We start from the raw sequence: 144,179 nt of genomic DNA, 5'->3' as shown, positions 1-144,179 counted from the left end.
GCTTTCTAGCATATAGAAATACTATTTATTAATCCCTGGGCAAATCTAACAGCAGAAATCACATTGTAAGGAAATATCTCATTTTCAGTGACAGAACATATAAGTACAATCTCTTCTATGGTAGCTTGAAACAATCTTTGCAATATTTTTCATAAGTTTTCACATGATTAGTAAATGGATATGTTACATCCTGATTAAATTTCAATGTTGTATGGAACAGGGAGTTCCCATGGCTACTAGTCCCTTCTCTACTCAAGTAATAAGTTTCCATACTGTTACACAAAAAAATATCTAGCAGGAAGAAGATGCTGAGTCCCCTGATATTCATCCTTCTTTAATACCTTCTGTGCAAGACATAATTTGTGAATTATATGAAAGCTCATTCAAATAAATGTAAAATCCTGCTCATAGAAGTAAACATTGATTTATTGAATAATACAGCTAGAGTGAAAGGGTCAAAACTGGTATAATTCAGTTTGTTTTCCATCTAACTTTTCTTCATTTCTTCAGGTTGACATGACTTCTCCTGACAATTAATTATTAATATATATATTTAACAGCACTGCAGATGTTTGCTTTCAAATCTTTAAAGTAGAAAAAAATTGTCTAAAGATTTGTAGGAATAAAATAAAGGTTGTATTGGCTTGAATAGAAGGTCAACCAGCCCACTCATCTACCTACAAGAATAGCTGGTGGGAAAGAGTAGAGGAAAAGATACAGAAAGAAAATATATCTTTATATACTGTATATATAAATTACATACTGATGTATATTATATAATTATATATGTATATTATATACATTATATAATGTATGTATATATAGCACTTCAGTTTACATTCCATGACTGATCACATCTGGTAAATTAGTAATAAAAAAAGAAAGCCCTGGAGTTAAAAAACAAAACAAAACAAAACAAAAACACACACACACTCACACCCCATTATGCTTTTTGTTTGTATGCTTCATGTTATAAAGAAGAATTAATTATTTTTTTTGTTTGTTTCATTTTTTCAATCCTTTAAGAAATGCCTTGTTTGATAGGTAACATCCAATGAAATCACTAGACAATTAAAATATCTTGAGTATTATCAAGATGTAGTTTTTTGTTTGCTTGTTTTTTTATCCTTTTGCTTTAGGACTCTGATTCTACTTTATAAAGAAAATTATGCATGGGAATAGCAAAGAAAATAGATTTTTCATGAATTGTCTAATATTAACTTTATTTATTTTTTTTTTAAACTGCAAACCAGAAATGTCTTTGTTAAATTTTTACTTAAAATGATTTTATACTCAAATACTCTGAGTATATTTTATTTTGTATTGGTATTTTATTACTATCCACTGTTGTAGGGGAGCCTGTTATGCAATCAGCATATGTACTGTTTTTTGTTTGTTTGTTTGTTTGTTTGTTCTAATAATAAAAAATCAGGTTATCTGTTTTACTACATAGCTGAACAAGAACTTGACCAGTGCATACTGTCTTGCAAACAGTTAATAGTTATTTTTTTTTATTCTGTTATAAAGATTGATGTAAACCCCATCAGAGATGGGAAGGTAGAGGCTAAAAATGGTGATGTATGTAGTGCAAGTATTTTGAAAATCAGAATAGATACTAGTTTACAGTGGTTTCTGGATTTGAAGTTGTAATAAACTCCTAAACTGCTTTTCAATCTCTTTACAAAGCTCTTTTTACTTTTCTAGCATCTGCCATAACAGACTTGTCAATTCTTTTCCAGTGATTTGAGTGTTACTTAGTCATATACCTGAGCTCTGCAAAGCAGTTAGAATTTGTAATGTGTTTTTTTGTATATTTCATTGATAAATACCTCATAGAGGTGGGGAGGCAAGAAGTAGTGAGGTCAGGGTGACAATCCAGATATGGCCAGAAGTATTGCTATTGTTACATCTTCATCTGATATCACTCATTAAGTTTGTGAGTTTTAACTGCTCAATTTTTTTTTCAGAGTGCCCTGTAAAAATTGTGAGTCATGAAATGAAGTGCTTACGGAGAACATAAACTATTTCAATAATGTGGTAGAGTATATAGACTTCATAAACTCTCCAAATCAGCTTATATTCTAATTTATATTGATGTTTCATATGTAAATTGCATTATCTATTGGCATAAATGGGCTTTTGCAGTTGTTTAAAATCTCAGCCTCCTAAGAAAATCAGTGAGCATAACAAGCTTAGAGGAATAGGAAGCAATGCCCATAGGCTTCTGAGACTTTCTATTTTAATGTAATCAACAAATAAGTAGGGGTGAACAAGACCTTCTCAGACCTGTAATCCATAGAGATACATAAACACTTAATGAGAAACTGTTAATATACTTTCAATGTATCCGTTGTTTCCTTTCTTTGTATAAATTTCTAAATCCATGAAAGAGGCTGGGTATCTTGAAATAGATTTTAGATGTATAGAGTTTAGCTCTAGAATTTCAGTATTCAAAATTTCTGTCCAACTACTGAACAAATACAAGTATTCTTGCAGTTGTGGTTATTTTTATAATTAACATTTCTTTTTCTCTGCAGGTGTAGAAGTATTTTAGTCCTGAAGAGACTGTGAGATAAAATGAAATCAGGATTGTAACAATGACTATAACCCAAAAGGAGATTTACTTCCAGTGACATTCTGAGGAAGGATGTTTTTAACCTTGGAGGTTGCTTTGCACCAGCAGTAGGGTGGGTGATATGAAAGACAGAGATGCAGGGTTCTTGTTGCACCCCTTGATCCACACAGAGCTTTTTTTCCTGAAAATATTGTAAGTTTATCAGTGATCTGTTCCACCAACATAAAGCTTCCTGATGGATCAAGTTACCATCTCTGCCAAGCAGCACACAGCACAGAGTTTGCTGAGGCCTAGGGGAGCAGTTCATCCTGCTCAAGGTCATGGGCTTCTCAGAATGATCTTTGCCAGTACTGAGAGTGAGAAAAGTCTCTGGAGTGTTAAAAATAACCTCAGAAATCACTTTATATTTCTCTTTCTTTCTTGCATGCAATCTCTTATTTTCTCTCTCTCTCTCTCTCTCTCTCTCTCTCTCTTTTTTTTTTTTTTTTTTTTTTTTTTTTTTTTTTTTAAGATAATTGCTAATATAGCAAGGACCTGCAAGGCCACTGATACGTAGACAAATATGTGCAATATATACAAAATACATGTGCATTATATATTTAAAAAAGAAAGAGAGAAAGATAGAAAAAAGTATAGGTTTAGATTTCTGTAAGGCAGCTGACTTAGCATCACAGGAGAGTGAGAACTCTATCCATGTCACCTCTCACTATTCAATAATCCAATCTTCTTTAATGCATCTATTTTTATCCTTCCTAATTTATTTTTATTTTCTTCCTCAAATCCATGAAATTTTGTAATTGGAAGTTAGGTGAAACCTTTATTGATCTTTCTATTTCTTTTGCATAGCACATCAGATGAGATATTAAAGTGTCGAATTTCAAGGGCAATTTTATGATGCTTAATAGTCTTTCCGGTGGTTAACCACAGCACCCTTTCATTAACAAACAAGCAATCATCTCTTTTTTTTTTTTTTTTTTTTTTTTTTTTTGTTCTTCATCCATTAAGATGGTAAATGAAATAAATAGCTTGTTAATGCAGGATTGTGGGAGTTTCTTGAGACCTAGTGTGCTGAAAAGAACAGATTAATGCTCTTACTGCTTTGTATGTAGTTCACAAATGATACACTTGAATCTGATTTGCTGCAAAGCAGTGCAGATTTATGTAAAATAACTCATACAGATAAGAGACAAGCACTAAAAATAAATATATATATATATTTGTGAAAAGGTTTTGTATAGCAAGAGAATTTGCATTACCCCATAGATTCTAGCATTTAAAAAAGATAACTCCATGCTCAGCCCATCAGTCAAAATCATTGAAAAGGCAAGAACCGTTTATCTAGGAAATGTATTTGACAATAAACCGCTAGCGTTGTAATTACAATTGGCAGATCCAAGTCAGCTATTGGTGGCAGCAGCCTTGCTTAGGGAAGAAAAGATACATAATTTTTTCATGTTCTATTATGCATCAGCCTGAGTTAATTTTGGACAAGATATGCTTCACTGAAGATGGAAGAGAATTGCATAAAAATTGCTGTTGTAATTTGCTAAAATAATCAAATTCATTATTTGTTTTAAGGAGAATAAAAGGAGCCTGGAAACAAAAGGCACAGAAGAAGATTATTATTGATTTGCATTATGGGAACCACTTCAAGCAGACACAGGAAATCTTTCAAGGATCATGTATACAAGCTGGCTTGTATATTTCTTTCCCAAAGTGGAGGTTAAGCATGCTGCTTGAAATTCCCTGAGAGTTGGGAAAGTAACCTATCAAAAACACAAGATGTTAGTGCTAAGGGTTTTTTGTTTTGTTTTTTCCTTTTTTGTTTGTTTGTTTGTTTTGTTTGTTTGTTTTTTCAATTTCTTGTGTGGAATTTTTTGTCTTTGGTTCTTCATCTCTACGAGCCTTAACTCAGCAGGTTCCTGTCCTTGATATTTTCCACATACTGTATTATAGGTGCCACATGCCTTAAATTATTCAGAATGTGTCTTGTGCTCAAAATTCTTAATTCTGATTCAGAAAATTTTAATGAATGTTAATCTCTCATGATTGTCATTCATGTTATATGTAGTGAAACCAAGAGCATAAAGACTTCAGTCTGTATGCATGAGGCAACATTTACAGGGAGTGATATTTATAAGATAAAGAAATCTTTTGCTCCAGACTATGCAAGATATGTTAAGTGAGACTTAATGAAAGCCCAGGACCTGGTTTAAATGATGCAATAGCACTTCTAAAACTCTGTTGACAGGCTGTGCATGCTCCTTGTGTCTGGTCTTGTACAGCTTCAACAGCTCCACCTCATATCTTCTCTTGGTTGATGCTGGCAGCTTGGCTGAGATATTCACATTTCCTGTCTCCTATGTGCTCTCTGTTTCCAATATTTTTATTTAAAATTCAACCTGGAAATAAGCTTCAATTCAGTGGTCTCATCACACTCAACTTCACATTACCAGTATGAATCAAATCTCTCATTTCTTTGAAAGAAAAATACACAGGAAATGTTTCTGCCTTTTGGAATTTGTGATGACTGACTGCTAATTTAATATAACTTCATTTTAATCAAAATAATGGAAGCTAACATAAATATTTTTTTTTCCATTTCAAATGACTTAAAAAACAAAACAAAGCAAAAACAAGAAAGAGTAAAATTATTTATTCACCGAAAGAATATGCTTTAATTTTTGATAGTTCTTGCTCTTTCATTGTCTGTGCTGAGTCTTCTCTTAATCTGCTGATTTCCTCACAAGTTGCATTTCTGTATGTGTTCCTATGGATTTTCTCTTTTTCTCCATTCTTTTGACTGCTTTTTCCACAGCTACCATGTGCCTGGTCTAGTTGGGCATGTTTGCTGAGTTCACAAGTCATTCTGCTACTCCAGGCAATATTGTAGGAGACTATTGTCTCTTGAGGGCTTTTTGAAAAGACAAGAAAATCCACTTTCATGCTATTGAGGACCTTTATTAATAATTCAGTCGCTATCTTTATGCACCATTTTGACACTAAAGTAACTTAGAATACGTATTTTTTTTAGTCTTGATTCTTACTGGAAGTGAGGGAAACACACTAGTCAGTTTTATGGTAAAAATATCTTTCTCTACTGCTTTCCTCCTTCTCCATCTCTTTTTCTTCTAATCTTTCAAATTATTATTATTATTATTATTATTACTATTATTAATAATAATAATAATTTTATTTTATTTTTTTTTTTCTTCCCAAAGGGAAAGGCAAGAGTGTTGCTTCTGAGCTCAGTCTATTCCTTTCTTTCCACTCTGGTCTCAATTTCAGCCAGTGTGCATCTCAAAGTACATTGGTCCTATTGCTTTTATTAACTCATGTTTCAGTAGCGTTTCAATCACATGTCTAAGGCTTCTGGTTTATTTAGTTTTTTCTTTCTTTTGCTTTCTTTTGCTTTCTTTTCCTGGCTTCCTATTCATCACAAGCATACTGGGGACTCTCTGATTTGTTCTGAAAATCAAGTGCATAAGGATTACAATTAAGCTTCTCATATTTAGGGCTCTGATCTGCAATTTGAAATTCTGGTGAATGTTGATTTGTGCAATGTAATAAATAATCATTAGTGATAGGTCTTGAAATTCAGTGATGAAATAGTTAATTGATTTCAGAATGTGGACAGCTGTGGATCATTTTTGGGTCATGACTAAGCTTCCTTTATGTAAGAAAACACTGGAGGAAAAGGGAAAACAAACAAGAGGAAAAAAAAAAAAAAAGCAACAAAAATAACCAGCACAAAACCAAAGAAAGAAAGAGATAATCTGGAAAAAGAACAGTTGAAAGTGCTAATGGGAAGAAGAGCACTACTCTTGTCTAGAGTGATACACACAAATAGCCTTCATTTGGCATGGAAAATTGATGCATTCAAATGCCTGTATTGAAAAGTTTTCCAACTACTGAAATTGTGCCCCGGTGGCGCAAGTGGTAGGAATGCCGCCTTGCAACACCAGGGCCTGGGGTTCGAATCCCCCCTGTGGTGCAAGTGGTAGAAGTGCCACTTTGCAGCACAGAGGGTCGAATCCCGGGAGTTGGACTCGATGATCTCTAAGGTCCCTTCCAACCCGCACGAGACTATTACTATTACTATTACTATTACTATTACTATTACTATTACTATTACTATTACTATTACTATTACTATTACTGAAGGTTCAGTGTTTGCACTTGGTTGATCTTCAAGAGAAAATACTCAACAGGTTGACAGGCAATGTGCCCAGAGGGTCCCAGTTTCCAGTCAGCCTCATAATACTCATCAGACCCCCAGTGTTACATGCTCGTTTGGGGCTTTTCTCCTGTAATTCTATAAAGTTCTAATTGGTTTATTTGGTTTCCCATTAGAATCTCAGTAAATACCATTTCTATTTATTATGTTAAATAGTATTGCATAAATAATTGCTAAATTAGCCATTTGCCTTGTTCAGGCAACACTCTCCACTGTCCCATAAATATATTTAAACAGGAAAATAATTATTGCCGTTTTCTAAAGTTTTTGTTTTCCTTTTTAAGATATCCTGCTATTCTGCCCTTTCCACTTTGTTGCAGCTTTCCAAAGTACTGTTGGACAAAGTTGTATAGTTTGTTTTGGGAAATTGTATTAAATGGATATTGAACCTGAGTAGTCAGCTACCTAGAAACAAAAGACTTCACCACCAACTTGCATATTTCCTTGGAAACAGTTATTAAAATTCCTCCAAGTCCTTTGAGAGCTCAAGTGATTAGCTCTTCTCAGATGCAAACAGTCTTAGTAATCTAAATGATTTTTTTCCTGAAAAGTTAAGTTGAGGTGCTGTGTGGACTCTTTACATATACACTTGTGTATATGTTATATTTTAGAGTGTGCAAGTAATTCTTCATGTATGTACATACTCATTTTAAAAATAAACTGGAGATCACATAAGGAAAGCTGAAAGTTTTCAGTTTTAAAATACAGTTTGACACATTTTGTACTGGTACAGGTCTGTAGAGTTATAGATACCAGGGAGGGTCAGAAGTAAGAGGTGGCAATAACATAATTTTTAAGAGGTCAGTTGGTCAATTACAGTGTGCCTACATCTGTATGGGAAATTTGCAGATGAACATAGTTTTCTATTATAAGAGTCTCAGTAGGGAGAATTAAAGTGATTTAGATATTGTGCTGATCTGTCATGACTCGGGTAAAGGAGGATTTAATGAGATCACTGGCATTGCTTTGCCCCTGTTCAGTAGCTCTCTAATCAGGAAAGCTGTGAGAATTTCAGGAGGCAAAAAATATACTGAAAACCTGAAGGCTTTTGGTGGAGGTTTTTTGTTTTTTTTTTTGATTTGGTTTTCTGGTTCATTGTATCCCCTCTGTCATAAGAAACAGCTGGTGCCTGGTATTGTTAAAAGCAATGTTGGAACTTATTTGAAGGTGCTTTGTGCTCTGCTGTAACTGGTCCACTTAATGTCATGATACTATAATTAAAGTTCATAGCATTCCTGTCAGTTTTTTTTGTTTGCTTGTTTGTTTTTGTTTTAGTCTGAAATTCAAGGTATCCCACATAAAAATGATTTTAGAAAGCTAAGGGATAACTAAATTCCTTTATTTATTTCATTTTCATAAAATTGAATAGATTAGGCAATTGTGTTTTTTTATCACTACAATTTAAAGAATTTAATCTGAATGAGTTATTTTATATAAAAAATGGTAAAAATATATGCTTCATTTCATTAACTGGAAAAAAATTGCATATATATATATATTATTTTATTTTTTTTTTTAACATCTGTAATATTAAGCAGACCACCATTCTTTATGAATGAATGGAAAAGCGAAAAGAAGAGAGTGGGAGGAAGACTTTCCTGTGCAAACTTTTTAGTGGTGGCTATGCTTCCCTGCTTGTTTGGTGACTGTGTCCAAGTCATTTCACTGAGGTCTTTCTATATGCTCCTGTCTGGTTCCCAGGTGGACTTCTACTAAACAGCAGTACCATATGGCATTAGTCTTATCTGTTTTGAACTGCTGTATTAAACTCTTTCTGTTAGATGAAAAAGCATAGAAATCATGGCTGCTCTTGGTATGAAGTATGGTTCAGATCAAATAAACATTGTTAATATAATAGATGAAGGTAGGTCATTTAGAATAGCTTTCTGTCTACTTCTCTCTTAGTCTTCCAGTCTTCACAGGTGATAATATTGCTACCTTATATTTGTACCTTTTTCTGGATAAGAGATTATACTACCATTTTAATAAAGTAGTTTATTGTGTTTACATGCACAACATAACAATAATCTAAATTTGACCTGCCATGAGCAGGAACAATATGTTTATTTGTTGTTTTTTTTCCCACCAAGATGCTTGTCCACTAAAAAATAAACTTCTTATTTTAGACAGATTTTTTTTTTTTTTCCCCAGAAAATAATCAAAATACCATACTTCTCTGTACTTGATCCATTCACTCATTCTTAAGTACTTTTCATAATTTTAAGGAACTTTTACATAATATTTATGCATCTTAACAGTGTACACAAAGATTTAACTTTCAAAAAAAAAGAAAAAAGTATTTCTGTCATCAGAATAAACACTTCTGAAAGCTGACATGAATGTGTGTGGCTTGGATGGAGAACTGAATATATTTTGAAATGCTCTTCAAAATATGACTTCACCAAGTTCTCAAATGGTGGAGGAGGACTGTGTGAAAGGACATTCTCAATTAGTTTTAGTTTTGATCTCTCTGTTAAAAATAATTTTGACCAAAAGAAAGCGAAATAAATAATACTTCTTTTAATTTATCTGGCTAGCTCTTTAACTGGAAGTCACACATATTCTTACTTCTGTGATGAAAACAAAGACAGACTGAAGATAGCCATTCCTTAACAAAAAACATTGATGTTTTTTTTTCTTGATTTTGAGGTACTTCTTTTTCATTCATAATTTACTTGATGCATTTGGACTGGGGGACATATTCTCTGCATTAACAAGTGATTTTTTTTGTTGTTATTTGCAATATGCACATCTCTTTCTAGAGTCTGCTCTAATAAATGTATTTTCCTTAAAGAAAATGTGTTTTCTTTGAACAGTTCCCAGTGGACTGCAGCAGTGGAAGAATAGATTTTACTCATACTGTTCCTCCACCAGACTTCTATGGCAGACCTGCACTGACTTAGAATTAGGAATACTGATAATGGCTTTGACCATTAATATATCATTTAGAGGGAAAAAAAAAAAAAGAAAAAAAAAAGAAAAAAAAATATTTTAGATATAATTCTGTCTTCACATAAAACTGCTTCTAATAGTTTATATCTACTATATTTTATTACTGATTTATAGTTCAGAGCTGTGAAAAGAAGTGATGCTTTAGAACTACCACTGCACTTACTTAGATACTTAGAGATTTAGATTAATCTGTCAGTGACCTTTCGCCACCTCTCTTTTTTTTTTTCTTTCTTTTTTTTTTTTTTTTTGTGTGTGTGTGTTCCATGCTTTCAGCAGTTAGCGCAGGAAATAAATAATTTATATTTACCTGCATCAAGAAACACTACATTGAACCTTATCATCTTGTTCCTATGAATGTAATTGGAAGAACAACACATTTGATTTTGGAAGTGCTTCTTTCTTTTTAGTTCAGAAGTTCAAATTACTTTGATAGACTTACACTAGATATTACAAATTTCCTGAAAGATGGATAGTTACCAATTAACAGTATCACTTTTCTCTCTTTTCTGATTCTACGTCTATTTTCACTGTGGGGCATCATTCTCTAAAATACTTCTTTCTGTATTTGTTTGAAGTACCTTGTAATGTTACCAGTGAGGCTTTAAGCTGGATGGACTCATGACTGGTCTGTGTGACAGTTCTGAAGAAGTTTCATTATCAAGTTCTAATTTGAAAGTTAATTGTTTGACAGGACTGTGATTATGGAAGGGAATGAGGTGAGGAAATTATCTTACTCCATTCAGATGAATTCTTTAACAAAAAAATTAATGAAGTAGATAATAAGGTATGCTAATAATAGAAGTATAGATGCAACCTTGAACCTGCAGTAATTCCTGACACCTAAACAATTTTCTGTACTTCAAAACAAATCAGAATTGATTTATTATTATTACTGTTATTAATATTTTTTTAATAAAAGTGTCTCTAATCTTAGGGAGGAGGTGATTCAGTTCAATACCTTTAATCCTAATTTCTAGCAACATGAAAAAGGTTGTGTAAGTAAGTGTCAGAGGAGTGTTTATATTTGGATTAGCTGATCTCAACCACGGTTTTTCTGGAGTGTAAAAATGCTGTTCTATGTTTTTGTTTCTCCAACAAATTGAAGCACAGACTCTTAACACAATTAAAATGGTACTTTAACACAACAGATATCTGTATATGTAAGAGTTCTTCAAAGACAACAATAGAGTACAGTTGTTAGTTAAAAAAAGATAATATATATAGATATATAGCTTCTGCTGAATGTTTTTGGGAGGACTGCAACTTTTAAAATTAATTATTTTTCTATAGTCAGTTTGCTGCTATAGTCAAGGGACTAAAATCAGGTGTTCTGGGCATCACCAATGCAAAGAGCTCTACTGTAGTGAATTTCTTGAATGGTGATGTACAATTTCAGTTATCTTAGCACTGATATAGTTTCCTGCAGAAAATGCCAGTTTTCTCCCTAGATGAGTTTAATCCTTTCTGTTTCTCTGAAAGTTAATTTGGAACCTAATGTTAAAAATTTCTTTGTTCAAAATGCAAAGTGAGAATGACAACTTCTCTTTTATTCTGTAACACAGATTTTTCTTTTTTATCCCCTTTTTCATTTTTTCCCTCAATATGCAGGTTTATTTTTTATTTTATTTTATTTTTTTCACACTGCAAGATGTGGCACAGTACTTTGAGAGACAGATATCAAAGGAAACCATTCACTTAGATCTTTCTTTTGCCCTGTGACAAGCATATTGCCAAGATATTGAAGTGCAAGCTTCTTATTTTTATTTTTTATGTGAAAGCTTTTGAGAGAGGAATACAGAAATGATCACTTAAAAAAAAACAAAACATAACAAAAAAACCAAAAAGAAAATAAAAAAAATAAAAACAAAAAAAAAAAACAACGTAACACTAAAAGTACCAAAGAATGAATAGAAGACGATAACAGTAATTTTTTCTCACTTTATTTCCCAGACATGGAGGAAATCTCCTATATTTTATGTTGCTTCAATTGGCTGTTTTAAGTAAAAACTCATCTATTTTGCACCTTAGCTGAGATATTTCTTGACTAATAATTTGAACAATAGTCTCAGATGCAAGATAGGAGAAATGGCTGTGCAAAACTCTGCAACTTAGTGTGCTTGCAACTGCATCAATTTAAGCATAAATTCATTGATGATAGCATAGAAATTGACCACTGATTTTAGGAAAGTGTACTGATTGCTTATGGATACTGTGCTCTCTCTGTAATTAAATAATGATATGTTTTAGACTAATAGTTGCTATTGCATCTACACATGTTCTTAAGTAGAAATATGGTATCTGAAGTAAACATGTGCTTACTTAAGCCAACTGAGTATTTATTCTATATTATGAAAAGGAATTTAAATTACTTTGTTTAGTGCCAGTGTTTTTGGGAAGCACTGCCAGGCTGAAACTGAAATTAAGTGGTGATGGAGAAGCCAAAAAAGACTTTTTTCTTAGCCCAGAAGCATGTTTCTCCTTTCAGTAGCTGCCTGCTTGTCCCTTTGTGCTGCAAGTATTCCAATGCCAATGTTGTCAAGGATGAGAACTTCCTAAGTCCAAGCCCAAAGGCTTTCCCTACTTAAAATCTTTGTACACTGAAATAAAAGCGAGAATAATCATAATTCCTTCTCAGTTGCTTTCAACAGTACAGCAGTACAGTTGTTGTATTTTTTTTTTCTCCTAGAAGCAGGCTTCTAGTTTACTGTAATTAAAACTACTACGTTCCTCACCTTTGCTGAAGTGTGATGTCTTTAAGTCACCCCCTTAAAACACATATTAGTAACTCACAGAATTTGCTTTATGTCTTAACTTGTGTATCTGTGAGTTTACTAATGAGGCTCAAGAACATTATTGCTCATTGCCGCAAAAATGTGTTCATTATTTGTCTGTTAGACAGTGGCATCTTCACTAAATTCCCTCGCCACAGCTTTCTGGCAAAATAAATGGGCAAATGCACTTCCAAAACTTGCAGAGTTCCTGTGTTTGCTGATGGACCTGTGTGGGCAAGGTTCTATGGATGCAGCCCACCTGGGCGTCGAAATGCCTGGTTCTGATGAAGAGGAGACTTGTTGCAAGCTTTCAGGTCCAGTCAGGCAGTGGAGGACATCTGTTTGAGCCTAATCCAGGTCATACTCTTTACAGGTATTCATAGCCCTCACCTCATAGGCTCAGTTAAATGAAAGGATAAGCACCTTAAACATCTTGGCACTGGCAACACATATCTCATGCCGCCTGTGTGACAAATATTCCTTGAGTTTCCTTACCTCATATCTTGATATAGAAGATACCAGACACCACCTGCAGCAAGACCTCAATCACAGGTTGTGTTTGCTATGTCCCCCCAGTGCTTTCACCTGTTCTATTGAATCACTGATCCTGTAACATGTGCTGCTCATGGTCTGTACTGAATTTTAGAGGTTTTCCTTGCCTATTCCATCTCTATACGTCCTGAGGTTGCTCCTGATGGCCACAGGACCTTTGTGAAAGTTTTAGTCAGTAAGTCATTTCTGATCTTAACAGCAGCAAGTGTAATGTGCAGCCTTTTCATAGTATTTTGATTACAGATTTTTCAAGCACTGAATGGTCTTCGTGATTTGAGGAGAAAAAAAAAAAATAAATAAATCATATCATAGAATGACAGAATTACCAGGTTTGAAGAGGATCTCAAAGAATCTAATTTCATCCCCCTTGCTATGTGTGAGTTCACCAGAAACTAGGCCAGGCTGCCCAGAATCACATCCAGCCTGGCTTTGAGTGTCTGCACGGATGGAGCATCCACAACCTCTCTGGGCAACCTGTTCAAGTGTGTCACTACCCCCTAAGTGAAAAAAAATACCCACATGCAATTTATCATGTTCTTGATCCTCCCCATAGTGCTATTAAGTCATAGCTGCTCCTATATACCTTGTACCATTAGTACTTTCCCCTCGAGCTTGCCAGGGGCAGGGGAGTTGCGCTGGTTCAACCTGTATGGTTTGAACCACTAAAAAGATGGTTGGCTGTGGCCATTCTCACCAAATGTGGGGCTTTCTTCACTCTTGATGCTGGAATCTAGGTGTAGCACACCTCAATACATACAGATCATATGTTGCTTTTTCAGAAAACAGCTGCAGATTATGATGGGGAAAAAAAAATAAAATAAAATAGGCAATATATTTTTCTGAGTGAGTCAAAATGAGTTTGCAATTGGACAAAACCATCATTATTTAACAGTCTTCTATTTGCGAGAAGAGAAGGTGAAAAAAAGGATTAGCCAATTTTCTGTTTTCACCTATGTGAACACTGTTAAGTGTTGGTGAGTTCAGGGTACTTTTGTGCTATCTAAACACCAAAATCCACGAGACAGAAAAAGATAAAAAAGAAAACTCCAAATGACACTACACTAGATTCTAGTTTTATGCCTTCCTTGTCAGGTTGTTTCTATCTATCACAATTATATCTTGTTTGAATTCATATTGTGTGCAATTAACACCTGTATGTGGAAAAAATAAAAAATCCTAAAGTGGGAGGAATAGGTTCAAACTTAAAACTACCCTAGAAGTCAGAAATATCTTTTTTACAATCTCTCCTGTTTCTACACATTTTTAAAAAAAAGGGTGCTGACCTCTGTCATAAAGCTGAGACCACAGTTTCCATTTTCAGCAAATGAATTGGTATTAAGAAATTACGAAGTCAGAATCAAAAGCAGAGAGTAATTATAATGACATAGGATGAATATCAGCTGTGAAATAAAATCACATTAAAATTACCAAGAGTAAATGCAGTAGATTTTTTGACAGTATGGAGATACCAAGTACAAACAAATGCAAAAAGATGAATTTAATTTAATTCTAAACCTCATAGGATATTCATGCTTAGTTTTAAAAAATGTTTGAAAACTAAGGGTAAAATAAACTCTACAAAGGAAGAGAATGCTGGAGAAAGTATCTCTATTAGTAAACTCATCTTGTTCCCTGTCTGAACATGCAGCAAAACAAATATACACCTCAAAAAGAGCTGTTTGCCAGCTTGTGTTTCATATAGCCAGTAGTTCTGGCAATCAGGTGTTTTGGATATCTGCATGGAGAGAAACTAGCACCAGCCAATTGAAGTCTGCCCCAAACCCTTCTCTGCTGTTTTCTGGAAGCTGTGTGTCCCCTTCCTTACACAAACTCAACATGGATTGACTTATTTAAAATAATAAGCAAGTTTTTAATCTGATTATAACCATTCCATTTTAAAGGCATGGGATTGAACATTTTAGAAGCATTAATTGTACTAGATGAAATCTCTGACACTGACAATGCAAAAATGTTATGGATTCATTAATGCAGCTGCAGATCTTTTCTCCCAAAATCTGTTGATATATTTCCCCACAATAAACATTAAGTTGTGCACCAATTCGCAAGTCAGTTCCCTCAAATTTATGCCTATGTTAAAAAATATTTATAATGATATTTAATATATTTATATACATATAAAATATTATGACATTAGAAAAGAGTTTGACTTGAAAAAGAATTTAAAATTGCATTTAGTTCTCAATTTTTAGGACATGGCAAGAAAGTCACTAGCATATGTGTTTTACTGAGCCACGAATAAGCATAATTGTCTGTTATGCTTATATTACTTACTCATTATTCTCTTAAATCATATAATCATAGATTGGTTTGGGCTGGAAGGAACCTTAACATCCATCCAGTCCCAACCCTGTGCCATGGGCAGGGCTGCCACCACCAGCTCAGGCTGCCCAGGGCCCCATCCAACGTGGCCCTGAGCACCTCCAGGCACCAGAAGCTTCTCTGGGCAGCTGTGTCAGTACCCTACTTCCCTCTGAGTGAAGAATTTCTTCCCAACATCTCAACTAAATCTTCCCACTTTTACTTTAAATCTGTTCATCCATGACCTATTGCTTTCAAACTCTGCAAAAAGTCAGTTTTCCTCCTGTTTGTTAGCTCCCTTTAAGTAGTAGAATGCTGCAACAATGTCTCTTGGCAGCTTTCTCGAGATTAAACAAACCCAGCTCCCAAAGCCTTTCTTCACAGAAGAGGTGCTCCAACTAGGGTTGGATCGTATTTGTGGCCCTGCAGAGCAGAGGGGAACAATGCCTTCCTCATGATGCAGTCCACCTCTTTTCTGTTGGCCTTTGGGTTTGCAAGCACTTTTTTTACTTATCTGAGTCCTCAGCTGCAATAAGACACAATTTGAGTGCTTTAAGAAGGAATCAAACATTTCTATGGACAAGGTAAGACCATAATGGATAACTTGCAGATGTCTCATAATTTAAATTCTTGCTGGTCACTTTTGGCCTTCCTGGCAGGAAGTCATCTTGCATTTTAGAGATTAAGCACTCTAATAGAATTTCACATTCTGCAAAATGGCTCTTAGGTGAAAATCTCAAAGCATTTTATTCAGATGGACAAATATCACTAACTCAGAGGTGTAGTTCAGTTGCAGGAGATGCCTGAAGTTACAGACTGACCTAGGCAATTACTTTTCTAATACACATGACCATTTGTTCCCATTTGTTTTCACCCGTTGGTTCAATGACTTGGATCACATGGATCAAGCTGTGAACTCTGCACTACTTCAGCCTATGTGGCATCTCTTTTGAAACCATTCTGTAGATTAAGTCACTGAAGCTCTTCTTACCACTTAAGTTCTCTTCTCTGCTTTATCTTCACAGTGTCATCACAGTAGAAGTTGCCTTCAAAAGCACAAAGACATGTAGTTAGAATTATACTCAGATTTAACTTTTCCTTCCACTTTCTGGTCTTTTTTCATCACTACAGGAGCATAAGATTTGTTTACACTGTGTGAACCTAACACTTTGCTTTCCCCGTAGAATCTTTTTAAGATGAGAGTTAAAAGCCTTTTGTGCTTCTAATCAAACAAGGAGTGCAGTGTTCTGTGAACCAGTTGTTACACACAAGTTTTTATTTATCCAAAGAATCAACCACAGAAAAAAAAAAATATATATATATATATATATATATATATATATTAAAAAAAAAAAAAAAAAAAGCAGAAGAAGAAGAGCAAACAACTCCTTAGTTGCTTAAGCAGCTGATTTTCCCTGCTACAAACCTGGGAAGACAATATTGTGATGAGGATGAGCACTTGCCAAATAATGTGAGAATAAAGTTTTAAATAATCAAGGAAGCACAAAACAACTTAAATGATTTTGAAAAATGAAAGAAGGAAAAAATATTTTCAGATAGTTATGAGCCTATTTATTCTCCCAGCTGTGCAGAAACAGAAAAAAATGGCATATTTTCTGGGAGACAACCACTCATAACCAGGATGCAGAAAACAAGCTAAACAGCAGGAGTTCTGGGGACATTTGCATTGACTGAAGAAGGGGTGTGATCAAACAAGTCACAGGTGTCAGAATGAAAAAGGAAAAAGGGAGAAAAGTGTCCGCTTGTGATAGTCTTGCAGACATAACCTGCTGTCCCTGACACTTCCGAAGTACAACAGGGGTTTGTTTTGCTTTCCTTTGTGTAACAGTCTCTGCCATTACATTTATGCTTTATATTCCAGCCCACTCTCAGTTCCAAAGCCTGACACTGTTTAAATTCTTTCTTTCATGGCATTCTTCCAAAGAATCAAAAAGAACAGGATTGCTTTCATGAAGTCAAGAAATCAATATGGTCAGTGAGAAGCAGAAAATGATTGACTTTAAAGACTAGGAGAGAATCATAGTTGTAATGAAGGGCAAATATGGCTGCTGTCAGTTTTGAACTGTGCGATTAGAAAGATTGAAGGACTTCGTACTGTTGGAGGCAAATGGGTGGCAAAGAATGGTGATATTATTTTGCTTGGATTTAAGTGATGGCAAGATCAGATCTATACTAGATCCATAAATCCACTAAAAGGTGGATTTATGACCCTTGTGGATTTCTGGTGGAAGTAAATGATGAAGTAATTTTCTTGACTGGCTCCTACAATGCAACCGTAGACAAAGTCAGTGTCCTCTCAAAAGTGAAAGTAGGCATGATTTCCTGATAGCAGGTACTGCTGTTTTCCAAATCCACCTGCAACTCTCTTGACATCTACAGTATTTCAGTTTGAGTTGGAGCATGTAGAACTGAACATCATAATATCTAGAAAAATATTATTAATATTCCTCCAGCAAAATATTTTCCATTTCATTATTTTCTGTCCACCTCTTCATCCACCTTACTGTTTTGATGGTATTTCAATTACAGCTATTTTAGCACTGTTAATGTTTTCAGTGTGCTCACTTGCAGTGACATGTCAAGACTTTTGCCTGAATAGATTCAGCTAATTTAAAACTCAAAATATGCATCAAACTCATGCAAACTTTCCCAGCATGATTTGACTTGCACAATTTCAGTCTGCCATTGTGCTGACAAATTGTATAGTATTGTTTGGTTTCTCTGGACTTCCCTAATTTAAAAGACTGATGTCACTGAGTGTTGCCACATATACGTCTAGAGTGTCAACAAATACATTCCAATGCGTGTTAAAAACTTTTAGGCATCCTAATCATGAGACTATTTCATGATGACAGTTGACAGCTTATTCAATTTCTTTCCATTTATTTTAAAATATTTTAACATATAGATAGCAGTTCGAGAATGTTATCTATCTATCTATCACCATATTTTTTTTCTTCGTGCATCTGGGGAAGCTAGTGTTATCTTTGTTGTAAATGCAAGAAACCTAAGACAGACAAGCCAGAATAAAATTAAACATCTCACAGTAGGATTTCCTGAGTAGCAGTTATATACCTTTCATTTATGAAAGTTTTCCTTACCATATTTGAACTGTTGTCATGGTTTTATTATGTTAAATTGGTTATTTATATATATTAAGCATGATGTAGTGATGTAGAATAAGGGGTGGAATGTCATGGTTTTATGATTTTTGGTTACTGGTATTCTGCATCATATCATCATGTAAGGCATTGGGAGTTAGTGTTAATGCCCCAGTTTCGGGTACCTGTCTGGAAGAGAAGAACTACATTCCCCAGGGGGCTTTGCCAGGGATATGACTCCTGGCAAGGTCACCTGATATTTCTCCTTATTTGTCTCTTCTCTCTTCTTCTCCTCACTGCTGCCCATCCCAACTGAGCGCATCACTTCAGTATTACTGTAAGTCCTACCACGTTCAGATAATCTCTCATTATATTTGATTTATTAGCTTAAATTCTAATTATATTTTATTATAGTGTGCTATCTTGTATTCTGATTCCATATTTAATAAAACTAGTTTGTTTCTCCTCAGATTGTTGCTGCTCAGTATTTCTCTCTCGGTGTTTCACTGCTGACTGTAGTATGTTACTGATATTCACTACACTTCTTATAAATACAGTAAATTGGGGAAAAAATCTATGAAATATGATTGGATTTCATAGCTGTGAATTTAATGTGAATGGGGAGAGAACCCAGTTTAATATTTATTGTGTTTTCTTAATTAATTCTCTCATGCCAATGCTTTGAAAAATATGCTTCTTTTTGAATTAAAATATTTTTTTTGGATTTTTGTTTTTTTCTTCAAAACAATTTCATTTCCCAAGGAAAATGTGAAATATCAGACTCTCCTCCTCTGTAATTTATGAAGTTGGATAGGCTGAGAGAAATTTGTAAGCTAACAAGTAATAAGAGGTTGATCTGAAATGCAACATCTGGCTCTCTGTTAAGGAGCTTGTAAAGGTAAGATTTTAATAATCATCTGAATTTTAAGGCTTTCTATTTTATTCAGAAAAAAAAAAAAAAAGCCACCCAACAATGATAATAATAACAATTATAGAGTAATTATATGATCAGTGGGTGGTTGAAGAGAATTTTTATGTTCCACCTGCATTCTACTTTTTAATTTGATTGCACTTTTGACATTAACTTCACAAAGATACTAGATACGTTTATTTTCTTTTTACTAGTTATGTAGTTTCATTAGCAGAAAGAGTGATTATCAGTGCTGTTATTTATTTATTTATTTATTTATTTATTTATTTTTCTAGAAAATCTGACTTGGTTCTGAAATTATTTAATGTCATAAATCTTTTGTGCTAAGAAAACTACTGAAGAGGCTGTTGAAATCATATTTTATTAATTATTTATTATCTGAAGTTCATAGCTTGCTCAGTAAGACTTACTTTAAGTCTTAAAAGCTCCTTTAAGTTTAAAAACACATAGCACGAAATAGTGAAATATCACCAAAAGAAAACTCTCAAAAACTTCCTTAAAAATACTCAAAAAAATTCTTTATACCTCAACTGAGAACCTCAAGGTTCTTCATTTTATCATATATATATATATATATATTAAAATCAGACTACTGTTTCTAGTGCTTCTAGACTGATCTGGGTTAAACATGATCAGATTTCAGTCTAGACCTTCTGAACAATCTCAGGAAATAATTATTTAAATAAAGGAAGCTCTGATAAGATTTCTTCCTGAAATGAATCTTTTTCTCTTTCTTTTTCTTTTTTCTCTTTTCTCTTTCTTTTTCTTTTATTTTTTCTCTTTCTTTCTCTCTCTCTTTTTGTTTGTATCAAATATATAAATTTTTGAATATACAAAGTCTGTGTGCTTTTGTGAAACGCAAACCTCAACATTACTTTCAGTACTCAAACATGTGGTTTCAGTAGTTGCTAAAGGGATGATAAGATACAGTGACCAAGTATTTGTCCTTATATCATTTAAATTTTTTAAATTGACACTCTGATAGTCTTGGGACTAGTGCATTGTCATATTCAATGAAAGGATTAATAAAATGTTATAATGTTTCTCATTTTCAGCAGAAGAATGCATTCCAAATTGCTTTCACTCTCTGGCCTAATAGCTAACAAAGTGGTAAGAATAGAATTAAAAAGAGAGAAAGAGTGGACAAGGGTATCTTCTGCTTTAATTATGTTTTTTATTTCAACTTTTTTCCTCAGTAACCTAATATTATAGGACTACAAAAACTTAAAGATTTTCCATTGTACTATTTTGCCTTTAGTTATTCACTGTGTTGATAAAACAGAATGAATCTCATCATCTTTGATGGCCAAAGGAAGTGGTTCCTTAATGAAGGCTTACCTATTTGTAAAGCAACACAAATTTTAAGGAAGTGGAAGTTAGGTTTTATTGTTGTTGTTTGGTTTGTGAAATTGCTGTTGCACTTCTGAAATACTTTTATTCCCAGAATGAAACGTTTGTCGTAAACTGTATTTGAAGGAGAATATGAATGAATATAAACATCTGTGATACTATGTTCAAGTTAGCATACAGTGGTATTTCAGGCCAACAGTAAGAACATCTATTCTGTGTTGTTTTGGTAATTCCCTTACATAACTGAAAGATTCCTTAATTTTCTCCTTTCAGATTCTCAGTATGACATTTTCTAAGAATTAAGTGAACTTCTCGGGATTCCTACAGCCTAATTTAGTTTATTTTTGAACTTAATTATAAAATATAAATCTTCTACTTCCATTTACGAACCTGAGAAATGTCATATTAAAGGCAGACAGATAGCAGGGATGTAAACTGTCTTTTGTCTCTGGAATTGTTCTTTTGCTTGATACAAGGATCAGAAACTTCTATTAGAGGAGATGCTGTCATTATAGTACCCAAATACATTAGGTAAGACTTAGTATTTGAAATGCATCTTTGCTCTAAAACTGAATGCTAATAAAGGAGTCTCATTATATTCAGAAATAATGCTTTCATGAACTCAGTTTAGCACAACAAACCTTGCTTGTTGTTAGAAATCCAGAAAGGTTATTATCTCTGAAATTCACATTTTAAACAGAATCTTCTTGGAAGTACTAGTGCAGCTAAAATAGGTGATGATGATGTGCATGAGAAAAATATAAAGTTCTGACAGTTGAAAGCAGTCTTTTATGATATTTTAAAACAAGTGTCAGTTTAAAAACTACATTTTTTTTTAATTTTTTTTTTTAATATATATATTTTGAGGGAAAGTAAAAGAAAGGAAGAATGTAGATGCATATTAAAATATGTGGTACAATTTCTCTCAATAGCCATATGATATCATTCTTTTTTTCAATGTTAAATGAAATGTATAAATAAGTTTTAGGTAAGATCACATTCTTTTCATATGTTTGTTGCTCTTCCAGTGTGTTGTGCTTTTAATGGCATACATCCTTGGGCTGCACTGGTGTGCTGAGAGCAAGAAGAGGTTATGCCCTATAACATTTCTCTAGCAGTTTTGATGACAGTACCTGCTGCTCTGAAGTATGTGTGCTCTTTACTTTTGGTTCGATGTTTTCTTCAGACATCCATGGTACTAGCTGAAAGGATTGTGGACTTCAGCCCACACAGAATGACTTGTCACTGCTTCACTGTCAAAATCTACAGAGCTGTCTAATCCCATCTAGTCCAAAACAACTCAATAATGGCAGTAAGATCCACTTTTTCACCTTATTTTGACAGAACAACCTAAAAAAAATTGCATGTGAGTAGTTCGAAAGGATCACATCTGAGGATGTGAAGATAATATGGGTAAGTGAATTGACATGGTTAAGAGTGGACTGAGAGGAAAATTGTCTGTCAGGTGTTTAACTGGAAGAGGATGCATGAACAAATTTTAGTTTAGATTTGGTTCTCATTGGGATTTACAATCCAGAGGTCATTCTGCTGCTCCTGCATTACTGATCTTATTTTTTCCTGTGTTTTTCTTTCTTGTAATTTGAATTGTCAGCATTTCATACATGCAGATTAGATAGCAGGAAAAAGTGTGTGTATCCTTGAATTTGTGTATTAAGTAATATGTGAGTAATACATCCCAAATTAACCCACAAATACTAGGAGTGTGTAAGATTAGGAGTCAGTTCTGAAGTGATCATGTGGCTTTGGATTTTTTTCCCGCATGTTATTCACGAGGATATGAATGTAATTATATAAAAATGAAATAACATACATTAGGATATTTGACAGCATGTTATAAATCTTTAACAATATCAGAATATCTTTTCCTTCTCAAGAATGCATATTTTAGTCCAATTTTAGTAGCAGTTAGTCTTAATTAATTTGTCTTAAAACTATTCTGTAAGAGGTGCTGATGCAATGTGGAAGTTGCAAATATGAATCCAAATTTGTTTAACCTGTAGAGAATTAATGATGTGATGGCAATAAGATGGAGTAATTGCTTTAGGTTGGCAATTTACATAGTTTAAGCAGGGCAGCCTCTAGACTTTAAATTAGTAGAATTAGCACAATGGCTGCTTTTTAAAAGGGAAGGTTGCATAAACTTACAAGGAATGTTAATTGTGTGAGGACAACGTAGATTATGTTATTTTTGGCACTCTTTCAAATATTACCCCATATAAATACTATGTGCCGAATTATGTTAAATCTGCATCAATATATTTTAAAAAGATTTTTTTCCCATTTTTAATAGCAAAGGAGAAAATAAAGAGGTATGTAATTTTTTGCATTAAAATTCATGAATTTACAACAGATATCTCTAACAGTGTTTACCAGTATGTGATGAACTGATGTGTTCTTTTGGTTAGGAGCATATACAATTAATGTATTTCATTTCTCTCCCGACACTGATGCACAAATCTAAACAGAAGACATATTTTTAAACATTTAAAGTAGGCATAGTTCCTAACATGCATCTTTTCATTTGTATCCTGCCTTTTAAGGATGAAATAAAACAGTGGTACTTTATATTAAAAATATTACGAATAACCTAATGAATGCATTTTTTTTCAGTTAACCCTGGTATAAACTTGTCCACAACGTCTGGACAATGATCTTCACTTTGGGAGGTGGGTGTTTTCCTCCCTTTCACCTTCTCCTTCCCCTCCCCCTTCCTCTTCCTTTCCCTCTCTCTCCCTCTCTCTCTCTCTTTTTTTTTTTTTTTTTCCCCTAACTAGCAAAGCATGAAAATAACTTTAATCAGGGTATGTTGTTCCCAAAATGCTTCCAGGGCTACTCAGTACAAAAGTGATCAACCAAGAAAGGACAAATAGCCAGGTGGAAAGTAGCTAAATCAAATTGTTCTTGTGATCTGATATAGAATGATTGTGTCAGTTTTGTGTCTCTATTGCCGGACACAAGCGTTATCGCCTTCTGCAATGGTCCACTCCTTCGAACAGCACCCCTGAGAAAAGACTGCTCTTCCTGTTTCTGTTTATCTTTGCAATCGTAAGCAGAAACACTATGGCACAATGACAACCACCATCCGCCCTCCAGGATACTTAACAGTTGTCAGTCAGAGTCTTATCATCAGGAAGGCCTCATGAAGCAAGCTTTGAGACAACAAAAGAAAACCAGTTCTGTCTTTCACAGTTACCTTGCATTCCAATATCTTATTTAGTAAATTAGTTTGTTTATTCCTCAGATCATTGCAGCTGTTTTGTTTTGGGGCACATCTCTCTATGGTTTTTCCCTTATCCCTTCTGAACTGTGGGTCCCTCCTCCCCGCTAGTCCTGAAACCAGGCCAGACCAGCCCTTAAAGTGTTGACAAGATAATATAATTCCTTTCAATTAGTTCACTTGTGAGTATGTAAGTATGACTCTGTTTAACTTTTAAAAACAATTATTTAGATCTACACACCAGGATATTTTGATGTAAATATACATAAACAAGGCAGGTGAGTTTTTAATGAAAGTTTCCAAAGTAGTTTTGACTTCAAGGACAGTTGTTTGTTTGTTTTTTTGTTTGTTTGTTTGTTTTTAAATTCTTAAAGACAAACTGGTTTATACCATGTATACCATGGCCATCGCCATCTATCTACTCCTTGTGCGTTTGAGGTGTTTGAGACACTTCACTGTATAATAACCAGTGACTTAATTGCAGAGCCAAAAAAAGTACTTGCTAAGGGGAAATTAAATCATTTCAAATTTAAGCTTCTCATGTGAATGTGAGAAGTGGATTAAGGTCACTGTGTAATTATAATTTTCATCCCTGACACTCTAGCACAGCAAACTAATATGTCCAATGTGTTTTGCCAAAGGTGTTCTCTGGACCTCTTAGTGATTGTGGAGAAGGTGTCATTTATAAAACTTCTTTTATTTATTTATTTTTAGAATTTGGATTCCACAAAATAAAGCTTCTATCATGGTTAAATGTGTGGCAATTGATTAAAAAGATGGAACAGTTGTGTCTGAAAATGTGTGATGTGGTTGCATCCAAACAGGTCTTTATTGCTGCTGAGCTAATTCCTTTCAATATCAGCAAAACTATTACTTCTGTTACTGGTTAGTGTCTATCACCCTAGTGTTGGCTGTAACATAAGAGAACGTGTGATGTTCCCCATACAGAGAAATATAATTAGCTTTGGAAAGGCGGCTCTTTTATTTACCTGCTCAATTTTTTCTAGTTATGTTTGTTCATAACAAGCCATGATCTTAGGCAGAAAAAGTTTTCTCTTTCTAAACAAAACCATCAATATGGTTCGTGTTGTACTGTGCCAATTAATATTTCCATCACCCATTATGGGTTTTATTGCACTCTGAATGGAATGGAAGCAAATTCTGTCATCTGCAGTCTGTAATATTATCTTTACCATAGTATTTGGATCTCTGACAGATGTAAATTTAGGGAACTAATTTCATTGAAAACTGTTAAGTTATAATACTTAACATTAATACTAGGGCAATTCTGTGTTTAGGTAGGACAATGAGAATTCAGAATTTCTTGGTAAACAGGAAAAACCTAAATCTTTTAATGAAAAGACATGTTTAGGGCAATACAGTACCCTCGGAAAAAGATTCTGGGAAAAATGCTATGTTCCACTCCTATTCTCTATACTTAAAGCAGAAATTTCCTTAGATTATTAAGTCACTATTTTTTTATAACAGGAAATTTGAGTTTTGAGCTTTTTTTGAGTTAAACTGATGAGGTGATATCACTAAGAGAATGAAGAAGTGATTGTTATTTGTCTAAGATATGGAATAGAACTGCCACTTCTGGAGAGGATGTTGAGTCTTTACTGTAGATGAGGATCAGATTTCTAAAGTGGTTAGTATACAGGGCTAAGTTTTCTAGTTAGAATTGCCTGAGTATGAACAGTTTACTGGTTGAGAGACAGAAAGTGAGAGAATCTTATCTGATAATTACATTACTCTTTAAGGCGGAATATGAACACACATTTTCTAACAGTATTAGCTACTTGACTTTGTTCGTGAGCAAGATAGTTCCCAAAGGGAAATGAGAGTGGTTCAGATATTGCCACGGAGCAGAGCCTTAAATTCGCATTAAGGAACCTTAATCAACCTTAACCTATGTGTTTTTATATGGGGTGACATATTCATAAGTCATCCTATATAACAAAGTGTTCTACTGTCTAGAACACTTTGGTATTAGTGTGTAAATTAAGCAGCTGACACATGGCAGTAACAATGACACATGGCACTGGCAGTGACACGTGGAGAGTGGATTGGGCTTTTTATTGCTTTTTCAGGCTGAATGAATCTACCAAACAGAAATGGGGGATATATTATCTTTCTGTTGTCATGACATTCACCCAGTGAGTTGTGTAATAGGAGAGGGAGTCACAGACAAATTCACACTACGACCTTTCCAGCTTCACTGCTAGTGACTAGCTAAATATTAGCCTGTAGTATCACATTGCAGCCTCCTTGTTTTCTTAAACACACTGATTTATGTGCTTACAAACTAGATTACAGGTAAGACAGAAATGTTGTCTCTAGCCTAATTTCAGCCTTCTTCTTTTATTGTATAAAGTGCATTTCAAGCTTGCAATTATAAAATACTGTAAAGCTTAGGAGTGCTCCTTAAAAAAAAAAAAAAAAATCCTGAATCCTATACAATAACATTATCAAGATTTGATATATATTTTATATATTTTATTTCTGTTTGGAATTCCTGCTTTCATTTGCTGGAGCAGTTGCCTGATTGGAAGTTACTAGTGGTGTTCTTCCTTTTCCCTGCTTTGGATATACCAATACACTGAACAGATATTTAAGGTAGTGACTGAGAGCACTTATTAAATACTGAAAAAAATAAACTTGATAGCTATGCCCTAAAAACAAGTATACATGTATTTATTTATTTATCTATTTATTTATGTATTTGGTGGTGGTGCAGTTGTTTGCAGTTGTTGTGTCTAGTGTTTGTTGGTTTGTTTGTCTGTATTTTAGAGGATCACACAATAAGGAAAAATGTCTATACAAAGATAATTATTTCTAGTTTTGAATTAGGTTGTTTTCAGCACCCTTGCTTTAAGATAATTAAATTCACGATTCATCTTTAGATCCTAGCTTTCTCCACATCAACATATCATTACCTTTGAATACTTTGATATGTGTCTTTTTACAATCAGAGTTTTGTTTGGTTTTGTTTGAACCTTACAGATCACCTAGTTCCACTTCTACCTCCATGGACAGAGACACCTTCCATCAAATCAGATTTCTTAAAGCTCCATCCAACCTGGCCTTTAACACTTCCATGGATGGGGCATCCTCCACTTCTTGAGGTAAACTGTAACAGTGCCTCACCACCCTCTGAGTAAAGAATTTCCTCCTTATGTCTAATCTCTTTCAGTTTAAAAATGTTACTTTCTTGTACTAGGGGCCTCAGATCTGCATGCAGTACTCCAGATGCAGCTTCTTGAGATCATAGCAGAGAGACAGAATTGTCTCCCTTAGCCAGCTAACAACATTTATTTTAGTTCAGCCCAGTATACAGTTGGCTTTCTGAGCTGCAAGAGCACATTATTAGCTCTTTTTTTTTTTTTTTTTTTTTTTTTTTAAGCCACTAATACTATCGAGCTCTTCCCCACAGGGCTGTTCCCTGTGCACTCGTCACCAAGACTGTATTCATGGTTGGGATTTTCCTGACCCAGAATCAAGACCTTGCAGTTAAGCTTGTCAAACTGCACATTTTTCACACGTTCCACCTCTTGAACATGTCAGAGTCCCTCAGGATGGCATCCCTTCCCTCCAGTGTATCTAGGGATTCTTACACTGAGTATGATACCAATTTCTGTTTCCTATTCCTGCACTCATACAACATACCCTATAACAGACTAACCCTTCCCTGTCTATTAATATTTTTACTCTACCTTTCATTCTAGTAGAAAACATGGATTAGTTAGATCCCATTCAGCAGAACAGAAACTCTCAACAGCGGGTAACAAAAACTCCTAGGGAGAAAAATGAAACAGGAAAGGCTGGTGGGGTCACATAATATGGTCACCTTCTCCTTGTCTTTGTTGTTTAGTATGCAGTTGGCTTGTCGATGTTCTCTTTCTGATCTGCAAAGTAAGTCTAACGTCAGAGTTCATGAGCTTTTAATTGCAGCACATTAGGAACAGCAGAGCGCGAGCCACACAAATATACTTATTCAAGAGCATCTCAACAGTGTGCCTAATCCAATGTGACTTTGTGATTGTCAATAGAATATTATTCCTATTAACTCCAATATTTGAGCTGTATAGAAATAATTAACCAAAATATATTCTGTTATACCTCATGGCAGGACATGTTCGTCAGTGATACCAACAACTAATAACTTTTTTATTATATACTAATTAACAATTTTGTATTATGGAAATTAATGAAGTAACCAGCATTGGCTAGCTTCTGTTCTCAGTGTTTTGCTTTTATCATCTCTGAGTTTTTCATTTCTTGAGACCTCTTTTTTTCACAAGAATCCGGGTTTCTCTCTAGATTCTTGCTAAAAATTTCACTTCAGTTGTTTAGTTTTGGGATGTGTTTGCATTAAACTTCACTACCTAGAGAGTACTTTGAAAATGTAATCATAGAACACATTTTTGTACTTTGAAGATTCATAGCTAAGACCGTTTGCACAAACAATATGGCATGCAAGTGATAAACATTAAAAAAGGAATACATCTAAATGGTTCTGAATGTGCAGGAGTTATCATGACTAACAGCTGTTGGCACAGTCAATTTTACAACTGTCACCATCTTATAAACATTGTTGCTTCTGATATATGTGTCCATAAAATCAAAGGCTGAGCCAAGTATTTCAGCAGAAGCCAAAGTATGTGGGCAGGCAGCGTGATATATTTTCTGAAAATTATTAAAAATAATAATAATAAAATTATAAAATGTTCTTATAATGAGTGCTAATGTCTTTATTTTGAAACTTTTTGACTGTTTGAATCACAATTAATAGTGACTCATTATTGGGACTCTTTTAAAAAACTTACTGAAAAGCTATTTCAATATACTACTGGTTTTCTGTTGATGAAAATAATTATCAGGAATTTAATGTAAAAATATATATTTAGTTAAATTTCTTATTTAAATATAATTTATTATTTATTTAGTTAGATGTAATGAAGTCGTTTTATTTAAATAAAAAATCATTTCCTTTTTTTTCATTGTTTTTTCCATTCTACGTTTGCAATTTTCTTTAAAAACACTTTCATACCTAAAGGTATGTTTACTCTTTCATTTCTTTTGAAAACATGTACAGCAACAGAAATAGACATTTTATTAATAGCTATCCTCCTTCGTGTCTCATTTTTCCTAAAAATTTTAGTTCAGATCTTTGTGGTCTTCTAAGTATTTTGTTGTCTTTGGACTTCAACATGTGAGAGTGCTATCATTTCTCACAGCTTCTTTTAAAGGAATACATAAAATAAACCCAAAACCTCAAATTGTATTTATTTTTTAAAATTCCCTACAGAAATGTACTATTATAAATAATACACCTCTAAGATGTAACTTACTATATGCTGCATATTGAAAGTTTTCTAAACTTGGAATAAATCTGAGGTCAGATTGAGAAATAACCATCACTGGAAAAACATATCTCAACAGTATAACAACATAAAGGAGAAAAAATTTAAAAAGTAAAAAAGTAAAGAACACTCACAGCTTTGAGAAGAGTGATCTGTTGCAAGCATATATTTGTGAAAAGCTTTCATCTAAAAAGAGCAGAAAAAGAAAAGAGGTAACAACTACTTCATAATCATATACTTGAGAGCTTTAATCTGAAACTTGACATGGTCCCACATTAGGATAATGTGTAACTTCAAGCCATTCTGGAAATAAAATTAGGATAATGAAAATTGATAGGATTACAGCACAAAAGATGGAAATGTAGAGTGGTAGGGAAAGGATGAATATTTTAGAAGTTGAAGATGCTGACAAGAAATCCACAAGCTAATGCATAAGTCTATGTTTAGGAGTCTCAAGCCCGGATTCTGTGGCTGAATTGTATGACTTTGTACAGACTGCGTAATACATTTGGTCTTTACTCATTTGTATTCAAAATGGAAACAAATGCTTGCCTGCCTTTCTAAAGTACTTCCAGCCTCAGGATGACAATCTGTGCTTCTGAGCAGTTGCTAGGGGTGTATTATTTTACCAGCAATACTGCTATGAAAAAAATGTGTTTTATGTAGAAAACAGGAGTAATTTTCTATTTTCCTTTGGAACAGAAAATGAACTAATATATTCTAGTATGTATTTATGGTTTATATGCCAAGTAGTGACTGCTTTTCTCTTTAATGTTGATCATTTCTCAGAGTATGATACATAAAATGCCAAATGGAAAGAACAGTACTGGTCATCAAGTTGTTCATTTGTAGTAATGCTGGCAGCAATACTTTTACTTTTTGTGGAAGTTTTTCATGGCAATGATTTCAGTTTTGGTGATTAACATCTGGAAGTTATTTTTGCAGCTACAATACATAAAGCAGCAAACAAATAGTATGAAAACAGTGGTTGTTTCCTCGAAAGAATATGAGAGGAACTTCCTCCTTGCATTGATCACTCCACCAGTCACTTCTACACACCTTTACTTCTCAGTATTGCCTAACCAGTAATACAGTATTATGAAATTGATGTCTTCCTAATACCCAGTTAAATAAAAAAATATTTTGAATAATCCATATTGGGAGTAGTTACATCCTTCCTTGCCATCAGAATTTATTATCAGTGTCCACAGGATCCATTATTAAGCCTGTTTCTGGGGAGAGATAAATTAATAGCATTCAACTGGAAAACAGCAGAACTTTGACCAGTGCTAAGTGCCACTGCCAGTGAAACTTTGAAATTTATACAGCTCCATTCAGAGTAGCCTATCAAAATGTAATTGAATTTATGCTACACTGTGAACACTAAAAGAAAGTTTCCTAATGGAATTTCTTAGAGAATACCATGTTGATATTTTTTTTTCTCACTTTTTATTTTCTTTTCATATGTTTTCTCCCATTATTATTAAATATGACCATGTCCAAGATTGACAAACATACCTGAATTTCAGTATGAAAAAGTTAATCTCTGCAAAATTCACTAATCTTTAAATGTTATGTCATCTTTGAAATCCAAATGAAAACATTCTTAAAAATAAATAGATAAAAAAATAATAAATATGTTTCCATTCTTCAGCTCTGTAAACACTTAATGTGTAACATGATATGCTATAACTCTTCCCTCTCCTACCTGGTTAAGAGGAAAATAGACACAGAAGACAGTGCATTTGCAGTTATTTATGTCTATGAATATAATATGCAGATGAAAATCTATATATACATACTTACTGAACAATTAAAAATGTGTTATTTGATGGATAGGATTAGGAGTCTAATTTAGGACCAAAGACCTAGATACCAAAGCCTCTTCCATCTGTCCCTTAGCTAACATGAAATTGTTTTTGCATTGATTTTCCCTTTTTCCCCAAACTCTCAAGTCATATAAATACATTCTGTAAAAGATGCTTTTGACATGCTAATGTCAAAATGGCTGATTCCTTTTTTGCTTATGGTGTAACCTTCTCCTGTGTCATAGATCTCTCTGCATCAACCTGGAAGAGTCTAGTCCAGAAGGATGCAGGTTGCCCAGGGCAACCTGATCTACTAGTGTCTGATTAAGTGGGTGCCAATCTTGTTCTCAGCAAGGGGTTGGAAACATGATTTTTAAGGTCTCTTCTAACCCAAGCTTTTCTATGATTCTGTCATTTCACAAAACCACATTGCTGCACATCCAAAGTTATTTCTTACAATGCATAATAAGCATCATCCACGCAGTATTGTTTGAAGTTGGATTCTCTTCTAGAGATCACCTAGTCAGTGATTTAATATTGTGAAGAAACACAGATGCAGCAAGGGAGACAGTCACTGTGATGAGTTGATGATTAAGTGATCGATGCAAATAGCATGCTCTGACCCACTGGCTCACATGTTATAATCCATAGAGTCAGCCTGCCTAGCATTTTATTTTGCGTGCTGCATTTCCAAAGCTCATAAAGACTCAACACATAAGGAATAGCAGCCACATGTGTTCTGTTTTGGGCTCCTCACGACAAGAAAGACATTGAGGCCCTGGAACATGTCCAGAGAAGGGCAATGAAACTTTTGAGGGCTGCGGAGCACAAGTCTTATGAGGAGCGACTGAGGGAACTGGGATTGTTTAGCCTGGAGAAGAGGAGGCTCAGGGGAGACTTCACTGAACTCTACAACTTCCTGAAGGGAGGTTGTGATGAGGAGGGGCTTGGCCTCTTCTCCCAGGGAACAAACAGGACCCAAGGAAATGGCTGCAAGTTGTATCAGATGAGGTTTAGACTGAACATGAGAAGGAACTTTTTCTCTCAGAGAGTGGTCAGGCACTGGAATGGCCTGCTCATGGAAGTTGTGGAGTCGCCATCCCTGGCAGTGTTCAAGAGGCATCTGGATAGGGAGCTAGGAGATATGGTTAGTGGTTTTTTTTTTCTGTAGGTATGGTAAAAAGAAGATGGTTGGACTAGATGATCTTGTTGGTCCTTTCCAACCTTGTGATTCTATGTCTTTCATCACTGTTCAGCTTTTGGGTTAGAAGACTGTCCACTGGGCCTTGACTCCTGATGACTGATGAAGTAATGGAAGTCAGACTTTATGGTTTTAAGTACCTTCAGCTACATCAAAATGTCACAAGCATGAAGGCTTAGTAACAGTATATATTAAAACATAAAGGGTGAGGCTTAGAAAAACTTCATGCAATGGAATTCAGAGATGGCAGATAACAATCCAGAGATGGTAGGCAACATATTTTCTAATAGATATTTGTAATTTACCTAACTTACTAAAAGGATTAAGGACTTCAAAAACAATTTTGCATGCTCAGATAGTTTGCAGTATTACAGATCACCTCTGACCACTCTCTGGTGAAAGCGTTGTCAGATAGGTCATCCCACATTTTTGTAGCTGCACCAACAGCTTTCCAGAAGTACAACACTTATACCTATCTATATCTTATATTTATAATATTTTTATGTAACTTTTATATTTTCAGTGTTGTGGGTAAGATGTGATACATGTTGTGCTTTCCATCTGAATTTGGTCATTTTTCTGTTACATATTTTTATCAGTGTGGTCATCTTCTGGCCAGTATCTTAAACTTCTGTGCCTCTTCCTAATCAGAACTTTGCTGTGACTACTTCAGATGATTGCCTTTCACTGGCAGCTATTCTTTACAATATTAACAGTAGCAGGCAATTGAACTGAACCCTCTCGTGGCCTTCATCATGATGAGATGATTAGTGCTGAACTTCTGTAAGAGAACAGGTGATCAGTCTGTTGGAACAGAGAAAGGAGTAGGCAGCTGATTTCTAAAGGTTTAGCAGAGCACAGCATACAAGAGCTGAAATGTGCACGAAGGACATGGAATAACAAATACATAGGTTTCTATAGGAATGCTATAACAACAAATAAGAAGCTGCTCCATACTCAGCACTCCCTGAGCAAATCCCTGTCAAAATAATGCATTCATAGTAACAATAATTGTGTAGCACAGTAAGTATCAAATATCAAATATTTTCTCTAGACTCCAGAAATCATTACTTATCTACCCTTTTACTTTACTTCTATAATAATAATTAAAATAATCATTCTTTGGCCACATTTGGAAAGATCAGGTAAAAACTGCATTTCTTTTACAAATATAGAGATTGAAACATGAGTATAGTGAGCTGCAAAATGTTAGGGAAATAATTAACCGTATTATTAACAGTATAATTTAATTTAACTGGTATCTATTTATATGATATTGAGCCAATGACAAACAAATATATGTTGATCTTCAGAGTGATAAAAATCTGATATCCCACAGTATGAGTCACTGTACTTTGAAGGATATCAAGCAAATTCAGCTCTCCACTTCACTGAATAAAAATTTATTTTCAGTATGTACTTTCTTTGGTTTATGAGTAGTATTCTGAGTAAAAACAATGAGTATAATCACTGTAAAAAGACATATATGTTTAATAGTTACTTTTTATTTTAAAAAATAGATTTGAAAATAGAAACATGTAGGGAGTCCTCATTAAGCCAGGGTACCCTGTCAGGCTAATTGGAAATACATTTTCAGCCTGTTTTTTCTATTAGTAATTTAGAACTATTGGTAAAATAATTGCTAGTAAAACTCACAAATGACAGATGTTGGTAGGATTTTCTAAACTTGGAGTGTAATCTTTATAAAGAACTAACCCAATTCTTCATAAATCTCATATCATTTCTTTTTCAGTTTACAGAAATACAGCAAAAACTGAAGTACTGTCACATGAAAAATAGAAGGTGATTATTAGAAAAGATTTTGCAGTGGGAAGTTCACTTTTATTGTTCTTGTTCTAAAAAGAATGGTTTACAAATAATAAGTGCTCTCAAAATGAAAGTAAATAACTAAATCATATTGCTTGGGCTGTAGAATTAGATTTCTTTTTGGCCTCCTGGGATTGGAAATAATGATAATACAGTAGCTAGAAATCTGGCACAGCTTTTATAGCTAATTTCAGACATCTAAGTATGGTTTCTAAAATATTAAAGGTAAAAATCGAGAAAAATAAATACAATAGCCAGGTTTGGAACTTGTCATATGCAACTGACTACACTTAACTGTTCCATAAATCAGGCCTAATGACTTGACAGTGCAAACCAGGTTCTAAGATCGGCTTAATGTTACATTCATTTTTCCAGAAAATTTGTTTATTTGAGTTCAAAGCAGGGAATGAGATAGAGAACTTTATCTTTCTGGAGCGCGTGACCTAAGCAAACCAGTTTGTCAGATTGATATTTATCCTAATACAAAATACTCCAAATTAAAAGAATAATAATAACTATAAAATGTAAAACATTGAATAGGTGGATACTGTCTTATACTGTCTTAAATACTGCCTTAGGGGGCTTGGTCATGGTCATTCCTGCAATAGGTCTGTCTTCTTAGAAGGTCTGCATTACTCCCTGTTTGTTGTTTCTTTGCTTTTTGTTTTGGTTTGGTTTTGTGTGTTTTTGTTTTGTTTTGGTTTGGCTTTTAATCATTTGGCAGAAGGTCTTGAAATATTACTTCCTTTGAGTCAGTGTGGGATTAAATGTTATCCAGACACAAAACTGTACATCTTGAAAAACTGAGGTATAGCAGACAGTAAAAGAGAATTCACAGGTAACTGATACTCTAAATCTGCATAATGTCACTCATTTATAGCACAGTGGTATTCTATAGCACCACATAAATAGATTGTATTTTTAAAAATGTTATAATGTTAGAAGTGCTGCTCTGCTACACAGGAGGCTTGAATCCCAGGGGCTGGACTCGATGATTTCTAAGGTCCCTTCCAACTCGCACAAGACTGTAATACTGTGATATATTTATATATATATATATATATATATATATATATATATATGTATATATATATATATATATATATATATTTTGCATATTTCCAAGTTTCACATACCATTCTTTACCTGTTCCTGCTTTCTTTAAATTTCTTTCTGTAAATACTAATGAGGTTGTTATTTGCATAGCCCAATTAAGATGCACAGAAGATAGATGATTCCTTTAACCCTCAAAATCTTGATGTTTACTTCTTGCATCATTTTATAAAGTCCTAACTTGAATCATTGGGATAACAGGCTTTAAAAAATGCATTATCAAATAGTCTTTTTTCATTTCTACCATTGTATTGTTGATCCACATTATTAGTTGTGAGTTTGGGGGTAAAATTGTTGAACAATACAGAAGTTTTCTCTGGTTAAAATTTTACTGAACTAGCTTTTTATTCAGCATGATAAACAATTTTTGTGGAGAAAGATTTATCCATGGGGTGCTTAGCTTCCCCTTATTGATGCTGTAATCAGTAAAGGATTTCCTATAATCCCCCAGAATTTATTCATGTATTGTTTCTTAGTGATCTCAGTTATTTTACGTAGCTAGCAATAATTTTCATTTTCAATGTATTTGTGAATGTGCGTAACATGCTGCACCAGATGAAAGGTTGATCCTATACCTTCTCTCCATTAGTTAGATGGAGTGTTTCTGTTTCTGTTTCTGTGTTTCATTTCTCCATCAATGGCAGATGATGGAGGAAAGAGTACAAGAAAGTATGTAAGCAAATAGAACAGGAGATACAGGAGATACACCACTGTTTGCTCACATCTACAATATTGTCAGTAATCCCGTTTTCTTCCCTGGGTGGGAAAGAAAAAAAAAAAAAAAGCTTTTAAAACTGGAAGATTCAGAGTTCTGATAAGAACTTACTTGAAGATGAGGATTATCATCCTAATGAGTCATCAGAAAGTAGATTAAGACTCTATTCTTGTAGGTTTTTCAGTATATAGGAAAATAAGACAATTTGAAGAAAAAGTTGACATTAAACTGAAAAAATGGAATAGTAAACTCTGAACAAGAGATTCTTTTGTGTGGATGATGCAGTGGTAGATAGGACATTTTTGAAGAGAACAACTCTTAGACGTGTGCAAATTGGGATTACGGTTACGAAGACAGCTCTTCTGTCTATAACCAGTCAGTAGTGGAAGTACAGAAAAGGGGGAAATGGAATCACTGACCTGTGTTTCAAGCATGCAAGGCAAAAATATTCTCTTGATGTTGTAATGATACTAATTGCTTCAGAGTTTGACTTCAAGAATAGCAAAGCACAAACTGGACAAAGTTGTCCAACAGATATGACTACCCACATTAATATACTATTTGTGCATGATATTGGTATTATGTACATTTTAATATTTGTGAGAAAATATATGCATTAAGAATGAAATCTTCTCTGCATTTTTTGTTATTGGATATACAGTGACAATTTATATGAAATTTACAAAAATACCAAATATGAAACTTGCACTTTTTCTAACAATTATGTAATTTATCCAAGACAGGAAAAAAAGATGGAGTATTTAACAATATCATTCTGTACTTTTAGCTGTGCAAATGGTAGTCTCTACTACATATCAGTTGAGAACAATCTCAATAACCTATGACACATTTACTTGCAGTAATCAGCTAGAAATATACAGAACCTCTGGCATCTTTTTTTTTTTTTTTTTTTTTTTTTTAATAATAGACTGAAGTATATAATAAATTGTGAAAATTGATAACAGTTTACAGAAAGACACATAATGGCATTGCCATTCTATAACTTTGTTATATTTTGAACTGCTAGTATATTTCTGTTACAACAGACAGAAATTAAATTTAAACTTGGCTAATTGCAAGGAAATTGCTCTATGAGTACTGCAAGTTGAAAATAAAAACAACAAACCTAAGACCGTATGTTTGACATGAAGCAAGATAGAAGCATAGGGATGTGCCAGAACTGTTAGTAAAAACAACAGCAAGAACAACAAATGAAGAGAATAAGTAATATTTATAGATACTGATGACAAAGCTAATTCATTATGAGGGCTACCAATACTGAATCAGCAGAGCCTCGCTTCCTCATAAGTTGACCATAAACAAATAAATTATATATATATATTTAAAGATGATTCAGAATATTAATGCACATAATCTTTTTTCTGCTTTTAAAACCCCTGCAAAACCAAAATTAACACTTCTATTACTTAGAACCTGTCTTAGGGGAAAGTGATGCTACAGTGTGGAAGATATGTCTAGAAACCCAGTGTCGCAGAATAGAGATTATGACAATGGAAAAGAAATATAAGGAATGAAATAAAATGCAGGACTTGATGGAAGTGTTGAAATTACATCTTTGACTACTGCAGATGATAGACAGAGGTCAACAGATTTAGATACGTTAGGATAGGATGGTTCAAGGTCAGTTTCTTTCCTAGGTAACATTTTCAACAGTTGACATTTTCTCCAAAAAAGAAGAAAAGAAAAATCTTTATTTAATGTATTAAGCTCAGGAAGAGTGCTAAATAACTTCAAAGAGATTTTTAGATGGTTCGCCTTTTCTTCTCTGAATTATAATTTTATACACAACAGTGGTTTGACTTTTTAAGATTTTCCTTATTTAAAGGAAAAATGAATTTCTTTGTACCAGAACTTCAAAACTTAACATGAAATCAGGGTTGGGTTTTTGTTTGTTTGTTTGATTGTTTTTTGTTTTGTTCTGTTTTTTGCTTCATATCAGCATTATGGTTTATTCCTAGAAAAGAAATGTGCCAAAGGGTGTATAACTTGTATAGTGAGAAGATATCAAATGAAGTTTGATGAAAAAATTTAATTCCATTTTGACCCTTTTCATCTGCCTCCCCTCTGAGAAGTCAGTATTTCTGTTGTTGTTGTGGTCAGCTTCATGATAGGGCTTGCTCCAGAGATAAATCTAGCCAGTATGAATTCAGCTTAGTTTCACTACAAAAGCAATATGCTACTATTTTTATTCACAGTGGATGAAAAGGGGAATAATTAGGATTATATACATAGCACTGGAAAACAAACAAGATGAGAATGGCTTTGCTTCTTCACCAAGTCATGTAAGTGATAATTAAGTCTATCCAGATCATCTGAGTGACATTACCTGAAAGAGAGACACAGGAAAACTTTTTCGTTCCAGACAGAAACTCGTTAAAAAATAGATATTTGAGTACTTATTTGGCATCCTGAAGAGAATCCTAAATTCCAGTCCTGCAGATCTGTTTTCTTTGAATGCCACATATGGCACTAACAATGATGTTTTGACATGACCAAATATGTACGTATGACTAACAAAACTACTGTCTACTTTTCACCTGCGAAATATCTGGATAATTCTAAATAGAACATTTTGCCACAGAAGAAGTTTTAAGGTCCTTCCCTCATTCACCATTCCAGAGCTTCTCCTTTTCAAGGTTTGCTTCCATCTGTTCTGAACATTTGGTAGATGAGTATAACAATTAGGCTTTTTTGTTTGTTTGTTTCTTTCATTTTGGCAATGCAGTGTTTTTAATTTCATTCTCAAGTACAAAAGCATTAACATACAGTTTTGTTTATATTAAATTATTATTATTATATATATTTACTCTACTGTTGCATTCCTGAGTTTAAACCATCATTTAACATGAATTAGTAGTAAATCTGACCATTTTCAAATTTGAGTAGACTGAGATTATTTCTTCCTCTTTCTTTGGCAATAATTGAATCCCCCAATGCACAGAAATACTAAAATAATAATTCTAGACAATGAACAGCAATTTATTATTCCATTATCTGCTGCTTCAGTTTTTTCTTGTTTTTGTTTTTGTTTTTAGAAACAAAATGAATCAATAAAGTCGCCTAAAGGACAAATGGAAGCCCCATTAACTCTGAAGTATATTATGTGTTCAACAAGTATTCATAAAAGAGCTTTTAAAAAAAAAATTATTATTTTTCTCTGTACTGACTATGTGGATTAATTACAATGTAGCCAAGAGTCTCATAGAGCAAATCACTGTAAATAACAAGATTTTCCTTCCACTGTTTGCACATTCAAAAGGAAAAGATTGTACGCTTAACAGGAAGACCCTAGTATGGATCTTGTTAACGTAAATGAGACTAAACAGATGGGTCCAAATTCAGAAGTAGTGCATAAAACTACATCAACTAGGCTCATATTTGTTTATATTCCCTTAAAAATTCTATGTAATTTGTAGCGACAAGTCTGAAACTAATGTAATATATGTCCTGAAAGTAGCATGGCACCAAATCTATTGGAGCTTAGCTGCTAGAGACATTGATTTTGAATATTTACCTGCAATTTTGCAGAATAGGGGGTTATCATGAAGGCAGTAGTATATATGCAGCCAGGAAGCATAGATTAATGATTTAAATACTGCAAATATCTATTGAATTCAGATTAAGAAGTATAAACTACTGAACAGAGTAGAGAAAATGGAAGGAGTAAACTATGGTTCAATTACTTGCTGAGATTTGAAAACACAACTGTGGTCAGGGTTCTACTCATTAGATAGTCATTTCTTGGGTAGTCACAGTATCACATTATCACAGTCTCGTGCGGGTTGGAAGGGACCTTAGAAATCATCAAGTCCAACTTCCAGGATTCGAGCCTCCTGGGCAGCAGAGCGACACTTCTACCACTTGCACCACAGGGGGGATTCGAACCCGGGCCTACGGTGTTGCAAGCGGCATTCCTACCACTGTGCCACCGGGGCACACAGTCACTACCCTCTTGGCTCTTTTCTAATCCTGTCCTCAGAGTATAACTTATATATTTTTAATTTTATTTCTACTGTAAGAATAAAAATTAGTTTAAATGTGCCATCTGATGCATCTTAAAATTAAAAATAAAAATTAACAGAGATTAATATATACATAAGCAACAACTTCCACTAAGTCATCAAGCAGACTTCTTTAATACTCATTTGAAAATCGATTCATGAATGAGTAGCACTTTGTTTCCTATCAGGAATAGTTACTCCATTATGTGTAACTTCAAGCCATTCTGGAAATAGTTTTATTCCAGTTGCTACCAGTTCAAAGAAGAGACAGATGGCCAAGACGAACTATAAAGTTTGTGGGATTTCACTGGAGCAACCAGTTAAAATTTTCTACCCTGGTGTTGGCTTAGCACAGCAGTGGGACTGTATACTCTTTCAGACTCAATATTGAAGACATGTCAAAAATAAAATAAGGTTTTTGAATTTCTTGGGAAATAAATTAGAAATGCAGAAAGTTTGGTATGAGATGAAAATTAAAAGTTCTCCTGGGCTTAACACTGAAGCAGGGGAATGGAAAGCTAGCATTCTGAAGCATGGGTGAATAGGGACAGAAAAGGGAAACAAGGGAAATCAAATAGGAGAGAGAAATGTAATAGGGCTTTCATACAGGTTTCATGAGTTTTAAATAAATGTAATAACAACTTAAAAATTCACATGGTTTTAATCTAATGCAAATGAAACTTGTGCAGCTCAGAGTTGCACTAGACATAAAACATTATGGGTATCCACAAAAAATGTAATTCTCATCCTTATTTCCCATATTTATAATACAAAAAGTACAGATTTTTCATGACAGTGTGTATCTATCTTAACAACGAAATACTTGACATGCCTTGCTTTTGGTAAGTACACTGTTTCTCATAATACAGTTTGTTCTGCAACTCTTCTCTAATTGTATTTGGCATGAGTATTCCTTCTCTCAGTGTTTCTTGCAATGCCGATATTCTTTCTGGGGTCAGAGTGGGAGGGGAAGAGCAAAGCAAAGAAACTCTTTCCTCAATTTTATATTACCAGTTTTTCTGAGAATACTTTCTCCTCCTGGTCTTGAAAGCAGAACAATTGAATTGGTCTTCTAAGCCAGGGTACTGATCCTACTTACAATTCTGGTCTAGAAAGCTACAATACCCATTCTTGCAGAATTCCACTTCAGACAACATATGGTGCTCATAAAAACCTCACCTGTACACACCGTATTGCTTCCTCTGTAGATGTATATATAAACAAAATGTTTTGGTCTGAACTTGAGAAATATTCTGAAGAACAGACTGTTGTATTCACTTGTAAAATGAAATAGTTATGCATGTTTAAAAAAACATACAGAATCTGGAAGTCAGTACAGAAGCAAGCTTTATTTCATAATCCCTACCTTCTAGAGAAGGACAGAGGCATAGAATTAATTTCTAAGCCACACTAAACCAAACCAAAAACAAAAACACCCATGCTGATTGAAAAGAAGGTTGCATATATTTATATATTGTGCACAAACGTAATGCCAGTGCAAATCTTCAAAACAGCATTGATCAGGTATCTCACACCCTTTTCCTCCTGCAATTTGAACATAGATTTGCTCATAAAGCTATTTTTGCAATTCTGTAAATACATATCATTTCTGAAAAGGATAAAATAATGGAGAGAAAAACCTTTCATATTCAGCATAGCCCTGGTTTCAGATGATGCAGTGTCAATAGCACACTGATGTTTTAATTGTTGCTGAGTGATGGGAGACAACACAGGGCTAGGCCAGGCTGATGGATGAGGCAGAGACATCACTATGGTGGTCGTGGGACAGGAAGGAGCCAGGACAGTGTCTGAATGAAGATGGTAATTATTCTTGACACCACACCAAAAGGCCATGATGTTGTGGAAAGTTGACTGGATATTGCTGCTGCTGGAGGATTGGCTGGGTGTCAGTGGTGACATGCTGAGTTGCTAGTGGGCTGTAAGTCAATGGGCAGTTGTATTGTTAGCAGTGCACTGGAGAGTAATTGTACTGTGGTTATGTATATACTGTTAACATTGCATTTTTGTTTCCATTTTCCTTTTCTGTCTTAGTAAACAGTTTTTATCTCAATCCACAAGTTCTATTTTGTCTCCAGTTTACTCCCACTAGGTGAGGAGTGAGCTAATAGGTGACTGGTACTGAGTTGCTCCTGGGTTACACCACAACATAAATTAACTCTAACTTTGATAAACCTTGCAGATGTATGAATAATATTTTATCTCATTTCACATGTGAAAAGAAATCTACATAGTGGACGGAATTTCCATTCAAATGTCATGTAATAACATAATGATTACCCAAACTATTTACATCACTTTGTGTTGTCTCTAAAGTACATGGGAACACAGAGGTTAATGAAATTGCGGGGGCTTGCTTTCTCAGAGGTCAGTGCTACTACAGTAATGCTTCATCACTACATTTCATACTTCTGTTCCAATTGGATCAGAATTTATAGTTGAAAATTTAAAAGCTATGTAAAGCTATGTAAAAGGAAAATACATAAAAAGACCCTAACTTTTTTAAACATCAAAGAAGCTCTCATCAAGTTCATGTAATTCTCATTTTATTGGAACATGTTTAATTATTTTTTCTCAAACAGAGCATTATGAATTCTTACATTTTTTAATCACTCATGACAGATGTTTTAGGAGCTGTGAGAAAATTAGATCAGCAACCTTGAAAAATGTTTACAAAGATGTTGCCTGGCAAGTCACTGTCACCTTTTGTCATATCAGAAGCTCTTTCAAGGTAATGAGATGCCTCCAAAAAATGTGAAGAAATTATAAGTATGCTATATGTTTTTCTTACACAAATATTGAATTTTTTATTTTTTTTTTTGAGCTGATTTGCCTTCTTTTTTTACTTACTACTTTTCCTGTAGAGTTTTTATCCCACTAGCAGGTACAGTTATTGCCTTCTTTTTGTTCTCCAATTAGGTAGTATTACTTTCTGAGCAGCCCTCGTAAAATATGCAGTTAGTCTATAGAAAGTAGCAAAATTTACTTTAATTTCAATGTTTTATATTAAAACATATATTGAGAACAAGAAAGAAGCTTAAGGCTAGTGGGTTTCTTGTCTTTGCTTTTGTGAAACTAATGCATCAGTCTGGTTTGATGGCAGTAGTTATGATTCTTAGCTCTCAAGGTGTTCAGAGACTTTTCGTGCAGTTTTACTGTCTGTACTTCATCCTTCAAAACAGTTTTTCACAAATGTACATATTACCAAAAGGTGTAATACAAACAAGTCATGACTGTGAATTGAGGAGAATCTCTCTCTGGTAAGAGGGCTTATAGAAGTCTGGTTAAGAGACATGATCAAGTTTTAGAATACAGTTCTGTAAATTCTGTTTGAAAAATCAAAAGTAGTATATTTATGTTAACAAGAAATGGAGTTGCAAATGAACAGCAGCAACAAAATATTTTATTGGTAGACTTGAAGTCTCTTCTCAAAATTGATTAGAAAGCTTGGCAGCATATATATATATATATTTCTGTTTGCAAGGCTGTGCTTAGCCTATGTATCAAAGAAAGTGAAATTATCTGCCATACCTTGAATCAGTATTGCACTGTGTCTCATGCTCTGGTTTCAGCCCAGGTGAGTTTAATAGTGTGCTGATGCTCAGTGGTTTTGAGCAGGCAGGCCAGGTCATAGCTGCTGCTATGATGACATGGCAGCAGGGTGCAGGCTGCAGTGTGAATTGTGATGGGCCACCTGTAGCCTGGCTAAAACATTCTTAACCTAGCATCTATTTTAAGTGGAAATAGCGGTTATCAAGGAAAGAACTGCTATTGTGTATCTCCAGCATTAATACATTTGTGAAGGTAAATCAGTGTAGCTTGAGATTCAAAAGAAAAGAGAGAATAAGAAACTGACAGGAAAGATTTGAGGCAATGACATGCTTACAAAGAAAAGGTTTTAGTATTTATTTGAAACATCTAGTTTGCCTTCAAGAAGGATTTTATTAACCTTAAATGGGTGTGATTCCTGAGAAGAGAGAGGTATTTCACTGAGTACACAATAACACCGTACCTTTTAGAATTTAAAGAGATGGATATGTGACAGTGAGTTGCTTATTTTCATTTACTATGAAAGACAGGTGCTCTGGATATAGTTCTGAAAATGAAGACAGAATGGAAGGAGATTTAAAACAAGTGATTTGCATTTTTCATGGTAATTAGAGATAGCCACAAAGAAAGTAAGAAAAATTAGATTCAGTTGTACTTAGAAACTGACTGCTTAACAAATGTATTTGTGTTTAAGAAAGAAATATTTTATCTGAGTACCTAGAAGCATATAACATAAAACTATGTTGTGTTCATTATATATTTGTAATATGCTAAACACCTGAGTCTATGCTCAAAACTCTAATGTCATATTTTAAATGAAAATAACAAGAGAAGCTACAAGGTCGCATATTTTAAAATGGCACACATCATGAGAAGGAGTCTTTGCACTTATGTGGGGAAAAAAACAACAACACACAATCTACTGTTTAAAGATTAAAAAATATAGGATATATTTAGAAACCACTAAGAATAATTGCTTAACCTTAAGAAGAAAACTGGTTATGTTGAGGATTTTGTATTCCTGAACATTTTACCACTTCTTTCTTATGTTATTTTGCACTTCTTTCTTTGCTGCTTGGTCTTAAGAGGCAGAAATATTAGTACATAATTGATAACTAGGTTTGTTACTAGTTTTCAAAAAAATTGTATATATTTAATAACTTTTGTTGTAGTTGAGGAAGGTGACTTAACAGTCTTTCTTTATGTAAATATTAACATAACACCAGTATTTTTCAGATGAGTGATGTAATTATATTCACTTCTAGAGTGTCTTACTTCTAGAAGGATTGCCTTAGTAAGTCATATAAAAGCCTCATGGCAGTAGATATGAAGGATCAAAGTGCTTTATCAGTTTAAAATACTCCAAGATACTGGTTGTTCATTTGTGGTTCTTTAATTGATTAAACTCAAAATAAAATGTTGAAGAAAAATATTTATGTATTTCTATATAATATGTTACTGAAACTGTATCGGTCTTGGTTATATAGCATTATGTTTAGCACTGTTTATATTTGAGGTTGTTGTTAAAACTTCAGCAGATATATAATATATCCAAAGAGATTAGTAATTTTTGTCTTAGTAGTATGTGAGTTTGTATTTCTGCTTGGTTTCTATTCCTTCATGTCCACACTTCTTGATATGGCTGTAGATCCAGGTACCAGCTAGTGCTAGAATGCTTTTATCTGGTGTGTGGAATGAGCTGAGCCATGCTGCCTGCATTCTTGTGATTACTAGACAAGGCAAAGCATCTGGAACTGGTGATAAGGATCTGTCTGGTATGTAAATAAATGTGGTTGAAGGTCTAGCTGTTGGTGTTGCTTAAAAAAAAAAAAAGTAAACTTTGTTTAATTGCCTTTATATCCCGTTTCATGTTGAATTGGTTCGAATGCATCAAAATTGATAGATTCTGGTTCATTTTTAACTTCAGCGCTTTGAGGTCTGCATTTTGGAGATGGAAATTAAAACACTGATGTTCTTAGGTAGTATATTCCTCTGATCTGGTGAGTTAATGTAGCCTAGTGCTGTTTGAGAGCTGTCTGACAGAGCAGCAACTATGGTACCTATGCTGCAAAAGGATTTTCAGAGCCCTCTCAGCTGTGTACATGATACTTTCCACAGGGAATCTTCCTTAGCGTACAGCAGAGAAGTAAAACAAGCTGAACATTGATCTGTTCTTTCCTTCAAAGGTTATCTGTGCAGGGGTTGAAACTTCATTTCAAATTATTGAACATGCATTTATTTGTAATACGTGCTTTAATAAAGATATTTCTAAATTGATCCTCTCTTCAAGCCATTGATGCCAAAATTCAGTGGCCAGTATACAGGATAGGTTTTCTGTTAGTATATCTGATTTAATGTGTTAAGTGATAACAAGCTTATATTCTCAAAATTAAGTTATGCATTATTCTTTTTTTTTTTTTTTTTTTTTCCCCACAGAGTAATCTGGATAAGAAAAATACTTTGCTCCCTCCACTGACTTGGGACTACTCATTACTGCAGCTGTTAGAATTCACCATCCCACAGTTTTTCCCCAAAGCAATCATCTGTGGGACTACAGCAAACAAGATCATGGAAATGGAGCAGGTTACAGGTAAATCTTCCAAATGTCTTAGGTAGTATGTATGTTTGTGTGCATGTCTCTGTCTTCAACATAACTTTTACAGACACAGTGTTTATAGGCTGACCTACAAGCTTGTGCTGGGGATACTGCCTGGGTGGCACTCTGACACGCAGGACATTGTTAATGTAGTTCTGCTGAAAGCAAAGTTTAACTGTCCTGCTGCTTATAAGCTGTGAATTAGGTCTTAGTATTGTTGGTCCTTTTTTATTTTATTTGCACTTCTTGTGTTAAAAATATTTTTAAGTATTTCTCCTAGGATTTTCCCTTAGTTTCCAGCCATATTCTCTGTGTTAATACACTTGATTGGCCAGAATTTTCATCTCTCTGATGCCCTTTTTTGACAAAATGTTTTGCTAGACCTTGTGTAATTTGAACATAAGGTCAAAAGAATGCCCTGATCATATAAGTCTCAATGTGAATTACACTGGGAGGAGGGGGTATCTTTTGCATTGCTTTACGAATTCCTAAAATATTGAATTCCCATGGGTGTTCATTTTTTTGTTGTTGTTGTTTTCCTTTTTCAGCCTTATGAATCAGAAGAACTTAATGTATAGTGAATCATTCCTTAGTCATTTTAATTAGCATGTGGCTCCTGTACTTTGCGAGTGTTGACAGCTAGTTCTTCTTGTCGCATGTCATGTGGGACCTTGCTATGGTGATGCTTTATTCTTCTGATGCTGACTGATGTGGGATCCTGTGTCTGTCTGTGACTGTTCTGTTACTGTCCAACACTGTCCTTTGGCCTGTTGCTGCTGATTACAGCTCTGCCAACTGGCTCCCCTTCAGCTGCTGCACTTCCAGCCATGCACACTTGTCATCCTAGGCATGAGAGAGATTAAGTCCAGTGCAGCATTAGAACATGGAGTGATCACAATCACAGACAAAATGCACACTTGAAGTGTAACTGCTAGGCTCTCACCTACTATGAACCTGTACAACTTGGTGTCTAATATTTTTATAGTATTTAGTCTCAAATTAAGATGGCATCACATTGAGATAGATATCAGAAGTATGTTTATACATCCTATTTTTAACTTCAGAAAAAGATATCAGAAGATATGGGCAGCATTATAGAAGGGTTTTCATATTTAACACTCTAAAACTTCAGAATTGCAGCTTTAGAATTGTGCTTGTAGGTTTGATTCCAGACAACACTGTTATAGAAACAATATAGCTTTGGAAGGATTTTTCAAGAAGTTTTCATATTGACTAGAGACATGTACAGCTGAAGAAAGAAACAGTGCAAATTTAGGTGGGATTAAATACTTTTTCTGGAATATGAAATTCTCCTGAGTTCTGTGTCTATTAAATTATTTTGTTTAATTTATATACCCTTGTTCTGAACTGTTATGGTCTAGCAGTACTTTAAGGGGGGGGGGGGAAATCAGAATTTAGCCTCTATATTTGTTCATTTGGCTAAATAAATGTGAAATATTTGTAGTAAAAGAAACTCTTCTATTGGATCAACCACATTAAACAAATATCCTAGCATTTAACTCATGGATAACAAAGTGTAGGAAAGCCAGTAGACTCAAGTTATTCATTACAAAAAGGAAGCTAAGCTCTGCAGCAGATTTAACTAATTTGTACTTCCTTGTTCTTTTGTCCTTTTAATGCTAGTTATCTTTGTAGTAGATAAGAAAGGATTTATTATAACCTGAGCTTTATGAATGTATCCAAACATACTTAGCCTATGTTATTTTTCATTGAAAAGGGTAAAAATCCAGAATTTGTCATATATGCAAAAAAGTGAGCACATGTACCTTAGAACGTATTCCATCTTTCTAGTTTATTAGAAGATAGTCATAACATAGTGGCATGACCATTTCAGTCTATTACTCTTTAAGCTGATTTGGTCTCAGCTTTTATATTAGAGGAACAAATACATTTCTTCTGAAGAATTTCCATTCATGCTACATGCAGGATATTTCACCGGCGGCTTTACTACATGCTAACAAAGCTATCTAATTTTATATTAAAAATTTTTTACACTCCTATTCAAGCCTCTCAGGACTTACAAAAAATATAAAGTTACTTCAAAGGTTGTAATCCACTGGCATGCTATGTTTTCATTTGTAGCTGAACTTTAACCTACACAACATAAAAATGGTAGCTTATATTGTCCTTTTGAATGTGGAACAGTCAAGGCTTTTTTTCTTCCTCAAAGCAAACACACAAACACACTGTTATTTCTTCTTTCCTTTCCTGCCCAATTTATACCCTTCATAACAAAATATCAGCCTTAGTCCGCCACACAGTCATTTCTCTGCTGTGACAGCACAGAGAAAAGAGCAAAGGGGTAGCTAGCAAGGGAGATCCCTGACACCAGTCAACTGGCTCAATAGAGTTCTGCTTGCAAACTGCATGGGAGAAGATGAATTGTTTGCACAGTAAGAATGGACAGAGAAGGTCAGAGAAGCTGTGGAAAACTTAGTCGAGTTTGTTCTCTCAGAGCAGGATGGTAAACTGTTATGCAGATCTTTCTGTACATAAATTTGTAAGGTATCACAGCAACAGCTTTCAGAGGCAGACTAAGGCATAAATTTTACAGGACCCCTTATCTATCAAACGCTGGGATAGGAAAAGTGTTGGAGGAAGAGAATGCGTGTGCTGTAAAAGCAGCATGTGAGGTGTGGTTTGTATTTGGAGTGGTTTTTTTTGTTTTGTTTTTTTGGGTTTTTTTTCCAAAATGCATAAGAGAATATAGCCTTTGGACACTTCTATTTGCAAGGCAATGCTATAATATGTCACAGGCTAAAATAATTTTATAGGATGAAACATTAGGAGAATCAAGGGGATGATATTACCATTTCACAGGTGCCTCTTCAAACATTTTTGCAGTTTTGTTGAAAAGATATTTTCTACACATCATGAAATGACTGTTTACTTTTTTGGGTTGTCTAAGAGAATTGAGATAAAAACAATTAAATATGATTCTACTGAACAGAACAGTTGCAACCTGCTGTAAAATACAACAAGAAAATGGGGAAAAAAAAATCATGAAGAATTGAAGAAGTCAAATGAGAATTTTTCTTCTTGCATAATGAAAACCATCTTTGCTGTTCACATCTATCAAATTGTCCCTCTTATTTTGATTATTCTTTAGAAATATTTACTAAAAAAAAAGATTTGTCAAAAAATATTATGGAGTCAAAACATTTGCCTGAGTGGTAAGGGGGAGCAAAGTACTTGATTTGGGGTCTCAATCATTCCACCTTGATGGCAGATAAAGAGTTTCAGTTGCTAAGCTTTTTGTGGCAAAACTCCATTGTGAACTTCAATAATTTTTCCTCTAAAGATTTTCTTGCTAAAATAGGCAATTTCATGAATTTTGTTGTAAGTGGTTAGCAACTAGGAAAAGAAAGTTTTGATGATGATATTTTAGTGAGCCATAACTGCAATATTCCAACTATGTTTTGAGCTTCTTCCTGGAAATTAAACATCAAACTTTTGTTTAATGCTTTGACTTTAATTGTTTAATTTTTTTTTCCCTATGGATTATATTTATATTTTTATTTTATTTTTACAAAATGTCTGTCTTTGATTTCTTTAGTTAATTTTTTTCCTCCTCACTGTAGAGTAAAATAAACATTTTAAAACTGATAATTTGTGTATTATTGTGATCTTAGAAGTTCCATCAGCCACAGTATCATTTATAAAACACATTGAATTTAAACATGCGGATTCAGTGTCAGATTTGCTGTTGTTATTATGATCTTTTAGTGGACTCCTATCTCTTATTTGTTCTTTGGTGACACTATTTCAGTTCTAAGAAGGGCAAAAAAATCTAAATATTTCAGAGAAATGATGTTAATTGTAAATGAAATGAAATTAGTGAAGATGAGGGGGGAAAAAAACTTTAAAATGTTCTGAAGCTGAATTACATCCACATTCTGCATCTTAGAGCATTTTCATCTTTGCAAGACGTTTATGTATATGTGTAAATGTAAGATCTTCATTCTGACTTAATGATTTCTTATCTATTAATATTAGTCAAAGATTTAGAGCATGTAAAAAGTGAAAATGGAGATAAAGGGATAAAGATCTGGAGAGATCTGTCAATTTGCAATGAACATTAGTATTAAATTTAATATTTCTTGTAGTTTCTTGATGTAAACAAGTCTATATAACAACTGGGTTATCTTTATTCCCAATCAAATCAGAAAATAACCTTTCACATCAGGCTGAGTGGGAAAGGCTCCTGTTATCCCTAAGGGTGCATATGTTCTTTAAGATGCAGATAGCTGGAGTTCTGTCTGAAGCCACACTTTCAGGTCATCATCTGAAACTGTCTGAATGTACCTTGTGTCCACCATACTGAAAGTGGAGACTGAACTAGCTTGTTCTTTCCTACATATGGGCAAATTCATGAAGTTCTTATACTTCCACCCTTCTCTGCTCAAAGTATATGCTATCATGTTTAAGCTTCTTTAAGGTTAAAAAATGCCAAACTAAACATTTCCAGTAACTCAGACACCCACAGCATTTAAGAGACTTACTCATATGAGTAGAGAATAAGGTTTGCTCATGTATTAAGCTAAGAAGAATATTTGGGGGGGGTGTGGGGGGGGGAACAAAAAAACCAAAAACAAACAAACAAAAAAAAACACAACAAAACCTACCATCATACAGTTTTAGAGTGGAATACAATCTTTGCTTACATTTCGGAATATTATTCAATCCACTCTCCATTTCTTTTGAAATCTTTTATTTCTTTTCTGTGGTTTTAGTAACTGTAATAGTAAATATTTTTGAATTGTATCGTCCTGTTTACTATGGAAAACTTTGCACATGTAAGCTACTTATTGGGTATTGGTGTAACTCTTATTAGGACATTTCAAATGTCAAATCACTGTGATAAGGTTTAACTCAATAATCAACATTCAAGAATTAATAATGCTGTAAAAATGACGGCAAATTAAGTTTAAAAACAATTAGCTTTTAAAAACAAAATGTAACACAATTGTGTCATTATTAAGCAGAATTTTCTAGCCACATTTTGCATGATGTAGTTACTGAAGGTCTTGTATTTTTGTCCTTTTCTGTAAGATGGTTTGTAATATTTCTAAGCAAACAGCAGGTCTTCCACCAAGTTATATAAGACTAGAATACTATGCTTCTCTCCTTCTAAAAATGAAATTTCTTCCTTGTAGGAGCTCTTCCTATTGATTTTTACTTTGCTTTATGTGCATCTTGTTGCTTAATGACAGATGGCTACTATTTACAGTCCCTGTCAGTTTTGCATTTAGGAATGTTCATTTATGTACATTTAAACATGTACATAAAGCTAAGTCGACTTTCTGAGTAGTCTGCTTTCAAGGAATGTAAGAAAACTGCAAAGGGAAGAATACAGTTTTCTTGGGACAGAGGTGGAATAGAAAATAAGATAAAAGACACAAAAATGAGGAAAGCCTCAGTGGCATATGAGCCAGCAGTGTGCCCCAAAAGGCTACTAGCATCCTGGTTTATATGAGCATGGTGTGGTGAGAAGGACTAGGGAGGTCATCCTGCCTCTGTACTTGGCATTGGTGAGGCCTCACCTCAAATACTGTGTTCAGTTTTGTGCACCTCAGTGCAGAAAGGATGTTGAGATGCTGGAGCAGGTCCAAAAAGGAGCAACAAGGCTTGTGAAGGGCTTGGAGAATACACCCTGTGAGAAGCGACTGAAGGAACTGGGGCTGTTTAGTCTGGGGAAAAGGAGGCTGAGGGAATCTTATTGCTCTCTTCCAATACCTGTAAGGTGCTTACAGTGAGAGCAGAGCTGGTATCTCCTCACTGGTGACAGGATGAGGGGAAATGGCCTTAAGTTTAAGTGAAATCTAGTTTTGATATCAGGAAACACTTGGAAAGGATTGTTAAACAATAGAATAGGCTCCCCAGGAAGGTGGTTGGGTAGAGCAGCAAGAAGATCTACCTGCTCAAAATATGGCTAAAACACTGGTGCCATCTGAAGAACTCTTCTTTTTATAATGGGGTGGTTTATTTAGTGCTAGGCCTCCTGACAATAGATGGGGTCTAACTGGGTCAAAGTGGGAGGAGGAATTGGGCCTGGGATTCCTCTGGGCTCACTGCCAGTGATTCAACTAGGTTGGAAGGGGATGAGAGGTGATAGAATGTCCATGACAAGGTATGGGATGGCACAGCTAAGTTAGAGGGACAAGGTGATAACGAGCCCTCAGCCTTCTACACACTTGAAATCTTATAATGATGAAAAAGTGACAGGGAGACTGAAAGTAAATAGTTCATAGGAATTCAGGAGTTATCCTTCAAGAAATTGACAAGACCTGTTTCTCGCCAATGCTAGTGAACTGAATGGTTGATGATATCAGAATCGGAGGCTGCTTGGGTTTAGTGACTGTGTAATGGTGGTGTTCACACTCTTGAGAGAGATCAGACAGGCAAAGAGTAAATTTGAGATGTTTAATTTTAGGTAAGACAAATTCCAGGTCTTCAGAGTGTTAGTCAATGGAACTCCCTAGGAATTTGTCCTCAGTGGCAAGGGAGAAGAACTGGAAGGTCTTTAAAGATGTTTTCTTTAAAGCAGAAGAACTCTCCTTCCCTGGGTGTAGGAAGTCAGAAAAGGAAGGCAATAGATTGGCATGGCTGATCTGGGACCTGCTGGTCAAACTGGATAGTGAGGAAAAAAATGCACAGGTAGTAGAAGCAGAGACAGGAAACCTGGGGAAGCTGCTAGGTTGTGTAGAGATGTGGTCAGGAAGGCCAGGGCCCAAATGGAACTGGACTTGGTTAAGTGTCTAAAAAAGGAAAAGTTTCTATAGGTACAACAATGGAGAAAGAAAGTGCGAGAGTGTACACCCTCCTTTGTGTGCAATTCAGTCAGAATACTAAAAAATGGATGAGAAGAAGTCTGAGGTATGTGATTCACTACATCATTTAGTTTCTTATTACTGAATGTTTAAGTTCTCTACAGGAGAACATTAGTTTTTCTGGCTTTATTTCAGCTTTAGTTTCTCAGTTGTTAATTAAAAAGTAAATAACCCTCAGCATATTTTTACTCTAAAAGAGGGAAAAAAAATCTTCATTTGTTACAGTGTTTTGAGCATTGTTCCTGGCAAGAATATCTTATTCTTATATTTCTTGGAAGCTTTTCTATAGTTTTATTGCATTCCCACTGTTTGCCCCATTTCTCCGTGTTGTTAGCTTTTTCCTAACCTTTGCTTTTTGTCTGAAATTTAAACATTGTAACAGTAGCAGATAAAGGTGTTTTATTTTTGTTTGCTTGGTTTTTTTTTTCCTCTCAGTGATCACCTCAAAGAATAGGATTACAGCCTCAAAGGACTTTTAATGGGATTAGAGAGCATGCACCTGGACAGTTACCACACAGAATCTGCTTTGTATTTGCTCTCTTTGACATGTGTCTTAGCATTAGGCTTAGCTCTTGCTGTAGGTAAGTGATGGAGGTAAGAAACTGAGGGGCACTCCCTGAGGAGTTTAGGTATTTGAATTTCAGATCATTCTGAAAGAGGAGGGCACTGACTTTAGTTTCCTTAGAAACTGTTGTAATCTCTAGTCTATTTTAGCATTCCTTTTCTTCCTCCTCCTTTGACAGACAGGCTTTCAATAAAAAGAGTGAACCAATTTTCCAGTTTTGAATGGTTGATGATATCAGAATCGGAGGCTGCTTGGGTTTAGTGACTGTGTAATGGTGGTGTTCACACTCTTGAGAGAGATCAGACAGGCAAAGAGTAAATTTGAGATGTTTAATTTTAGGTAAGACAAATTCTTAGGCTGAGTGCAAATGGGATTCCAGGCTGTGAATCCAACTTTCACATAAGCACGTTACATGAGTTGCAATTGGACACTTAAAAGCAGGAGGCAATGTCACCGTTCATCTCTTTCTATGACATTTTTACTTCCTATCTTGTGGATTCTCCAACTTAGAAAGTTGAATCCTTCTGTACATCCATCTCTGTTAATTTGACATTGTACTAAGGTATCTGACTTGGGCTCAAGAACATCTTTCACAGGACTGGAAAGAACATGAAGAAAAAGATTTTGACTCATCATCACTATGTACAGTTCCCATTGAGGGTCTGAGAATTTAGATATCTTGGTAAAAGTGTAGCAAAGAATTTATATTGGAATGAATACATATATTTATATATATGCACAGGATCTAACTGCCTCTGTTCAAAGTAGTAGTTATAGTACATAAAAAAATCTTGGAAAATTTCTAATTAACTTCATCAATCCATGTGTTGAATGCCCAGTTTTCATGTAAAAGAGATTTAAGCTTCATGTAACCAACATGGTTTCTCATGGAGAGATATCTTAGCAATGCTCGGGTATCTCTGCAATATAAGTTGTTTAAGAAAACAGGAATTTTCTTTTTCTCTGAAGTTGTTTTTTTTTCTTTTTTTTTTTTTCTTTTTTTTTTTTTTTTTTCTCTATTTCTAGAGAAGTCCATTTTTCTTGGAAGTGATGAGACACTGCTGCAAAAATGTTTCAACTAAGAAATACCTGTGGATAAATTTGGGGTAATTTGCTTGCTCTCTGGAGCTCTTCTGCATTATTTGTTACACTGCAGAATGATATGTTACAACAGGTGATGAAAAAAGATTAATTTCATTCATAAACAAGAGATTTCCACTAATTTTGTAGCCTCTCTCAAAGTTACATAACACTCTTGTGTTCCTGGAATACTTGTAAAAACAAAAACAACATCCTCATTTTGACCCTTCACTCCCATATTCAAAGATGTTTGAAATCTGACTTCTCTTCAGAACAAACTCATGGTCATCAAGGAAATCCTCTATGATCTCTTTCAAAAGTGAAATGGAAAATCCAGCCACTATATTTATGCAGTCACAATGGTTGGGAAATGAATCAGTGATCTCTCTTCACCCCACATGGTGTTGTTTTCTCATCTGCAATTCCAGGTAGAATTTTCTGAATTTTAGACACCTATGTCCAACTTTGCAAACTGGAGCAGGCACTTAACCTCTGTCCTTTCATTCCCTGAGCATAAAACAGAATTTGCAGTTCTTCCTCCGTTTATCTACTTCCTTCCACGAAGTCTTTGGAGTGAGATTATCACGTATTTATAACTATTTGGCATAATGATGAGCAGACTTTAATTGGGGCCTCAGGCACTATCGTTATACAGGTAATAAGCAATAATTACAGTAACAGATGTTTCCAGTTTTTAATTCCATTCTCAAGGAAACTTGAACTCCTTTATTTAAGAGTGCAACTCTTCAGCAAGAAATTAGATTTATCTGTTTTTAATGAGCAATTTGCTTCTTTTTGAAAGCAGTCATTCCTCCCCAGTATTTTTATTATCCTATTGTTCCAGTTTCATTGTGTTTATATTTTTTGTTATAAAATATATTATTTTTTTCTTTTCAAGCCAGGAAACTCCTGTTGCTTTCATTCTAGCAAGTTCTCAGAAATTTACTTTCTCCCTTTCACATCTGATAGATGCAGTAATAGCAAATCCTTTGAAAACTTCCACTAATTAATTGTCCTTATCTATTGAATATATTTAGTCATTTCATGTTTCCAAAGACTTCTTTTTTCAAATTCCATTGAAATCACCAAGCTTTCTCTTTGAACTTTCTTAAACTAGTTCTTTAATGTCACACCTATTAGTTTAATTTCTCATAATGACCTTCCCTTACTCAGATACATGTTCCATGTTGATATTAAAGCTATGGCATTGTGGGCTGCCTTGTGGAGTGTATTGTTATTTCTGAGTTTCAGCTGAACATCTCAGTGCATATGTGTGTCTGCTTTTTCCTACATTTCCCTTGCCCTTGTATTTTATATCAGAATGTTCTGAATTTTGTATAACTCTTTAACTTTAGTAGTTTCATAGAGCAGATGACTAAGAGAGCAAATAAGTCTCTATTACCTTAATCTGAACCCCTGTGCTGCCCCAAGTTTTCCCCAAGATATACGAATGTAATACTTGGATGCTGTATCAGGAATTGCAAAGAAGTTGCAGAGGAGAGAATCTAACTATTTTGATGAATGTTGCTATTCAGACCCCGCCTTTGAAAACAGCTGTGCATGGGAGGAAAAGCAGATGACTACCATTAGATGTGATATTTTGTGATATTTGGGATTCACCTTGTTTGTTTGTATGTTTCTGTTTTAGGAGGGGTGAGGAACTATTTCCTCTGTCAGTAATTCACTTGTATGTGTGGATTTCTGAAAACTCAGAGAGTAAGTGGGTTGTTCTAAAAGAATGGGAGAAAGGCTGTCAGGATGGTTAACAACAGATAATTGAAAAAGCTGAATGAGTAGATATTTTTGCCAACATATAAGCTTTCAGTGATTTTTTGTCTATTTGCACTGTAACTCTTATGCAAGTTCACTGTAAATTCCATAGATGTTCATTTAGTAAAGAATTGGTGTTTTGAACTATTTAATTATTAATGAGAAGAGAGAATGGACTATCATTGGACAAGAAATGTTTGACTAAACATCAAGTTTTGATGACAAAAAAACCCCAGCATTTTAAATATATTTGATGGATTTTTAGTATTATGTTTGTTTGTTTTTTCAATGCTTTTTCTACCAGCAGATGATGTGCTTTCATATTTAATTGGAAACTAAACCTTTTTGCTCTATTTTCTGAAGAGCAGTTTTAAAAGATATCCTGTGGTGTTTATGTAGGATGATGCAGGGTTAGTGATTTGACCTAATGCAGCTTGTAAGAATTCATCCTGGTCTAGGAAAACCAAAATCAGACTTCAAAATAATTAATTTATTTATAGGAAAATAGAGACTATATTTGAGGTCAGTTTGTTTGTTTGTTTGTTTATTTTGTGAATCCACAGATTCTCTTTTGCTTTCTAATTTCTGTCTTTACCAGTAAATTGTCCTGGAGAATTACCACATTCTTTTAGAAGGAAACCAAATCCAAATTTTCTTAAGTGAAATTGGTCAGACTTAATATACAAACATGTTATATTTTTCTTCTTTTTAATATACTTTGATCTGAAGCACCAATAATGGTAAAAAATTGGTTTTATAAAACCGGGGTTTTCTCTGAATTTTGAATCTTGAGCCTTTCTTTGTATTCACTATAGAATAACTAAATCCTTGACTTACACTACAAGTACTTGTTTGATACAGTGAAAATGATGGATGTGTAAGAGATTCAAAAATATCATAAGGATCAGAGTGTAAGAGTTTAAAAGTACTGACATTAAATTTATAAAGTGAAAAGTGAATTAACACTTTTCACTTGAAGCAGTTCAGTTAATGAAGGAGGCGGGATTAAGGAAATTCTTCTAGTCCTGTTTTATTTTCACATTCACATGTTGAGTGAAATGTGTAGCAAGTGTGTTTTTTGTGACTTAATGTGTTCATGTGTTGACTAGAAAGGCAGCTGAAGCTGTGTTTGGCAGAGCAGACTTAACGTTTCACAAAGAACTACTATCTGCTGTTGATTTGGCTACAGTTCTTTCACTTCTATTTTCAGTTTATTCTTGCTTTGTATCTGAAATGCAATCTAATTCACTCAAGCTATAGTATTCATAAAATACCTTAGGTGATAAATCTGTTCATGCTCTCAGTAAATAAACTATAGTTACTTCAAATTGTACACTGTATTGCTGGCTCTAGAAACCATTCAATCTGTAAATTCCTCAAGACAGTGTGTTGCCATGTAGGAAGTGTGTGGCACAGGGCACAGCAGGCTTAACTCCAGTCGTTGACTAAGATAAGTTCTTGATTGTGTCCTAGTTTTAGGAGGATTTTTGCATGTGTATTCTTAACTGTATGATGGATGTTTCTAAAGTCACACCTCCTATTTTATTACACTGGTCTATTATGTCAGAGGCAGATGGTGGTGGTACGGCAGTAGAGTTTGAACCTTCCCACCAATATTCTGTTACATTTTGTCACCATGTGACAGATGAAAGCAGAGGGGCAGTCTGGCAGAATGGCATCTGACATGGAAGTATGTATGAAACAAAGATTTTTCATTGAATTCTTTCATGCAGTGGAGCGGGGAAAAAAAATAAAATCATTCATTGATAGTCATTTATGCATGGTGGACATTTATTTGGTTCAAACAGTGGATGTGAGAGTGGTGAGGCAATGGGTGGTGTTTCAGCATTCACAACAGAAAAAGGGAAAAATAAGCCATGCTTCATATGGCTGCGTGGACTTTTATGAATGCAGCCTGCAGGCTCTTATGCTTCACTGGTGAAAATGCATAAGTAATGGTGATGAGTGTTGGAAAGTAGTGTTCTGTAACTGAGAATTTGCTCTATCAAATAGTGTTATTGTGCTCTTTGTATCTATTATAGTTTCTGTGGAAATAAATAGGAGGCATTACTTTTGGAGCAACATGTGTAACTATGAATCTATCGCTGAGATCCCCAATAAATTTTCAGGTACTTACCAGAGATGAATCTTTCAGCCATAGCTGTTTTTCATGTATGAATTATTTCCCTTGGAAGTAGATGAAACAAAGTACCTTGTGAATAGCATACTGAAAGACTTGGTAATGTGAAGCAGTACTTAGGTCCCCTGAAGTTCGTATGGATGACAGCACACAGCTGTTTGCATTGTAATTGACTCTATTTAATTAGAGCATTTACATCCTTATTCATTATATTCATAGAAAATTTCTGCACCCACTTCTCTACATTCAGGCTGTGTTTGGACATGGGCTTACTATTTGAATTTCCAATGAAAAGGGTGACTTCGGAGCAGAAGAAAGCCTCTGGAGAACCACTCTGTTCTTAGTGTCATTTTACTTTATCTTTAGGGGACATGCTTAAGAAAAAAGTTTATATCCTTCCTTCTCTTCTTCGTTTTCCATCAGCTGTCTATAATGAATATAAGCTTTTCAGGAAGGACAAAAGAAATGCTTGGTTTCAACCCTAAACTGAAATTCAGCTGGGAAGTCTATACAAAATACCACAAAATTCACAGACTAGGTCTGTGAGGAAGTGTGTATTCAAGGTAATTTCCTTCAGAAGTAGTCACCGCTTCCTCTGGAAAAGAATAATGCAGCTGTCTAAACTAATGCTCCAGGTTTTTTTCATTAGTATTGCTTAATTTGCATATTACTCCATATTTGATCAGAGAAAATTGTCTAATACTGCATCTGTTTCCAAGAATTAAATTTCTCTAATGTTATAGAAACATTCATTTACCTCTTGGTATATTGTTGCCTGATGCAGTCAAAAGTGTGAATTGTGCCATGTGTTCTTTCGAAGAACCAAGAAAAAAATATCTCTGCTGTAGTTGTATCACTGAGATCTATGTGCAATGTCAGATGCACAGTATCCTTGTCATCCTCCATTTCTTGCTAGTTTTTATGAATTCAGAAAGTACCAAGTGTATAGATGAATGCATGTAGAAATTCTGTATGAACTATGAAATTAGGAAAGCAGAGGAAGGCAAATAAAATCAGCAGACTCAGAATGAAATATGTTTCTACTAGTAAAAGCCCCTAGACTACATGCAACTTGAAAGATGTTTATGTTCAGTTTATAGATTTATGACTTGCTCTTTCCAATATTAATGAACACAGAGTATTTGCCTTAGGCATGTTATAGTAGCAAAGACTTGAAACTGGCAATAATTGCTTAACACTCCAAACAACGTAATTATATATTTTTGAGCATTTTAGCAATTGATTTAAGGACGTATATGTACATTACTTTTTAAAGTATGATCTGCTCAAGGAATAAAATTGTTCTTTCATCATTTTGTATCTGAAAGCTGGTTTGCCTCAAAACAAATCATACCACCCCCTTTTTATGTGCATATATGCTTTACAAGTCTTATCATTAGTGAGTCCCACACAGTATGGGCTTAAAAGTTTAATCAGACTAAAAACCATGGACCACTGATGTTCTATAGACCTGCTGGGTTCAGAGCTGTTATGAGAAAAAAATGTTCCTTTTGCAGTCACTGAAATCCAAATTAATTATCATGCAATGAAGCTTTCTGAATAACAGAATTGCTTGGGCAGACTTTAAGTATACATGTAACTGGAGTGCCTGCACTGCGTGACTTCTCTCTCTCTTTTTTTTTTTTTTCTTATTTTTATAATTGCTATTCTTTGCTCTGCATCAGGACTCTGTGGAGTATTTCATTAAATTATTAAAACATATGATACAGCATTCAAATAATGGATATTTGTGTAAATAAAATTATTTAGTTTTCAGTGCGAATTCAACTTCTATTTATGTGCTTCTCAGGAATGGAAAGTGATTGTTGAAAGTTTTGGCAACGGCTGACAAAAATAACCTACAGTGAATCATGTAGATATTTACGAAAAGCTTTAAAACAGCTTTGTCTGTTGTACTGATGGTTCAGTTCTTCCTCAGCAAAAAGAGAAAATGGAATAGAGTGTAGTCCTTTTAATACGTGAATAGTGGGGGAAGCATACAGGCCAGTTAGCAAGCTAGTTCATGCTAATTGGTAGAAAAGGATGGAAGGAGGGCTCTAAATAATGTTTCTAGTATAAGAATATTAAAAAGTGTTACTGTATTTTTATTTTTTTTTTTAAACCTGAAGCTAAATATTTAGGAATCATAGGGGAGGGCGATAAGTGCATATATTTCACTGTATGTGAAGATTTCTATTGTTAAGTGATATTGTCTATGGTGTCTAACAAGGAGGTGAATGGGAAAAAGAATTAGGTTTTAGTGCTAAATGTCCCAGAAAAGGAAAGATTCATTTTTTCTTTATGGGTAACTTTTCAATAGCTCTAACTTCAACATCTCTGAAAACTGTGAATCATTACAAGAGTTCCTGCTTTGGCAGATTGACCTCCTCCCACCTCTTACATATATGCTTTTGCATGCACGTGCACAGATCAAAGTCAGGGGCCTAGAAAACATCCATGCGCTCTAGCTTCTTGAAAGCTTTATGAAAAGAGAATCCTCTCAAATAGATGACATCTGTAAATATTTCTGTAAAAAAAAAAAAAAAGCAGTGGAAGAAAAATATCAATAATCAGAATACACTGTTCTTAATTTAATAGACTCTTAAACTGGACATCATCTATTCCTGTGAATGCTGGTAGTCGTGAAAATGTCTCATTCTTAGCTCCCTTGCCTCTTTACTATGTTTATTAAAGCTAAGTAATGAATCTTGTGTATCCTATTGCCATCTTGTCAAACTCTCATGCTAAAGGGTTGAATAAGAATATTGATCATAACAGCTGCTATGCTCAATGCTGTTTCTAACTTCAGATTATTTATTTTTTAAGTTTTATTTCCAAAGGCTTCCAGTTAATTGTTATATCTGCCTTAACTGGGCTTCAGGTTGTTTGCCATTTGATCACAATGCAGAAGTGAACCATGCTTCTTCAGGGTGCCTACAGCTTGTTGGATTGTTTGTGTGATTGTGACATCCCACAGTCACACAAGAAGCAGGTTCAGTTACATTAAGACAGTGCAAACTGTAAGCAAATCACAGAGCCTAACATTGCTACTAGGTGTCACAGAGTTTTCTAGATCAGTCTATGCCCATGTTGGGGGGGGGGGGAGGGCAGTAGGCCAGTAGGCCTGTGGGAAGGGAAAGGGGTAGGGAGATGGGAGCTGGGCTCAAGGAAACCAACAGAGAAGCAGCAATGATCTAAGGAGGAAAACTTATTTTACTATGATATTGGAATGCAAGATAACACAATATAATACAGTCTAATTAAAATTGAGGCTAATAAGTAAAATAAGAGAGAGTTTTCTGAAGACCGAGAAGCCTACTTTGAATGTGAAGGTTCACAGCTTGGAAGCACACCCACACCTGCTGCCAGGCAGTGAGAGAGTTGGTGTTACTTAATTGACGTATTTCCCTCTCTGACTGTGAGGTCCTCTGGAACTTGTAGTTCTTCTCTGTGTTCCACATGATGCTATGATGTGGAATGCCAATAGCAAAAATTACAAAACCATTACACTAGGAGATCCATACTGTGTGATAGCATAGGCATGGCTTTAGAGCAGTGGAGAGGAATAATAACCCCACTGCCCTAATAACATTTAGTTGTTATTCCTCTAGTTAAACACAAGAGTTGAGAAACAATAGTGCTGAAGGTAATTTCCATTCTAAAGATGCCAGATAATTATATCCAGTTATTCATGTATCTTCTGAACATTAGATGATCTCTCCTCCTGTCCTCTATAAACAGGGTATATTAATCTTTTATAACGATTATGATGATTCTCAGACAATTTATTAGGAACCACTATACTAACAATTTTGTTTAAAATTTCAGATTATTTTAACATAAGTTCCACATAACTGAAGATACGTTATTTCTGGAGATCAGTATTGCTAAATATAATAACCTGTTATAGGAGTGTTTTCTCATAGCAAGAATCTAACTCTAAATCTATGCATGACTCTTGCCCTAATGGATTATATAATGTCTGTGGTTATTCCACAGACATTATATAAAAAAGAAAATGCTTTATAAGGAAAAGGAAGGCAATTCTTTAGCTTTTTATACTTGTTATTATTGTACACTCTCTTTTGCCACGTTTTTTTGTGTGTCATTTAAAGGTAGATAACTAAAATCTTTACAGTCCTCAGCTCTACTTAAGTGATACGAAGTATCACTTATTTTTTTTTAATAAGTAATTATTTTCTGTTATCATTACTTGAAGTTTCTGTTCCTGTCACTATTTTGAACTGACTTTTTCTATTGTTGTAAAATTATTTTAGAAAGGTGCACACACATGTATATCCAAACACATATAGAAAGTATAAGTATAGAAGTACTTCATATATGAACATTGTATGTATGTTGACTTATATGAACATATAAAAGCAAGTATGTGTATGCGTGTATATATGCATGTGCATATGCAAATATATACCATATACACAAATACATAAAAATATATGTGGTGCTATGTATTATAGTGGTGCAGATCACAGAATCACGGAATTATCAAGGTTGGAAAAGACCTAGAAGATCATCTAGTCCAACCATTACCAATATTTCCCAGCTAAATCATATTCCTCAACACAACATCCAAACATTTCTTGAACACTCCCATGGTTGGTGACTCCACCACCTCCCTGGGCAGCGCATTCCAATGCCTTACTACACTTTCCGAGAAGTAATACTTCCTAACATCCAGCCTGAATCTCCCCTAGCACAGCTTAAAACCATTCCCTCTAGTTCTGTCACTGATTACATGAGAGAAGAGGCCAACCCCCAGCTCACTACAACCTCCCTTCAGGAAGTTATAGAAGGCAATAAGGTCTCCCCTGAGCCTCCTCTTCTCCAGGCTGAACAATCCCAGCTCCCTCAGCCGGTCCTCATAAGGCCTGTGCTCCAGACCCCTCACCAGCTTTGTAGGCCTCCTCTGAACACGGTCCAGGGCCTCAATGTCTTTCTTGCAGTGAGAGGCCCAAAACTGAACACAGTACTCGAGGTGCAGCTGCACGAATTCCGAGTACAGGGGGACAATTACCTCCCTGTTCCTGCTAGTAACACTGTCTTTGATGCAAGCCAGGATGCCGTTGGCCTTCTTGGCCACCCGGGCACACTGTCGGCTCATGTTCAGCCGAACATCAATCAGTACCCCCAGGTCAGTTTCCTCCACACAATCCTCCAGCCACTCCGCCCCAAGCCTATAGCGCTGCCTGGGGTTGTTGTGGCCAAAATGCAGGACCTGGCATTTGGTCTTGTTGGACCTCATCCTTTTGGCTTCGGCCCAGCTCTCCAGCCTATCCAGATCCCTCTGTAAGGCCTCGCTACCCTCAGGCAAATCGACACTCCCTGCCAATTTCATGTCATCCACGAACTTACTGAGGGTGCACTCAATGCCCTCATCCAAGTCATCCATAAAGATGTTGAAGAGGACAGGCCCCAGCACCAACCCCTGGGGAACACCACTCATGACTGGTCTCCAATATTGTTTGATATTGTTTGATAAATCATTTTTCTTACTTTTAAAGGTTTTTTTCCTCAAATTTATTTTCCTTGATACATAAGCCTTTTTAAAAGAAATGTGTGTGTAAGGAATATACCAGGAAATGACATATTGCTGATATCACAGAAAAATATTATTAAGATTTCTAAAGAATAAATAAAATTTTCACTTAAACTTCAGTTTAATCACTGCAACTTATGTTATAGACTATAGACCAAAAGTTTGCTTAGCCATTTCAGAAGTGAAGATAATGTTTAGGTTAATTAAATCATGTTCATCTTGAAACTTATAAGGGATACAAAATAAGGATTTCAAAGTGAACAAATTTGTTTAGAAGAACAGATTGTCTCTTAACAATTTTCCTCAAGAAGTTTCTCAATTAAGTGAGCTGTGACTAATGGAAATTAGGCAAAAATCAAAAGCAGTTTAATATTAGAAGGGCAATACTTAACCAGTAAGTGGAAACCTTCATTTCTGGTTTACTTATAATGCAATATTTACATTCTTATATTGTGCCTAGGAATAATTTTGAGGTTCTTTCAAAGGTAGTTGGTATTTTTTCAGCAAAAACTGTCATATTAAAAGAAAGTTCTCATCTCATCCTATACACGTGATACTGGAGGAAAATTTTTAAACCATATGGGCACTCTATTCATTGACACAGCTTTAAAAATCAGAGTATGAGAATTCTGTTGAAACTACAATTAATTTTACTGATAGGTTAGAGTTTTTTATGTTTTAAGGCTATGATAAAATTGCAGCAGGTATGTTCACCAGTTAACTTAATTATATACAAAAGTCAAACAGATTTTTAATTGTAACTTCTAAGAAGTTATTATTTATCATTGTAATATTGTCAGTGTGTACATTGTATGTATTTCTTCATTACTTAAAACGGTTGGAGAATTAGCATATATTCAAGCACACATAGATGCAAATGAGCATGTAATTATGTGTATATATAAATATCTGTCTGTATGATAATACTTAATGGAAGCTGTGAAATAGTTTACTTCAATCATGATTTTACTGTTTTCAAAGGATGTAATGTCTCCTGCGCACTGCTACTATGTGCTTTGTTACATTCAGTTAGTTCAATTCAGTTCATTCCCTATCAATGTGTATGCTAAAGCTTTGTCCCTACTCCTAAACTTCAATTCATTCTCTGGCCACTTTAAATTGCAATAAACACAGGTTAGTTTTTCTAACATCCTGAAATGCTAATTGAGAAGCTAGAAGAGACCACAGTTACTGGAACAGCCTTCCTTATCAAGGAGATTATCAGTACAGAGTATCTAGTTGTTCTAGGAATGTGTAAAGCATTTACAGCCAGAGATTGCTTTAAAACTGATTTGCTTTATAAATGTGAAATTCTGTGAATTTATCAGAATAAAGTTAGGGATACAGTGATGTGGATAAATGTGAAGAAAATATCTTTGCAGACACAGTTTCTGCTATAAATTATTATAATTTATATATAAATATGAACTCTAGCATATATTCACTTATTGAAGAGAGGTTCTTATGAATCTTCACAGTATTTCTACTAAAAATTTTGAAGCTAAGTCTCCAAATACATGTGCAAAGTCAAATAAAATATTTTAGTAAAGCTTTGAAAAATGGTCTGTCTGCACAACCCCAGCAGCAGATTAACATGTAGCTCATAGAAATTTGAAACTATTGCAGTTTTTCCATAATGAAGTCTTCTAATTATATCCTTTTGCCTTTTTCCTTTGAATACATATGTTTTTTTAACTACCATGATGGACGTTTTAATGAAGAAATTCATTTCCCATCCAATAGACAAAATTCTGCTGTGTATAGTAGCACCGCCTTTCACCTTCTCTTAGACTTGCCCTCAGATTTGGACTTCTTCATTACTACTAGTGCATTACCAAAATAAAGAAATTCTATTTAGATCATACATTTAAGACTAGACTGAAGAATGAGATTTATTCCTATATGTTAAATAATTGGCATACAAACATTTCCACAATTGCTTTATTGAGTAGGTATTCCTTTAGCTTAGTTTCCACTCATCTATACAATGAAAAGCCTCCTTGCTTTCCTTTTCTGTCTGCAGAAGTCAAAGTGATCTCTTCCCTAAAACAGTAAAAAAAGAAAGAGCATTTTTGTGCTTTATTTGTTCTGGTTGTTTGCAGATGATCACATATTATTTTGTGTGGTAAGACTGATACTACTTACTCCAAATTAATTAATGCCAGTCATGTTTATTTTCCAGAGCCTAAATCTTCCATAGTAACTGAAAAGACTGGAGGGGAAAAATAAAATAAAATAAAATAAAATAAAATAAAATAAAATAAAATAAAATAAAATAAAATAAAATAAAATAAAATAAAATAAAATAAAATCCTATCTTGGGCATTAAATCTCAGTTTTATAATATTCTGATGAGCAGCTCTGTACCTGCTTACCTTTATTCCTTGGGATTTGCAACCAAGCTCAGGACTGAACTGCTTCTCTTAGCCATGTACATGAAGAAGCAGATCTGAATGCAGCAGGCTGTTGTGAATAGGGAGAAGCATGATCCCTTTACCTGTCTTTTTTTTAAGAATTGAAATTTGCAGGAGCTCAGTCCAGACATTTCTAAACATGGTTCAGAGCCTATTCATAGTTAACCACTGTATATTCAGAACAAATTCTGACAAATACATTTTGCATGGACCAAATAAAATAGTGGTTTGGTTTTTGTTCCTTGCCTCTTATCTGACATTATAAATAACGGAAAGTCAATTAGTACAAGTTTTAGTGGCAGTTCTTGCCACTTTGATAAATGTCACTATAAATGAAAAATGAATTATTGCAACCTTATATGTAGTTTGAAAAATTAACCTCATGCCTGTGCTATGGAGCTGAATAAAAATAAGTTATTTGAAAACATGCTGCTGGAAATTAATCCAGCATGTCATTGGGGCAAACATTTCCCTTTAGGTGGGAGACAAAAAGTCAAAGCTCAGTTGCTCTTGTTAGTTTTTATTTGTGTTTTTTTTTTTTTTTTTTTTTTAGCTGACTTGGTTTTACTTCTCTCTTTGGAATGGGTGGTAGAAACTACCTACTTGCACTCAAACTAGGGTGCATACACACACTTCGTGGATTTATTTATGCTTTATTCCTATCACCGTACCTCCCTCAAAAAATGAGACACTACCTAGCACCAGACTTCTGCCTCTATGTTGAGCCCATCTCACTTGCATCCAGTCTTCCCCCTCTTAGCTGCCTCAGATTGAGGTGGCAGATGTTTCTGCCAGCTATATTAGTTTGTTTAATGCTAAAGGATGTTTAAATTACTGTTTAGCTCCCCCCTCCCTTCTTTTTTCCTCCTCCTTCTTACCTAACAAAAGCTGGTTGGTAAAACTGTTCGTGGTGATTGATACAGAGTGTTTCTGTATGCTGGAAACATATCCTGTAATTACACTGTTCAGACATGAAGATTGTATTACCTCAAATTGCCTGGAATGATGTCAATTTATCAAACTTCTTCTGAGAAGTTCATCTCTGTTGTAAAGTGATCACTTCTCTCTCTGTTAGCTTGCTTTATCTAATACAAAGGGTCCAGAGGGGATTTATCCACTCTCTCTTTCAACCTCATTCTCCTTTGGATTCTACTAGACCAATGGGGAAAAGAATGAGAGTGTGTTTTGTGACTGCCTTGTTTATTTTATCATCTTTCAGTGCAGTGGAGGGAGAGGACGTATAATTTGATTTGAAAACCCAAGACAGTTAAGCAACAGCGCTTCAACAGAGCAGCAGTAATCATGTCTGCTTACTGAGGTAAAACACGGTCTGTTTGTATTCCAGACAGAAGATTTCAATTATGCTTGTTTAAGACTAAGAGATTTAAAAGCATACAGATTCATTTCCTATTAAGCACTCTTTTGGTGAGCCTTTAATCACAGTATCAGCGTACTTCCTGGATGCTTTCCTTTCCACTTAATGCCACCAGAAGGAAGAGAACATGTTTGCAACACTTGTCTGCCTGTTAACCATTACAAGGTGTCCTACAAAATGATTTTTACCCTTTGGACTTGCAGCAACAGGATGATTTACTTAGCATAGAAAGCCAAAATCCCTAACTGTGCTCAAGAAGAAAAGAATACACATAAAATTGGGTGTGCAGAATTAGTTTCTTAGATGTTTTTTCTTTGGTGCCAATCTACTGCTTTCCAGTTAGGTCAATTAAGATAAATCGCAGAATATCTGAGTTGCAAGGTGCCCATAAGGATCACTGAGTTCAACACCTGGAACCTCACACAACCACCAATGCATATTTCTGACAGTGCTGTCCAGAGGCTCCTTGAACTCTGGCACCTTGGGCTTTGCTCACTGCCCTGGGCAGTCTGTTCCATGCTCACCACCCTTGCATAAAGATCCTCCTCCTAATCCCTGACCTGGTCTTCCTCTGACACAGCTCCATGCCGTTCCCTCAGGTCCTGTCACTGTCACACAGAGCAGAGCTAAGCACTGCCCCTCTGCTCCTTGTGAGGAACTACACCACCATGAGCCACCCCCCCCCAACTCATCTGCTCCTCATACATCTTCTCTTGCAGACTCTTGATCATAAATGTTAGGAGCAGATCTGTGATATTCAAAAGACAGTTACTCTGAAGCAATCTAGAGTCAAAGAAAAAAATGAAGCATGATTTCTTAACAGCTTAAATTCATTCATTTTTGTATGTTTGCTTTTAGTTTTCTGACAAAGATATATATATATATATATATATATATATATTTCTGGGATACTTTATTCCTGACAGCCAGACCTAAGTTTTGTGTGGTTTCCCAGTGTAGATTGTTTCTCAATAAATTATGAGAAAAAAAGAAGAGCTTTTAATCTTCTTCTTGTTTGTTCTCTGTTGTTACTGAAGTACTAAGTGCTTTTAAGACTGCCATGGTCACACAGACTGACAAATCTAAGCTGAGCAACAGTAAGTACAAAGTAAAAAGTTCTAAAGTTTCTCATCTATTTACATAGTTCTTGTTAGCCAAAGGAATGTAGACAGCAAATTCACCATCTCTATTCTTTTAATGCATCACAAGCTTCAAAGGAGAAGCATAAACGGGGCTGCTCCAGTGCCTCCAGAACACCATGTTCCTCTCTTATGAGTGAAACCAAACTCTCTTTAAAATTTTGAGCTTATCTAGACTTAGCTGTTTCCGATGTTTCAGATCAAGGAGGATATTCCAGCTGGGAAGCTAAAAAAGCCTTTGGGGACATTATTAACTTTACTTAGAATAAAAGCAATGCCTCTTGGCTTTGTATTTTACAAAGACTGCCCAGCACATAATCCTTGAGGTAGTGGGCTTCTTTATTCCTGTGATTTAACTAAGTAACCCCAGTGGTGTACTGCTGGGTTGGTCTAGCAAAACCTCCTACCAAGGAGGTGTAGTCCAGAGTGCTATTGAAATAACACAGTGAGTACATTCATCAAAGATCCTGCTAATAGGGAAAGAAATAATTGCTAAATGAAATCCAAGCCAGAGTTGGCATTCTTTGATGGAAATTCATCTTGTAATTCTCTTACTACATATCTGTTGCTCCTATATCCTGTATTTTTGAGGCTATCTGGCTTAAATTCTTGGTAGGATTATTTCTTATACATAACATTTCTTCAGGGGATAACTGAGGGAATTCCTGGATTGTTTTAAAAATGTGCGTAATTCATTCCAGATTTGACTTTTTTGTACTGATTACCATATGTGTTTTCAGTGCTCTGTCTCAGAAAGTGCTATTATTGATATCAACCATAATTTTTAAACTGTTGTCAACAACAGATCTTTTATTTATTTATTTATTTATTTATTTATTTAATATATATATTTACACTGACAACTACAACTGTCCAATGTCCTTCTCTCTTACAAGTCACTAGCACATTGTTTTACCTGTTGTTTTCTTCCTCACTAACCAGCTTAAGGAAAAGTTCGATTTCTCAGTGTCTGGAAATTTTTTTACATTTGCTTCTATGTGGGCTTCTTCAAAAGTAATGCCTCCTAGTTTGTTACATTGGGTCATGAGATCAGAGGCAGATGTTGGTAGTATGGCAGTTGAGACTGAACCTTCCCACCAATATTCTGTGGTGTTTTGTCTCTATGTGACAGATGGCAGCAGAGGGACAGACTGACAGAATGGCATCTGACAAGGAAGTGCATATGAAACAAAGGTGTGTCATTGAATTCCTCCATGTGGAAAAAATGGCACTCAATAGCACTTGCTGAACAGTTTTGGAGACCAAACAGTAGATATAAGCACAGTGAGGCAGTGGTGGTGTGTTTCAGCAATGGCATTGTCACACTAGCTGTGAAACAGTGAATTACCTCAATCGGTACTGATTTTTATGAGTGTGACATACAGGCTCTTGCTCATGGCTGGAGAAAATGCATAGCTACTGGTGGTAACTCTGTTGAAAAATATTGTTGTGTAGACAAGAATTTGCTCTATCAAGTTGTATTATTACTCTCTTTGCATCTCTTGTAGTTTCCATGGAAATAAATAGAAGGCACTACTTTCAGGGTGGCCTATGTACTGTTTTCTTTTTTTTTTTTTTTGACCCAGTGAACCACTTCAAGCATCTGCATTAAGAACAGTCTCATACTCCCCATGCCAGAAGAGAAACCTGCTGTTGCTGTTCTTGCTGTCGCTGTTTGATTGCATAGCATAAAAATCACTGTCCAGTAGGCAAGAGCACGCTACCAGCACTGTCTGCCAAAACAACACTGAACAACTTTGATCCCATCTCCCACTGTGCTATACTCCAGGAAGGCACTCACTGAAAACAAAATGACCATAGCTTGCTGTCAAGCTTAAGATTCTGTCCTATAAAATATGCTGTGGATAATGCTCCTCTATACCATTTCCTTTTAAAATAAAGGCTCCTGGTTAAAGATATAAATAATTTGAGAATAATTTTGCTGTTGTGAAAAACAGAATAATTTTAACTCCACGGTCAATTTTGTTGATTAATATGTGTTAATGTTTTGTTTTTAGGTAAGTACAGTCAAAACCTCAGCCCTTAGACAAAGAAAAAATAAATCAGTAGAAATTAAGACTTGCTGTATGTAACATCTCTCTTCACCAAGCTATTTGTAACTGAAATTCTTTTCTGACTTCATATGGTTAAAAGAGGCTAGATGATGCTGATCTTACAGAAAACTACACATGCAATTATTTTTATGCATTTAGAACAGTCACCAGTGAAATCTCACATATGACATGAAGTGATAATATGATGGTAGGTAATATATCCCAAACTACTTTTAAATATACTACTTCTAAGCAAGGTACAATCTTCAGTTTTCCTATTGCAGTTTCTGCTGTTGCTAATAATGTTTTTACAGTCTGGATCGGCTTTTAATGTTCTTGGATGGAATCTCCTAGTGTATTTCAGTCTGAAGCTTATTTCAGTGGAATGGATGTATTTATTCCTGGAAGAGGCTTTGCAAGGAGCACGTATAATTGCAAGGTAGATTTGATGCTGCAATTGGAAACATGACACTGCTATCTTGTGGGAATTCTTTTCTTCTCTCCTCTGTGTTGTGTCACTTCCCCTGTCAGAAGGTTTCAGCAGAGTTCAGATCAAAGTGCGCAACTAGTTCTCCACATACGCTGAGCAAAAAACTCAGAGAACATTCAACTCCTCAGCAGTAGGAACTTGTTTGAGTGGAAGTAGCTTTCATTTTGATGTAATATTAGTTATGTCTGACTTTCCTCTTGCTTTCTCAGCACAGTGTAATTCATGCTTCCTTTTACACATACATAGAGTTGTTTGTACAGCCTTCCAGAATAAAGGTTAGCAAGATTAAATGTAAGCTCCCCAGATAAGGTTCTTATAGGGCAAGAGTTGAAGTAAACGATACTGTGAACCCTCTTGTAGTAAGGATAGGTGACAGCAGCAGACAAACTGCTTCTGCACTTGACACAGGATTTAAAGCCTCTCTCACCATGGTAGATCCCTAAAGAGGCATCACAAGGCTTTCCTCAGTATGTATAAAATCAATGTAACTGCAGTAAAATATAGCAGTAAAGGAGAGGTAGGAAACTCAGGTTAGTAGGGTGAGGGGGTGAGGAGTTGAAGTAGAAGGACAAGATGTCTTATTTTCCCCCTCTTTCTAATGTAGCTTACAACCCCTTTCATTAGTCTTATCTTGAAAGTTCAGTACAAGTTTAAACAAGTTTAAATTTCAGAGTTTTCTCTTTTCAATTCTGTTCCTGACTGAGCCTGTTCAGGTTCCTGAGCCTCCTATGCTGCTTTTGCATGAGAGGGAGGGAGGGGGAAGTGTGTGCAAGGGATGGAGATGGGAAGGAAGGAAGGAAGGAAGGAAGGAAGGAAGGAAGGAAGGAAGGAAGGAAGGAAGGAAGGAAGGAAGGAAGGAAGGAAGGAAGGAAGGAAGGAAGGAAGGAAGGAAGGAAGGAAGGAAGGAAGGAAGGAAGGAAGGAAGGAAGGAAGGAAGGAAGGAAGGAAGGAAGGAAGGAAGGAAGGAAGGAAGGAAGGAAGGAAGGAAGGAAGGAAGGAAGGAAGGAAGGAAGGAAGGAAGGAAGGAAGGAAGGAAGGAAGGAAGGAAGGAGGAGAGGAAAGAAGGTGGAGGAAAAAAAACCAAAAACAAATAAATGAACAAAAAAACAACAGAAGGAAGGAGAGAAGAAAGGGAAGAAGAAAGGTAGAAAGGAAGGAAGGAAGATAGTCTTTGATACTGCAAAAAGAACAGGAGTAGACAATGTTGGAGAGAGGAAAGGGGAAGGGAACTGCATGTGGGAGGTTATCAGTGCGACTGTCATTGGCAATTGGTGCTGCTCTAGGGAAAGAGTTCCCTTTCCCTTTCACCCCAATCCCTGCAGCTATCTTTTTAGTCTTTTCTATGATGTCAACTGTACTCTGGTTGCTCTGAATCCATATCCTGTTATCTCTACTACTGTGCAAGTGTTCTTGATGTACATAAATATAATGCAAGGGGTTAGAATTGCTGTAATGTAGTCTGCTACAGTAAATTGAACTATTTGAAATATTTGGGCAAATCAGATAAAATTTTGGCCTTTTTTCCTCTTCGTATAAAAGCTAAATTGGCAAACAAGTGAAAAAATAAAAATAAAAAAAAATCTCCATATTATAGCTTTTTTATCAGACGTTTTTAGAGTATGTGCAGAAAGAAGGCAGGAGTGAGAGGCACAAAGAGTTTGTTTTGGTTTTGTTTTTTTCTTTTAGCATAAAACTTATCAATGGCAAATGTGGAAAAGACTTTGCAGTGCATGAACATTTGGCAAGGAAAAAAAAAAAAAAAGATTAAAAGATTAATTTGAACAATAAGGTTCTACAATTTTAGCTACACGACGACATCATTGCCTGGTTAATATCTGACATATAGTGAGACCCACTAACAGCTAAATAGTTCCTAGGGAAGGGGGGGAAGCAAAAGGGAGCAGGGTGAGATCAATGAACAAACATCTTTGTGTTGACATTCTCATCATAAGAGCTGGAAACTGGAAGCTTGAAACAGTGTTTGCATATTGAGTCATCAGTAATTTTCAAACATCACCCTCAATAAAATATATGGGTCTGGTGGATTGTGATAGAGTGTTGATTTTCTTTCTTCTCTTCATTTCTTGATGACATTAGTACACAAAAACAACTGTGTCCTCTGCAACCCCACCCATTATTTTTAACCAGTGAGTATTCTAGCATGAGGTTTTAAATATTTTATACCTAGAGTGCCTTTTTCATTAAGAATACGCTTTTATTTCCTGGCATTGAGAAAATGGATCAGGATCATCACTTTAAAAAATTCTGTTTAAATGCAGATTTTGAATGGCTGCCAGGACTGAATAAAAAATCCCTGCAGAACAAACACTACACAAATCAATAGCACTTTTTCCAGGGAGGTATATTTATCTGGTCATGTCTCTTTGCATTTCACTGTAGTACTCTTGTGTTTTAAAAACTTTTTTCTTTCATAAAAGTGATGCCTTGTACCTACCTAAGCTAAAAATAATTGTTGCACTCCATGAGCCTTGAATAAATAACTAACCATCATAATTAAATGGGTGCTTCTTAAGGATCTTTCTAACTTCAGATTTCCAATATTGCAAAGAAAAGCTTGTGATTCTCCTTTATTATTTAACATATTACTGGATTGGAAATATTTATATGTATGTGAATAGAAACTCTTGTCTATAGCTTTGGGTTTCACTGCATTCTCCTTATATTCCTCTTTCCTTGATTTGTGTTGTATTTTGTTTTGTATTTTTTGTTTGTTTGCTTGTTTGCTTGCTTTTTGTTTGTTTTGAGACATGTAGAACTAGTCAAAGGGAAGGAAGGGTTTGATCTGAGACTAACCAAGCAAAAACTCAACCTGTTTCCTATGACAGTCCAGTTGAATCTTTCATTTGAGCTGCCGTTGTGATCACTTATTTATTTCTGAACAGATATACGGTTTAGCATTTTAAATTAACAAATTTGCACTCAAAGATTTTTATAAACATGTTCACAATACCAGGGAGATGGCATCTTAGGCCACGACAGTAACAAAGAAGAGACTGTGTAGCAGTAACTACTCAGTGCAAAAGAACATATGGGAAAAAGTCCATAATTACTTTGCTGTATGACCTGAGAGCAAATTCTGCTGTAGCTGGTGTCTCTACTAAATGAACTCTGCAATAACAGAGCAAGAGATAATGTTGCCTAAAACTTACAGGGAATTAGGGAATTACACTTTTTTTCTTTTCTTTTCTTTTCTTTTCTTTTCTTTTCTTTTCTTTTCTTTTCTTTTCTTTTCTTTTCTTTTCTTTTCTTTTCTTTTCTTTTCTTTTCTTTTCTTTTCTTTTCTTTTCTTTTCTTTTCTTTTCTTTTCTTTTCTTTTCTTTTCTTTTCTTTTCTTTTTCCTCTTTTATCCCACACAAGATGTCTCTTTATATATACTGTGAAATACACAATAAAAATGTAAGAGATTGAGTAAAATTGTGAGAGTCTGAGTAGTGCATGTCACGGTCCTACAAACATTTCTTTTGATAGGAAAGCAGGTTAAATGCTCTCTGTTGTGCATATGTTACTCTTCACAGGATGTGCAATAGACTGGATTGGTGAACAACAAAAAGAGTTATTCTTAACAAAAAATCACTTCAGTATTCATGTGTATTGGTTAGATATCAGCAGCTGCAGTGGCACAGCCAACACAATGTAAGAGAGGCAAAACATGGTACAGATACATTATGTTTTGTCTCCAGATTAATGTATTACTAGAACAGCTTTTCTTTACTTCCAAGGAATTCTTAGGTAAGTATTTCTGTTGTGTAAGAAAATATGTTTGGGATTATAAATTTCATGTTGTTGTAACTCTGAGAAGAAAATGTTTTTATAGGCAGGGCATGTTGCAATTAGGAGTGTGTTGGTGTCTTTTCTCAGGTGAAAAGTGAAAGTCTTAGAGGAAACAGTGCCAACTTGCGCCAGGAGAGACTTAAATTGGCTACTGAGAAAAGTTTATTCATGGAGAGGATGGTTAGACTGTCCAGGATACTGGTGGAGCCCCTGTCTCTCAAAATAGTTGTGATATGTGAGTGTGGCATTAAGGGACATGTTCTATTTTGTTTTGTTTTGTTTTTGTAATAGGTCTTCATGGGTCAGGATGGTGATAATTCTTGATGATTTCGAAGGTCTTTTCCAACTTAGATGATTCTGCATTTCTACTAGGGAGCATTCACAGCAAAGATATGACTGAATTTGAAGGGATTGCAAAATAGTTAGGGACTATATGGAACCACCAACAAATCTCCAATTTAGAAAAGCATATTTCTCCATTGTTTTAGTGGAAAACACATTTTTGTACAAATGCTGAACTGTGAGGCTATGTTAGCAAGGAAAACTAATGTTTTCTGATTTGCTCAGATGAGTTTGAGTCACAAAGTTCTGACTCCAGCTTGAACACACTAAGTAAATTAATGTTCAAGTCTAGGGAATAAAGTCATTACTCTAACTCATTTTTATTTATTTATTTTTTAAATTATTTTATTTTTTTTTTTAATAAAACATTTACATAATTTTAGTGAAAGCTAATTCTGAAAGTAGCAACTATTTGCATTATTTTGAAAAAAGATTTTTCATTAGTCAAGATAACAAGATAATATTACTGGTTATGAAAGCACCTGCTTACTTTTCAATGACTTCAGAGAGATGTAAGTATGTAAGAAAACACTTAAACTCATACTTGAATAGTTTTTTGCTCACATGAGAAATTTAATTAATAAGTGTTAGATATATTCATGAATAAAATTAGATGTTTCTAAATTTTTAATGAATAAGTTAATTGTTCTTTGATATAGCAAAATGATCCATTAATGAAACTAGTCCCATGAGTGCTTTGAAGATTTATATTTCAGCCTCTCACAATACTAGAACATTCTAAACATTGAATACTGTTTGTACATCATTTTCCCTTTTGTTAGTAGAAATTATTTCTATGAATTTGTGAGAAAAGATTCAATGTAAGAATGCCCTTTTTATCTTCCTACCCAATTATTCTTTCATAAATAAAAAGAATAAAATACTCACATCTTTTTTCAGCACAAAATGAAATGTAGGCAAAATTCACACTTTTGTCTTTTCAAATTAAAGATAAATCTCAGCACATACTTCCTCGTGTAATGCTCAAACTATGAATAAAACATGAAAGGTAAACAATGGCTTTTATTTTTCTGTATTTATAAGCAGGCTCTCAATTTGCTATTGATTATAAGTTATTACAAAGCAATAAATAGAGATATGAGATCAAGAAAGTGAAAATAATTATAAATTAAAAAAAAAAAAAAGTGGAAAAAGCCACTGATTTAAGTTCTGTTTGTGTAGTAATAAGAACTCAGACAAATAGAAAATTTAGCTAAATTGAGAAAATGCAGGGGTTTTTGTTTTGTTTTGTTATTTTGTTTGTTTGTTTAATATTATTCTCACTTTCCCCCACCCCCCCAACTTGAAATTTCCCTATAGAACTGGTGTCATGGGAAAGTGTTTAAACAGCTCTATAGAATTCAAAAAGTATATAATGCCACATGAACACAGTAACACTTGAGGCTGTACTACCTAATTCAAAGCAGCTATTCTTACTGCTTCAGGGAATAAATTCATTGACAGCTGGGATCAAGAGGAAATCACTGTCCATGGAATACCAAACATAAAAAGCACTATGAAGAGGTTATGCTTTACAGGGTTATGTATTACTACAAATACTGTATTGGATGTGATAGACCACTTGTTCTGGTCTAGTAATCATTGTGGTCTCTGCTTCTCAGAACTGCTGTAGGGATAAATGTTCTGGTGGGTTCTTTGCTCTGACAACCAAACTGTAGAAGAACACTGTTACACTTAAAGAAAATCCTTAATGAAATAATTTTTTTTCTCTTTCAGTGAAATTGCTTAATGGGAAATGAAGTGTCTTTTGACATTATTAAGACTCTACTCAAAGACTTTCTTCAGGATGTGGCTTCCTTTTTTCCAAAACAACAGGGTTCAAAAAGTCTTATTACTTTTTAAAAATCTGCTTCATTTGCTTTCTTTGTTATCAATATGAGTATGAATGAGCGTAAAGAAATTTGGACAATGTTTTCAAGTTGAGAAGAAATCCTATGAAATAAATACTTCACATGAGAAATTAAGAGGTGTCAGCTGTAAAACAGACTAATACATATAGCTCATAATCAACAAAAATATTGAAGAGAAAATATGTTTCAGGCGTCAAAACCATCAAGCTCTAAACTATTGCATCTCCTCATTGTCCTTCAGTTTGTTTTCAAATTGAACACAGTGAAGGCTGACACCAGGTAAACAGAAAAAAAAAAAATCAGATCCTGAGATTACAAGGTATTGTTTTAGAATGCTCTTCTGGTCTCAGGTAACCTACAATTTTTGTTAGTCTTTGTTCTGCTTGTTCTTAGTGACTCTGTAAGGCAAATGCTGGTTATCAGCATACTCATAAAACAAACAGCTGGGGTCCAGGCTTCCAAACTTTTCTAACAAAACAAATATGATGGGAGCATCAATTCCAATCAAAAATGAAAATTACTGCTAATGTATATTTTGAATACAGATTTATTTAGAAAATTCTGATGAAAAAATGAAAGGGGGGAAGGGAGGGGAAGGGAAGGGAAGGGAAGGGAAGGGAAGGGAAGGGAAGGGAAGGGAAGGGAAGGGAAGGGAAGGGAAGGGAAGGGAAGGGAAGGGAAGGGAAGGGAAGGGAAGGGAAGGGAAGGGAAGGGAAGGGAAGGGAAGGGAAGGGAAGGGAAGGGAAGGGAAGGGAAGGGAAGGGAAGGGAAGGGAAGGGAAGGGAAGGGAAGGTGTTTGCTAAAAATAAATTTTAAAAAAATGAGAGACAAAGGAAGAAAGGAAAAAGGATGTGGAGGACTCCATCATGGCAGACTGTTCAGAGAGAGAAATTTTGAAAGTGTCTCTGACAGCTCCAGTAGTAATCCCAATTGCTAGCACAGTGATGATGAACCCTTAATTTCCCACCAAAAACATCTTTTCAGATGTGCTGCCATGGGAACTGGAACTGTAAAGATGCATCCGTTGTGATGGCACTGTTCTCATAGGGTTCATCCCTGTGTAAAAGCAAAGTCAATGGTCCTGGATAAACACTAAAGAAGCAGTGATTATAATGGCTGCTAATCTGTGCATTTTGCATGTGGGACTCTAACTTGCATCTTCAAGCTCAGTTATTTTCCTTGGAAAAACAGTGATTTTTTCTATGACAAAAATTTTCGTGAGTTAATTTCTATTGAAATTGTTTGTTTCCATTTACCATCTTTGGTAACACTTATGTTTCATTATTTTGAAGGTTAAGGAAGCCCAGGCTTGCTTTCATGTAATAAATTAAAGACATCTGTATACAATTCATAACTGTTTTCATAAAAAAATAAAAAATAAAAAGGATGCTGTCATTGTCCCTGCCCTTTGCAGGCTGCAGTTGATGTGTAACAGCAGGTGTCTTTGAAAGAAATATTGTTGGCACTTGCAAAGTCAGAGCACCCAAAGCTGCTTTTTTTTTTTTTAAAAAAAAAATTATTTTTACTTAGGGAAAGGCCACTGTTGTTTTTTTGTTGCTGTTGTTATGAGTCTTTCAGGGGAAATCTATGAAGAAGTGCTCAGGCAGATTAAAAGGTGCAGTAGGTTTAAGAAACATGACAATAGTGTATGCTACAGGTCATTGGTTGCATTTAAGTATACTTATACTTCATATAGTCCCTATGGTTATCTAAACCCAGCAATCCTAAAATTGCACTGTACTGTTTCTATAGTATTGTTATTATTATTATTACTATTTCTTACATGTTCAGATGTTGTTTTCTATTTACAATGTCTTCTGTAATAACATACGGTCATAATGAAGCAGATGATGGAACTGAAAAAGAATTCTGCAGGAGCAAACTCCAGAAATCTGCTCAGCCTAATTTCTCAGATCACTTCCTTTAATTCCAGATTAAAATTTTGGAAATGAATTAATGTACAACTCTAATTAAATTTTCTGCCATTGTGTACATTGATACCTCTCACATTTTGTATGCCAGTTCATGCGAAGCTGATTTACACCTTCACGTATACCAGAAATCTGGGTCACTTCACAGATAAATTTAAAAGTATCAGATGATGCACTTTTTGGAAATTTGGAAACTGCAGAAGTATCTACATAACACCTCAGGGAGGCATTCTAGTACCTAAAGGGGGCCTGCAAGAAAGCTGGAGAGGGGCTGTTCATTAGGCAATTTAGTGACAGGACAAGGGGTAACAGTTTTGAACTAAAGAGGGAAGATTTAGTTGAGACATTAGGAGCGAATTCTTTACTCAAAGGGTGATGAGACCCTGGCATAGCTACCCAGAGAAGCTGTGGTGCCCCATCCTACAGGTGTGCAGGTTTAATGGGGCCTGGACAGTCAGAACTGGTGGAGGCAGTCCTGACCACAGCATGGGGTTGGAGCTGGGTAGGCTTTACATTGCCTTCCAACCCAAATAATTCTATCAGTCTATGAGTGTGTGAGGTTACCTAATGTGGCTCAGACCATCCTAACCTCATGTTTTTATTGCAGCCGGCATGTAATGTTCTGTGTTCTGTAGCAGATGGTGTGTTAACAATCAAACAGAAGAATGCTTCCTGTACTTGATTGTATTCCCATAGTCAAAGAAAGCATTCTGGTGAAACAGAAGTCTAAACTCATTCTGAAGTGGCATTTTAAGGATCTGAAAGTTTATGATGGTATGGTTGTTCAATGCAAAGTACATGGCCCACAGGGAGTATTCCTGCTGTATGCCTAAATACATGGCGACGTGGCATGGTGATGACTAAGGCAGTCAAACATGGTGAGATGGATTAAATAGCATTGCATATGTACCCTGAGATAAGTGAAAAAATGATTCTGACATATATTTCAGGATCATCTGAGGTGACAGCAGCGGAGATTCCAAATTACTCAAATACTGAGATATTATTGAGTCCAGCATCAGCTGAGCTTGCAAGTTTTATCCTTGGGCTCTCCCATTGCATCATGAGTCTGATCTGCATCATGCAGAAACAGGCCCTGAACTGGAAAGCCAGGAACTTTTTTCCCCACGATCTGCTAAAACTGGGTCTATTTTTACCAGCGAATATCTTCATTATGTGCCTATAGAGATTGTTTCAATTAAATGTATATATATTTATCTTATAGGCAAATACTTTCTTGCTTAGCCAATTAAAGAAAATCCAGATGTGATTATTTATTTATTTATTTATTTGGAGTAGATCTAAACTGTGACTTATTTGACTTAAAAGACTTTAGTATGAAGAAGAAAGTTTTGTTTGCCAGTCTTTCATTAACAGTACTTGAAAACTGGAAGCATCACCTGTTACATTCTTTTTCTTTGTGAATGACTTTATTTATTTTTTTTCATTCACATTCAAAGCAGGTGTGAAAATCTCTCCACTTACAAAGTGGTTAGTATTCTTTTTTTTTTTTTTTTTTTTTTTTTTCTCGTTCGTAAGAAGGGCAGGGCACTGAGAGATAAAACTGTAGAAGGAGGAAGGGTGATGATGAGTTGTTCTCATTTGCATTGTACAGTGTAACTACATTCTCCCAGAACAACTTTTTGTCACATTCAAGGCCACGTTAAGTATAACACAAAATGGAAAACTTTGCATGAAAATACAGCTTATTTATTTAAAAAGTATATCCAAATGTGTGTACTGTAGAGCCAGATATTTAACTATGGATAATACAAAGAAAGACAGAAACAAAGGACGCTTGTCTGTTGCTCCTTTAATCAATACTCAGGAAGCTGTTCCTCCTGTGTACTATCCAAAAGACATTTTCTCCTTGATTTTTAGTGTATCTACAGAGCAAGTGATTTATGTAAGCCCTGCATATTTGTGCATTTTGTCATTGAAGAGGTCACTGATTTAGACATTTTTTTGCTTGCTTGCAGTCAAAATACTTACTTATATTGAATACAAAGAATTTGTACTCAGAGCATCCTCTTCACCTACCTATTAGGATTACTTTTTTTATTGTTAATTTAATTAAAACATTGTAATACACTTTCTTCATACATTTTAGCTTCCTTGATGAGCTATTTTGAGGCAAAATAGTATTTTATGCCTTCTAGAATGATATTTAAGCTTGTAGAGCTCTCATCTGGCACAGATCCTTATATTTCTACTAAATGATAGGCTGATCACTCTTTGTTCAGCAGTGTAAAATGAATTCAAACAGAGTTTTTTAACTACATGCCCGCTGAGAACAAAGGTGCCAGTACTTTTGACAAATGACAATTTTGGGCTATCTAGTTTGTAGAATAGCCTTTGGGAGTTACCACTATGATAACATTGCTCCCACTGTTGGTCATTTTACTGTTTTTTGTTTTTTGTTTTTTCTTTTTTTTTTTAATCATATATATTGATTTTCTTAAACCTACAAAAGAAAGACAAAACCAAACAAAATGTTCTTAACCAAAAATTTTGCAATATGCCATTTAAGAAAACCAACTCTAATTACTAGTCATGCCAAATTACCAAATTCTGTTGTGGTATGTAGCAGCCACATTTCTTCATAGTCAATTCAATATTTTTGCTCAAGTTTAAATTAACTACTTGGAAAATGAATGAAAAACATATTTCAAACTGAATTTCAAGGCAGCTGGCTGCTTAACAGGAAAGTTGAGTAGCAGACTATTAATGCTTGAGAGGTTCTCCAGAATCTTGAAAGCATCCAAAAGTATGATGATTATAAATTTTTACAAGTTTTTTGTAATTATGTATGACATTTAATAGAAACCTTCCAAAGCGGCTGCCTGAAGCATATCTGAACTCAAGTGAAATTAACTGTTAAGTGTACACTTCAGAAAGAAACCCTCTTTGTTTTGTACATCTGATGTTACAACAGTAATTTTGACAAAAGTAATCAAACTGTAACTAAAATAGTCTATGAAATATAACCTATTTTTAAATTAGTTATTTGGAATTTGGTTTAGTTCAATTTTAATCCTAATTTTACTTTGCCAAATTCTTAGAATCTAATGTAGATACTTGATATTTTGATGTCATTGTCTTGCTACTTTATCTTCCAAATTTTTGCTATAGCAAAAAATGTTTCAATTGCATCACTAAAAAATTGAGATATTGTGCTCAGTCTTCATTAGTTTGGTGTCTTGATGACAATGGGACAGTAAGAGGATCTGTGGGAACAGTTTTTACATTCACTGTGCATAGCTATTAGAATCAAAATGTTATGGCTCTGTGAACATGTTCTTTTCATCCCTAATCCAACCAGCTATTTTAAAACAGAACAGTCTTAATCACAAAAATAAATCTTTTAGCCTCAGATAGGGCCTATTATTTAATGATACAAAGGTGCTATGTATAGCTATACAAAATACAGAAGACACAAATCAATAAGAACTTTGTACTGGTATCATTGTTTAATCACCTTGAAGCAAAGACTGTGTACAAGAAAACATGAAACCTTCATGGAATACATTCTTGAAGATTCTGCATAGCCTTCATTTCTGTTACAACACAGCATTCTAAACTATTGAAAGCTTTCCTAAACCTTTTCATGTAATATTCCCATAGCAAAATCTAAACCTATTTACAATGTAAATTGTTTATTACAGCTTTCAATTCTTCTTGCATTTGAAAAGTAAAAATGGGGGGAAAAAAAATCAATGTGAAATTTAAATAATCTAACTTTTCTATTAGAAAGAGTAGTCCTTTTGTCTCTTTATTATCAGTACTAAAGTTAATGTTAACAGATGGAAAATGTGGGAGTATTAATAGTGAGAGAGGTTTCAAAGCTCACAGAATCGTTTACTGAAGAAAATCAGAGTAAATTTTATGAAATAATAGCTAGAAATGGAACATGGAAAATACTATTGTTGAATGCTTTGATATGAGTCAATCACAGAAAGGATTTTTTGTAATTATACATCTGCATGAGTGGAGAGAGCAATTTTGCAATTAAAATAGTTCTTATGTGCATAATCCGTTTTCTTTTCAGGCGTATAAATAGCAAGGTTAGTGGCAACTGACCTGGGTAGGCTCCAATGTGAAGTGGCAAGGTAATTTATGCTTTTGTGGGCATGCACACACTCTGCATGTTCCTCAGGTGAAGAACTGTGAGCGTGCACAACAAGTGTCTTGGGGCTACCACGTAAGATTCTCTGTTTAACCCTCTAATTTTGGAGGATCTTCATTCTTCTTTTTATTACACTTCTCTCAGCAGATTGTTATTCTCACTACTTAGTCCATCTATCATGAGAATTTATTTTGCAAATTATAGTCCTGAGTGCCACTTCTTAACACTGTGATGTAGCAGCAACAGTGTGTAAGAAAAAAAAGTTTGTCTGGAGCCTGTAATAAAAGTGTGCAACTCTCATTTTCTTCAAGAAATCTAAAGCCCATACAGAAAACATCAGTCTACAATTCATCGTTATCTTGTCTTTCCAGTGCCTTCTCAAAGTGAAGGATATAGGAAATGTGGCCATTTTCATATTCTGAAAAATCATTCTTCTGCACTTTCAGGAGTAAATGCCTGAGAATATCAGTCAGTGCATTGGCCTCTACCAGTAAAAAAGTGCTTCCAAAATGATTTGTTCAGAGTTTTTTGTAGCGTTTTATGGACTGGAGAACGAAATCTTGAGAGATTAATTACTGTTGAATGTATACTACAACAGTTAAGTTCACAAGTATCTCCCACAAAGCCTTTATGCCTTTATTTAAGGTAATGCAAATTATTCAGCTTTAACAGCTGCTGTTAGTATATAATAAACCATCTGACTTAACTCCATTCTGAGATACACTGGCACAAGATCAGGTTATTTCATTTGGGCCACGCATGTGTTGTGGTGGAGGTTAGTCTCCTAGCTTATCGTTCCAGTCATTATCCGCTTCTCCAACAGTGGCAAGTGTCCTGGTAGGTGGGTAATTTTTCCAGAAGGAGTATGTGTAATGCTATAGACACACACTATGAATTCCTTCTATGTTGAGGCTATTATTCTCTTCAAATAGTATGTGCAAAGATAAAACCTAAAATAAGTTTCATATTTTACAGTCACATTTACCTACTTTGTGTGGATGTTTGATTAGACTTAAGGCTGAAAGAAGACAATAAATAACAGAAACAATGGTGACATTTTAATGCAGCTGTTATACAGTGCATTACAGCTAACTCCAATTGGAAAATGCAGCTCTTACCATATTTCATTGAGTCAACTGAACAACTGAAAGCTTTATAAATGTCAAACTATAACATTCAAAATTAGTGGCCATCCTGGTATATGTGCACTCTAAGATTGCACGTGTGTCTCAGGGGTGGGGGAGGGGCTGACAGTATGTATGGAAAGTGGGTTTGAAAACTGAAGTATCTAATTCTGTAAAGATCAGTTTACATTTAAAACATGCTTCCCTCACTCATTTGGTGATTATAAAATGTATTCTAATGTCTGTATTCAATATATTCATTTCATTCTTTTGAATGAATGTAGTGATTTAACATATCCCATCTCAGCACCGAATTTTTTATGTTAATCAGTCCAGGATCTTTTATGTCACTGCTCCTGTGATCCTTAGTGTCACTCATCTCTGTCCCTGTTCAAGGTTGAGTTTAGGCGGCACTGTGTGAACTGTGCCTGCAGTTCAGCTCTCTGATTCAGCCCACTTCAGAACTTCATCTCCACAAAGGAAAAGAAGGATTCTCTGTGTAACTTACACGTCCCAGCTGACACCAGTGCCTGACTGGGAATTTCACAGGGGTGTTAAGTAGGCTTGCTGGTAGTGAGCTTGAGTTTAAACATTCAGTACAAATATAACTGAGATTCAATACATCTTCCTTGAACATGATGGGCTTGCATTATATGCAGCATTCCAGCTGATATATTAGGAGTGCTTGCTCCAGTGACATTAATACTTCCATATTTCTTTTTGAAATACCTTGCCTGAAAAATCCTAAGATTGCTTTTGACATTTTCATGGCTACTTCACAGTGATGGTTCATAGTAATCTTATAATTGACTAATACACCTAGATCTTGCTCTTCCTCTGACATTTCCAACTAATGACTTCCCATGTGAAGGAGGAAATTCTTGTTATTAATCCCTGAAAGCATGACCTTGCACTTTACTATGAAATCTTCTAACATTTCCCTGTTCCAGTCCAAAAGGTCTTTTATTTTTATTTTTTTCAGAGTGTAATATTTTCATCATTTCCTGTACTGAGAGTCTCTCTACTTCACATAATCAACAGAATTAGCAAGGTAAATTTAATACCAGGGACCTGGATAAGTCAGAACCTAAGACCCAATTCTTCAGAAACATTGTTAGAAACTATCTTTGAGCCTGATATGTCACTTCTGAATATGAACTATTGTTTTCTCTAATTTAGATTCTTCCCTTCGTATATTAAACAGATTTTCCTACTCTAGCAAATCTCTATCAATCTTTATTTTTTAAAGAAGAAAACTATTGGATAAATGTCACAAACTACATGTGCTAAAGCCATTCATAATTTTTGCTCTACTTGTCATTTACTGATTCTTCCTTCCAATATTTGTTCTGTAGTTCTGGATACTCAACAAATAGATCTGTAGCATCCATGATAATTTATTCTACCCCTTCTAAGAAATTTCTGTTCTGAGAGTGTAAGATAACATCCTCAGCATGATTTGTTATTTAAAAATCCTTGCTATACAGAAAGACCCAAACCATCCTGCAGATTTCACACACCAAAAACTGTTTCTGAAAAGAAGCCAGACTGGCCCAGTATCTCCTTGTAACAGAAAGACACAACAACCTTCTCAGATATTTATAACTTTTTATGAGCACTTGGAGATGGCCTGAGCAAACTGATCTACTCCCAAAAGTGATTTTGCTTCCAGTGGGGATAATTGAATGAATCCCTTTGCTTAGGATGTTCAGGACACTTCCCTCTCCCCTTTCCCCACCTCCTGATATAATTTCTTCCCCTACAAAATGAAGTCTTATTAAAAGTCAATAAAATGCTTAGCTCTTGTGTCGCAAGTTAGCAACATGACACAGGGTTCTCATTCAGGGAAGATTTCTTTATTGCTAACTCTCTGTATCATCTTTTACTTTCCCAGGCAAGCCTTTTATATTCTAACACATGTATTCAGTAAATTTTCACTAACAATCTATTGGCTAGAAAGCAAGCAAATTCCATAACAAATCTTCGTAACAGCAGAGAGCTTATCTTATGCCTAATTACAAAACATCTCTGTTTTTTTCATCTCTCTTTCCCAGTGCCTTTTTATCAGCAAGTCAGCATTTAATGAGGTCAAGCTGACCTCTCCTTCTCCCACAATTTTGTAAGATTCATAGAATGTCTTGGGTTGAAAGGGTCCCTAAGGATCATCAGTTTCCAAGCCACCTACCACAGGCAGAGCCAACAACCTCCAGACCTGGTGCTAGCCCAGGTTGTCCAGTGGTCCATCCAACCTGGCCTTAAACATCTCCAGAGACAGAGCATCCACTGCTTCTCTGGGCAGCCTGTTCCAGCACCTCGCCACTCTCTCTAAGGAAATTCCCCCTGTCACACAATCTAAACCTTCTCTGCTTGAGCTTGAAATCTTTCTTCCTTGTCCTATCACTATCTGCACAAGTAAAAAGTTTATTCCCCTCCTTTTTCATATCCCCCTTTTAAATACTGGAAGGCTACAATGAGGTCTCCACACAGCCTTCTCTTCTCTAGGCTGAACAAGCCCAACCTGTTTGCATAGGGGAGGTACTCAAGCTCTTTGATCATCTCTGTGGCCCTCCTCTGAATCCTCCCCAACATCTCTATATCTTTCATGTACTGGTGCCCCAGTTTTAGACTCAGTACTCCAAGTAGGGCCTTGCAAGGGCAGAGTAGAGAAGAACTGTCACCTTCTCTGTCCTTGCATGCCACCCCTCTTCTGATGGAGCCCAGGATACCATTGGCCTTCTGAGCTGCAAGAGTGCACTGCTGGCTCATGTTCAGTTTTTCATTCACCAGGACCCCCAAATTCTTCTCCACAGGGCTACTCTCTAAGAGCTTTTCTCCCAGGCTATGTATGAATCTGGGACTACTCCAACCCAAGTGCAAAACCTTGCACTTTGCTATGTTGAACCTAATGCTTAGGTTAACACAGACCCATACTGCTCAGCTTGATGACTGAGGGTGTACTTGAACCTATCATCAGTGTCATGTAAGACTCTTGGATACTCTTGACAACAGTCAAAGGATAAATCTTCATAGCAATGAGATTCTTGACCATTCGCACCTTTAACTCAAATGAAAGGGAAAATCCAGTCTTAGTATTACCACATAGATATCAATTTAATTTGTCCTCAGATGATATAACACTATTCAAGACTAAATGGAAATTGTTTTCATTGTAGTTCATCCAATACTGTGGTATTTATATGAAGTGAACCTGAAAACCTAGGTGCATAGGTAAGTACAATTACTACAAGTACTACTAAGTAGTATGCCTCTACAAAGTTTACATTGGTTCTGGTTAAAGTAGAATTTCTGAACAGACTTGAATTTTCCCTAATTATAGTTTGTATCTAAAATGTTAAACATCCCAACCATCTCTTGCGGTTTAATATGACTATTTTGGTCAAAAATATGTTTTTTTCTCTACCCGCTTCTGTGACGTTCCTTAAATGTGAGGTTTTAACATAATAAATATAATGTTGTTATTGGTGGTGTTTGTTTGTTTGGTTGTTGTTGTTGTTTTCAGGCAACTATTAGGATTATGGAGAATGGCTATGAAAATTAATTAAAAACAGAATATACACCAAGGGCTGTAATTTACAGCCCATCAGGTTCAAAATATTTTCCTTAGCTCAGAACACGTTCCACACGTGTGTTAAAACTCAGGGAAATTAAATTCAACCCTATATATTATATTCCCCTTTTTCATTAAAATGTTATTTAAATGCTTTCATTAAGTGGAACGTTTATTTAGACATTAAATGAAATTATGTTGAAAATGTAAATGATCTATTTGACACCAAAAGAGGAAAGAGGTGGTAACAGTTTTAATTAAAAATTCAATCCTAGCCGAGTTTGCCCTCATCGACTTAGAAATATAGCACAGACACTTTATTAAATTACAAAGTATCTGCTTAAAAGCTATTCACTATGTTATGTGTTAAATCATCTGTTTCCATGCTAGATCTGGTTTCTAGACAAATTGGTGGAAAAACTGTTTTTTCTCTCAGTTTCTGCTATTGTCCTTGGAGCATGATCTGTTATAAGTCCTCACAAATTTTAGTGTTTTTTTTCCTTCTTTTCTCAGTCTTTATCTTTCTACAGTGCACTATGAAAACATTTTATTAGGTTGGATCTATAAATGAAGATGTAATAATCTATAATTAATATTAAGAAAGCCTGGTTCATGAACCATTACTGATTCATTAGAACTAAAATGTCTACCAACTTTAACTGGATTCTGAGTTCCCCACAGACAGACTGTACAAACCTATTTACAGCCCTACCAGCAGTTTGACTGCTTCGTATTATCATTTCATTTAGTCTTTCCAGAAGTAAGAGACCTTGTGCACATCAGCAAAAGAAATAAATTGACATCAGCAAAAACTGGGGCAGTATGAGGAGTACCTTAGCTGGTAAAATATTGTCCAAGGAATTCTTAATTCCTGTAGCAGTTCGTAGTGCAGTACAAATCAAATACAACTGTCACAAGACATGGAAGTGACTCTTTTTTTATATATATACTTTAAGGGATGAACCATTTCTTCTCCATTCAGACAAACAAAGTACAAAGGTCTATTTTCTTATTGACTAAACTTCTTAGCAGTAAATCCAACAGCTGGAAATAGTAGAACTGAAGTAGAATTTAGATGCATGAATACAGACCTCCTGCCTGATCCCGATCCTCCAGGACTTTGCCATCTGGGTAACTTGGTAATGAAAAATAGACTTGAACTGGGGAAAATTAATTTAATTTATTGCCAATTAAAATAAGTTAGCTCGTGAGAAACAAAGACAAATACTAAATCAACATCTTCCCCCGCCTCTTCCTAGTCACAGAGGGCTGGGGAATGGGGCTAGGATTAGCCTCTGACAGCCTCTCCCTGCTGCTTCTTCCTCCTCAAACCGTGCCCTGCCCCAGCTGGGGCCTTCCCAGGGTCTGACAGACATCTGAGAGCCTTGTTGTTTTTTCCTCAGAGGTATAGCATGTAAGTAAAGCATAAAACACATTCAAAAACATTATAAAAGCCTGTTTCCCTGCACTATGTTTTGGGCGTTGATTTACATCATTACAATGCAGATTTAATTTCCAGAACGTTAAAGCAACAAGGACTGTTTTAAGTATATGCAATTCATTGCCTTGGAATTTTTGAAAACAGACAGATTATCATAAGCCAAAATACTGTATGTTTGCTTTGTATTACAGCAATGTAAAGCTATGCACAATACCAATCAAAAATCACCAGGGCTTCTGTTAACTTAATTCAGTGACTGAGGAAAGTGTTATTGTTACCATTCTTTTGCTCTTCAAATTCAGTAACATTTGATTATGAAGACAGTTTTTAAGTTTATCAAAATTCAGACCAGGAGAAAGAAAAGAGAAGAAAAACTGTATTAGGTAAAACATAAAAAAGTCTGTCATCTTATACCATAGCATGCAAACATGTAACCTAGTATTTATATTATTATTAACCTAATTGAAATAAATAATACGATGCCAGGAAAACATGCTTAGTCCTGTTATATTTATTTGTAGAAATGGGAAATTTTGAAATATGAAATACACTTGTGAATATTGTCACAAATTGGAATAATTGTTAAAATGCTGTTCCTCTTGAGGTCTTCTTGGCTCTGCTTATCAGAGCTGGTCAGACACTCAGTAAGATGTCAAGAAGAAAACCAGAAATAGCAAAAACTGTTAATGCAGTACAGCTGTTCAGCTGTTGTTCAGTCTTTCCTTACCCTTTATTTCAGTACTTTAAAATTTATTTTTCATTATGAACAAGAGTGATAAAAAAAGCAGAATTTTGAAATTTCATATAAATAAAACTTCAGAAAAAAACATTTTCTGAAAGCATAAAGAATTTCTTCCCATCGTGCCTAGAAATTCTCATTTCTTTATAGGATTTATGGTGTATTAGCACATTAAACTTTTGTTACGATAATAGTTAACATATACGTTGAAACCAGTTAACTTATAAGCAATAAAAATTGTAGAATTAAGACAACTGATTTTGTTCTAGTAAATAAAAGAAATCATATTTATTCGTTTTGAATTCTTTCCACAAAAGGTTATATCAAAACTGGTGCTCCTAGAAGCACTTTCATGTGATAAAACTGCACTGTTCAACTGTTCCTTCAAGAATATTTCAAGTAGTATGAGTGCACAGGCAGCACTTGAGGATGAAAATGCCTTAGCTTGTGGGAAACACCTTGTCTTATATTATTGAAGCAACAGTGGAAAATTAATGTCTCTCTCAGCAGTCAGCAATATGTTCTCTTAATGAAGAAGAAGGAAGAAGGGATGATATGCCATATAGCATATTGATTGCACTTTGATGTTATGACTTAATTCAACTTCTGTGCTGAAACCAACATATATGAAAATCTATCAATACCGCGATGAGCTTTTTTTAAACTAAACTATAATTACATAATCTGCGTCTGATATTATACTCGTAACTGCCACAGTTCAACTCCATTAGGAAAACTCTTTTATTTCAACATCAAAAGGAAGTTAAACTGAGTTAACATACAGAGATTCAAGAGAGAGTAGAGAAGTCTCATAGGAAACATTGATGTCAGAGGGACATTTAGGAGTGCTTACAGTTTATTCTGTCATCAATAATTAACAACTAAAGCCTGTTTAGGAGTAACTAACCAGTACGTTTATTGTTGAGGAATACTCAGTAAATTCAGTGAATTGGATTCAAGAAATTATTGTTGCACTGCTGCTGCAGGAAAATATTTAAGACTTTTTTAAAATGTCTTGTGGGCTTGAATATGTTTTAGTTACAAATGGTCCTTTTTAGCTACTGAAGAGCAAGAAGAAAAGGTATTTCTGCACTATCCTTTGCATGCTGATACCCATATGCTCCAGTGCTTTGTGGTGTGGCTGAACATGAGCCAGCTTTAATTTCTAAGCCATAAGGTGCTCTCAGAATGATGCAATGTACTTACTAGACAGTTTCTCTCCAGACACAGTATCCTCAGTCTAAAGATCATTGCTGCCTTCCTCTCTCTTTCCTGGGAAGAGGGCATGGGGATGATTAGGGAAACTAGGGAGGGATGGAAACCGAGCCCTCCAACTTTGTTGTTCTTTGTTGTCTTCCATTGTTCTCTTAAGTATGCAAGGAAAGGGAAAAGTTCTTGCTGTTTTTCCCTGCTTCCCACTGTAACAGCCCAACAAAAATAATTCCTCCCTGATGCCTCCACAAAGACTAGTCTGTTGTAGCCCACTCTTGTACAGATTGTGACTCAAAACCTAGTCAGTTTTGGAATGTTTTGGAGATTTCACCAGACAAATGTGAACATCGTAAAATAAATAAATGAAATGAAATGAAATAAAATAAAATAAAATAAAATAAAATAAATTCCTACAAAGAGTAACAAGTTTCAAAGTACATTGCAGTAAGAAAAAAGGTTGGTTCTTTTGTTTGTTTGTTTTGTTTGTTTGTTGTTGTTTTTCATTTGAGATGAAGCTTAAGATTTGTATCTTTCTTAGCTTTAGGAAATCCTCTCTCTTCGTGAGATGTTAAGTACATGTTAACTGAGGAATGCAGTGTTGTGTTTGTTTGTTTTTTCCCCCTAGGTGTCTGCAACATTAAACAAGCAGATATGACATCCAGTATCTTCTAGTAGCCAGACAGGTATTGCATTGTGCTCTTACTTATAGCTGTAATATCAGACCTCTCTAAACATGCAAAAATATCTATATATTGAACTCAGGACAGCAATAAAATGAACACACACAAGGGCAGTTAAAACCATGTTAAACTCTCCTTCCCCAGTCTATATTTCTGGTGCTAGAAATGGTTGTAGATTCAGAACCACAGTGTTAGCAAATGATCTTAACTGCTTGAGGTGCTAAAAATAAATAAATTTTAAAAAAACAGTTCTGTCAAGACATTGAAAAGGTATTTCAAGTCTTCAGTTTTGCTAATGATCATGAAATGTTAGGCTTGCTAATGTTGTTGCTTAATGTAATTTAAAAGAATAAATGTTTATAATCATCATATTTTTATGCCAATAGATTCTTTGTTTGTGCCTTTAATCATCAGCACTATTCCCCCCCATTGAGAATATCAGTGAAAACTTTGAAAGGCTGTTATTTTTGCATTGTGTTTACATGATTTTAAAGCAGAACATTAGGAATGTATATCCTTATGGGCAGTAGGCATATTGAATTTATTGTTTTCAGGAAATTCCAATTCTGTCATCACATGTCTATTATACTTCATGTGTCTTCCTTTCTGTTAGTTTGGTGAACGTTTGTGCTCATCTGTGTCTCAGTATTTAATTCTCTGTTGTTGTTTTTTTTTCCCCCATCAAGAAACATATCACCTCTTTGACCTTCACTATCATTCAAGTTTTTATTTTATCCTTTCTGAATCTAGTTCTGGGATTTGATCTGCCTGATGACTTTGCTGCTCTTTCAGTTTTCTTTGTTCTCCCTCAGCCTCTTATGCACTTATGTGTATATCTTTAGCGCTCAGGAAAAATGTTCACCTTAAAACTTATATTAATGAAGCATTTCATCTATTTATTTGTTTCTGTTTAATTTTAGGAGTATCAGAATTTTTAGATGTTTTTAAAACATTTTCTCTAGCCATTTTTTACTACTAGTGCCTTCTGGTTTTGCATTCTCAGTGATCTTGTTAATTTTGTTTTTTTTTTATTTTTTTTATTTTTTTTTTTACCCCAGCACATAGCTTCTTTCTATGGCTTTCTGTATATCACTTAGTTAATCTCATTTATTCTGAATGTTTCCCTCCATTGTATTGAATTCTAAAAATACAGTTTTGGAATTTCCCAAATCATGACTTCCCTGTCATGAATAAAAATATTAAATGATTGGAAATTACTATTTATTAAGGACAAAAAGTAATAAACTGCTGTGCAAGAATAACGTAATAAAATAATGTTTGACAGGAAACTATGTGTTTGTAGGTTGTAACTGATTTCTCTGAGACCTTCTTGTAGATTTTTGGTAGACTAACAAAAATTGTGCTCATATACTTGTCTATATATAGAAAGGGGATAATAGCATGTTTGCATTGGTTTTTCATGGTTGAATAAATTAGTTTTCAGCAATGATATTTATGTATATCAAGCAATATAGCAAGGTGGATATTCATCCATGCTATAGGTAAAAATTAACTATTAATATATTTCTTTCTTTTTGTGTAGAAGTTTTCTGCTTTTTCTAAACAAAAGAATAAACTGTGAAATAGATATAGATATAGATTGATAAATTTCATGCATAGTAAGCAATGATTCCCCAGAATTTTTCTTTTCACGTGTCCATGTTTTGTTAAGCTGGTTATCCACTGTGCCTAAACAAAGGCACACAGATCCCACAGCCTGGGAGAAGTGTTCCATCTTGGCTCCATCCATGGAGTACAGTACTTCTCTCCATCACAAAACACTGCATCGTAGGTGTAAGTAGGTTTGTCACATCAGCTAAAAAGTTAAATTTGCTGGCAGGTAAGGACCATATGCAGATGCACGAATTAAACTGCTGTGATCAAGTGGAAACTGTGTGTGAATAAGAAACTGTCCCTGTGATAGAAATTATTCTACACTGCAAGTGGTTCCTTCTATATTCAAGAAGACTTATTGCAGGTTAAGTGTCAATATTATGTTATCAAAAGATTTTTATCTTTTAGGCAGAGTGTTTCTTTCCCAGAATATTCCATTTAAGCACCCAAGTCTTCACAGCACATATTTCCACTGTTATTTCAAAGTGTGTGACTGACTCCTTTTTACAGAATAAAGCTTAATTCTTGGTATTATAAAAGCAGTGAACATGGAACTCCTATATTTATCTGTAGGATTACCACAAATGGCAGAGAGGTTCTGAACATCTTTATCTTATCCATGATTCAGACCTGACCTATAGGGATTGTCTCTTCTTTCTAAGTGAGAGATAATTCAGACTGCAGAATTGAACTTGACAGAAAAAAATTTGTCTATTATGTATGAAGTTTTGAGAGATGGAATTCTATCCTCTAGGGAATGTGGATAAAAACCACAAAATTCAGTTGCTATAGGGATCTTTAAGACCTCAAAAATTGGATTGAATTACTTTCTATTGAAAGTGTAAAACTTTGTCCAACAACATGGCTCAATTAATATCTACAATACAAATGATGTACTGTGGTAGAAGTAAATATATTTATTTTAATAACAGACAAAGGATCAAATCCTCTGCTTACTTCTGGAGCTATAACCACTGCATCCAGTAGAAAGTTGATTATTTAAATTCCTATCTCCATTTTATTTATTTATTTATTTATTCAGTATCAGAACCCTTTCATTATACTTTACTCTGTTTAGGAAGATACCAGAGATCAAGAATGCATTTAGTTTATGGTCTGTGTCTGTCATGTTGTCAGAAGTTTTAGGTTTCTGTTTGGATTATGCCTCTTAGGAAGGCATCAGTCTCTAGTGTGAATATAATCATGGACATGGAAAAACTGAAGTAAAATCCAGATCCTTTGATATGTGTAGTTCAGAGCCCATGAATACTACTATTCTCACTGTAGGAACTATGCAGGGACTGTATTTTCTTGTATTATCTTTTATTGAAAAGTAGGTGAATCTGAAAATATTTTCCCCATAGTCATGTTTTAATAATATAAAGAAAACAAAAAATACCTCTATTCTAAGTAAGAAATACTAGCAATTGAAAAGACCTCTCTCTGTATGATCAGAGTGGTGGGAAAAGTGCAAACAAAACAAAGGACAGGAAAACCTCTATATTTTCTGGGTTTCTATATCAGTCATGAAGAGACAGTTACGACTGATAGATTAAAGTAAATGAACAACAACTCTGACCTTTCATACAACACCTCTGGATTCAAGAGATATACTTGTACAGTTCAAGTGTATGCTTTGTAGCCATTTACTGCAGTGTCGGTTTCAAGGGTTTTTGATTTATTTATTTTTTTCTTTTTTAATATTTCCCAAGTTAACTGATATATCATCTTCCTTGGTCTCAGCAGAAAATAAATAAATAAATAAACAAACAAAATATCTGAAGGCTTCATGCATGAAGTGTGGGACACTTGATGCTTTGATTTGACTGTTCTACACACACAACTGTTTAGGTCAAAAGAGAGAACTCTTGATTGTAGCATTCCAATAAAGTAATGCTCATTGTATCTTTAAATATTTGAATTTGAGAGTAAATGGACATACACACAGATGTGTACATATTCTTTTTCTGGCTTACCTTTTAACTTTTCAAAAACCTTTATTTTTCTTTTACTTCTCATACCTTAAGACCAGTTCATACATTTCAGGCACTGTCCATTAAGTCAAGTCCACTTGTGTGGCACATTATTTCTCTTGGATTTTCACTAAGAGGAGTTTTAAAAATGATATATGAGTGTTTAGAGCCACTCAAGGCTGGTGCACAAATACTGCTCTTCACCAGTTCTGATTTATCATTTTTATACAATTTATGTGGGTTACTACACAGTGTTTAAACATGGTCCTGAATGAAAACCTCTGTGTAGAAAGATAAATTATGAGCACATCTCAGTCCATTGACTACAAGTGCGAGGAAAGCAACTGATGATATTGTTTCTCTCACCACAGTGCCTATTGTCTTGGTTAAAGCCTGGAGATACTGAGGAAACACACAGCTGAGTCTTCCTAACAGCCATGAAAAATGTAGCAACTTGGAAGAGAATAGATATGATATATGATTTTTTTCAACTGTATTTGATTTATGGTCAATATGAAGTTGAAAAATAGACTAAAAACATTTGGAATTATACATATTTAAATTATATTAAGCCTACAAAAAGTCCAACATAAATTCTTAGATTAAATCTGAGTATGAAAATTGACAGTTAGTGATGGTCTGTTTAAAGCACAGCTTTCATCTCTAAAGTGGTAGACTTTTATAATCATGGGCTTGGTCAGTAAACAGAGGTGTTCTGCTATGCATGAATATCTATTAACAACATGACAAGTATCCTAGACAGTCATAAAATCATTCATGTGGGTAAATATATTTTTAAAAAGTTAACACATAGCTTGCAAATAAGCCTACTGAGTTTATCATTATGTGATGTTTTTTTAGAAAGTATTTCATTTTTAAGTGAACATTTAATTCTAAAAATTAAATAACATCAGAGCAGATGCTTTAAATCTTTACATAAATGTACTGAATTTAAATGTAAAATGTAAGGCAAGTGCAAGTATTGTAGCCATCATCAACATAAGATATAATTAGAACTCTATGAATAAAGAATAAGAGCAGTTATTTATCTGGTTACAGACACCTTTTAAAATTAACAGGGCAAAAAGTTGTTTTCCATCTGCAATATAATGATCGTATGAGGAGCTGAAGAGCAGAATCAATTACCGTGATGACTTGCACTGGCTAATACAGAGTTACCATTTTCAGGGACTAACCACTGTTAATTCACCTTTCTAATTGTCTCCTTTAAATCTAGTGGTGTCACACTGTAGTTACGTCAGAAATGGCTCTTTGCAGCTGCTTGCTGTTTTCTGCTTAATAAGAATTCAGATGTCAATTATGTTTTCTTTCACTTGCTCAAAAGGAATATGGTAAATCTAATACCACAAAATGGGCAAGTGTGTATCTTTAGTGTAAATACTACTGTTTATAAGATTCTGTGAGTTTGTGTAGTGATGTCCTGTTTCCTGTAGGAAAAAATGACTTATGCTGGGACATTTTAGTAGATCTATATTTTTTTCTAATGAGATGTCTATTCTGATGTCACAGCTGTAGCTGTGCACTTACAATCTTTTAAAATTCATTTTATACTTTGGGGAAGGGAAGGATATTGGATCAGATACACCTTCAAGGTATGGGATGAATTTGTTGTTATTATTGGTACACATACACCATTTCTTTGTCTACCTGATCTTCATCCTATCGAGGTAACTAGAAAAACTTCTACTATCTCAGATGGTGCTAGATCAAGGTCTCAGAGAGCTGAAAAATGTTATCTAGTTCTTTCTAAATGTAAAAAAAAAAAAAAAAAAAGAAGAAGAAAAAAAAAAGAAAAAAAAAGTGAGAAAAAAAAGAAAAAAAAAGGAGAGAGAAAGACAAGAGCTATAGAAACCTGAAGTACTTTTGTCTGCATAGAAAATGTCTACTTTGTCTAAAGCAGGGAAAATTTAATGGATGAGAATTGGATCGAAACCAGACTGGGAGATAATAATACCAACTTTTTCCTGATCATAATTTTCTTTTTTTTCTTTTCTTAATTTTTCTCTTTGAACATTTCTTGTGGCTTCTTTTAGGCTCTTAAACTATCATTTGTGCTCCACAATGGGCTATTTTATTTATTTATTTTTAATTTTATAGATATAGATATAGATATATAATCTCAGTGGTTACATCAGATCTCAGGAGTAAAATGTCTTTGGAAAAGTGAATTTTTCAAATAATTCTGTGAATGACTTTAAAGTCCTTCAACTTCCACTCACCGCTCAGTCCTTTCCGATAAATATTACCAGACATAATAGACAGCATCCTTTTTTAATTGTCCAATGAAGAGATCTGAGAACGGGGAAAATAACAAATTCCTCAGTTTCTAAAGAAAATTAAGGCATTTGGTGCTCTGATAATGTATCTGACTTAGCAGTGTAACTATTAGCTGTGAAAGTCTTCTCCATCTATAGTTTACTTTACAGTAAAGCATTCTTATGTTCCATGTTTAATATAATATAACCTAATTTGTGATGAAAACTTGGATTTTACCCTTTGGCTGGAAAATATCCTCAGGTTATAATTGTCTTTTGCCATCTGTTGAAATATTTGAATTAACATTACAGACCTGTGACTCAAAGATGCCATGTATAACAAATGAATCCATGGTGTTTAGCTGTGGTATTCTAGGAATTACTTTGGTGTACACAGATACCTGGCTCCAAGTTAATCTGGAGGATGGACAGGAGATAACCTAGTGCTATTAACTATGGGTTCTTGTAGCCACAGGTCACTTGCTTCTGAGGAGAAATAGCAAGGTTAAAAACATGCCATTACAAGATCAGCATGAAAATCCTATTAAATCTCACAGCATGCAAAGATTATATGAAGGTTACCAAGGTGCATATTATCATTTTCTACAAACACACAGAGGCAGTTATATACATTTGTTATGAAGGATTTTTCTTCTATACTAGGGGAAAAGGAGAGGAAGGAAAAAGAAAAAAAAAAAAAAAAAAAAGAGTGGAAAGGAAAATCCTACATCACAGACTGTAATTTTATGCATTACCTGCCATCAAAAATGGCAACAGGGCTGCACATCGAGTGCAGTTTCCGAACTTTGCTACATTTTCTTAGGCAGTTAATTAAACCAAAAGTCAGTAACAGTAAGAGACAGGTCACTCAAATATTGTGTTGTCATGTTGTCATGGTGCTGAGACACTTCACAGTTGTTAATTTATCTATCTATCTTAACCAGGTATTAACACCCTCAAATTGGTGTCTGTGAGCAAAGAAAAAAAAAAAAAAGAAAAAAAAAAAGGTTAGTGTCATGTTAAGTGCTAGGTTTTTACTATTGCCTGGATAGGAGTCTTGGCTTCCACAGGATCCTATCTGGGATGCTGTCAGACCACACTCACAATGTCTTCCAGGCCTGAGAGCCAACTGCATTTTACTGCTTTTAAAACCAAGGTAAAGGGGACAAGAGGAGGGAGAAAGGTGTGTGGGGATGTGTATATCAAGGTGCCTTCTTAGATACCATCTCAAGTATAATCTTGAGGATTCAGATGGCGCAATAAATTTTGATCATGATGAAAATAAGATGGTGTCAATGACACAACCAACCTTTCTATTTCTCTGATAGGCGTAGTGTCTGTAATAAGATAGTTTAGCATTAAGGCATATTCATAAGTGAAATAGGATGGAGAATTTTCATACTTCATACATATATCATCCTTATAAGTTCAAGTGCAAAGAATTTCCTACAAAAGAAAAACATTTCTTGTCAGTTTGCCATTTTTTCTTCTTTGATATTTGATTCTTTTTGATTTTTCTAACATATTTTCCTTATGTTTAGATTTCAATGAAGAAGAAATATTGGTATTCAAAACTTCTGCCTGCATAGTTTAGTTTGCATTCAGCCAAGATGACTTTGGTAATTTGTTGGAAGGAATTAGACAATAACATCAGTATTTTTTGACAGGTGCAAATAAAGACTAAGATGAAATCATCAGACTCGTTTTCAGTAGTAGAAAGTGAATGTAGATAACTGGAATTCAAGAGCAAATGGGTTGATCTTCTGATCAACATAATTCAGAGTGCATATGTTTGCTAGTGTACTTATACATGTGTCTTTTTAGATGTAAAATTTTCTGGAAGGTTGATAAGGAATGTTCTGATGAGCAATGCTGTGGATGTTTGTGATAGAAATTGGATCTGCTGCCAATATTTAGGTATTTAGAGCCTTGCACCAACACAGTGCTTATGTTTTCTTCTTCCAGAATGTAGCCACTTTCATCCTTAGATTAAAGGAAAGCAACAACATTTAATTTTGTACAGCTAATATTTTAGAAAACAACATCTTACTGCCATATTCTGGGCAATAAGTAGAAATTAACACAGTCTCACTAACTTCAAGGTTCCATTTTTGTAGGTTTTGTTTATTTATTTGTTTGTTTTGTTATTGTTGTTGTTGTTGTTGTTTAGGTTTGCAATCCTCACAAAACTTAAATGCACATCCAACTTTCTTTCTCCTTTATGACTATGTACTTTCAGTTAAGCTGGACTGCAATATAGATGTATTTCAACCTGGGTATATTAGTTCCTGTAGTTGAGTCTTGTTTTTCATCCAATCCAGGATGGAAAATTTGTTCTATAATTCTATATCGTAATGAAATCACTGATCAGAAGCATGCAAGCAAAAAAGAAATATTGCTTAGTTAAGTCAATTTCTGAGTGTCTCTTGATTTTTGTCATGTTTGACAGTTAGGTTATCAAAGATATTTACTTGTCAGGAAAGATTTGTTTCCTCATGAGCTATCTTATCTTATTCTATGAATTAGAAAAGAAGGAATAATACTAAATCATTTTCAGCTGTGATGTTGAAAAGAGCAGGATTAAGGACTGACCAGAAGATCAAGCAGAAGGAGAATCTGGGAAAAGAAGCAGAGTATTTGAAGAAAATATCGATACTACAGAAACAAAGAGCAGAGTTGATGCATCAGCTGTATTTGGAGTTGAATAAAAAAACAAATATGTGTTGTGCTTTTTAAGATTTATGAATAAATTTACTGAAATTAAGAGGAAGTTGCATAATACCCTGGTTAGTGTGAGTTATGTGATACAACAGTGCCTATCAATCAGTGAGCACAATTGACCGCAGCCATTTCAGAGACCCTGGCTTTTCAACTTCAGTCTCACAGTTTTATCTCTTGAGGTCTGTCATTATTAAACCTTGGTATCAGTCAAGTTGCTGTCTATTAAAACAATAGTACTTTAAAAACTTTGACGTAAATTCATAGAATAGTTTAGGTTGGAGGGGTCCTAGTTCTAACCACCATGTCATGGGCAGGGTTGCTAAACACTGAACATCTCCAGGGACAGGGCATCTGCCACTGAGCAGCATATTTCAGTGCCTCACTGCCTTCTGACTGAAGATCTTCTGCTTAACATCTAACTGGAATTTCCCTTCTTTTAACTTAAAACCAATCCCCCTTTTCACTATCTGACTGTACAAAAAGTCAGCCCCTCATCTGGTTGTAAGCTGTCTTCAAGTACTGGAAGGCCACAATGAGCCTTCCTTTCTTGAGCCTTCTCCAAGATAAACAAGTCCAACTTCCAGACCTATCTTCATAGGAGTGGTGCTCCAGCCCTTTGAACGTCATAATGGCCCTTCTCTGGACCTGCTCCAGCAGCTCCAAATACCTCCTGCACTGAGTGCCCCAGGCTTGGAAATGCTAAATGCTTTTTTCTATGGCATGCTCTGGTGTAAGTCTGTGTGCATGCACGTATGTCCACAGGGGATTTTAAAAGGGCAGTCTAGATATCCTTAATGTATGAGAGTCAGAAAAGCAGAAAGGGGGAATTAACAAAGCAGCATTATGAGGGAAAATCTCAGTATTACTAAATATTCATTGTTTTGAGGAAAAAGCTTGCATCAGATTTAAATGGACAATTAGTTACAAATTGATGGAAGAAGCTACTGACTCACATTTATGGGAATACGATTACATGAGTCAGACAGTGGCTATAGAAGAGGGGAAGATTTTCTTCTACGATTCCATTTCATAAGTCCTTTAGCATAGTTGCAGATTGAGGAATGACAGATTTGCTTATTTCCAACCCCACAGAATTTTTATTGATTTTTTTCATTATTTAGCTGTGGATAAGAGGTGAGTGAGGGTCACTATTACTGTAAACAGACAAACACAAGGGAGGGGGAGACAAAGTCTTAACTGTGACACAACTTGGACTGAAACAGTCCCAAATTTGTACCTACTTGTGTTGATGCTGCCCTGGATTTTTATATTTAAAACATAGTAAAAACATACCAACTAGAGCAAATGTTTAATAGTTTTGATACTACACACTTTTCTGTTCCTGTACTTGTAGCTCTAAGCTAAATGAAACTAATAGCAAATATTCAAATCAAAAGCCATGCCAAGAGCACAGATAAACACAAGGAGAACAAATCCATCTGGCTAACCACTTTTCTGTACTAACTGTTGCCAGACTCACATGTATTCCTGAGTTGTAAATTTTTATGGAGCTCACATTCTTCTAGTCCTTCTTGCTGGCTGTGCAGGATCTTATAACTGTAATCATGAGAAAATTAAATCTTCCTGACTTAACCTTGGGTTTCACAAAAATGCATCAAAACAAAGGGCAGTAAGTCTCTGTGGATATGGATAGATGTGTGATTTGATAACTGATACAAATAGCTTTATCATCCTACAGAATCTCTTACGACGCTAACATAATTTTCCTTTTGCTGATTGAAAAACCTCAGGTATAATGTATATTATGTTTTTGTTTTTTCATTAATTTTGAAACCATCCAGAAGAAGAGTGGCTGTTTTCTTCAGACTGCTAACAAAATTCTGATTAAAAGCTCCAGAAAATGTATGGAATTTCCAAATCATTTAACTCACACAAAATTTCTTGAAGTGGTTTTGCAAAAATTCTATGGCATAGAATAGGCCAAAAGTCAGTGTCTATAGAACAGGAATAGATTCCTTTAAAAAATCACCCTTTTTTTTTTTTTTTTTTTCTTGTTCAATAGAAAGGTAAAATAACCATAGAATCACACAGGATTGCAAGGGTTGGAAGCGACCTCAGGAGATCATTGAGACCAAAGAATTTAAAATTAAACTCCTGATTTTGATGAATTAATAATCTGCTAATCAACATATTCAATGTATTTATCTTGTCTAGTTTCTGTAGCATTTTCTGTAAGGTAAAAGGTAAGCATCTGGCAAGCCCTCACTTTACAAATATTAAATGTCAAGTTATCCAGTCTGTCTAAAGTATTACTTTTTGATTTGTTGTTGTTGTTGTTTTCTTTTTCTTTTTCCTTTCTGGACTGGGCTCAATCAAATTTAAGTCTTAATTTATTTATTTATTTATTTATCTTCCTGTTTAGTACTCCTTTTGGATTGCTGCTGCATGCTTAGATGACTCTGAAGCTATAGTTAGAAAATACCTAAATATAAAACAAATGCATGAGTGCATCTTGGGAAGGTGGTATTATGGATGGAGAGCTGTCATCACATCCTTCACAATTACATTATCATGTGCTCCTGTGGTGTACACCTGTGGCTTGTTGGCAAGGCATTTAATTCTAAGGACTATTGAACACTATGCATTTTCATAGTGAATCAGCTCAAACTTATTTAACACAGGTGTTTCTGTAATTGTGATACACTGGGAGATTCGCAGTGTTCAGTAGTCATCAAAATTGCACTCTCCACCTGTATGGTGAAGTAGTTTAGCACTATCTCACTGACACTGGCAATATGCTTTGTTATGTTGAATCTGTGCACATTTATGCTGAGCCATGGTTCAAGCATGTTACAGTAAAGTTACTCATTTTTGTTACATTACACTAATATTCCTAGCTATTTGTGTTCTTCTATGCCAATACCTGAGTTACTTGATGAACCTTCCCATTTTCTTTCAGAAGGACATTACCAATTCTCCTGGTTGTGTAGTTCCTGGTCAAATAAATTTTACCACATTCGAGAAACACTGTATCATAAGGTGTTGAGATTAGTAAAATTCCCTATAAGAAAACATTTTGACAGTGATATAATTATGATATGCATTATAACAGTATCAGTGGTACTATGTGTTGGTATTTTTTTTTATTTTTATTTTTTTCTGTACAAGTGTTAGGCTCCGTTCATTTCTGCCATTAAATGATTACATTTGAAATGCCAAGAGCAATTCAACCACAGCTTCTGCCTTGCACAGGGGAAGAAAAGTGCTCCTCCTGAGATTCACAAGGCACTCACTGTGGAGAGGCCAGTGAAGCAGGAAGGGGGGACCTTTGAGAAGCAGGTTCTTGAGGCACCCTTGTCAGAACTGGTAGCTCAAGCCTCACTCCCAGAGACAATTAGTTCATAGGAATCTATTCTCTCTGATAGTATTTGCTTTGAAGTAGATGTTGTTGCTTATCATTTCCACTCCCCTTCAGTGGCTGGAATCATGTTTTATCAATTTTTTCAGTACCTGAATGGATTTTGAGAGAAACAGTAAAACTGACATCTGATAAACTGCATGTCAAATATGGATGTGCTTTAGAAAAAGGTGTTTGCCTGAATTTTTATTTAGATTTTTTTTTTCATTAATTTTATTGTCATAAAACTGAAGCATCCCCAAAACTTTCACAAGTGGTTGAAATATTAGAGATTTGTGAAAATTCTCTTTAACTTAGCAGTAGACCACAAGAAGAGTCAGGTAATGTTAAGAGTTTGTGCTAAGTTGTTTTGTTGATGTTTCACACCTGTTCCACCATTGTGTAACTTCACTGGTTTCCCTGTAGCTATCAGAGTAGCTAAATTAAATTAGCTTAAATTAAAATGAAAGGATTTTTTTTAATGTAAAAAACAAAACAACAACAACAAAAACAGATCTTCAAAAGCTAAAATTTCAAAGTAAGCCAGAGAATCTGGTCCAGTGTGAGAACTGATATTTCAAGCACTATCATTGCAAATGTGGCAGAAGGCCAGCATGGATAAGCAAGGAATTCCTGATTGAGTGCAGAAAGTTAAGGTAAGAACGCAGAAGTTGTAATGCAGGTATAGGTTAGCCAGGAGGAGTACAGGACCATGGTGCAAATGTTCAGGGATGGAATTAGGAAAGCCAAAGCTCAGCTGGAGTTGGAAGCAATGAGTGATGTGAAGGACAGCCATAAGACCTTCTATATATACTGGCACCAAAGAAAGGCAAAGGAAATTTGGGTCCAGTGCTCAGTGGAGCTGGAGAACTAGTGGCAAATGACATGGAGAGAGTCATAATACTCAGTTTCAATTTACCTTTACAAGTGTACCCTTGTAATTGGCAAGGGTACACTTAAGATACCATAGAGGAATCATTCAAGGATTCTGAAAGAGCCAGCTACAGTCCTTGTGAGTTTGTTGATCATTGTAAAAAAGGAATGATGCTAGTGTCTTGAAGATGAGGAAGAACAAGAATCCAGGGTCTATAGGGTGTTTGGCCTCATTTTATGTCCTGGGAAGTCTTCATAAACAAACTAAATAAATTTGATTAGTACAGTTTCTGTATGTTTCTGGATTATGGTGACCTGAAGAAAGGCTCAAGGGAGGGATGCTATTCAAAAGGCTTCAAAGACTAGAGAAAACTGATGACAAGAACTACATGAAGTTCAACTTTGGTGAATAAAGCCTTCTGAGATGAAATAAAACTATACAGCACTTCAGTTCTGGTGCCAGATTGCAAGAAAACAACTCTGCAGAATGTAGGACTGGAGGTCTAGATGGACAACGAGCTGAATAGGAGTGAGTAATGCACCTCTACAGCAATGAAGACCATCCACATACTTGGATGAATTAGCAAAAGGACAACCAGCAGTTCGAATGAAGAGAAACTTTTCCCGAACTCAAATTTTGTAAGATCACGTACGAAGTTTTTTGTCCACACTTGAAATCTCCAGTATAACAGCACTGAACTGACCTGATACTGTGACAATATACTCAAGAGGAAGTCAGGCTTTTCATGGAGGTGCAAAGGGGAAGAAGGAGATGCGATAGTTGCAAGCTTAAGATGCAAAGAAAATTTTTCATTTTACCAGCTATCAAACAGGTGGAGCAGGAGCCTGGAGAGGCTATGGGTTCTCTGCTCTTGGCAATACCTAAACCCAGGTGGACGCCATGAAGAGAACCTAACCAGAGTGGAGAGTGCCTTGAGTAGGAAATTGTACTGGACAGTCTCTGAAGACCCTTCCTATCTGTATTTTTTTCTATGATTCAGTAGTAATGCTGAAGAAAGACTTACAGAAGATAATGGTAAGGGAAGATATGCTCAGAGTGTCAGATACTAAATTGCTCTGTTGTAAAATTTAAGTACAATATATTTTACTGTTAGTAGAAAATATACATCATTGTCTTGATCAGAAAACCCTTTAACTCCTAGGTCTTATGAAATATTTATAGCATCAAGGTCTGCCAGGATCTTTAATACCAGAAGCTAGTTTCTATGTAGAATACATTTTAAAAATACCTTGTTTACTATATTTCATAATGAAGTGTTACTAAATACACTAAAAACTCAATGTTAATAGAGTTAAGTTTAGAGAAGAGAGAAATTAGATCTATCTAGTTTTAAACAATATTTCAGTAAAAATATTTACAAGCAGCTGCCATAGCAAAGAAATTAGCATGATAAATGAAGTCTTATACACAGAGCCATAACGAAAAATGTTAAACAAACAGACCAACTAAATTCAAAATAATCCCAAACACTTTCCTATTCCTTTTAGAGCAGGATGAGGAAAGGCTAGTGAAGTTTTCATGGGGATAAGAATTATTACAGAGCATTTCTTCAAATTCTTAAATATGTACATATCCAGAAGTTTAGTTCTCTAAGATCAGAATCAAATTCAGTGTAATACAGCTGAAGGCTGAGGCATCAAAAACAAGTACATTTTTAGAGCACATCATCCAGTTGACTATATTCTAATTTGCTCAACCTAGTTAAAAAAAGCAACCAACCAAACAAACAAAAATCAGTCCTGACTCCTGAGCCTCCTCTAGTGTCCTAAAAACAAGAACAAGACATGCATACTCAAATCTAAGAATGAAAATGTATGGAATCTTCAATAAAATGTACATCTTGACAAAGAGGTCTTTTCAAATCTACACTTTTTTCATCATCTTAATTTTCAGGGTACTTAATGAAAAGTGCTAGTTAAATTCACATCTGTATGTGTTTTGCTATGTTTCTGACTGTTATAAAGATATAATAGCTCACTGCAGTTTCATGAATGTTAACAACAATATTTGAAACAGCAAAAGGCAAATAAGGAGAGTCTCTCCCTCATTTTTCTAGCTCTTTGCAATTAGCTAGTTACATTTATCTTGTATACAGTAATGCCTCAAATTTGAAGAAACCAATTATTAAGGTAATTTATATTTTTACCTGGGTCTATTTGCTAAACTGATACTATAGAATTTTAGTGATCCTGTATATTTTTAGATAATTATTTAAATGACTAATCTGCTCTTTTTGTCAGAGACCTCAGAATTGTAAAATACAATTTATATCAGGCTACATTAGAAACCTCATTAGTGTTATGAATTTTTATTTTCCAGTAGGTTTTGTGTGCAGCAACAGCAGTACTGAATCAATACTTGATTATATTAATTTGTATTTTTGCTTCCAATTTTAATTCTATTACAGTTACTTAAAAAACAAAACAAAACAAACAACAACAACAAAACAACAAAACCAACAAACAAAAACATAAAGAATCTATGACATCAGTAGAAAAGTTCTCCAATATTCTTAGGTCAGAATTTTTAAATATTTAGTTAGTTAGTTAGTTAAAGTAAGTCTTATTTATATACATATGGATTTATATATACTATATACATAAAGAATTATCATGAGAATTATATACATTTCTCACTTTTCATCTTAGTAGCAAAAGTCAGAAAAAAAGGACTGTTGAAGAATAAGACAGGTTTATAAGACAACTATAAACTCTACGGACCCTATATAGTTCTAATGGCTTTATTTGAATGAGGACTTTTTAAAAAAAATCTATGTAAGTCAATAAAAATAGTTATTGTCTTTTTAATCTTAATTTTGCATGTTTCAGCATAACAGCTCAGTTGGGACCCCTACATGATTTATTTAAGGAAGATATTTTGTTTACCTAGGCCCTGAAGAATGAAATACAATTCTGCCTTAATTTGACCTTAGTAGAAAATACACTCCCTCCCTCTCCCCACTGAAGTTTCCACATCCAACTGAGGAACAGCAAATTTACACAGTTATTCTCCATTGCTGTATTAAGGAAGGGAGGACTGGGGGGGAACAGGATTTATACTACTGTAGTCTTTTCAGCCCAGCCAAAGCAGGAGTAGCATCAGGCAACTTGTATAACTGAGCAATTACAGATGTATATGTCTAGTGGTAAAACTAAGATTTATCAAAGTAAGATATGCAGATATTAATTAGACTAAATATTTTATTTTAATCTGCCTTCAAACAAAAAATAATTCCTGTCTGAGTCTGAGTCTTTTTTTCCAGGGAAAGGGAAGGGGGAAGAAACATACATAATGACCTCCTGCTTTGATATGAAAAGGCATCTGAACTGAAAATAGTTCATGTTTAATGAAATGTGTAGTCAAGGTCAGAGTAATACTGTCTTTTTAGTCTTAACTATGATGAATTTACTCCTTCTTTCCAACCCCACCCAAAAGTCAGAAAAGGTCTTTACATTACCTTGAAGCAGCAATGATAGTGTTATGTTTAAAATACCAAACTCAAATGTTCTCTGATGTGTCTGAATTTCAGGCCAGGTGGCCAGAAGATAATATGACAACTTTGGGAAAGAATTTCCTGCTCCTTCATGCTTTCTGAGATGATTCATTCACTCCTCCATAAAAGCTGACAGGCAAAACAGGAACAATTCTGAAGAAAAAAAAAAAAAAAAATCTAGAAGAAAAAGTAGAAAAGACATTTTTCAGGCAAACAGGGTCATGTCAGTGAGAAGGGTCAGGTTCCCAAGCCTAAACCTTGATACACTTGCAGAGGGGTGAATTTTAAACTGTGAGAGGGATTCTGCAACCCTCTGCAGAGCCATGATATCTGGCATCTGCCCCAGAGAGGAGTGGGAGACTAAGAAGTGCCAAGCAGTTTCAAAATCATAGTCTGGCTAATTTACAAATTTTAAACTGGTGACTCTCCTTGAATATCTTGTCCTTTTGCGAATCTGCCGTAATTTTTAAGTATACTTTGTAAATATTTATGCATTTTGTAAAACTTTCCACCGCAGGCAGAAAATAGAGAATTGGGTTTAAGGTATTAAGTTAACAATTTCCATCAGAACAAATTCATTAGAATTTATGTAAGGCAAGGAAATTACACTGCTCTGCAATTCTGCGCAGTGAATTCGGAGACAAGATTGATGTTTAGTATAACTATGGTTATTGATCAAAATCAGGTTTTCACATTTGTGCTTCCCTTTTGGTTCCAAAATGGATTGCAACAAAATTTACCCTATTTTCTTTCAAGGATAATGCTTATTGTTTCTTGCATTGTTGTCCTATCATGTCATTCACTCCATGGGGTATTTTTTGTTGTTTTTGCTGTAGCTGTAAATATTTAACACTGGAATGTGAAGTAGCAAGAATGAATAACAAACTATTTCCAGCACTCAATTTAAGAAACTTTGGTGATATAATAATAAAATTCATTCTGAGAATGCTTGAATTTGGATCCCAAATGATCCATTGGTCATGTGAATCTAGAGAAATGGATCCAAGAAAATCATTCTGACTTGTCTGTTTTTCCCCTATTATAAAACAAAAAGGACACCAGAGAGGCAACCTGGGGTACAGAGTATGCAAATCTGTTAGTGTACCTGAGAACCATCTGAAAGTGAAAGAAAATACTGATGGTGTGAATAATATGAAAAACACTGTTTGTGTTATTATATCTCCTTAGAAGGTAGCAATAAATTCTAGAACTACTGTGAACCCTCCTCATATCTACAAGCTCCTCACTCACCCCATTGCTCCTGTTTTTCATCAGTGGAATACAGAACAAAGACATTCCCTCTTTTTCCACAGCAGTTTCTTTGTTCTCTTATAGTGGACAAAAATCATCAAAGACAATTTTATTTTTTTTTTTAATTTTCAGAGTCTGCTTCTTTGTTATGATTTTTCCATCTCTTACTTATTTTCCATTTATTGCTTGCTGGAAAATGGTTCATTTGGTGAGGTTGTTTTCACAGCATTTCTGTGTTTTTTAGGAGAGCAAAATTAGTGACAGTTTAAAACAGAGCAGAAAGTCCTCTCTTTATTTCTGTATTATTATTGCTGTAATTGTTATTGTAAAAGACAGGAAGAGCAAAAACATGAATTCTGTTTGTCGTAGTTACATTCTCACAGTAGTCTGCATGTGTGGTTCTTTTCTGCAACAAAAGAACTCAGGAATGAAGCACATGGGAAACTGGATTGAAAGGAAGGGGGTAAGGAATACGCTGCTCCAGGCAAAATATTTTCCTGTATCATTAAAAGTATACAGGAAAATATTGTAGTAACAGTTACAGATCATTTTAGCATTAAGTTCATCTAGAGCTTCCACATACAAAGATTTGTTGGGAAAGAATATTACAGCTACAGATAATGATGTTGCTCATTTCATCTGATGTAATGGGCTGAGACAGGAGAGAGTATGCCAGACTTTTGCATTTGACAAAGTAAGGAACTTCCATTATCTAACTTGAACTACCTTTTCTGTAGTTGTGAAATCTTACCACAGGCAGAGATATGTGCTATTTGCACTCTCTTAAAGTGCTATCAAAATGTTGTTCTTTTCACTGTGGAGAGGATAGATTATTAAATAATTAGTTTTTTACCAATCTTTTTGTATGTGAACTGAAAACAAGAAGTTGTCCCCATTTTGTCTGCTTACAGGAAAGGTCAGCTAAAGTTTGCTTCTGTTTTTTGAACTGTGCTTGGCATTCTCTTCTTACCATCTCTCTGCTCTATAAATCACTGCACACTGAAAGGTCAGGAGTGGAAAGAAGGTAAGATACCAGGCTAAATAAGGAGCAAAAGATGCCTCTCCTCCTGGAAATTGTCAGAGCAGAGAGGGAAATTCTAGAATCCTTTAGGGGTTGGAAAGAAGACCTGAGATATTTGAAATGTTTGGATTGTAGGCTGTACAATTCAACTGGTTGGATTCAGCTCACATCCTTGTATAAATAAAGGAATTAGCTTGGTATAAATCTGTCCGAAGCCACCAAAGAGTTACAACTGACTTTTTTTTTTTCTTTTAAACTGTGCTTATTCCTACTTAGAACATGTGGGTTTTTTCTCCCTGATCTTTTTATTTATTTGACATAACTTGAAAAGAACTAAAATGAATTGAAATCAAGATGGATATTTTTGCCATTTTCTTAATAATTTTCGTCTTCACTAGAATTTACATTAAGCATTTTTAGACTTTGTTTCTTCAGAAATATGGAGCCAAATCTAACCTTTATGTTTTCTAACCCATAGAGCAAAAGACTGCTTTACAAAAAGAGTGGCAGACTTTGACATGGTATTGATTAATAATGTCTCTTTAAGTGGCATTTTCAGTCTTCTTTGCATGTAAAAGGTTTGGTAAGCAAGTGTAAGTAAATAAAAGAGATTAAGATGAGGGAAGGAGTGGGATGGAATAGAGGAAGTTTCTTCCTTTAAAAACTGGAAGACTTCATTAGAAGTGGAGGCAAACATTTTTTTGTACTCCTGACATCTTTTGATTAGATATTTCAAATTCATAAAAAAGTTTGCTAAATAGTGTTAGTGGTGAGTTTGATATCAAATTGAACATGAATTCATGAAGCAGAGACCCTGAAAAATTTTGTCTATACAAACTGGACAACTTCATACATGTCTTTGCAATGTTTGGAAGCATCTGGCTGATACAGTCAACTTCTACCTCACAAACATGTCTGTAGCTGCATAAATAATACCAAAGTAGTCAAATAAGAGCAACTATAAATAAATTATTATGTTTAATCCATGTTTTTATGAAACTCACTGCACTATCTTACATTTCTGAGTTAGATGTCACCATGGCCTTTTCACAATGACTTTTATGAGCAAACTCATATCCAGCTAATTCCACAGCAATTAGATTAGAAGACTGGAAATTCGTAAAGTAAAATCCAGGGACTAGCAAACCTAGATCACTACACTGGTAAAGTGACCTTAGCATCACTCAAAGAATTTATATGGTGGAGAAAGGAAACAATTTTAAATGTGACTGTGTCTAATGGTAAGCTTAAGTGTAATGAATGGCATGTGTTTACCTCACTGAGACAAGTGCTCTCTGTTACTCTTGAGGAAAACATATGAAACACTGAGCAGTCTGGTCCTGTGATTACATTTTTGTTTGCAAATATACTGGAAAATGGATTTTCCATTAACACAATTAATTATTATGATAATTTTATTATTCATTGAAACTTTACATGAACAAAATAACTACTGGTATTCTAGAATATACGTAACCTGTAAGAGTCCAAATTTGTAACCTTTGATGTTGATGTTGAACAAATCTGTGAGCTAGTAAGATAGAACATCTAAAATAAGAAAAGCAAATGCTTCAGCTGATAAATTTAAAGATCTTCTCAGAACTAGATCTGTAGAGGTGTTAGCACAGAGCGAGTATGATTGTATACATTCTTACAGAGCCCATGTGTGCAAATGAAGTACTTTGACTGTACACATGTACAGGTTGTTAAGATATATGGACATACTCAATGTAAATTTAGAATTTACACTGATAATCACAGATTGTCCTGACAGATTAAACTAGGTTTGGAATTTATCTTCATAACCTTTCTCTTTAGAAGAACTTCCTTGAAGAAGACCAAGGAAATGTAAACAAACAAAGCAGAGCAAAGCAAAACAAACAAAACTAACAAAAAAGCTTAGTTTTATTAGAAAATAAAACAGAATTCTTACACCATGGAAAATTAAAATGAGTAGTTGAAGTGAAGCAGAAAACTTGTAGAAGATCTTCCAGACAGTTCCCTCTGCTCTGCCCTTGCAAGGCAGGTTGTTACTTTCAGACTTAATACCTGAGAACTTGCAGATTGCAGAAAGCCTTCCCAGTGCACTCTGCCCCCAGAAAAGACCTCAGAGATGCAGCTGTACTCTCCTTGCCAAGCTCCTTGTCTTTCCATGGCAAGTAGTCTGTTACATCATAGATGAGATGATAATTATTCCAATTATCATAATTATTTGACACTCCTCAAATCTGGAAGGCATCTCCCTCAGCAGAATGAGCTAATACTTCTTTTAGGTGTCTTTTTTCTTTCTTTAGAAACAAGAAATTTGCACAGGCATGGAAGCAGTAACAGGGGTGGGGTGGCTGTTCATTTGTTTTTGTTTGTTTTTGTTTGTTTTTGTTTCTCTAGCAAGAAATAATTTAACTGCTGAGGTCTACTGCAGAATATAAAGCAATGCAAGAACTCTGGAGAAGCATAGGTGCCAGTGCTACGCTGGAAGTAAAACATTATCAGATACTAGGCTAAATAATAAAAGCTATATCAAACAGTGTGCTTTTAACAAAGTAAGACAAATTGTGGCCGATATATTTTGACTAGAAACATTAAAAAAGCTAAACATGAGCACTGAAAGGAAGATTTTCAGCTTTATGTGTGTCGTGCCCCCCCCCCCCCGCCCCCCCCCCCTTCCCTCCCCCCTTTTTTAACTCCTATAGCTGTGAAATATGAAGAAAAACAAAAACAAAAAACAGGTAAAACTAATCCTTTGAGTCAGCACACTGTATCTGCTTATTTTGGGGAAAAGAGGATGGAACAATTAGGCATCTCAGTTTAATCTTCTAAGCTGAGATCTTCTATGCAAAGCTCTTTTCTGAAATGAATTTTCAAGGCTGACTATTTAAAGATTAGCAGTATTTTAAAATGACAAAGCTGGCATGGCGTCCACATGTACCAGCACAGCGTACAGTGAGTACATGGATAGTGATACAAATAAAGGAAGTAAAAACTGAGAACTTTCAAAGGCCTTTTAAACCAAAACAGAGGAAACTATATCTATAACTATATAATCATGGCATAGCCCAGAATAGTCTGACAGTCTCAGTTTTGTAATGAATAGGACTGATCCAGTGAACTGAGGACCACCCCACTTGTTTCCTTGGTCACTCACATCTCTTACCTCAAATTAAGATCTAGTGTAGGAAAAAATATACTCTTTTCCCTCTGATTTCCTTATGTGTTTTGGGTAGTATTGGCAAAGCATTACACAATGACAGTCCTTTCTGTTCTTTATGGTGCCAGTAGAACATGCATGTTAGCATACACATACTCATACAGTCCAGATTTCATCTTTGTGACTGCACCATGTCAGGGATTCTCTGAGATCAGCTTTATAAAAAAACAGATCATTAAGGAATAATAGTGGTGTTTCTACTACAGACAAGTAGAATTCTCCTGTGTGTTTTAAAGGGAATTTTAACTCAGATCACCCTCAAAAATGATCTGAAAATCGTTGACAATTATTGCATGTTCTTTTCATGTAATGGAGTTACAGTTAAATAAATGTAAAGCTACATTTGTTTTTATGATTCATTTTATCTACTTATCTTTAAATATTCTTCTTAAGATATCTTTCCTTAAAATCAAGAAGCTAAAAGAAGGACTGTTTATTCCTGCTGCTTCTGTTTGATCTTCAACTTTAATTCCCTCTAGCAGGAAAAAAAAAAAAAAAAAAAAAAAAAGTATAATGTTCCCATGGGGTACTAAAGCTTGAATAAAGCTTGAAAGGAACAAGAATCATGTTAGTGATAAAATAAATAAATAAATAAATAAATAAATTTAAAAGGACTATATTTCAGGTTGTGGGAGTGCAAGGAAAATAATTTCTTATATTAACTGTATATCATCTCTCGTGAATGACAGCTCAGGAGACTGCATATGTTCCTCTTCTGCTTCGTACGGATTATCAAGGAGTTACAAATGAAGGCAGTTTTGATAGCTAACCTAATAAAATTCCAAAGAGTAGGGGTGGGCGAAACAAGCTGACATTTTGAGATTTTAGGGGGAGGTTTATGGGTGGAAGAAGGAGGAATGTCAGATTTGCTGCAGACAGAAACTTAATTTCTTTAGTTTGGACAAATTCCAAGCAGAGCTAAGGCATTTTTACAATCCTATTTCTTACACAAAGCAAACAATTTTCTTCTGTTTACTTAAGCATGCTGAGACAAGAAAAAAATCCAGAAGCTTACAAGATCACAGCTGTGTCTTCTTCAGATACTGGTTCAAACCTCTGATGAAGGGTAGGTTTGCTTGCTTTCTGTGGTTTGTAGGTTAAAATGAATCAGGTTGCAAGCAGGGCATAATTTCTATAGGGATGGATCCTCTTGGTTAATTTGTAAGATAAAAGAAAATGCACAGTTTATTTAGATTATATGTTTTCATTTTCCAAATACTTCCTAATTTGTCTAAAGCAGAGCTTGAGTTCAGAGACCTTTAAACCAGGTGATACAGCCCTTTAGAATCATAAGTAATTAAGAGTTGGTTTGAAGTAGGTTAAATTCTCTCTTCATTTGTCATTTCCACATTTTAACAGCTTGATGCTCTGCTTGCTTTCATTATTTGTCATCACCTAAGTGTGAAGCTCTGATGTAGATGGTCACTACTTCCACTGTCCTCATTAAGATTAGTTGACCAATTAAAGGCTGCTTACATGAATTGAGGTTGTTAGACCTGCTCTTGTCATTCACCTTCTTTTTGCCTCTTTCTTCACCTTTTGTGTCACTCTATAGGCAATTTTCTCCTAGTCAGAATGGAAATTAGCAGATATTTGCAGTGCTGTTCACTTACAGAGAAAAGGCTATTTGATTTGGATCAGGATGGAGTGAGACTGGTCTAGAATTAACCAGAATATAGTAATAGCTCTGAGAATATTAGGTATAGAGAGTCTAACCTGTTGAAAATGACACATTCGTGAAGCTGCAGAAAAGCTTATGTATTTTCAGGTGGATAAATGACTACTTGAAATATAGATATAACTGTACACATCCAACAAACATTACTGTCAAGTAGACTGAGGACTCAGCAGAAAAATCTAGTTTTTCATAGATCTCTGGAAAAGCATTGATGTCGAGTTTTGCATATGCTATACTTCCCTTCTCTCTTCAGTTGTCATAAGATATTCTCCTCAGTTGAGTTGCTGTGGATGTTTTGCATCTCAGAGCTTGAAGTTCTTGCATATGTTTAGTGTAGGAAGACTGGAACTGACAGATGAGATAATGTTAGTAATGTAAGAGTTCTGAAGTACTGTCATTTTATATTGATCTGTATAACATGTGCACCTGTCATCTTTACATTTTAAGAAAAACTAGTATCAAAGATACAGACCTATGAATACACAGACTTGCATAGAGCTTGGTATATTTTTGCATATTAGCATGCTTGTAAAACAAAATCTCATAAATAAGAATTTGTGTGACAAAATTTTTATTTAGTTCTTTGTACCAGCCTCCAACAATTATTTTTTCTAGGGTGAAATGGTAAATCTGATCCAGCCATCTGCAGACTTAGGTACTTTTGGAGAATACTGATACAGAAGTTCAGCAGCCATTCTTCTTCATACTACAGGAAAAGAAAAAGGTTAACTGAAGACTAGATTCAGCAGTCTCCTCGGGTAGTGTGACACTGATGTCCTCAGAATAGCTAAAACCCTTCTTTGTAGACCAAGTATATGAAGGACATAACATGGGGCTCACTTTTAGAGTAGCTTTTGTACCTAAAAATGCTGGGTAAACTGGATTGATATGAAAAGAAAGGCTTTCCATGCACTTCTAATATGATTATCTCTTCAGATCAGGTTATAATGCAAATATTATCAAAGGCTCACAGCTCATCTGTAGTATTGACATTCCCAACACTGACATTCTCAGGTCAATATACTAAAATTATATTATACTAAAATTACAATATACTTCCTCTGATTTAAGACTGAAATTACCATCCGTTTTATACATACAGCCTCAAAAAAAAAAAAAAAAGGAGGGGGGGGGGAGGGGGGGGAGGAGGGGTGGAATACAAATTAGTCACAGAATCCTTCCAGAAAAGTAGTACTTAAAGCAAGTCCTTGGATAACTGGCATCCTGACATCCCTGCCAAGAACCTCCCTATATTCAATTCTTTTCCTACTAGCACTGCTTAGTAAATATCATCTTGTTTCCTCTTTGTTTATCTGTTGGTATTTTTTCAGATTTTCCACCCTTTTATGGTAATTTTGGCCTTAGACATTGACCATACTAAGCTTTTCTGTTACCATCTTTTGACATCTTTCATCCTGATATTCCTCTTTTGCTGTTTATAATATCTTGTACTTTCTCACATTCTTACTTACTTCAGCTTCAAGCTGGGCTGGGCCAATCACTTTCCCATTTTCATGTTTTGCACTGTTCAGCAGTTTTTCACACTGCTATCATAAAAGTTTGTTTTGGAACTGAAGGTGGCCATCTTCCAACTTTCATAGCTTGTTTAAGAAAAAGTTCCAGTATAGTCTTGCATGGCCAAATTTATGAGATATGAGATGGACTGAAAATTGACTGTTTCAGTGGGATCAAGTTATGATCAGCAATGGGAAATTTAACAGGCAACTTGTTATTTAGTAGTGCTCCCTCCAGTAGGTACTGAAGCCATATCTCTTTAACGCTTGTTTGTTTGTTTTTTTCTTAGTGACTGCATGATGGGATACAGTGAACTCTGCAAGTTTCCAGACATTATCAAATTGGCTAATGACTGAAGTGCTGGGCTGATAGGAGAGATGTAGATAAGCTGAATAAATGGGCTGACAGCAAAGTCATGAATTTCAAAGGAAAATTCCAGCAGAAAAGAAACAACAGCAGAAACAACAACAGCATCATCATCAACAACAAAAAACCCTACAAAAAGAAAGCAAACCAAAATAACAAAAACCATCAGAGGCTGGGACTTAGTGACTGAAAATCAGCTTTCTAGAAAGTGATCTATGGGTCCATAACTTGTCTGCGAGGCAGCAGTGTTCCAGGGCAGGCAAAAAGCTTTGCCAGCAAGTCAAGGGAGGTGATCTTTCCCCTCTGCAAGAGAGAGGATCTTGCCTACATCTTCTTCAGATGGGCACATCTCATACACTGTGATCAGTTCTATGCACACCGGTATATAAGAGACATAAATATAAGAGAAGATAAATAGCCACAAAGATTCCCAGGGGACAAGCTGAAGCACATTACTGTGAAGATGCTGAAAGATCTGAGTTTATCCAGACTGAAGTAAAGAAGTCTGAGAAATATCTTACTGGTATCTACTACAACATAACGTAGAGGAGACTAAGCCAGAGTTTTCCTGGAGGTGTACAATAGAAGGATGAAAGGCAATGGACCCAAGTTACAAAATAGAAATTCTGATTAAGTACAAAAAGATGTTTCTCATCACGAGAGTGCAATACTCATGATGAGAGACACTGTAAGAGGTATCAAGAGATGCACTGAGGAGTTTTACTGTCTCCCCTGCTTAGTGATAGTCAGACTTCACAGGGCATGTCCTTGAGCAATTACCCTGACCAGGGCCGATCCGTTCAGAGGGGACTGAACCAGACAGTCTCAAGTAGTCTTTTCCAACTTTTCTTTTTCTGTAAGGTAAGGTTTGCTAAGGGCTGCAGACAAACTTATGCTTCTTAGTAATTGTTATTTTACTCGTGAGCTAAAATAACCTGTTTGGTTTTTTGTTTTTTTTTTGTTTTGTTTTGTTTGTTTGTCTGGGGGGTTGGGGGCAGGGAGAGGAATACATTATTGTGTTGATTAATTTAAAACACAGAAACCTTATTTTGATTATCCTAGTGGTATGCAATTTCTATCAAAATGTTGATAATAACATGGTGCATAAATGTAAACAACCATGATGTCTTGCTCTGTTGCAACAGGGTTTATTATATCTGAATCATCATGTATTAAAAAAGCTTGCAAATATTTATGCGCTTGTTTAATCAGTACTCTTCTAGTTTACCATTTAATAATAACCTTCCAAAGATAGGGTCCTTTTTTTTTTCTGACTGAAGGTAATAATGTCTTAATTGCTGAGTATTTTCAGCAGGACGGTACTTAATCAGAATTATGGCAACCCACATATTGGCTTATGTTGTTTATTACAACTGCTCACCAGATGTCTGATTTCATTTTAGACACTTCATACACATTTCTATTCATGTCATGATCTTACCTCGATGACCTCAGCAATTCTGAGTAACATTGCAACCAACAAAAATGTGCATAAGTCACTCAAAATATCTGTTTTCCTCTGGAATTACACCTAAGCCCATTGTCCTTCTCCCTGCCAAAAGCAGTAGTGCATTAACACTCTTTGCCTGGTTATCTAGTCAAATGCCTTGTAACCTTATTCTGAAATACTTTTGTTATATGGCTAAAATGAGTCAAGTTTCACAAAAACAGTAATTGCATTTCACTGTTGGACAAATTGTTGCTAATATAGTAAATATGAGCTAAGTCACTGCTTAGATGAGGCATCTAGTGGGAGTGCTCATCATTTTTCTATATTAAATCTGTGAGATGCATTACACCATAAGCTATAGCGAACAGAACTGTCCATGTGGGTCTGTGAGCAGAACACTAGGGCAGGAAAAGAGAAACAAAGGTATCATGTTTCATGCTCAAACATGATGTAATGGATGCTAATTAGAGCTTCTGTTTCCATATTTGTGAAATTGATATTGCATGTTTGTTAATTTTGGTTCTGGAGCAGGCTGCCCAGGGAGGTGGGGAGTTACTGTCCCTGAAGGTGTTCAAGAAATATTTAGATGTTGTACTGAGGGAGGTTTTGTGGGCAACACCAGTGATAGGTGGACTGGATGATCTTGGAGGTCTTTTCCAACATTGGTGATTCTATAATTCTATGATTCTAGAGTAGACCTGGATAATAATGGAGTAATGTAATAAGTTTATTGATAAATACAAGTTAGATAATAGCTCTGAATACTTCAGGTTAGCTTTTCTCCTACTTCAGACCCAATAATACTCAATACTCCAAAATGCATCCTGCATTAGATTAAATTATAAAAGAAATGCTATTGGAGAAAGAAAGGAAAAAAACAAACAAACAAACAACAACAACAACAAAAGCTACATATTAGTCAAGCAAAAACAACTGTAACAGCAACACACACACAAACACACACACACAAAAGAAAACAGATATGGCAAAAACAGTTGCTACTGAGGGTGGAAGAAGCAAATCCTTTAAGTTCCTTTTTCCTTCCCTTCCATACCCTCCCCTTCTCTTCCCTTCTCTCCTCTTCTTTCCCCTTCTCTCCTCTTCCCTTCCCAATTTTCAGTTTTCTTGAATAATCAAATTCAGTGCTTGGGCAGTATGTAAATCTGTATTTTGTCCTGACTGAAAGTGTATTACTACAACAGTAGGAAAAAGGAAAAGAAGGCATAATAAATATCAAGGGAAAGTTTATCCTAATAAAAGCACTAGTATTATAATTGTAGTATTTGAGAGCAAAAATTGTGGAGCCCAGAATCTGGATGTATCCAGAATCATCCAGTATCCTCTTGTTTAATTCTCTCCATACCCATGTAGTAGTCTGCAAAGAAGAGTTGTGTTAATTGGATAAGGTGACTATAGTGTGAGTTAATAAATGTCTAAAGTGCAGGATAGCGATGTGTGTGAGGGTTTCAAAGGGACAGCTTACTGTCTGAAATGATTTTGTGAGATTCGGATGTGCAGGTATTGGAAAATAAGAATCTAATACGGAAGTCTGCAGTTCCATATTGTCAACCTGATTTTTGGTTGTGCTTGCTTCTCAGAAGACATGGCAGCTCCTTCCGTTTTCAGCTAGAGTGAATGGAAACTACAAGTTTCTGAAGATCCAAGCTGCATAAAAAGATGTGATTTTAGAAATAAAAGGAAAGAAAGCCAATTAAAGGGGTTTCATGTTTGATGTCTCCTACACAGCAAGTTCTTTACCTGTTTTCCTCTGCTGTTTTTCCATCACAATTTCTCCATGTAAATATGAGCTCTTCCAGTCCAAGACTGTGGTGATAGGAGATTCAAGGTGATATAAATGAGCTGCTTCTTTTTCTTAAAGTAACTTAGCACATTAATCAAGGAAAAACACACTTCATTATTCCCTGTACCAGTACAGATAAGACAGTAGTGATGATATGTGCTGTATACTTTGTAATACTGATGAAAGTTGCACTGAAACAAAACATTTATTAGAAGTCACACAAGGATGAACATACTGCCAAAAGTGTCAGAAGAGGTAAAAGGTTGCTTACACATTATTCCCAAAATAACAACAGACATAAAAATTTATTTCTCTTTTACTTAATGCTCAAAGGTAGATATATGATCACGTTTGCTTAAATCACACAGTTAAGTAAATAATATCAATGGTCTTTTGCACCCAGTATCAACAAGCAAGGAATGTGCTTAATTGAATTTACAGGTCAGACCCTTCTCCCACTTTAGTCAACTCCCCATTGATTGTACTAAACTGGGGAAGGGAGCAGGGGAACTTTTACATCCACAGTTATATGGAGATGTTTTCACCCAGATTAAACTGGGACTCAAAAGTGGCTATTTATATGCATGAGACTAACACAAAGTGCATATTCTGCCTCAGGATTAAAGCATTTAGTTTTACAAGAGGGAACAGTCCATTGATCAATGCTTCATGCCTACATTTCTCATTTTGATAGAGCTTTGCCCATGAACTCTCATTAGATGTCCTGATTCCAACTTAAAACTTAAATTTGATTTCAACTCCAGCACTAAAAAGTCAGAAGGAAACAGATTGTTCGATATAGTCATCAAAACACAGGGCAAAGTCAGGTATATATCAACAATGTTTCATCATCAATAATGCATGTGTCACCAAGATGAATTGATGTTGAGGACTGTAATTTCTAATCATTTTATATGTTTACAATTAATTATATGTACAGCTAAGTACATTTGAGTTTTTTTCCAAAGGCAATTTTGCTAAAGCAAATAATTTCACTGTTAAATATAGATCACAGGAAAAGTTGTGCCCATTAACATGGCTAGTTTCACATGTCTAATATATGGTCTCATAGTTAACCAGTCTGATAATTTAATTTCATGGTACAGCTACTCTATGTTGAATATTTTATATAAGGCAGATTAAATATTAGACATTAAAAGGTTTTCACCCTCACTACACATTTCACTTTCTTGATCGTCTTCTGCCATAGCAGCCATAGCAATATATAATGGCATTTTCCACTGTTTCCAACACGATGCCCCAATTCTACTTGCATTTAAAAAGTAAATTAAAAATAAATAAATAAATAAAAGGAATCCTTCCTTCCTTCCTTCCTTCTTTCCTTCCTTCCTTCCTTCTTTCCTTCCTTCCTTCCTTCCTTCCTTCCTTCCTTCCTTCCTTCCTTCCTTCCTTCCTTCCTTCCTTCCTTCCTTCCTTCCTTCCTTCCTTCCTTCCTTCCTTCCTTCCTTCCTTCCTTCCTTCCTTCCTTCCTTCCTTCCTTCCTTCCTTCCTTCCTTCCTTCCTTCCTTCCTTCCTTCCTTCCTTCCTTCCTTCCTTCCTTCCTTCCTTCCAAAACAGTGTTCTAAAACAGTGAAAGGTTTTTTTCATAGCACAGCATTCAATGATTTAATGGCAATTACATAATTCCTACATAGGTTTGAATTCACTCCCTTCATTATATACCCTTTTAAGAAGTTCTGTCATGTCTGATCAGGAAAAATCGTAGAGTGGTAGTTTAGAAACTAATCCATACTCATTATTTTCATGAGTTACAGTACATGCCATTTCACCCTTCAGCAGATGTGTATTTAGATTAGGTTCAGAGCACATTCTAGTCTAAATCCCAAATCTCCCACTAATAAACACTAAAATATGTTTAATGTACCCAATATATATCTTTCTACACTTAGCTGCTCCCTTCCATATTCTAAAATAATTGGACCTTTTCCCAGTGTAATACTCTCAGCTTTACAATGAATCACTGATATTTGATGCAGTCAACCCAGGAGGTGCTTTCAGGTTTTGTATCCAAGAGCCAAAACATTTCATAGACATGAGCTCTGAAATATCTCTCACTTCTGTTATTAGCCTTGATGATGAGTACTATTATGATTAATATAAAATACAATGTTAGAAATAAGATACCATTTAAAAATCTTAGAAGGTTAAATAATCTGAATATTAAGGCTGCACCGAAAGTAATGTATTCATATTTTACTGTGTTGGCCTATGATGTAGGAGGCAGATGGTGGTGGTATTGCAGTAGAGGTTTACCCATCCCAACAATATTCAAATATTTGTTACTTTGTAACAGATGACAGCATAAGGGCTATCTGACAGAAGTGTGACTGACATGTGTGTATGAAGAAAAGGTGGGTCACTGAATTCCTTGATTAGGTACCCATTGACATCCATTGACACTTGCTGAATGTTTATGGAGACCAGTCAGTGGATGTAAGCACAGTGAGGCACTGGGTGGTGCATTTCAGCAGTGATTACAGTGATTTGAAAGAGAAGCACCTTCTGAATGGTCATGCACAGCAGTCACACAACAAAACAAGGAGTGTCTAGATTATCACACCTGTGTGAACTGGCTAATGATGATGACTAGGTTGAAAAATAACATTTTGTAGCTGAGAATTTCCTCTGCCAAACAGTGTTATTGTGTTCTTTGTATCTGTTGTAGTTTCCATGAAGAGAAATAGAAGGCACTACTTTTTGGAACACCAACATAGATCTGTATTTCTGGGACAACAGTAGTACATCATCAGAAACAATTCTGACAAATAAAAAGCTATTCGTTCACTGAAACTGTAATGAGATCATGATTAATAAACACCTCTGAAAGGTCTGCATCGAAGTCAAGACTTTTCTGTGATGAATGTAAACATTCAGACCTTACTTTGCCAAAAGCTGTGTGTTTCAGTTATCTAGCTCTCCTGATTGATTTGTTCATTATTCTAATAAATAATTTATCACCTTGAAGAAGACAATTCATTATGCAAATAGCATGAACAAATAAGTTTAAACAGCCAAATCTTGAGAAGAATTAGCAGTGTTACCAGTGTCAGGAAGTCTGTTTCTGTTGCAGAGATCAGACTTGCATAAGAACAATTAAATTAGTATAAAAGCATATTTTATTTATTTGTTTGTGTGTTTGTTTGTTTGTTTTCAGAGAACATATAAGCAATGACTAATGTGAATTTGCAACAGAGATCTAGCAGAGGTCTTATAGATAGGTTTTTTTTTGTGATCTAATACTATACAGTATTTGAAATTCTGACTAACAAGAAGCAGACATCTTGACAAAGGCGAAGAGTTAAATTGTGCATTGCAATACACTGTTTCCTACATTAGGGAGAAAAGTCTGTAAGATTTTCAGCATTGGTTATTTTATTCATCTCTTTTCTGCCCAAACTATCCATCTGACTTTGCATGGCAACAAATGATGGAAAAAAACAACTGTATTGAAATCAGGCAGAGAGCATTATTTCTCCAAGTGCAGGAAATATCATTGCAAGAACTGAATTGTAACTCATACCAGAGAATTGCTTTTCCATTTGAAGTTTAAAAAAAAAAAAAAAAAAAAAAAAAAAAAGTGGAGATAAGGACGCTAGTATCATGGCAACACATTAAGGGAGAAAGTAGATGCTGTTACTCATCACACTTTCTCCTAATAGGAGCACAAGGGATTATTATTACACAGACTTTATGACTTATTTCTAATTTAAATAGCAAAGAAACAAAAGCCACCTTTAAATGAATGCAAGTTTCTGTTAAAGAGAAATAAAACTGCAAATAAATGTGTAATTTCAACATGTCTAAGAAATGATATTGTTCAACATGGATGTGTTAAACAGACAGTAACACAATTTGAAGTCACATGAAAAAGTTTTCTCCCTGAGCAATTAACTGGGAAAGAGAGTTTTGTTTTTCTTTTTTTTTTTTTTTTTTTTTGCATTAGTTTTCCAGGTCATACAAATACACTAAAGCTTTTTCACTGTACCACGAGAAAGGAAAGTGAGAACATTTAAGTAACAATCTGCTGTGTTCCATCTTCACTGAAAGTCCTTGTGTTCTTGGGAATTACTATCTGTAATAAAAAGCAGATCATCAGTGTTGGAATACCAGCCTGCTCTGCAGTCTAGTTCAGAATAACAAAGTGGACTTCTTTTCTCCCATCACTTACAAACTATATTACTAAGACTAACAGACATTTCCTTGAAGCAGTATCTCTATTACTGCAGTATATTGCATGTCATGTTTCAACACCTGTGACAGTGGTAATCAAAGATTGTACCAGGTTCTTTGGGCCCCAGGTTACTTGAGTTCTCCTTATTTATTTATCTATTTATTTATTTATTTACTTTTATTTTACTTTTTTCCCTTCCCTTGAATCATGTGCCTGCCTGGGGAAGCTGGGGAGATTGAATACTGCTTTTTCTGCTTTGTCTGCTGTTATCTGAGAATTTGGTGTGCAGGGTAAAGTGCAGTGCATTCCTTTACTTTGTCATAGTAGAATCTGATGAGTTGTTCTATGCTCAAAACAGTGACAGAATTATTCAAAAATAGGATACATCTTGTGGAGTTGCTACCACCATTTGTACAACTACCAACCCTGTCCAGGTAGTCTGACATAGGCAATGCTGCAAAATAAGATGCTCTAGCAGTGCCATTTGCACAGTGTCTAGTATAAAAATAACAGGAGAAAATGAAAGAAGGCAGGTGCTAATACAGAAGCTCTTGATCTCCTTCAAATCATATGGGATTTTTTCATTTTAAGGAATTGAATCCCTACGTTTTGGTATGCAGTTGGGCAGTTTGTAGTTGGCGTGATTATTCCAGAAACCTCATAACACAGAGAACCAGATTTTGCCAAAACCAAGACAAAGACACTTCTTTTTGGTAAATGTGGACACCAGTGTTGATGGACCCATATGTTTGCATTAAGCCTCAAGGGCACTATGAATATCTACAGGCAGGTATAGTGCACTAAGAACCACAAATAAAATAGATTAAATAGCCATATTAGAAAAAGAGATAGAACTATTGTTATATGACAAAGATATAGTTTCTCTGATGTGCATTAACAAATAGATGACTTTACATGTTTTCCATTATAGTAAAACATCTCTGGATTTGCAGTAATAAAAATGAAACTCTTTGCTTTCTGTATCTACTTCATCAGTAACACATCTTCCATAATGTTTTATTCCCATTTGCTACTCTTTACTTACTAAGTTGAACCAGGGGATGAACAGAACAAATTAAAATCTGAACAAAAGTTTCCTCCAAATAAGCCACAATGCAAGCAATAACGAATACTGATGATAAGTAGAAAGTTTGCTCTATTGATTCTTTTTTTTCTCTCCTCCAATTAGGTTAGGTAGATTCTATTCATCTGCTCACTTAAATAGATATGAATGTGAAGTCTCTGAGGTATTCCTAAGAAGTTTTCAGTAAAAACGTTTCCATATCACTGCACTAAGAGGGTTTGGAGGTAGCTGACAGCTGAGGGTATATAAATTAAATAGAAGATTATTGATGTACTTGGGAAAAAAAAAAAAAAAGAAAAACAAACACCACTTTTTCCTCAACTTTAGCTTTCCAAAATAGTTCAAGTAAAAAAATGGAGTTGTTTCATATTTTACCATCCCGGATTTAAGACTGTTATATTTTGTAATTCTGCAAACAAAGTTGAAATTACTTGCTTTTTGAGTGATCCATACTTTGTGTTCACAATATCTTATCTATACAGGAGATATCTGAATACTTATCTGTTCTGTGAAGGGACACTGAGAGATAGATGAATTTTCGAGTACGATGAATGTGTTCCTGAATACAAGTGAGCAGCTACATCTAAGACAGAATGTCTTAGCCATCTGTGGAGGTGGGAAAAGAAGATCAGCAAGCCCTGACCTTACAAGGGATGGTTAGAAGAGCCTGAAGTATTTTGTGCTGTGCTTGGAAAGTTTATACAGAGCTTTGGTTTCCTTTTAATGTATAGATCAACTAAGGCTTTTTGGTGAAAATAGCAGAAATTGGTGCCCAGAAATTATTTACAGAGAGAAAAGATGAGTCACTCTTTTTTGAATGTAGGTACTGTAGATGCTCTGAACAGCAGAAGAAGGCAAAATGCTCCTCTTAGCAACACCTATACATATTTGAAGGCAGCCTGATAGTTAAATTTCAACAGCACTGCTGAAATAGAGAAGACTGTGAGCTGAGGGAGGTAGTCCAAGGAGAACCAGTCATGGTCTCGAAAATGGAGGTTACCAGGTCAACTACGATTGCTTTGTGCAGTGATGCAGGCAGCAGAGGTGGGAGCAAGGAGTCTCTTCTGAGCCCGTCAGAGTCATGATAATGGGCATATAACTAAATTAAGGAAGAAGAGAAAGGTCTGAACACCATCCTTTACTGGGGGTAAGTGAGACAAAAAACTCCCACTGTGAAAGTCATAAGCAGCACTTGGAAAATTAAAGGCCAGCACTCCATAAGCATGGTCGTGGGAACTTCACCTCTAGGAAGATTTTATACTTCACAGTATAAAATTAAATCCTTATGTCCTACTACAGAGAAGGCAGGCTAGGCAGGCTATGTCTGAGCAGTTAATACTCTGCCGAGTTGCTCTGGAAAAGCACCTTGATTGGTAGCTTCAAAGAAGTTTCATGATGAATGGGTAGAATAAGAATTGGTTCTCAGAATTCCTTCTTTGACCTCCTAATCTAGCAATTACTTGTTTTACGTGACCTGCCTCTGCTCATCCAAGGGACACTTAAACTCTGTAACAATCATACCACAGGAGCGACTGCACTAGCACAAAAAAAGTGATCCATAACATGCCATGTCATTTGCTTTGCTGTGTGATGAAAAACTGAACCAACAGAAGCCTCTTCCATTCCTGTCCATATCTTCTAATAATAAGAATAACAAGGTGGTAACAACAATCATAGCTTTATTACTTTCATGGACACAGTGTCTGTCTGAGGCAGTCTGATGCTCATTACCAACTCAGACCTCTTCTCAGTGAACTACACAGGCATGAACCAATGAGGAGCAAGTATTCCTGTACAAAATTCCATAGGCAAGGACTGAGATAAAGGAGTTGGGAGCAGCAGTTTTAGGAACAATTTCTCCCTCTCCAGGAAAATTATTCCACTTCTTCTCAGCAACACCATGGTTTAATGCAATCAGAGAAACACAGAAAACCAGATCACGAACAACAGAAACATTATGCAGGGCAACAAATTTGATGCAGGCATGTTGGTAACACCAATGTTTTTTATCACAAAACTTAGCATGCTTACATACTTAACATGCACTTACACAGCTTGATACATGGTCTATTTATTTATTTTCTTCAGTTTGGGGGCTTGACAAGAGACATACGTTAATTCTGCAGGTTTACTAAATTAACTTTGACAGCAAGAATATGATGTTATTAAGGCAAGTTTACTGCTGAAACATGATAAGAGGAATGGTGCTCTTCTAGCTATCTGTTAAAGACTCTAGGCAGTAAGAACATGCCTGATCTGCTGTTGCAAAGATTTAGCTAAAGTAGCAGTTCGTTTTTTCAGAAATATTTGTTCCAGCTCAAAGATTTACACACTTTGGGGGAATGAAAGGACAGAGTTTGCATTCCTTGACATTCTTCTATCTCTTAAATGGGCTCAGTACTCCTTTCTTGTTTGCTTTTTAGGGAGCATTAATAATACCTGTGAAGTGTCTATTATAATCAGAAAACAATATATTTAATGTATTTAGTTTTGTAAGTGTTTTTATTTGCTGTATTATAATCATGCCTATTATAAATGGATTGCACCATAATTATATTTACATTTACCAACCGCTTCCACAGAATGAGGGACCATGGAGGTCACTGCACTGCAACCTCTGGGTATTGCAGACATTTCAAACATCTGGCACTGCATTATTAGAACTGTCAAAGAGAACTAGGGAGCTCTGAGAACCTATTATTCATGCAGGTTATGACTGATGAGATGAGATGTGAGTGGGTTTGGAAAAGATTTTTTTTTTATTTTTTTTTTGCCTGAAAGAATGCAGAGCTATAAACATTGTGTACTTTTCCTGTCAATAAGAATTTGAAATTAGACAAGCTTGGAATGCAAGATGTTTGATCCTTAACTATAAATAGTACACCATGAGTTATCTCCTGGAATTCTCCAGGCTGATTTAATAAATATAATAATGCACAACGTGCCTGGCTTAAAATCATCATCTTTCTTTTGAAACTGCACAGATTTTAATAACCACAAATGATTTTTGTCCTACTGGGGACATAGAAGCTAATGTTTATAAATAGCTTTGTTGTTGTTGTTTTAATGTGTGGTTTCTTCTTCATATTACATATAGTTCTCTTTTTGCTGTTTTTTGTTTTCTTTTGTTTTGTTTTCTTCTCTTTCTCATATATATCAGTATATATCAAGTAAATTTCATGGACTCTACAGCATTAAAGTCCTGTTAATTTGAAAACTGACACCATATTCCAGATCTTTCATTCTGATACATGGAAGTTCTTAAACATGTGCTTAATTTTGTAACACATTTCAGATATTAAGTCTACTACTTGTAGCTCAGGACATCTTCAAATAGCCTTCTGATCTAGAGCTTTCAAAACTGATAGTGAGACAAAAAAGGTTCAAATAATGTCTACAGTAAACATAAAAATCATGGATTTTTATCTCCAAGAGAAAGAAATGGATGAAAATTGATTACTGAATATTAAAGCGAAGTAATTAATGCAGTTTGAGTTTAGCTTATTCTAGTTCTTCTACTATGCATTCAATAGAGCCAGTTGTATATTTGTAAGGAATACCTTGTATCTAGAATCATTTGTACATATCTGTGGCTACTGATTGCAAGAATTACTTCACAGTCCAGTTTTGCCTGGAAGGAACTGTATAACTGAGAAATAATGGTCATTTTATGATATTCTATGTAGTATAGAATTTAACCAGACAAGTTTTCTAGTGTGCCAAAAGAAGAAAAGAAAGGAATACACATTGAATGGAAAACCAGAACAAATTTAACAAAAAGAGAGGAGAAATAAGATATAGATATAGATATAGATATAGATATAGATATAGATATAGATGATATAGATAGATATAGATATAGATATAGATATAGATATAGATATAGATATAGATATAAACATATTTTCCTATGTTTAAATGTATTTCGTAATGTGCTTAATGACACTTCTTTGCCAAATTCTATTGTAAATTCTAGAAAGTACAAACTTTTATTATTTGTGAAGCTAAATGACTCAGATACATATCACTGCAGTTGAGCAGGGTGGAGTTTATGTTCATACCACTGAGTTATCAAGATGTGCTATCTTCATTCTTTTAAGTCTTTCCATGTCTTTAGTATAGGTAGAATGAAAGATATCCTAGTATGTCTGTGGTTATGTTGCCTTTTTTGAGAGGGGGCGGGGGGTTGGAGAGCAACGTGAGTTGTGTCAGGAAGCAGAAAGATGAGTGTTAGGGAAAGAAAGCAAACAACCCCCTTTGTTTATCCCACTGTTTCCTTATTTTCATTCTGAGGACACAACAGATCAGAACCTTTTCTACATTGGGGGAGGAAAAAAAAGGTTAGGTTATCTACAAATTACAGATATTTACAAGCTCAGAGCTCAAACTGGGTTTGCGGATATTGTGTGTTATTGGCACAAGCTTGTGACAGATTAAGGACCACAGAATCAAGGGCCAATAACTGTTGCCAAATTCAAAAGTGCAAACCAGAGAACAAGGATATTCGAAAATAGTTAATTGTGCCAGATCTTCAACAAATTATCAGCTGTTGAATCTTATTCCACAGCTCAGTAAAATCACTGGCAGAGGGCTTGAGTTCAACACCAGTATCTCTCAGTAGTTTTCAGAATATATTGTATCAAGGGACAGAATGGAGTTCACTGAACACACTATAAGATTGAGAGGCCAGGAAAAGATCTTTTATTTTATTTATGTGACATTTAAAAAACTTACTTTACATTAGAAGCATCTCTGATGAAACTTATTAAGAGCCAGTGCTTGCAAATTCACTTACTTTCTCCTCCTGGATCAAGTGGGATCATGAACAGAATCAGCACAGCCAGAAGCCAACAAACTGCCCTGCCTGGCTGTGTCAGGTGAGCAGAGGCATGGGGAATGGACAGGACAGGCCATTCCAGTAGTGCCGTGGGACAGGAAGAAAGGTTGTCCTTAGGCACAGATCATTCTGCAGACTTCTTAGCTCACACACCAGGTAGAATGGCTCTCCTGAGTGCTGTTAGAAAACGAAGGCTATTAGGTTGCAGAGCTAAGCCCAAGTGAAGTAAGGGTGCTCCTGGGGTTTCAAACTGTAAATTGCAGGGCCCTGTAATTGTAACGTACTAAACTGGTGCATGTCTACCCAGGTAGTTTTACTTAATATAAACTGTCAGTCTAAATCATTTTAACACCATGCCTTTAGTTAAACCATTCATTCTGGGCAGCCTGCCTGTAAGCCTGGTCTTGCAATGAGTCCCTGATGGACCCTAGTTAAAGCTGACAGGGTTCTATGCAGTTGTAGCAATTGCAGAAAATTCATTAAAGAGCTGAGACTTATTTGAGTAGGGCTCCCTATGATACTTGGGAGGGTCTTTAAAAAAAAACATTACTTTGGAATTAAGTGGGATTGTTCGTGGTTTAAAGCATAGCTTAACTCCAGTCAGGCAGAGAAGTTTGGTGGTGTACCTCATCCTATTGAAACCAAGGTGGTGACTAACATCTGTGAGGTTGCTTGAATGATGCTGCAGGAGTGCAGTTTTCTTTTGCTATGTGACTATGTGATATTTGTAAAAGACAAAAAATAAAAAAATTTAAAATATATATATCTATTTTCTACATGACTGCATGACTTCAAGTAGCTCACACTGTAGTCCTTCTTTCTGGGCTAGAAGAAACAACCATTTCAGTGCAAATGAAATATGTGTAAGTTTAGGTGCTATTCTAGTCTCATAAATTTGCATACTGGTGAAGAAGGTGCCCCTATGTAAAAATGTGCACATCTTGTGACATAAATGCTACACAGTGTTAAAATTTGGATATGGGCATGGAGGTATCTGTTTTCTTGCCCATGTATAAGCAAATGCAGCTGAACTACTCAACACACATGCCCAACCTACTCCTTTTAAGAGACTGACAGATTATTCATGGCAGCACAATGAAACAAATGGGATTACTCATGCAAGTTTTCTCCCAGCCCTGCTTTGCTGTGTTTTCTAGGGAGCCAAGTCTGTCCCTAAGAGGCACTAGCACATTCCAGTGTTTCAGAACAAAGGACTGCTGCTCATGGAAGGAAAGAATGTTTTGCTTCAACTGATTTCTGTTGCCTTTCAGCTTCCAGCTCAGCTGCTTGTTCAGAGGGTTAAATAATAGTAAGAAGTGATAGAAATGAAAGAAGCCAGTATAAAATTAATATAAATAGCTATGAGAACAGGCACATAAGAGCATTACTGGGATTTCTCGTTTGTATTACAGACCATTAGGCATGGATACATGAAGTCTCTCACCTTTAAATTTTGCATTTCAGATCTTTTTAGACTTGGAATGCAGAAATGCTGTATTTTTCTTAAATTAGACATATTCTGCTCTTATTTATATTTTGGGGGGGGGGGGGGGGGAGGGGGGGGTGTGGAGGAGAGGGGGGAAGAAGTGGAGCCAATAACAAAGAATTCATATTGACTTCAGTGGAAATATTACAGATTTGCCTTCAATAAGCCAATTCTTTCCATGCTCTATGAAGCAAGCTGGACATAAGTGAATTTGCCTCATGATATATGATTTAATTCTATGATCTCTGAAGGGGATAAAAAGAAAGCTGATCCAGAGGATGAATTGCTCCAGAACTAGAGGTCTTCTGCCTTTAAGAAAGAAATAAATCCGTATGTTTTCATCTCACTGGACTTTATTATTTGATTTCCTATCAGTGTAAAAAGGAAACTGAAATTATCAGAATACCTCTTATACATAACCCTGAACAAATCTGTGATTCATAAATACTTACCATCACAAAAGGTCTGCCTGCTAATGTGCATGGCTATAAGGGTTCAACTATTCAGAATATCCATAAGCTTTTGTACATATTAAACAAATTTTTCAGTCACAGGGGGGATATGTCTTTTATAAAACGGTGAAATATTTAAACCATCTGGGCTGCACTAAGGTGTCTCTTAACACTTTACAAAACTTACTCCTCAATCATGCTGTGAAAATGAATCGCAGCATCAATTTTTAAAATAGCATACCAAAGTTCATTGATCACAAAGGCAAGGAAGAGGCAAAGGGATAATCTTTGTCATCTAAATGCACTTCTTTTAACTCAGGATAGTGGAATTTCAAAATCACTTTCAGTTAGTAAAAACATGTAGAGGAGAAATTACAATACTGAAGATATATTAGATTTGCTGTAGAAACAGGAACATATATGTTCATCTTGGAAATTAGTTGTAATGTATGAAGAAACAATAAGATCAATCATCAAATGGAAACAGAAAGTCCTTTTACAGTGTGAGGAGGTAATGATGGCTCTACACTGATTCTAGGTTTTAAGATATCTCACTTGTTTCTCTTAGATTTGCTGTAGACTTTCAGAAAAATATAAGTAATTTTGCCAATGGACTTCAGTTCTTGATCTGTAAAATGATAATAGTTACCCATTTCTTACTAATTGGACTGTGTGAATATGAGGAAATAGAAATAAATTCTTATCTTATCTGGAGTCTTGGTATTTATCTAATAAAGTTAAGAAAAATAGTGTCATGTCCCTATTTTATTTGTTGAGAGCATAAGTTTCCAGTTGGATGAGCTGGCATTATTTGCCATGTTCTGAATGCCTATCTTTGCTAGACAGTGCGTTCATTCCTGGCTTGTTGCTTTCTTTCTGGTATCTATTTTGCCCATTTGGACATATAACCACCTCATCTATGTTTGAAAGTTAGTATTTCAACTTGATTTCAGATTGAACCTGTTTATTCATCTCATGTATTCAATGACAAAAAGCCAAAAACTTTAGCAATGAAAGGTTTCCTGGTATGTTTTCCATGTTTTCTTTATTATATTTTTTTTCAGGGTGTTAATTTATGAAAGACATGAAATACAGGACCTCTGCCTTCTTGAGAGCAATCTATGTCCAATGGGAATTACTTGCAAATGTTCCAGAGTCAAACACTTTGTTAGATACAGCCACGTTGAATGGATGCAGAGATTAGTTGGAACATGTTGACAGAGCTGTGAGTGTGAGAGATTTAGACTGGAGGGATGGCAGAAGGGAAGGGACAGGAAGAGAAAATAATGTGTGCATACTCTGAAATACTTGACAGGATACATTGAATAGATTGGGGCAGTAAACTGGTAAGAAGGTTTTCTTGTGCCGGAATAGTCTATTTATTCATATTTCACAGCGTGACAGCCAAATCATATCTGCATTTCCTCTTTTCAGAACCATTAATTTAGATTTCTTTCAGGAAATACTGTAGTCTGTTTCTTACAGAAAATAGAGATAATGCTGCATACCTTTCCATATAAAAAGAACAATAAATATCCTCCAAATCCTATTATATACGCCAGAGTTCAAAAGGGCACTCAGATACTGATAATAGAACATCTACCTTGCCACGTACTGGATTGCAAACTTGAAATTGAGTTTATAGTCCTTTTTAGACCTGTCCCATCACATAACTCCATACACACAAAGAAAGAAGAATACAAGGTAACAGGTTTTTGGGTTTTTTTTTTACTCACCCACTATGTTATTACCCTAGTCCAGATCTCCCAGTGCCTCTCCTTTCTCTTAATGCTGAGTAGCCAGAACATGCACAGTTAATTTATTTTCCTTTTTAAATGTTGTGGAATGTTTTTTTCTTCATTTTTCAGTTTTATTCGGATTTACTCTGATTATTTTTGTTTTTCTTCCTATAACAGAGGTAGGCTGTAGCAACACTGCACTCGTTCCAGAATTGTCCTCAGTGAAAGCTGGAAGGCTGTGACTTCTATGTGGCACTGAGGGGACATAGGCACATGCTTTCCTGAAGTACTCAGCTGATATGAAACTCAACAGGCTGGAAGTCCCATTAGTGTGAATATGTGAAATGCAATTCATTTGATTTGTAATCTTGAAGGCTTGTGCTCTACCAGGCATGGTCAGATCTAACAGTTTGGTGAGCATTCAGTAAACATAGTATTTCAACTGCAGGGAAGATCCCATTGCAGTATTTTGCTTCACATCAGTACATGCTTCTGTCAGGGTTCCTGAAATTGGATTAAGGAAGAAAAATGTTTAAATTATAATGTAATGCATATAGTTTATGACTGGCAATATATATATATGTATATATAAAGAGCGGGAATTATGTATTGTCTCAGATTACAAGGTATTTTACTGACACTGTATTAATTGGTGCTGTTATTGTGTTTTTAATATTTAATTTATTGGAAATGTCATTTTGTTACTTGTTCACTAAATGCAGATAGAATTTTATCTACACAACTAAAATATTTTTCACACTGTTAAGTTAGCTTAAGTGAGACAAGTGTTTGTTTCCTCTGCTTCTGATAATCTCTCTAAAATTAATGAGAACTGGTGAGAAAACACAAAAAGTAATAGGAGGAGTAGGAGTATAAAAGAGAGTGAGAGAATGCTAATCCTAAGTAGTATAATTACAAATATCTTCTTGTCAGAGGAAGCCATCTTCTCTTTGATTTCATGAATGGCTGGTATTTTCCATTTGAAGTTATGAGAAAAAATGTGCTGCCTTGTCCAAAAATGTCTACTCTTCTTGACAAGGTCTTTGTCCTAGAATGTACTAAAAAACTTAAATATATATATATATCCCAGGATTCTATTTTTGGCTGCTATTTTAAGCCATTACAGATGATCTATCTTGCACCTTTTATTCAGTATGGCTATTATTTATACATGAAAGAAAATTGAACTGAGCTTGCATGGAGAGGGGAGATCTTTCTCTCCTCTTGTGCATTAGGTCAGGACTCACATCCTTTTCTCCAAAGTTCACTGTTCGTGTTTTTCATTCTTATGTCATGACCCAAAGGCTATCTAGGTAGAGAAAATCATGGCACCAATATTTTCTTTTATATCTAAAGTTGTATATCAGGTCAGGATTATTCTGTACTATCTTTCTGTTTTCCGCTTCCCCAAATCCTTAGTGTTGCACAGTATAAGGGAAGAAAGGTAGCAATCCTTTCTCTGACAGGACAACAGGGAATTCACTTAAAAGTTTCCCTCTTTTCTCTATGTAATTTATTGCATTTTCTGCAAGTGAGGCTTGCTCAAATTTTATCAGAAATCATAGAGACATTTAAAAACATCCATCTCACTCCTAACAAGAAACTGCTTGGCCAAATTTTAATGATAGAAAACATCAAAAAGTGTCCTTCCTCTTCTAGTCTTGCTGTCAATAAGTCTATAATTTACAAGCAAGCTAAACGAAAAAGAAATGGTGTTCATCCTAGAAATTACTAGAGACTGTAATTAAAAAGATTCATTTGATGCAAAAATTCTCAGCACTAAATTTTGAGTACTTAGTAAAAAAAGTACTAGTATTTGGAAGATGACAAATTTTCAGACTGGAAGTTGATTGCAGAGTATAAAGCAGGTCCTATTTCAGTGAAATCATCTGCCAGTGACTGCCACATAGAGAAAGTCAGAGAATACACAGAAAGTATCATGCAGAAAATTCCCATTTTGTGGTTGTCTTCTTAGCTTGTTTTTCCTTTGTTTCCAAAGAGCCCCTTCTCCATGAGGAGAATTTCCATTATTGTTTTAACTTCTGTCTCTGAGATCCACATTCTGTACTGAGAAGCTGCTGAACATCTGCGCTCCAGTGTACCTACAAGAAACGGGCACTCTTTGTTCAGTCACGCAAAGCGAAGATTCAAAGTCTGTCAAGTGCCTGAAGACTCCTTTCATCTTTACAACTAGTAGCACTTTCTTTAGGCAGAACTGTTTATACATTGTTAAAGTCACTGTTATCACTTCTTCAGTTTCATATTAAATCAGAATACTTTTTTTTTTTAGAACATTGCAAGCAAGAGCTGCAGTTGCTTCCAAGTGCCCCTTTCTAGTTGTCAAAATGTTTGCAGGCAGTATAATATCAAACCAACAAGGTCTCACATTATGAACAATGACAGCCTTTCATGTAGTAGGCCTTACCTACTTTTACTGTGTCAACAACAGGCAAGAATTGATGATTAAGAAACCTGAGAGAAACAGAAGGTCAAAGAGGAAAGAAAAGATGCAGAGAAACTAAATGATTTGTCTATCGCATAGCAAAATGCTGGCAGAACCTAATTTCATGCCTTCAGCTAGCAATCTTTCTGCTAGCATGGCAGAGCCAAATTTATATGGAGTTTGAGCTAAAACCTTGTGTAACTAGACACCAGCAGTAAGTACAATGCTCTTGTATTCATTCCCCTGCTAATCCTTCTCTGATACCATGACTGGAAGTCATTCTTTTGAAGATGGTGGGTACATAACATGTTTTGTAACTTTAGCAGGAATGATAATTCTTTTTCAGAACATCTCTATGAAAAGTAAGCCTGTGTTTGGGAGTCAGTTGAATCAGTTAAACAGGAGTTTTGCATCTCTGCACTATTAATGTAAAATACTTCTTGTTTTCTTTCTAATTACTCACACTGTAGAATTGGATGTGCAGTTCCTTCACAATTTAATTTGCATTCTTTTCAATAATACCACAAAAGCAAGATTTTCGCAGCTACCACAGTTCTGTATTTCAGCACTTACCAGAAAGGTTTAGGGATATTTCCTTTAAAATCTGAACTTCAATTGGAATGTAACCCTATTTTACCAAACACTGTCAGACATAGCAACAAATTTCCACAAGTACAAGTAATACAACTGAGGTTTAACCAAATTACATATTGCCCAACAATGTCACCCTCTACAAGAAGATAACAGATGTGCAGCTATAGCATTATCTACTGAAGAGTTCACTACTTTCTTACTCCACTCTTCTGAAAATTCGTGTTGCAGTGTAACTGATCTTTTACTTCTGTTAGCCATAGATTGAATTATGATGTTCATGTATAGGAAGCCTACATAGCTTGTAGATAGTTCTACAGTGTGAATCCCATTTAATCTGCCAAGTATGATTCGGAATCATCTAACACTCGAGCACTTCTAAACTGCACTTTCAAAAAAAGAAATACAAGAAGGTTGCTTTTCTCCTGGTACTTCAAACTGTTTGAGCTGCTGTCCTGGATTGTTGCATTATTCCCCTTGCCCCACATTCTTGTTACTGTCATCTCTGTCATTCTGAACAAGGGGGAGCAATCTTGAGTCTTACATAGGAAAAGATCAGTGTGCCTGGATCTTGCGTGTCTGTGTCTGGCAATAGCTGTAGGTTACATCTATTACCAGCTCAGACCAAAAGCAATATACTGCTAATTAGCCTTAAGACTGTCTAAACAGCCTGAGATGAACAAGGTTGCCAGGGTGCAAAGCAAAATTGTACTGTTTTCTCCAGCTTTATACAAAAGGAGTAGGGCACACAGCATTTAGTATGTATAAATCAGTAAGAATGATGCACCTGAAATGTGGTTTGAAAAGAGCAGCAGCCTCCTAAAAAGATTTAGAAGCTAGTTCTTAACTTTGAAGAAAGGGTTGAAAGTTGAAGCTCAGCTTGTGTTATGATTAGGAGGATTACTGTATCCATTATTTCCCCCACCTCCAACCTCTTTTTTATCATGTGCATAAAAGGCTCATAACTCACCATCAAAATGGCCAATGGTAAGAGCAATCTCCAGAACTGAAGAAACTTACGCATTCTTTATTATTAAGAGATTTTGTTTGAAGAACCATTTCTTTACACTCTGTGTTCTCAGATTTGACTTGAATTGGCATGTACCTTGAAAAATGGTCCCGTTTATAATGCTCTACAAAAACCCTGTAGCACTTTTTAAATGCTAACTGCAGCACTGTACAACACTGGTTTTTCCTCTTACAAAGGCAACTGTTTCACTAAAAACAAATAGATGGCATTTCCTTGCAATCTTAGAGAACCTTAGATAATCTTTAGTGAAAAAGTAAACACAAGCTATACTATGAGGTGATTATTTATTGAGATGAATATGACAGAGGATTGGCAATATGAAAATCTAGATGTATTGGTGGCCAGAAGTGAATTGGCTTGTTAAATCCATGGAAAATGTGAAATGGTATAAAAATAGGCATGATTCATTTTTCCTGAAAGATATTTTCACAAAGATGACAATCATATTGTATGAAATTATTTGAAAAGTACTAGTGAGCTCAAGCTACACCTGACTTTTTTTATTAAGTTTTAACTAATATGTAAGAATGATCAGTGAAGTCTGAATATTTTTCCTGTGTTTTTCTTCTTTATGCAGAATTTTAATTTAAAAAAAAAAAAAAGATTACAAGGTTAAAGAGCATTGGTCAAGGTTACTAACATTAGAAAAGATTAAAAAAGTCCCTGGATTAATCCAAATTTGAGTGCAATCAAGATATAGAATTAATTTTAGCTATTATTTCTTCTGCTATTTCCTTATTGCTTTTCCCAGAAGGCTGGAGATAAATCAACAGAGACATGTTCAAGGTACACACATGTTACACACATAAATATTCTAGTCAACATCTAATGATAACACTTCATTCATATGTAAGTCTTACTTATTGACTGACTGCATACAGTCCATTAAGTGAATATAAGAAACAAGATATTGCATTATTTGTTACTTTAAACTGCTGGGAAGGAGTTTTGAATACGAACAAAGAACATCAGTGTGATTGTACTCCCTGCTTATCTGTGACTCTGTCCTTACTTTACTGTGATGCAAAGTGTTTTTATATTTTCTTTTTCATCTTTTAACATCTTCTGAACTTTGGAAAAAAATTATCTAGATGTTTTCTCTAGCTCTTTAGATGAAATTTTGCAGCGTATCATGATGGAATCACATCTGCTGATTAGAATCCCTGGTAAAAACATCCAGTCAGTCAATTCAGGAAGATTCCCATTATTTTCATCTTAGAATACGAGATTCATTAATGACAAAGAAACAAGTTTACATTCAGTTAATTTGTTGAATAACAGTCATTCATATCTATTGCTAGTGGCAGACAGCTGGAGTTGTTAAGTCTAGGAAAATAAATTCACTCTCAGCACCAAAGCACTGATCAGTTCAAGAATGTCCACTGAACTCCTGGGAAGTACCACACAGATATGAAATAAACATGTCCTAGAAATGACTGTCTAATTGGTGATGAGATTTACAGAATAGAATTAATGACTTTAATGATGGGTCATAATCTCATGTGGCAATATTCTTTCTGGTGTACTGTGGTGTTAATGCTTGTTTATTTCAAGGCAAAGGAAGCAAAGACTTGCATGCTGATACTTTCACACTGTCTGCTGTCTGAAGCAGTAGAATAAAGTGATTTTTTCGCAAGAATTCATGCTGCCTTTGGATGAATTCTCCCATAGCAGTACACTTACAAGAAAGGAATGGGGTATTTATTCACACAAATGTTACTATGAACAGCAGGGAAGTTACATGCAGAAACTCTGCAAAATGCATCATTATAAAATGTACCTGTTCATGTGCAGAGTTTTTGTTCATTTCATCTATTCCAAAGCATTTTAAAAGCTGCAGACTTCTTAGTCCATTTTTTGGCAGATATGATATGAAATATTGCTAACAAAAATTTTTTCTAAGGCACCAGAGCTTGTTAGATTTAAGAATTATCAGAAGGACTTAAATTTACCAACTTTTCAGTTCCAAGCAAATCTACCACTTTCACAGCTCTCTAATTACTTGAATCTTTTAAGCAAGAAGTAACTTATCACTGCAGTACATAAAGTGTATTCTTGATATTCACATGACAATACGACTCTCTTTGTAAATACCTCAACGATCATGATTTTAACATATTCCATAAATTCAACGCAATCTCCAACTACAAACTAAGCGTTGCTGTGGAAGAAGACGTGGGTGAATTGCTTTAGAAAATTAGAGACACTGATTCTTGTGAAGTGACGCAAAAGAGAAATTGATATCTAGGGAGAATAATGACACACACAAAAAGTATCTTATGTAAGTCTACTGCATTCGTACAAATTAAAATGAATGAAACATGAAATCCATTTTTCTTCTTGCATACATACTAGAGTAAGAAAAATTGAAATAAATTGCTAACCAGATTCTGGTTCTTCATATACCCTATCAAATGCTGTGAAGCCATTGAGATTCCCATAAGCAATTTTTTATTCATTTAGAAATGGATAAAGAGCAGTGTCAAGCATGCATATTTTGTAGAATGACAAATAAATTTAGATGTATTTTTACATTTTACTATGCAATATTTAGATATCTACCTAAATATTTAAATGGCTTGGCTATCAGACACTCTGTACATGTACAATGTGAATATTCTTATAAAAATCAACCTTTCCAGGTTCCCAAATGAAATGTATTTCATTATTGCACAATAAGGATTCATCAGAGCAGTAGTGTCTGCAGAATAGTAAGAAACAAAATGACAAACATGTTTTGTCATCCCCTCAGAGGGTGAATAGTTTTTTGTAAACTCAGAGATACAAATATCTTTTTACGTAAACTCAGAGATGTAAATATTTGAGCCCAATTCCATAAGAATAACATACGTTTAATTCTGTGGTAGTTGACAATTTGTATGGTATTAGAATTTAAATGCTAACACAGATGTATAAAACTCCAAAACCAGAGATACGTTTGAACATTTCACTATCCATACAGTTTTCACTATAGTACACTGAAAATGCATAGTGTTAGAAATGTAAGCGAACTGATGTTAAATATGACTCTTTACTTATAGAAATTGTCATGACCAGTTGACTAGATGAGAGTGAAACAGAGGATGTTGTGTACTTTGACTTAATCACTGTCCCCCACAACATCCTCATAGATAAGTTTAGGAAATGTTAGATGAGTGCACTGAGAACTGAGTGACTGGCAGAGCTCAGAGGGTTGTGATCAGCAGCACAGTCTAGTTGGAGGCCTGTAACTAGTGTTGTTCCCTAGGGTTGGTACTGTGCTCTTTCTTGTTCAACATCTGCATCAGTGGCCTGGATGAAGAGATAGAATGCACACTCAACAAGTTTGCTGATGGTCCTAAGCTGCAAGTAGTGGCTGACACTCCAGAAGGCTGTGAAGCAATTCAGTGAGACTTGGATAGGATGGAGATGTAAACAGAGAGAAACCCTACAAAGTTCATCAGGGATAAGTAAAGAGTCCTAGAGCAGGTATAACTGCATGCATCATTATTGGTTAGGGGATGGCTTAAGTGGAGGATCTGAATACCCTGGTGGACAACAGGTTGACCATGAGTTTGCCCTTGTGACCAAGAAGGCCAAAAGTATCCTGGGATATATTAAAAAAAAAAAAAAAAAAAAAAAAAAAAAAAGCATGGCCAACAGTTGGAGGGAGGAGATTCTTCTCTTCTACTCCGCCCCGGTGGGGCCACATCTGGAGTACTGTGTCCACTTCTCACCTCCCACATTCCAGAAAGACACGAGGCTACTGTCAGTGGTTCGCACTTGCAGAACATGGTGCAGTGGACACAAACTGGAACACAGTAATTTCCATCTGAAAGTGAGCAAAACATTCTTTCCTGTGAGGATGGTAGAGCTCTGGAACAGGCTGCCCAGACTGGTTGTGGAGGCTCCTTCTCTGGAGATATTCTAAACCTGCCTGGGTGTTTTACTATGCAACTTACTGTAGGGAGCCTTCTTTAGCAGTGGAGTTGGACTTGATGATCTGAGAGGTCACCACCAGCTCCCATGATTCTGTGATTGTCATGGTTTTATGATTTTTGGTTACTGGAATTTCACATCATATCATCATGTAGTGCACTGGGAGTTAAAGTGTTAATGCTCCAGTTCCATGTACCTGTCCAGAAGAGAAGAACTACATTCCCCAGAGGGCTTTGCAGTCAGAGAGGAGATAGAACTCCTGCAAGGTCACCTGATTGGTCTTTTCTCTTCACTCTTCTCCTTCGCTTCTCCTTGCTGCTGCCCATCCCAACTGAGTGCATCACTTCAGTATTACTGTAAGGCCTGCAGCTTTCAGATTCTCTCATTATATTTGATTTATTAGCTTCAATTCTACTTATATTGTATTACATTGTGTTATTTTGCATTCTGATACCATATTTAGTAAAATTATTATTTTTTCTCCTCAGATCATCGACACTGTGTTTAATTATTTTGGGGTCCCCTGTTTCCCTTTTCTGGAAGCACAGATTTTGTGAAATCCCTTCACCCCACTAGTCACGGACCCGGGCTGAACCAGCCCGTAAACTATTGACAATGATTCTGTGTAAAATTACATTTAAATACTTCTGAACAGTCTATAGTTAATCCTAAATCCTAGTGATCCTGTGATTAGGTGACTTAGATTATATGAGACCATTTTTACTGGATCTTCGTATATGTAAATATCATGCCTAAGGACCAGAATGAGTGTAATATATATGCATGTGCACATTTATGTATTCAGTGCATGTAAAGTCTACCTAAGATGTTCATGGGCAACTGAAGTCAAGCCATAATCCAGTCTATTGATATATATTCAAAATGATGCAGTGGTTGAAATTGCCTAGAATACAGTTGTGTGAAGTAATAATACCTTACCTGCATAGTTCATATTTTTTTCCAGCGAAGAATATAAATGAGCATAAGACACCCTGGTAACTCTGAACATTTTTATGGGTATGTCAACATTTTTCCTTTTAGCAGTATTTATATATTTTAATGTGTATAAGTCAAAGCTTCTTGTACATTATTATTGCACATATGCATTTGATCTTTAATTATTCATTTTTATACATTGAAATAGTACATAATATGAAAAAATATGTGGAGAGAAAATAATAGTGTAACTTACATAATATTTCACTACTTATCTTCTTTATGTGCTTTCTGGAATCAGAAACAGGTTTAAAATCTTGCAGCTCTTGTC

The 144,179-nt window shown here is 35.1% G+C and overlaps 1 long non-coding RNA gene across 2 annotated transcripts; it reads left to right on the top strand.

The window, feature by feature from the left end:
- Window positions 1–46,077: 46,077 nt before the first annotated feature.
- LOC107309561 (uncharacterized) lies at window positions 46,078–119,082 on the top strand. Of its 2 annotated transcripts, XR_014942801.1 has the most exons (6): window positions 46,078–46,253; window positions 88,054–88,108; window positions 92,466–92,523; window positions 115,312–115,396; window positions 116,624–116,766; window positions 117,813–119,082. It is a non-coding gene; the product is annotated as an uncharacterized LOC107309561 (long non-coding RNA). The 2 variants fall into 2 exon arrangements; XR_014942800.1 differs by lacking the exon at window positions 116,624–116,766.
- The last annotated feature ends 25,097 nt before the right edge of the window (window positions 119,083–144,179 follow it).

The sequence above is a fragment of the Coturnix japonica genome, chromosome 2 (genome assembly GCF_054131305.1).
Source record: "Coturnix japonica strain WE chromosome 2, WE-NBRP24, whole genome shotgun sequence".
Classification (NCBI taxonomy): domain Eukaryota; kingdom Metazoa; phylum Chordata; class Aves; order Galliformes; family Phasianidae; genus Coturnix; species Coturnix japonica.
Note: the sequence above shows the minus strand (reverse complement) of the source record. Positions and strands in the feature narration are given on the sequence as shown.